We start from the raw sequence: 102,171 nt of genomic DNA on the forward strand, positions 1-102,171 counted from the left end.
TTGTGATGGATTTTGGGGAGAGGCCGGAGATGAGTTGGCTTGTCGTTCTCATTCGCAAGAGGTGAGTAGCAGTCAATTTGGCCCAAAGTATTTCTCAAAGTAATCGATTGTTAAACTAAACGAGCTTACAGACCAATTTCCAAATTATTCAAGTTTATTAAAGGATCAAATAATTAGTTGTCTTCTAGCTGTTGCTCGGCATGGTAAAATGTTCCTCTTCTTCGTGCTTATTTGTTGATGTAACTTGATTCATTCGTTCCTATTGTTTTTTCCTGCATGTATATTTTTCCAATTAATCTTTTCTTATGTGCTAAGATGTATTTCTATTCAAATTTAGGGCTAATTATAGATTTTTATGCAGTTAGATCTTTTTAGAATTTTGGTTCCTAAATTTAAAAAATTATTTTGAAATTCTTATGAAAGTAGAATATTTAGTTTAATTTATTTGATTATTAACGATTGTATCAACAAAAACATAAAAATAAAAGATAATTTTAATGTTTTAGTTAATGGTGATGGGCGATAGCGTCGCTTAGGGTTTTGTGCGGTTGTAGATAAAGAGTGACTGTGAGTGGTGATGGTCGTTTTGTGTCAACGTCGATACAGTTGTTGAGTGATCATTTCGTTGCTTTGTGTCTATGTTGGTGTTAATGCAATTGTCGAGTGACGAAAGAGTTGCTTAGCATTTGCATTGGTGATTCTTTCGTCGCTCAACAATTGTGTTGACGTTGATGCATATGTCAAATAACCCTTGTATCTCACTTTGTTACTATGTGATGAAAGAGTCACGGATGCAAATGCAAAGTGACTTTTATCTCTTGTTTTCTTATCTACAATAATTACTCGTGGCATTATCATTTATTATCGTCAATATCGTTTGATATTACTAATTAGAATGTTAAAATTATATTATATATATATATATACATATATATATATATATATATATATTTTATTGATAAATCTGATAGTGTTAAAATAAATAAAACTAGATATTTTATTTTCATAATTATAAAAATTTTAAAATATAAAAATAAAAAATGTGAAAGAGAGTTAACTACAAAAGATAATATATAATAATCCTCTAATTTATCACACTTCTTATAAAACAAAAAATTAAAATTTGAATGCCTTTCAACTTTAGCAAATATTTCTCTATACGATCAAATTTTGACCTCTCTTTGTAGCTTGAAATCTTGTGTCTAAGATGACGCTCAAGTAAAATTGCCATTCAGCGCACACAAATAGACAACTCTTTAGAAATGTTCGTATCTAAAATGACAAGTATGGCTCAATCATGAAGAATAAGATACTGCATAAGCAAGTTATGATGTAGAATCACCACAATCAAATCTGCAGAGATCCAAACATAAATCGATGCACTCGTATTATCGTGTCAAATATAGAAGGCAAGAGTTGCTCAAAACATGACTGCTTGATGTCACGACTGATACATATTACAATCATCACAAATGCCAGAGTACTGATTCCTGAAATATGAAAACTCAAAGTTTTATTTCGTGGCTGACAGAAAAAGCTTAAAACATAGGATATGTGTGGTGTATAAGTCTGATCCAAGTTACAGCCTTGGCAGCTCATTTGAATCAGATGGGTTACCAGGTTCCACCTGCAATGAGAACTTACATGTAAGGAAACCCCATAGCAATCAAATGTCAAGCAGAAGCAGCAGGGTGACGAGAGGAAAAATATTAAAAAAAAGAAAAGAAAAGGAAAGAGTTGCCTAATTGGAAAACAATAGCCCAAAAATGCTTCAAAGACAGTGGCTGATATGCTTTATCACATGATGCACCCCTGCAACCACACTTCTTTTCACTTGACATTCAAGGAAAGTGGATGCATATAGAAATAGATATAATTAAACATAGCAGGAACAACCAGACTACATCAGGCCCCAGGTTCTTTTAAAGGATCTGTAAACCAGAATCCAATAAAGCATAAACATTTTGGAGAATCAATTAAGAGGCTAATACACCACATATTAAAATTGTAGATTCTCAGACTGAAAAGCAATTGCACATGTGCTTAGAGTAAGATGCTAAAACCAGTATAAATGACAACTATTATTGTTTTTTTTATAGTTACTCCTACCATATATAACCACTACATAACCACGAGTACTAGTCACCTACATTTTGCTGCCATTTTTATTAAATGTTAGTAAAAATATAAAACCAGCAATCTTGAATTTCCTCTTCAGAAATGGTTGTAATCAATAGCAATCCGATAGTAGCAGAGGCATCCTTTATTTCCAAGTCATAGTCACAGTTAGCTGAACTCCTAAATCTCAACTTCCCTCTACTTCATTAACAAACTTTTGCTCCTCTCCAATTGTGGTTCTTTGTTTGAAGTTGTCAAATTGGTTGGAATTTGGCAATATTGGCAAACTTCAATTGATTTTGATTGGTTCATAGCTGAATTTTGCTGATTTCTGATTATAGGAACAAGAAGTTACAGAAAGTTGATTCATTCTTGGACACCACCGGTGGCACAAACTGGGTGTCATATTGAAATTGCAGTGGTCAGAAAGGGTGGCCACCAGTGTAAGGATAGCAGGTAAAATGCAGATGGACAAAGAAGCAGGGCTGTGTTCTTCCTCTTTTTATTACTCTTATTTCCATTTCACATGTCAACAAGATGAGTATAAACAACAAAATTGTCTACTTATTAAATTGTAGAGAGCAAAATCAGTAACCTCTAGTAGAGATTCTATATTTTCTACCACCCACACTGAGAATATTTGCCAATGCCCTATTTGGCTATATAACTATACAAATAGATGAAAGATGACACAAACAATAATGCTAAGAAATATAATTGCAAAAAGGATCCACCCTTAAATCATGTGAATTTTAAATGTGAAATGATATACTTGGCTACTTGCAGAAATTTACGTATTCACGCTCAAACACACCTCAAGGTATTTTGTTAACAGAGTGGCTGTGCTAAAGTTAAAGCCCTGAACAGGCCCTCCTTCTGTGCGAGACAAGTGCAGTTGCTTCCTAACTTGAGTTGCCAGTACCTGGAAGATTTAATGGTATAAACCAATCTCATTAATCAGAAGAAGATATGGAAAAATAAACATAATTCACCAAATTAGGGTCTAAGTGAATGACAACTGCAAGCATAATAAATCCTACTATAAGAAGATATGAAAAACTTATATTCAAGAGAAAGCGGTGTCACTATACCTTCCCTAACTCCACACCCCACTGGTCAAAAGAGTTGATCCCCCATATGAAGCCTTCAACTGCAATTCTATGCTCATAGATTGCTAGTAGCTGAATAAAATCAAATGATAGCAGATTTATGCAAGGACATGCACAGAGAACTGATGAAGTATGACTCTTCAAATGAATATGTCAAAAAAATTTAAAATGATAAAGATCCTAAACTCAAATAACAGGAGAACTTGTAAAGTAGTATGAACCTGCCCAATATTATAAGCATCTAATGAGGGTAATAGTAGACTCAGAGATGGCCGGTTGCCAGAAAAGGTCTGCAAATTACGATATTCATCATAAGGACATAAGATCCAAATTTGATAGAAAAAACAAAGACTAAAATAATCACCTTGTGAGGAATAAGGTGGTCAGGTACATTCTCATGAAGTAACTGTTCTGGATTCTGAAATACAACCAAGTATTAGTAAATATAAATTTAAACTTAGATATAACAACAAAATCCAGAAGGTACCTTCCCATAAGCAAGAGCATCCGGCTGTGCAAAAAAGTTTGACATGAGCTCATCATGGTTACTAACTACTTCCCCTGCAATACAAAGATGTGGAAGAGCATGACTAATCTGCAGAGAGAATCCACTAACAAAAAGCCACAAGTCAGTTATTTTTGTCAGTGCCAATTATATGGTACCTTTTAGGTAAATTGGCTGCTGACTCTTGATTGAGCCTATAAAATCACAAGGAATCACTCTTCCCTGACAAATTCAAGAAGATTTTCTCATAGATCATTGTGAAAATAATATATTACAAGACTACTTGACATAATAAACATTGATTGTTTGCAAGTATTCAGAGATATAGTAGCAGAAAATCCACCTGAATTGTGCTTTCAGATATTAATTGTGGTTAGACAGTATGGATAAGTATGAAACATTGGGTTTCCATGCAACTTGTAAGATTTATAAAAGAATGATGAAGAAGGGGTAGGCAATATAATCAAAGCCTGAGAAGCACAAGCCGAAATCTGGCAGTCTGATTTGACCATGAATTAAGTTCAAGTACAGAAAAGCCTGAAAACCAAACAAAAGAGACCTATATGATAAATCATACTCTTGTAAACAATAGGGGAATAAATTTCTGGAAAGTTGAATTGGGCCATCAAAAACCTTAAGTTGCTTGATGTTCTGGACTAGCACCTTGGAAAATCAGGCACACAACGAAACAGAATGCACAAGTTCTTCCACCCTATTGAATACAAGCAAAAGTTAGGGCAGTCCATCTCTTATCTTCCATTGAAAGGAATACCAGGTTCATAATGTGTATGATGTTAAGCAATTACTTGTATTTATTTTTTCCCCAAGATGTTGGCTTTGAATTTATTTGAAAGTTTAACTCCAGTGTCTGTTCAAATCTTGACAAGTCTTGGTTATGATGATTCTAACGGGCTCTCATCTCAACATTTTTCACAAAGCTCTTTTTTATCTTCACGTGCATATTTACAAGCAAAACCTTTGCAGACAAAGGATCTCAAATAAAACAACCAAAAGTGGTCAAGAAGCCAGCCTTCCTAGGACGATGAGGATTCAAGATTGAGACAATGAGCAAATTTCAACTAAAATAAGCAGGAACAAGTATACCAGCCAGATAAGGAAGCAACTCTAAAGACACCTGAAACCATTTAGTAGAAAATCCTCAAGAATTTTCCTTGAAACACTGTGTCACTACTATTCATTAAGAACCTTACTTGATGAATTAGCTGATAGAAGCTGTGCTGACCATTTGTTCCAGGCTCTCCGAAATCTATTTCGCCAGCTTCGAAGGGAAGTGGAACACCATCAATTGAGACACCTTTTCCATTACTCTCCATGCTAACCTGTAAGATATAATAACTCCAAAGATTAGCAAAGATACAGGCACTTGAAATAAAAAATGTATAGAAACAACTCAAAATACCTGCTGAATATGCGGAGCAAACTTCTCAAGTGCCTGAGCGTAAGGCAAGATGGCCTGAAGAGAGTGATGAAAGTTTTTTGTCAGAGCAATATACAACAGATAATAAAGCTTAACAGACTAAACATGAACAATAAAACATTTCTTACTCTTGCAGGATATCCAAGAAATGTAACATTCCACACACTCAACAAACCTAGAAGTACCTGACTCAAGCAACACAAGCATCTGTTAGAAAATAATTATTTGGACTGAGATTATAAACATATAAATTTGTCGTAACATCTTACAGGTAGGTTCCTTTCAAATGAAGTGGAGTAGAAATGGTTATCAATGTTAGAAGCACCTTTCAGAAACCTTCAGCAAGGAAAGAAAAAGAAGTGAGAACATTCACAAGATTGTAACAGGAAACTAATCTTGATGTGTAATCCGTGGTCTAAAGTCTACAAAGTATAAATAACACTATCAGTTAGACTTTCTTTAGATTATTTATATTTTTTAGCATAACATTGAGAGTGAAAGAATTTGAGCATAACATTGGAGAAAAACAGATTGAAATTTATGATTAAATAGTCCAAGATTTACCATCATTATTATAAATCAGTTCACAGAATGGCCTTTCCAAAAGATGTCAACATATGGCACAGAAAGGTAGGTTCTTCATCATGGTGAGTGGATAACTGGGATATTCATAATGGGGCTTTAATATACAAGATATGAGGCAATTGCAAATGAGCTCGATATGATGAAAAACGACAAAAACAAAAGTTCATAAACAGTCAAGCGGCTCACAGTATATAAGGTTTCTTCAACAACAACAACAAAAGAAAAGGTCATAAGTCTCAATTATTTGGGGTCAACTATATGGAACTTTTACCATAATTGAGATCTGTAAAAAGCTTTCAGCAATTTGTACAGTGATCCAAAAACTATTTGGGGTCGGCTACATAAGGTTTGCTCTTTCCAAAAGTTATTTTGAACTAACAGAAAGTATAAAAGGCAAGACTCTTTGCTTCTATTGAATCATCATCAGATTAAAGGTCTTCAACAATTTGTAATCAGTGGTCCTCCTTACTGTTATCCTTTGAAACGCAGAACTCACATTTCATATTACTGCATTGTCTGTACAGTGATCCATGTATCACTTAGATACTTTACAATCTCATTCAATTCTTGATCTTCATTTTATTAATACTTTTCCAAGTTAAGAATTTCACAAGGATAGATGTTGTATTTTATTCCAATTTCTTACCCATTTGCTGTCCAGATAGAATGGAATTGTTTCTCTGATGGTCAGTATCGTAGACATTCTGCCTCCAGCTTATATCCCCTTAGTGATTAATTAAATCAGTGAAATGCCTTCCTCTCAGAAGAAAGTTGGTAAAACAAGATAATACAATGATATCTAAGAGAGAATAAAATTCACAAAAATTGAAAGCAAGCAAGAATATTTAGAAAAGAAGATATTTGTTGAACTTCTGCTCCACATTGGCAAATCAAGTTAGCCAAAATGCATCTCCTGCATTAATCAGATTAAACTTTTTCATGACCCTTGTATGATCCTTTGTTTCCACAGAGATATGCTAAAATTGCAATTTAAAAGCACATATCATAAAGCAATCAAGGTTTCACTCGAAGTTCATTTAACTATGAAAAATTCTCTTGGTGTAAACACAAGTTTCTCTTTTAAAATCATTGCATTAAGAAAGATAAAGCATAAATTATCATACTTCTCAACAATTGGAAAACCATACTGGAGAGACAATGGAAGTACACCAACAGCACTGCAAACTGCATTAAAATTGACTTTGTCAACAGAACATCAAATAATTAAACATTTTCAATCATATGAACCACGACACGAGGATAACTACCACTATAGCGACCACCAACCCAATCCCAAAATGCAAAAGCATTAGCAGGGTCAATACCAAACTTCTCTACTAGCTGCATAAATATAACAAAATTAGGCAAAGAGTTGTGACGAAAGAAAGAATGAATGCAGCTGATACCCCTTTACAGTTTACACATTGCATTTTCTTCAAAGAAAATATATTGTAACAATCAGCAAAGGTAATCAAGAATATGGGAAGTTTAACACTATTGCAGCACAGTATACTGATATGGCAGGGCATGCTGTTTGGAAAACCATTGTTCTCGATAGCATAAGAGTTGGCCTATCCATGTGTTAGCACGACTCTCATGAATAAGTATGTGCTAGCCATGTCAACATGGAATTGCAATCCTTTATGATAAATCATAATATTTCTCAAATATTTTCGCGTTCAGGAACATTCTCGCTAGTTCTGGCTTCTGTGTAGCCAATGACAAAAAACACATCTAAAATAAGGCAAACAAGTTGACATGATAGGGAAGCATCGCATTCAGGGTGAGGTGATGAAAATGGAAAACAAACTAGTAGATAGAGAAATATACTATACTCCGTTATTGCTTTGATTCTAGTGTTGAAGATCCAACGTGATATGCATCTTAGTATCCAATATCTCAGATGCTTTTACTTGGGAAATGAGATGGCATAGAATTATATGAAATCAACATATGGATATCGAGATGTCGATATTATGATTGAATCCAAAACAGTTATTTAATTTTATAATATTCTGCACACAATGGAGCAATTTTAAAACTATTTTACATCTAAAAACCGACATACCAACATTAAAACTGGTTTTAATATATTCTTCTCTTCTTTCCTCTTCTCCAATTATAATTCTTCATATTTAAAAATCAATATTTATTATGTTCAAGGATTTGGAAGCATTATTAAAATGGTGGACATATTTGTTTCACTATGTAAGAATTTTGCCAAAGTAAAAGAAAAGAGAGCACTACAACTGAAAATATAAATTTACCGTAAGATTTGTACTGACTGCCACCATGTGCTTTGCAACTGCCTGAGCCCTGGAGGAAGTGACAAAGAGTGACGTACCAGTACACAACAACTGAAACAAAGGAAGAATATTCTAAAAGAAGGTATTTTAAAAATGTGCTAACCCAAGAGCTGACGAGATCCATTCCCTCATTGTTCTAGCATTCAGCATGGTTTCAGCTGTTGTAAAAGTCTTTGAGACGACCACAACTGTATTAGCCAGTGACCACAAATGTAAGTAAAGAGGATCCATAAAAAATGTAAAGTGATACCAAAAATTTCCTTTTCAAAATAAAATGTTGTAATTACCTAAGGTAGTTTCAGGATTTAATCCCTTGAGATTTCTAGCCACATCAACTGGATCCACATTTGCAAGACTGCAGGAAAAAGACATCAGATATAGGTTGTGACAAATCATGTTTATTTACTACAGGAATTTACGTCATTGCATTTCTGAATCCTGCATCATACAGAGAAGAATTATGCCAGAAATTGCCGATGGCCTAGATACCCAAAAGTCAGTTGAATACAGAGTCATATGCTGAATACAACGTTTAATATGCTCAAAATTAACATGGCAAAGTTCACACATGTTGTGATGCAACAAGGACTGTGACAATCTGTTCCTCAGATACCAGAACCTATAAAACTTGTCATGACCAGATGAAAGCAGCATTCACTTTGGGGGATCAACCTAATATTTCCTTGAGGCCAAGAAGTCCATTTAATTGGATTGAGCTAATATTATCTATTTGAGGTCCTTATGCTATTGTCCACAAGATTCACATTGGGTCATAAAACATCTCACTCAAGCAATTTCCTGAAAAAGTAACTACTACTCAACAATTTCTCTTTTACACAATTAAAAGGTATAAGGAGCATGAGAAGACATTCATTAGTGTATCCAACTTTCTATTTAGAGAGTTAGGGAAAACATAAATAGATTCCATATCCATCTCTATCTCATGCTAATGGTTTCTCAAATATCTTCAGTTATAGCCTAAATCTGCTTTTTTTGTTAGATCCCCCACTACAAATACAAACCTACATATGTGATGAAGTCTTATAAAAATTATAAGTTCAATATTGGAATTTACAGACTCAAATTAGCTGTGATGATGGCATCCTGAAAAGCAAACCTTCTAAAGAAACAAAAGCAAGATATATCCCTTCATCAGAGTTCCATGCATATATCTTTTTATGAATTGACCACTAATTATGTTTACTTACAATCGCAGCTGTCGTCCATTGGCACAATCTGCAGACTCTGGATCTGAAAGATTTCAAGATATGATGACTTGTAAGAAAGCTGTGTCCATTTATTTTGGAATTGATGGATTATCACCTTCGGCAATAGCTTTGTCAATGAACTCATAGGTAACAATGATTTACCTGTCTGAAGAGCAGTGTGCACAAATAATGGGCCTAAAAAGCTGCCACCAATACCAATGGCCACAACATCTTTTAATGCCTTCCCTGTCGCTCCAACCTGAGACATTTACTAATTAAAACCAAGGACTGGTGTTTTAGAAATGGAGATCAAGCAATTTGGACATGCTTCTTACCCAAGATCCACTTCGCACCCGATCAGAGAAATCTTTAATCTTGTCCAAGACATCCCAAACATCTGGTACCACATTTTTCCCATCACTGCAAATAACTTTATCTCTTGGAGCTCGCAAAGCAATATGCAGAACGGACCTATTCTCAGTACTGTTTATCTGAATAATGTAAAAGATGAGAGTGACAAAGTTCATCAATGACTATTCATCAAACTTATTAAGCCTGTAGAATAAGAACAATCTACTTTAACATTGTTATAAGAAAAAGTAAAACTAAAAACCTTAACTGACTAAAAGTAAGCTCTATTTCTGCCTAAATTTTATGGCAGGCCAATCTAGAAAATCTACTGAAACTGATTCAACAACCATATAAAGGACCTCTATTCTTCTTCTAGAATCAATTTGACATCATAAAACCAGGAGGAAATCCCTCCCAATAACAAAATTGCAAAGCATTATAAGAAATTCTTCACAGAAATCACAGCTTGATGTTGAGGAGGCTACACGGAATAAGGATTGACAAATATCTACTCACTAAAGCTAAACAAAAATATCTAGACATCAAATTATGTGTCCGAAGGTTCTACTTACGTGCTCTCCATTGTACATGCTGTCAATTTTTTTCCTAAGATCCGCTGCCTGCAACAATTCAATGGATCAAAAATAAGAGAAATATCCTAATACTATGAATGTGAATGCAGAATTTCCCACCTCTGCTAGTTTGAAAAGCTTTTCTGTAGTGTCAAGGCGAGCACGTTGCCGTGAATAGTCCAAAATAATTCCATCAAACTCTCTGTTAAATGGGTTGAAAGCCACATCAACAAAGCTCAAAATGAATTAGAAGTAGCAAAAGACACATATGGTTGATGGTCGATGACACAATTGATGAGTATCATACACCATCATCGACTGGCACCGATCGACGTCATTCATCAGATCTCGTAAGTGTGTCTTTTCTATCACATTAATATGTTCCTGCAGAATGACAGAACATCAACTTGGTGCCATCCATGAAAGTACTTCAGCCAAATGACACCAAAATATTGATAAAAGTCCCACCTTCAAGTCCTTCCATGGTTCTGTGTCACATATAAGAGCTGTCGAAGCCATTACCGTCTGAAACAGTACATGATATCATCTTATCACCTCGTCAGTGTGGAAATATAATGCTAAATTATGCCTTCCTTTTGTGAATTCATAAGAAAACCATGTTGTGAAGTTTGTTAAATATGTTAAAGAACAGCAGATAATGCACAGAATCTGAAATTAGAGAAAGGTGCTCAACAGCTCTGGAAAAGTGACCGCATTGATGACAATCTCAATAATTGTACATTTGACTGGTTAACAAAAGATATTCCTATAACTGATCAATGGAAGAATGGCTTAAACATATTCAACATGAAAAAAATCTCACTTCAAATTTTAAAGCAGAGGGCAGACTCATCAACATCTTTAAAAAGGATTAAACTTTTGACAGCCACCTAATTATAAAGAGAAGAAGAAAGATATTCTACACATCATCAGCCCCATTAACGGAGTCAGATCGAGTCTTTTCACTGTTAGGAATTAGCTAGATAGATTCTTTTCTAATCTAAAACTGACTCTTACTAAATTTAACATACGACGCCGCTCAAGTCCGACTTTGCCTACAAAGATTTAAGTAAGAACACCCCAACAATTGCACGAAAAGAAAGGAATAATTGATATGAACCTCGACTTCAGAATCCGCACGAGACTCCACAATCCACGTCCTTGCCTCCTGTGTTTAGATCAGGATTTAACGAGCATGAATAAATACTAAAAAAGGGAAGCGAATTGATGGAGAACAGAAGAAACAAGAAAGAAGAAGGCTTGCGCGTAATCCCAGTGGAGATCAGATGGAGGAGAGCACCTCTTCCACAAGAACGCAAGAACCCTTTTCCGGATAGCTCGTCGATTCAATGTACTCGCATCGCCATCGTTCGTGAGACCGGGGGCGGCTTAAATGGCCGGGCTGTAAACGTATCGGATCGAATCGGACCGCGTTCATTCTTGTCCGATCCGTCTCTCAAGAGATCCGATAATAAGTTGGCTTAAAATGTAAGAGAAGAAAGAGGACAACTGAAGGGGAAAATAAATTAGGATTGGGAACATATTTATTCGATTGATCCAAATAAATTTAGATGCTTGAATATTATGTAATCACCGATGATTTTTTTCTCCTTTAATATAAATTAATTATCATAAATAATTTTTTTTTCTCTATTTAAATTATTAATTTCCTTATTTGCATAACATAATTTAAAAATAATTAAAATTATTTTTTAATCATATGATAAATTAAAATTTATTTATTTTCTAACAAGTGATGTGATTTTTAGAAAGTAAATAGTTCAAATTATATTTTTGTGTGTGAACCATAAAAAAATAAATATTTAAATTTAAAGATAAATTTTTTCTATAAATTATGAATAATAAAATAATAATTTATTTTTTTATTTTTTTTATAAAATAGGACGTATGATAATAGTTGACATTCCTACCTAAAATTACGGTAGTTGAATAAAATATGCATCTTATTCTAAAGTATATAAAAGTTGATGCAAAATTTAATTAGGTTTCTGCTGTCATCCTTTTTTTTATTGTATTGGGGACTTGCGCATGGCTGCGATGCTTGTTTTTTTAGTCAGACCCAACGTATGACTTGACAATTATCTCTAGGGTCGGTTCAAACTAAATCCAAATTGAACCGGTTCGATAGTTTTTCGATTCCAAATCGAATCGATAGCTGTTTTGGGTGATTCAGTTTTGGGAATCAAAATCGATAATTTCAGTGTCTGTTCGAAAGTAATTATATCAACAATAGTCTTAAGATAAATATTTATATATTTTTTTATCAATAATAACTATGGAGAAAATTTTTAGTATAAGACGACGAAGCCCATTCGAGTTGAGTATCGAATTAGTTAAAACTCAACGATTGGATCGAGGAAAAAAAAATAAAAATAAAATATTATCCATGCAATCGAAGGAATGATAGTACAATCCATACTAGATCTAACCAACTGCCCATCCTACAATCTTGACACCTCGTACTTTTGTCTCAGTCTTTTTTTTCTATCTATCTATCTAAATCAAATAAAAATATTGATTTAGATAGAAACGAATAAAACTAAATTTTTATGTGTAGTAGAGTTATCTTGTGCCTCTAGTATTCTTACTCACCTATGTCGGTTTCGAGTACAAGTACCTTTTTGTTGTTGAAGGTCGTTCGAGCTTTTCCTGGGAGTATAATATCGATTAGGACATTCAATATTGACAACGATCGATAAACTTATAATATTATCAATTTTAATCAATATTTTATGTCATTAGACTCATTACATATACGGAAATACATCCACTTTTTAAAATAACATTATGATAAAAACATTTAAAAAAATTATAAATTTTTACTATTTTAAATTATTTTTATTTTTATTTTTATATTTTTTAATAAAAACCTAAGATTCTATTTCAAGGTTACATATGGATCAATTTGTACCGAAGTTTTTTAAAAGGTTAAATTATATTAAAAAGAGTTGAGATCTCATTCTCTGCCACTCTAACATTGAAATGGTTGGTATTTGATCGTAAGCAGCTTGTAAAAGCCATAACCACATGCAACATGCTCACTTGTTTCTTTTGTGTCTACATGTTAATCTATACTGCATAAAAGTTACTAAACCTTTCAATTCTAAAGATGAGACACACACACACAAACATACACGCCCAAAAGCTTCAATTATTTGAAACCCCTCCCCCCACCTCTGATGGGAGCTGTACTCGTTCTCCCTTTCTTGGTTTATTTGCCGTCCTTCCACCACCTTTTGTTCTTCTTTACAGCAGAAGAAAACACGCTTCTTTCGGCTACTCTTACCTCATCAACTTCCTGCTCCAGAGTAGACGCACGTTGCATAGCCTGCAACATCATAGAATCACAACTTTAGATCGTAACCATCGATCGAATTGGTTTTTGAGCAGGGTGGACGTACTGGGATTGTCCCTGGTGAGGACGGCGGTCTTCCGGAAGTCGCAGTCCCAGCCGTGCCGGCCGGTGTTCTGGTACAGCTGGTTCATGGCGTAGGCCGCGTGCGATCGGACGGTGTTGGGGAGGTAGCACGCCCCTCCCTCTTGGATCGGACGGCAGTCTACTCCCTGCTGCGCGCACGCGTAGTCCAAGTTCGCCTGCAGGTCCTCGTCTGTGGCCTCCGCCTTCGGCACGCACCATCCTGCCGTCGCCGGCTTCCGCGCCGGTGTTCCCGTCGAGTTCCCCTGCAAGACCAAATCAATGCTTCGAAGTTCGTATTTATCACGTACGTTGTCGCATTAACCATGCAAGACTGGCGTGAGCCGAGCAACCTTGTCCTACCTGGGTGGTTCCGGTCTTGGCGAGGCCGGCGTCGTAGACCGGAGAGAGGTCGGCTCGAAAGAGGCCGAAGGATCGCTCCGAGGTGGGGCCGGGCTTCAGGTCCTCGTCGTAGAGGGCGAAGATGTACGTGTCGACGGATCGCCCGGGCATGAGGGGCGTCCCGGCCATGGACCGCAGATGCGCCACCAGGTTGACGTTGAAAGCCTTGGCGTTATCCACGGTGGCGCCGGCCTCGTCCTGGTCGCCGCGGTACGGCCACCCTGTCTCTGCCACCACGACCTCGGCCTCCGAGAACCCGGCCGCCGTCAAGGCGGCCTTCACGGCGTCGAGCTGCGCGTCGAACATGTTGGTGTAGGTGAGTTTAGATCCGGCGTCGAACCGTCCCGGGTTGGGCCGGAAGAGGCAGAAGGCGAGGGTCTCCGGCCGCGGGTCGCTCTGGTACGCGAAGTACGGGTACGGGTTGATCATGAACGGCGCGCCAGTCTCTCGAAGGAAACCGAGGACGCCGGCGAGGTTTGAGGTGAGGTCGGCGCGGAAGGCACCCGCGGAGGGGGGCTCGGAGCTGGCCAGGACGGCCATGGAGTGCACGGTAGAGACCTTGATTCCTGCGGAGGGTGCGGCCTCGGAGAGCGCGGAGTGGAGGTTCCGCATGGCGGGGAGCAGCTGTGGGCCAAGGGATGCGTCGCCGGGGGCGAGGACCTCGTTGCCGACGGACACAATGGAGATGGCGGTGGCGGGGAGGAAAGGAAGGACGTTAGCAGAGACCCAGCGGCGGGCGGCGGAGGGGTCGGAGGCGAGGGAGGGGATGTCGCCGTCGGCGACGCCGATTATGACGGAGATGTTGGTGCCGGCGAGGGCGCGGAGAATGGGGGGGTCGGTGCCGTATAGGCGGATCTTGGAGATAGTGGTCGACTTGAGGAGACGCGCCGTCGCCTCCGGCGGGGGGAGATTGTCCGCCACCTCCCCATAGTTCACCCCGACGAACGACTGCGACTCTTCCAACCACAAAAGCAAAAGAAGAGCACAGTTCAAGATTAGAAAAGGCTTACATTTTGTTTCAAGATAAAGGTTTTCTTGACCAATAGTCTCTTCCAGCAATTTCTTGTGTTGGAAAGACGAAGAAGAACATCAAAAATCCAATTTTTCATCAAAAACCTTCTTTAGTCTTGAATTGAAAAGAAACAAGAACAAACTGACGCAAAAAGACAGCTAAATATGTTTATTTCGATTGCAAGACTTATGAAAGAGAGACATTTTATTTGACTTCGCACACTTTTCGCAAAAGAAAGAAGAACATGAGAGAGATAACAATTACCAGCGAAAGGGAGGATGAGAAAGAGAGGAGAGATCACGAGGAGAAAGAAGCGACTCCTGTACGACATGGCGTGAAAAGAGGCAGAGAGCCGCTCGGAGAAAGAAAGCACGAAGCCTTAGGCAGGGCGAGACGGAGGAGGACGAGACCTCCCTTGCTCTTGATAAAGAGGACCGTTGGGTTCAAAGAGACGGCTTTTGCGGGAGGAAAGCAGCGATGCCCGATTCAAGGATTTGGTGACTTTCCCACGTGCAAAGAAGCCAACGAAAGATGCCGGTAATTAAGAAGCCAAGGCGAATCCGACAGCCACGTGGCCCTGGTTTTTGACCACCCCAGAAGTACCACGCCGAAGGCAAGTGTACGTTTGACTCACTCCGTGATCGGAGCCGGAAGAACTCGTGAATGACCAACCAAAGGCACTCCCCTCCTTTGTAGGTAAATTTAGCTGTTTTTTTCCCTCCTCCTCCTTTGCCATGAAACAGGGGTGTCAGATGGGACCAGATCTTTGAGGTATGATCTCGATCCAACAACACATAAATTGACTATTCTTGAGAGGCATACTTGGTGTGTGTGTGTATGGGGGATTGGAAGCAGGAGGAGGTTTAAGAAAAAGGTGGTTGATTCATGGCGAAGAAAGCATAGCTTTCAAAAAGCAAGAAAGAAAGCATTCCATTCTAAAGTAGTTAGCTGGGAATTAGATACCTTGCTGTATTTTTGTAAGATGAGGAACTTCTATCCAGCTGTTCTCGATCCACCCAGCAGCTCAAAGGTCTCTTCTGCAACTATATGGGCTTCAATTCAAGTAGGGTTAACCAAACTAAGGCATGCAATGTGGGGTAAGTGTGTCAGATTGTTTTGCAGGAATTCTGACTTCACAGGGACTGTTGAGCTGCAAAGATCTTCTAATTGAAAGATTTTCTACTAAGATATGCTTTCTACATTTGCTTTTTTCTGCTTCCACTCAGGTAGCATGGCGATATTGCATCTATCTTTTCCATATCTCGGAATCTGTCTGTGCCTTGGGATTTTCCATATCCCATTTGCAAGATTCTGAGAGGGAATGTGTTGTCACATTTAAGTCAAGATTGTGCCACCTTGTCATGGACATGTTGATCTGCTAGCTGTTAACGCATGCAACCTTCATGCTGTACAAAATCGACATGTGTGTATGCTCAAGAAATCTAGCAGCTAAATTTGGTTCTTTCTTAATGTCAGTATAGAGGTTTTACATGCTGCTTTTTTGCTAAGAGTTGCAAAACAAGAACTCATCTGTGCCAGAGCCAAATGCTGATACCCATGAATCATGGTCAATTTTTGCCTCCACCTCAAACAAGCAATCTTCCCTTTGGTTATCATCTGTACATGAGCAACTGCTAAAGCATCCATTATCTGCAACAGGAGCAGTTTATTTTCAGTTCAAATGAACTGTATAATCTCATCTTTTGGTGCCTCTGATTTGCTGAGGAGTTTTGAAGTTGTCAGAGGTGATCATCCACTGCTTTGTCTGTCCATCCAAGCTTCTGAATTGCTTTCTGCTCTATGTTGGCAAAAGCTGGTAATCACTATTTGAGGACTTCTCAAGTCAATCTGTTTTACAATAGAAAACAAATAAAATCATGATCTGCATTCCAATATGATTTTTAACAGTTTCTAAACTTAATCATTGTTTAATGGTTTCAACTACATCATGTGTTATAGCAGATGGATGATGTAGGTGAGGTGAATCCTGTCCATGAACTCCACATGTTACCTGATTCTGCACCTTCAAGTTCATTTATCAGGATCAACCTCTCGAGCCACTCAGCAGAAACCTGTGGATGACAGCCACCCAAATCAAGAATGCAAATGCACCAAAGACAGAACACAACCAAAACTGGGGTTTGGAGTGAACTGTGCCCTGCACTCCAGGCTTGAACAAAAGGGCCAATTTGTCTGCTATTCGAAGAAATCGACCTCTCACATGGAGTTTTGGGAAGCTAAAGCCAATGCAGCGCCTTCCTCCTGACGAGGTGATAAGAGTTCTCTTCTTTTCTGCTGGTCTGAGGACCTTATCAGGCCAATGCAACAGCCGACTTGAGCTCCACTGGACCCAGGCTGAACTATCTCTCTCTCATGCGGCTACCACTTACATGACCATAGCTTCCTTTGGGACCTGGAATGCCTCCAATAATGGGTGGCCAGAATCCAATGCAACAGTGGAACATATCCAAGCAGAACATAAACCAAAGTGGAATGGAATCTTCTCCTCTCAAAGGAAGGGTGGTGTTTTGTTTGAATTGCAGTTACGGTAGCGCACGAGTGTGTGTGGCTCTCTTTTCTTATCTTCTTCGGCTCCTCCGTCAGCATAAACACAACTCTAAAGCTGAAAGATTGTGTGTTTTGGGCTTCCTCTGTTTGCTTCTTGTGTCAGAGCTTCCCTCCGAGTCATGTCTGGAGAAGAAGCGCATCAGAAATCCACGGCGGACTCGGCATGGCTGGAGGAGCTGCAGTTGCCTCAGGTGCTGATCTCTGAGAGAGTGCGTTCGTTGCATGCGACCATCGAGCAAGAATGGGATTACCTCCGGCGCAGCGCGTGCCAGACCGCCGCCGGCCGGGCACTGTGGAATCACGTGATTCGTGATCCCCTGGCTGCGGTGCTTGCAGGAGAGAGCTACCTCAGAAGCCTCTACGAGAAGATGAGGCAGGACAGGCTTAGCAATGCCCGAGAAGTCTCGGGGGTGATTCTGGCAGTACGAACTCTTTGGTTCGATTCCAGGATCGAAGCTGCCATCAATTCCTTCGGCGACAGGGGAGCTCATCAGGTGGTTCTTCTCGGTGCAGGTCAGTGGTTCCTCTTCCTTCCCCTCAGCATTTGTTGGCTTCGAGATCAATGCTTAAAGCCGTCGCTTCCGCAGGCATGGATGCGAGAGCTTACCGCCTCAGCTGCCTCAAGGAAAGCATTGTATTCGAAGTGGACTTCCCTGAGCTCTTGCAGATCAAGGTTTCCCTCCTCAAGGAAATGATGGCATCTTCCAAAGACCAACAAATCGTGATGATAGCCAAGTCCCTGGTCAGAGTGGCAGCTGACCTCAGGGAAGGGGACTGGATCGAGGAACTGCAGAAGCGTGGGTTTGTTCCTACAAGGAACACCGTGTGGGTGCTCGAAGGCATCCTCTACTACCTGTCTCACCTCCATGCCATGCAAGTTCTTGAGGTCATCGCTGCCAACTGCAACTTGACCCACACCGTCCTCCTCGCGGACTTCATGAACAAATCTTCGGTTTCCCTCTCCAACTCCACCTTCCATTTCTACAGTGACTGGCCAGACCATTTGCTGCCCACGCTCGGGTATTGCCATGTCAAGCTCTCACAACTAGGGGACCCTGATGCTCACTTTGGCTTGCTGCATGACCCCCAGAACCTGTTCAACAAGTTAAGGAGCTTGCCCAGATCCATGGAGACTCACCCGGAGGATGGAACACCATGCCGACGGTTGTACCTGGTGGAAGCCTCCGGAGGTCCAAGCCAGGATAGCTGATAGATCAAGTGATTCCAAGGAAGAGGAAACATGCATGTTCTGAGACATATACATAGTAGATTCTATAGTTCCATAGCTCCTCTTATTAATTTCCTTGATTCATGCATAAACAGAAACTTGTACCTGTTCTTGATTCATGTATATGTGCATAATGCACAAAGCTAGTGGAATGAATGGCAAAGGAAATTGCAAAACAGAGTGCCAAATGGTGGAATTTAAGGGTATTATTCAGTGACAATCCATGGTGGTGCCACCAACAGGTCATGTGCTAAGTTTTATCATGAAGCATTGCTGGTGCCCAGTTATCCATTCATTCTCTCCTGGAAACTGATCATCACTTATCTACATTAAGTGCTCAGCCTCTCTGACACTCTATAAAGTAACGACAGGTTGGTGGTATCAAACTAAAGGAGATGGATGCCCGCAAACTTTTCATTTCTTCACATCATTTGAAAGATAAATCCCACCATTTTATGCATCTGATCTTAGCCAGTCAGCACAGGTCGAGATTGAAGCATCAGGCAAAGCAAAAGTATTGAAACAAAAGTTGGTAGACATTTGAAAGCCCAGTAGTTTTTGCAAGGTAAAAGGTACAGGATTTGCAGTATTTAGGGAATCATCCCTATACAAGTATTGCTCGAATTCATATTTACTTTGAAGGCAATTATACAAATCATAGAACTCAACATTTCTGCAAATGGTATAATGGATCTATTTCAAAGTTAGATTCTTGAGTTCTCATGAGTCTGTTGTCCTTCTTTTGTTCTGCACATCCAATTTTGAAGTAGCATAATATCAGATGCAATCTTTCTAGCTTAGCCAACTCGGGTATCATCCGTGCTTAGTTCAGTTCTTAGCAGGAGAACTCTTTTTTCACTTCAACCAAACGAGCTATTGTAATTTTCTTAGGCCTTCATTGACTTTAATGAACTGATTACAGTATTGGAGAAGCAATGGCATCTACAGTCACACAAATTCCTTACAAGGAAGGACAATTTAATATGAAAACAAGAAATGCAAAATTCACCATGCTGAACATGGTGTGCAAGTCTTTGACAAACATCTTACTGATACGAATATATTGGCATTCTGAATATTTAGCAAATACATGCTGATATAGTGTGCAAGCCAACTGAATATATAGGGTTAATTTGATAAATAAGTTTTTTCATCCAAATAGGAATGGTAGAACTAACACAACGTTTTCACTGAAGATGAAACACCACTAAGGTTTGATAAGAGCAATGGAGGAGGTAAGAATACATAAGTTTGATGATTGATTGACATTCCCTTGGTTGGCACAGCTGATACAGCAACGGGTTCTATAACTGCAGCGATGGCGTGACAGAAATAGATTAGGACCACCTGAAAAGTAAAGGAAATGATTAACTTCCGAGAAAGAAAAAAAACAAAATAGTCATTTGTCGCTTGCATATGCATAAAAATGAAATTAGTCTGATCAAGTGATCGACTTGTGGCAGCAGACACCATACTATGTTTCATTTCTTTACAAGAATGGCACCTCACTGTTACATATATACGGTAGAATGATCAGAATTCTAAGTAGTCCTTATTCCCTAATTGAATGTCCCAAGTGCAGAAATTGTCTTCTTTTTGACCTTTACCCTTGCAGTATATAGAAAAGGAAAGTATAAGATGAGAATCAAACTAGTAAAAATGACACAGATAAGAAGCAAAAATATTGACAAAACCAGATTTTAAGATGCTACATTACTAAGACCGATTTGTCTGAGGCACAGAAAGTGGTTACAAACTGGAGCTGACAGAAATACTTATCCAATTAACATGCTTTATGTAACAAATTCTCGCAATAATGAGACATAAACAATGCCTTTGATTTGGAGACACATTTATTGTTTCTGAGAAAACTTTCCATTTTGACCATGAACTGCTAAGCAAGGAAGTAGCCTGCATTGTCAAATTACATGATCATCATAAAGATGCAATTTTTATGAATATTAACTGGAAACCGGCACACTAAGAATCTGTTAGCTATTTTATAATTTAGGATTGGCACAAACAGGGCTTCAATTACAGCTAACTGGACAGAATCAACTGAACCTGGGAAATGACTGTCCAAATCATAAATGAAATTCTAAAAACTTTTTTCAATTGAACAGGTATTTCTCAAAACAATAGTTTACAATGAAGTGTAGATGCAATTGATGTTTAGCATTATAAATATCTTTGAGTAGCATGGAATACCTTTCAGTCCTTGGTCTTGCAATAAAGCTTTGATGGTATCATTTGGAGAATTCTGATCTCACTCATTCTTATTCTTTTTACTCTTTTTTTTTTATATTGAAAACCAGTAGCAAAGTGACATCAGCTTCCTGGTGTGATGCAATTTAACTAATCCAAGATCAAAGACATATTGTCTCTGTCACATTTGAGCTTGAAATGAATAACCATGTACTATTGCTAGACGATAGTGAAAATTCTGCCTCCAATTTCATAGTGCTATACTTATCAATCAAATGAGGTGATTTTTGCAATCAAATGGAATATGAAGCATGTGTGAAATCAATCCACTTGTTCATCAAAATATATAACAACTGATATACAATTTTCTACTGATACAACTTCTTTTCAAGGGAAAGTAATAACTCATCAGAAGAACAACCTGGATGCCAATCATATCTGCTCACTAGCCATTTCTTGTAGACATCAGATTGTTCCCCATCAGCTTCACAAAAATTTCGACCTAGAATCCTACTAGGATTGAAGGGGAAACAACCACAAGGCTGAAGACCACAGGGACAAGCTCAGTTTGGGAGAGAAGGTTATTGTAGCAACCCATGACACCATGCTTGTAGATAAAATCCACCTGACATTAAACTTGCATTCTTTTGGAGCAGACCCCAAAACCTACCTATGTTTGTAGCATTCCTTATTAAGGAGGTAATTGTTGGGAGAGGTTCTACTGTTCATTTACAATTTCTCAGTCAGTACTGATTACTGTGCATCTCATATGAGTCAGAAATCACAATCCACATCTGCTATCAGAGTTTATTTTGTTTCTAGGACTTTCTTAAGAAACACTGCTCTAGTTATTCTAGCTATGTACCTAAAAATTTGATCAGAAGCATGCGATGTTACTTAGATTTTTGAGGTTGATGTTATGCAGATATGATGTTATAGACATTAAATCTTCACAAATGAATATTACTTCTTCATGGGTTCTACAAGAAATGAATTCAATAACTGAGACAGTAACTAAAATCCCTTGATGAAGCTAATTTAATCCTTCTTAACTCAAGACATGTTTCTCCGGATAAGCTGATGACACGATTTTTTATATTTCTCAAAAACAAAAAAAAGAAGTCCTAAGATATGGTTATTGGGGAGGAATGAATGAAATATACGACAGGAAAATGCTGCTTTTGAGCAACATTCCTTTCCATTTGTTACTGACATTGCACTTCAGCTTTAAGCAAATAGTTATTGATCTTTGGTATATTAAGTTGCCTCCTATCTCCCTGTCAATGTCAGAAGTCTGTGCTAATACTGAAAAGTATACCTTGACCTAATTTTCTTTAAACGTCATGGACCTCATGCAAAGATAATCACTCCAAATGCACTGAGCTAGTGAGGTGTCTTCCAACAAATACCAGATTTAATAATGTTTTGCTGCAACGATTCTTTTCTGCAGCCTCATTGCAGCCAAGTTGATAGAGACATACATTCAAACTCTCAATTAAAGGAGAAGTTCCTTATTCCCAGTTTGTGACTTGCTTTTCTCTTCTTCGATGACTAATCATGGCAAGATCTGATGGATTTTTGAAGTAATAACTTAGAACCTTGGTTGGAAAAGGACCGGAAAAGATCAAACCCACTCACAATTGAGAGAAGGTTACATCAATGCCTAACTACTATCTCAGCATTATAAGATGATAGCTCACAGTAAGGGATGCTAGTGGAACTCGATTCACATTCTTTAGCGACACTGAAAGCTTTTCTCCAATTCCCTCACCACCAAGTAACAAAAGCTTAGTTCATGCCATCATCAGTGTCGGACATGATTTGCTTTTAGACAAGTTAATGGTTGACAAGAGGCAATCACTCTATGAACTATTAGATACCAATTCTCAGGTGCTTTATTTCGCCATGTTTGCATGCAGAGCCAAACTGTCATGAGTAATGTGCCTTCCACAAAAGCCTGATGCAGCAGCAATCTTCTCTTCCTGATCAACCTCCACTGACCAAACAGTATCATAAACAAAGCGAACAAGTTAAATATTCTCCTCCATGATATATCACACTTAAGATGCTTGGTTACCTCATGCAGATTGATGCCTGGAGGCCACCATCTTCTATTGTTAAACAACATCTCCTGACCCAATCTTATCCGAAACAAGCAAAAGAAAAAGAAAAGAAAGATGATCTCCACATAATCATGCACAAACCTCTCCTACTTCATCCTTATATGAAATCGACCTAATTCACTAATAAAGTTTGCAGCGAGGTCTCTTCCAGCAAAGCATGATGTGACAATCATATGTTGATGAACATCTACTGGCCAAAAACTGGTCATAAACAAAGCAAACATACAAAAGATTCCCCTCTCCAGACAATCATGCATCAACCTCTTCTGCTTCATGCATAAGATGAGCCAGATTCACTAAGAAAGCTTGCATGATGACCCTCTTATACCTCATTGAGCTCGTGCATCAAATCAACCATGCATTATTCACTAAAAGGGGGTCTGCAGTGAGGTGTTTTCCATTCAAATTAACATGCACAAGCTAATTTACCTAATCACACTTCCAAAAGGAGTCAACCCTTGGAAGCTGTCTTCTTTAAACAAAGCTATGGTCACCCATACATCAAAGCTCGCCCTTTTTTTACCTAATCAACCAAAAGATAAACCTTGACAACCAAACAAACAAACAAACAAACGTTTCATCTGCACCTAATTATTTACCCTTTGCTGCGAGATGTGTTCTTATTCCACTGAACACCACCCCCCCCTGCTTTCTGTGAAGCCACTCTTATCAACATGGCATAAAGTTTCAATTATGTTGCGAACCAAGTGGCGTGGAATCATGCACTTGTCGTCTCATCCAATGACACGCAACAAGTAGACCAGGAACGTGTTCCTTATTCCTTGTCCACTTCCCTCTCCTGCTCCTGTTCGCTCGTCACAAGAGCCACACATGCATCGGTGATGAAGGCATTTGCTCACGCGCGCACTCGATCCACAAAGGAAAAGTGCAAACAGTTGTCGTCCACCAATTCTCCACCTCATCCAAACCCAAGGCGTCGGTTCCTGTCTCGGCCAGGTTACCAACCAACAAACAATGACTCCCCGTTGGCTGATAAGCGGGGCCCATTACAGTCCACCAATGAAAAGTGCTCTGTTCCGCGTTATTGCGTCATTCCGTGGGACGGCAGACCACCGTTCGTCCCCAACCCCATCCGTTATTCTGTTGGGACTCCCCGCTACTTCAATCTCCGGCACACGTTAACCTGCTCCACTGCTTCCAACCGGAAGACGACACGCGTGTGTGCACCAGTGGGAACCGGCGTCTCGTCGGTTGCTTTATATTGTTCCGGGGGACCATCGCATCTTGCTTCTTCTTCTCCACCTCCTCCTCCGGCTTGCATCGATTCTTCTACTTGCAAGGAGTCGTCTTAGTGGCGGTGGTGGTGGAATTATAATCGTTGCCTCTCTCCCCACATCGGGAAGTGAGGAGTCGGTGGAGGCGGAGGAGGTGGGAGCGGCGCACCGGATTCCCCTTATCCCCTCCCGCATCCCTATGCCTATTTAATCCCCCAATAGGACGATGCGGATGCCGAAGAGGCCCCTTGTCGCCGCTCTCTACTCTTCTGCTTCCGCCGCCTCCTCCTCCACCGCCCTCCTCCTCTTCCGCCCTCGCGCTCCCCATCCCCCCCCTCACCGCTACCTTCCAAGAACAGGTCGGCAGTCCCTCTCCTCCCTCTCTCTCCCCCCCTTTGGATTTCTTGTTTGTATTTGGTTTGGATTTGATGAGTCCGGCAGGTGCTAATACTTTGATTAGGGTACAGCCGGTCGGTGTGGAACGGATCGATGGAGGGGATTGGGGTGGACGAGAAGAGGCCCTTGGCAGTCGATTTGGGTCCCTGCAATGCCGCCGATGGTGGAGACCGGCGGATTTGGTCGTCCCGGGAGTGGGGGCAGAAGATTGCCACGGGGAAGCGTATTTTCTGTAATCGATCGCTGAATATGAAGAATATTATCGCGGTTGGGTTCGACATGGACTACACGCTGGCACAGTACAAGCCAGAGACTTTCGAGTCGATGGCCTATGATGGAACGGTCAAGAAACTGGTTTATAATCTGGGGTATCCTCATGAGGTTTGTGGTTCTGAATTGTGCCATTTTTGTCCTTATGTTAATTGGATTGAGTTTCTTGTTGAAGATTGCATTTTGTCTTTACATTCTGGAAATTTGATAAGTCAAATTTAACGTTCCGTTTCTGTGTAAACGAAGAGCCTGCATTTTTAGACAGTTTTGTTGAATTGGTTACACGGCCATTATTAGTATTTTATAGAAGGAGCTCTCCAAGCTTAGTAATCCACTTTTGTATATTTTTATGCTCTTCAAGTGTGTGAATTAGAGGCTGGACGGATTATGTTTTCAACTATAAAATAAAGAACAAGATGTAGTTGATAATCCATGTAATGGAAATGAAGGTTTATAGTTTCCCATGAGGACTTATGCCATTTCCTGTCAATGGATTCGATGTAATTAGATCCAATTTTATAATTTTGATACAGCTTGAATTGGATGTGGATCAATTTTTTGATTGCATAATTCTATTAGTGACCCAACCATAATGTCCAACTGGTAAACAGATTGGATAGAGATGCCTTTTGTCTGATTTGTTTTGATGCCCTATCCTATTACATAATATATGCTATGTTTTAAACTGTTCTTAATTAGTATCCACCATTATATTATTGCATAAAGAGGATAAACATTGATAACATGAGCTTCATGCAGACTATCACTGGTTTTATATAAAACCATATCCATGCTGGCAGAATAGCAGTACTACAACAAAAATTTTGTCAGAAGAACTTTCTTTGGTCCGGATGAAAGCAATTTATAATCTTTTTCCAGAGAAATATTCTATAATGTTTCAATTATTGTCCCAATATTGAAGTGTGGCGATGTATTAGCCCTGAACTTGGATATGAATGCATAGAAATGTTTTGAGGATTATTCTAAATCTTATACATCATATTATAAAGTTATATTTCAGGAGTTTCTTTTAGCCCTCCGAAGTTGAGTAGTTTACTTTAATAGACAATTTGTGCTCAGAATTCTGATAATCACATACATTATTATTCAGAATTGTGAATACAACTGAGCCACATTATTTCTTAAATTTGCAGATATTGGAATGGACATTTGATTCGAAGTACATGGTCAGGGGTTTGGTTCTTGATAAGAAGAGGGGCAATATTTTAAAGGTTAGCCTTTTAAACTCATTTGTTTGGATTTACAGAGTAGCACTTTAAATATATGAACAAAAAGTTCCGTGAGCTTCTTTGAAAAGCCTTCTCAAAGCATTGTTGTGAATTGGTATGCTATGAGCAATCGAGCATGCATATACATGTTTTCTTCCCTTCTTTGTTCTCTCTATTCATAGATTTGCATCTTCTTGAGCATGTTGTACATTTTTATCTGCATATGTTTGCTGCTGCTGCATGTGGCCCATGTAATGCTTCTGTGCCAGTTGTCTGCAAGTATGCATCCTTGTGTGAGATATGCTGGAGAACTATGTACGTATACAATAAGAATATGTATATTGATGTATGTGATTCCGTCTTAAATATTATCAGTCAGTTACTGGATATTTCTTTTCTGATGATCTGCTTCTTAATCTACTCCTACTCATTGATCTTTAATTAAATTAAAATTAAATTTTAATTTGTCCAAGTTGTTTTTAGTATATCTAAGAATGGACCTTGATAATAGCAACAGAAAAGTACATTACAAACATATAAACCCATCATGCTTTTAGGTCTTCTTAATCAACCTATGCAGTGAAGATTTATAGAAAATTACTGAAAATGTTAACAATCGGAACTTTTCCTCATCAAACTATGGCACACTGGGTAACTGGAAAATTCAAAAAAAATTTACCAATCACTAAATGTATCATCAAGATTTTTGCTTGCTTTCTGCATATATACTTATACCATTATAGTTACAAATGGACTATTTTCCTGATAGAGCTTTATGTTTGAAGTGTCAAACATAAATTATACTTATACCCAATCTACAAGGCATCTGCATATGATCTTAGGGAGTATTAAGTATTAGATGATTGAAGTGTCTATGTTTGGATGCAAAGACTTTGATTAGCTTCACTGCTGCACCAAGACTGCCATCTGAATTCATAATTACATCTATTATGAGAACTTGTTTGACACCTGACAAAACATGATGGCTCAATTCCTATATCCCATGTCCTATTTCTTCTATGAGTATAAAGGATTAGTGAGGACTTAATCTGATGTACTCTTCCATTTTTTTTTTTGTTATATCCACTATTTAACATCAGAGTAATATGTGTAATTTCATGATCATCTTAGTCTATGGCCCTTTTAATGTTACAATGTAAAAGTTTAATTTTAGTTGTTTGCCTCTTTCCTTCCAGCAACAATTTCTGGATAAGTTGTTTGTGTTTCAGATGGACCGACACAAGTATGTAAAAGTGGCATACCATGGGTTTAGGGAGATGTCTAAGGAAGAAAAAGTTTCAACTTATGGAAATACATTAGTTCGTGATTCCTTCGACGAGCCTGATTATGCTTTGATTGACACTTTGTTCTCTCTAGCCGAAGCATATCTGTTTGCTCAGCTTGTTGACTTTATGGATAAGAACCCTGCAAAATTTACTTCTGGGGTTGAGTATGTACTTCTCATTGCTTTGTTATTTTGTTAATCTAAATTCAATTTTGATCCTTTGTCTTGTTTTTTGCTATAGTTTGTCATTTGAGGAAGTGAATGAGTTTCACTAGTAATTTTTTGGTATGTAACGACAGAACTATCTTATTTTATTTTCACATAGTATATTTTTATGCATGTTGTGATTGAAGTATATCTGAGAGTGTTTGGTACATTTCTGTGTGTGGCCATGTGATTATCTTTTTGTATTTTTCATATAAAACTAAATAAAGGATGTATAATTTGTTTCTATCAGATATCTGGATGTCAATAATTGGATTTAGCCTTTATACATTAGAATATGAGCGTAAACTCTCATGAATAATGTAATATTCTCAAAGTGCTCTATCTCATGGTCAGTTGATTAATGTGCCATTCTCTTTCTTTTCGTGAAAGTTATTATTATTTTCACAGTCGTCCTTTCATTATTAAATGATAGTACTGTATACAATAAGAGAAGTTCAAACACATTGGTCTCCTGTTGCTATGTTAATGCTTTAGTTTGCTTCATCTGTTTCCTTATGTACTAGGCTTCCCTTATTTTGGCTCATATAGCTTGTAAATTAATTATATTGAAAGATACTATGGGAATTCTTTTTGAAATTATAAACATCCATTGTTACTAAAGAACAAATTAGCTGAAGACTGAAGCTGGAGTCATATTGTGTTTCGTCTCCTTTAATTTTGTCATTTGGCAGTTCTGCACACATACCCTTGTAAGGTCCTGAGCAATAGCAGTTGGTTTCAGTACAGTATATCTAATTAGATAGTATTTATCAATATTCAGCAGTTAATAAAGGTCAGTTTAGTTCCGTTTCTTTTTTAATGCTTGAGGTGGAATCTGGTTATTATGCATGAATATTGAACTTGAAAGATTCAAGCAATGAATTAATAAATAATTAACAATCACAAGAAAGAAATGAAATGTGTGCCTATCATATGGTGAATGTTATGCAATTCAGTACAAAGAATTATATTCAGTTTTCTTTTCCAAATTTTTAGTTGATTTATGTCAAGTTAGTAAGATCAAAGAGTTCTAAATATGAATCTTTTGTTGAGTGTATGAAGGATAAATGATAAATGTTCTATAGAAGAAATAGTGCTCTTTTAGATCTGGGGTTTTCTTTCTTCTATGATTCTATCTTTGTCTCAGGAGGGTTTCTTCCAGCTTCTACTCTACTTCTGCACCTTCTACCCTCGTCGTTGTTTCCAACTTGCATTTTGCATACCTTCTGTTATCTTTGGTAATGTTGTATCAATTTTATTCCCTCTATATTCTGACATAGACTAAAGTTGTACCGCTATGCTGTCTGGTTTGCAACAGAGTCCATCTTCTTTGGCATCACATACAAAATGTTGAAAGATTTGAAATAGGAAGATTTGAGGAATTTTCCAAAAATTATTCTTTAGGCTTGTGCTATTGGTTAGTGTCAAGTTGGCATGTCATGCTTTCATTCAGGTTGCCAAATTAAGGTCACGAGAGGAATGAATTATTAAGAAGGCCCAAAAATGATATTGATGGATAAAAATATGGTTAAAAAAGTTCATTTACTATTATAGATTATGAAATAATGGTTAATTAGTTTCTAACTGGTTCTACATGTAGTCTTCTAGATGATGCATATTTCTTAGTTGAAATGTAATAATCAATTTGTCATTATTTGAGACCCCTTTTTTTTGTTTTAAGAAATTCTAGAAGCCTCAATTAGGGCCCACAATTTCAAGATGCCTAGATGGTTTTTCTTTCTTAAGGATTATCTGTTTTAGTTTGATCAGTCATAACTAGTCATTGCAATGCAGCTATATTCGAATGTATAAAGATGTAAGGGCAGCAGTTGACTTGTGCCATCGTGATGGAACTTTGAAACAAATGGTTGCGAAGGATCCTGGAAGGTAATTATTGTATGATGATAACTTTTTTACCGCAAAATTAGATTTCTGTATATAACATGCTATTATAATCGAATGATCTAACAGCCACCGTAATTTGTGTTTTTAATTTAATGTATACTTCATTATACTTTTGAAGTGATTTAGAAGGGAATTTTATATTTTATCTTCAAGATAATTTGTCCAGCATATATATGACATCTGAGAACTTTTTTGAACTTCTAGGTATATTAATGAAGATCTATCAATTGTTCCAATGCTTAGAATGCTTCGAGATTCAGGCCGTTCCACCTTTTTGGTCACAAATAGGTATCATTTCCTATGATATTGTTTATGATTCTGCTAAAGTAGAGATGACATATACCAGTACAAACAATTAACTTTTAATAATTTGCTGACTCGAGCCATTTGATTATGGTTTGTAATTGTAAGTACAAGTAGCTCGATATTAAAGTTTTGGATGTTGGGCTGTATATGGAAAGGAAGAACTGAGGGTTAGTTGTGGCAAGGAAGCCTTGTCAGCACTAGTTACATCTTAGGTGAGAAGATCAAGTTTAGGCAGTTGCCTTCATATATTGTTGACCTGACTAGTGAGGGTACAATATAAGAGGCAGCATATTCATAATGGACGAGTGTATTGTAAGCAATCCTGAACGCAAGCTGTGAGAGGACTTGTTAAGATTTTCTGTTCAAAGACTTTCTTGGATATAGACCCGCATAAGTTGGCCAATTTGAGAGGACTTATTAAGACTTTTCTGTTTAAAGACTTTATTGGATACACACCACTGCATAAGTTGGCCAAATAGGTCCTTCAGAGAGTGACTTGATATCCATTTGGCTTGTCCTGTCTATTTATGGTAGCTCGTCTGTTCAACTTTGAATTGTTGTTATTGCTTAACAACATTGTGCAATGCATAAATAAGCTTTTAGAACATCTTAATGTGTGCGGTTACAAAATGTTCTTCTATCTTTGTCAACGGTTGCTACTAATTTCTTTTAACAGCATGATTACTGATTGCAGTTTGTGGGACTATACGAACGTTGTTATGAATTATCTCTGTGGGAACTGTAACTCAAATTGTGACTCTGCTGGTTGTGACTCTGCTGGAAACTATGAATGGCTTCAAAACTTTGATGTGGTTATAACAGGCAGGTCAGAATTTATCATTGAAATTCTTCTATCTTAATTCATCAGTATTGTTTTTTTTCCAAATATTTTTTACCCTGTGGATTAATGGAATAGTTCTCAACTTATACAGCTCAAAGCCAAGTTTCTTTCATGAAGAAAATCGTGCAAACCTTTTTGAAGTGGAATCTGAAACTGGAATGCTGCTTAATACTGACAATGGGACTCTAGTTCCTCAGGTAAGTAAAAAAATGTCATTTTTCCTACCGTTTGCATTATTATTCTCTTATTTTTAAATTTTTATTCTGTATTAAGGTAGGAAGTACCTCCCCAAGATTGCCTCCAAACCACTTAAAAAAGGCATGCAGAGTTTTCCAGGTAAACACTAACCTTAATCTAAAGGTACTACTGAATCAAATAGAGTTTTTTTTTTGTTAGAAAACTACTTTTGATATATTTTTTATTCTTCATTCAAATGTCATTTACCTGTTCCTCATCTCAGCAATTAATTTTTATTAAATAAATCTATTTTGACTTTCATTCTCAGGGAGGTAATGTTGCACATCTTCATAAGCTGCTGTCAATTGCTTCAAGTTCCCAGGTGCTCCATTTGTTACCCTATTTATAGAATATCATGAAATTTTAATTTCTACAGCAAACATTTTTGTAAAACATGATCAGAAGTTATTGTTAAGCATGATTTGTATGATCAGACAGTTTTTACATTAACAACATACTACTTCAATCTGTAGTTTTATTGCATTTCATTCTTTCTAACAGTTACTTTCCTAGTGCAAAGAGGATTCTTTTCATTAGGTAGTCCTTAAATAAGGTATGGATTAAAATACATCCTGTACCAATCCATAGATGAGACTCTGATTCCCTGTCCTTGTTTTCTAGTATACTGGTCCCTTCAATTGTTATGTGATTCCATTAGGTTATTGCATGGACATATGCAGCCGCATATTGTCACATCCTAGAACCTTTTTTATTAAATTTCAATTATGATGCTATTTTTATTATATGAATATCTGTTGTTTTAAGCTTTTTTATGCATTATATAGAGGCAAAAGTTAAAAAAACACTAACTTGGATTCATTTTCCCAAAGAAGAAGGCCTATTATAGGATGCATTCTCGGCAACAGCTGGTTCTGTATAGGACATTCTTGTTACATACTGGGCTATCATGACTGATAACCTGGACTTATAGCTGAATTATCAAGAAGATAAAACAGATTAGATAGAATTCACTCGAAGGTCGTTTACTTCATTTGACATTTCAAATTGTTATAGTATATTTACCAAGAGCTTTCTAAAACCTATGACACAGAAAAAGTTTGGTTAGGAAATAAGTTGACAATCTGGTTCTGTAATTATTGTCATTCCTTTATAAGGTGAACTTCCAAATTTGATGCAAAATATAACTAAATTAAGTTAACCAGAGTACTAAATATTTGTTTCACCTTGTTTGTGACTTCTGATACAGTTTTAAAGTAAGTATACAAGTTAATAGTTGCTATATATAGAATAATATATGACTTTTTAATATTTCAAGCATGCATTTTTTGCCTAATTGGTTAGCATGTTTTTCTCTTTGTTCCAAATCTTCTAGGGTGTGGAGATTGGACTGGTCCCTTGTGTTGGCTTATTTTTTGTGCTCCGAGGAGCATGGTGTAGCTTTTACTAGAGTTTTGCAGTAATATACAGCTTTCTTTTTGGAACAAAAAAAGATATGATTTTTGAAGGAATCAATGCATGAGGATAAAACTGGGAAATTTAGCTTTTTTATTGATATTAACAATGACAATAACAATGCTGCCAATGATGGTGATGACAACAACCACATGATAATTCTATAACATACTACAAGATCTTTTTACCAAATATTTGGGGCCAACCATATGTATTTTCTCCTGCTATTTAACCTTTTTAAGAGCAACTTTCTTATTATTTTTAACATAATTATGTCCTTTGTCTAAGTCTTCTTTTTCAGCCTTTTGGAATATATTTAACATTAATTAACATATTTTTCTTATTGTGTGCTTTAAGGTCTTCATTAGATTTCTTAAGTACCTTAAGGTGGTGTGATCTCGTTTTCACTTGGTGTTTTCTTTTACTTGCCAAATTTGAAACAATTTGATAGTGTATCTTTTCTTTCTGGTACATCTAATCATCCATCTCAATATGTTTCATAAAATTTATGGGTCATGATTTGTTAAGGCCTTTTAATTGTAATAACTAAAGTTCTGCTAGTTCCGATTGTGCAGAACACCTTTGAGTACTTAATGCAATTTCTTGGTAATGGAACATCTTTCTATAGTGTCAATCCTCTAAATGTAAATGCTTTTCAACTTTAGTTTCATACAAACATATCTAATTTTCTCACTTGGCTTTGGTGACTAGCCTTGTACATGCAACAAGATGCATGCATTGTAAAAATTTATCAACCTCTTCTCATATAGCTTATCCAGCTTTTAATTTTGACTTAGTAACTAATGACAATATTAACATGGTATTATACAATCAGTACTTTCACTGAATGTAAATGTCTGTAGTGGAATTTTTCTTGTCAACTATATCATTTAAACATCGTGTCTTATCATAATGCCTTTTTGCATTATAATAGGTTCTTTACGTTGGAGACCACATCTATGGAGATATTTTGCGAAGCAAGAAAGTGCTTGGTAATTTTATTATGTCTATTTTCATGATTTATGCTTTTTTGTTCTAGATAGTTCTCTAAATCTAGGTTATTGCTTGTGCTTGTGTTTTTCTAAATGTATTGTCTTATGTCTGGACCTGTATTATCATTTGATATATTTACACCATCCTGTCAGTTCCTTAACCGATCTCTGTTGTCATGGTATTATGATATGTAGTCTATATCTCAATGTTTTTATTATATGATTATCTGTAGTCATCCGTGTATTGTGATTTTTTTTCATTGATTTTCTATATTTCCTGAGCTGAAATTGCTGGACTTATAGTTTAAATCATTAAGGTCTTTATGTAATGTCAAAATTTGCAAAGTTTGAAATTATATTTAATTGTAGTTTCTACTAGCATCCATACAATCAGGAACACCAGTATCTTTCTGTTTGTCTAATGTCATCTTGATCCACTGACTGTAGTTAGCCACACTTCCCTATTATGCTGCATGAATCTTATTTTAACCTCAAATTCTACCACGTTTTAGATTTTTCTTAATTTTCTTTTTGGGAAGCATGTAAGCAATCTTTAGATTGCCTCATCATGCATTTTAGCCTCCCTTATTTCATCATGCATTTGTATGATGTATATTTGAACTGGTCATCTCATTGCAAGCTTGTTCTTTCAATCCTTTTGATTTTATTTTGGTTTTCATGTTATTATTACAACTTCATTTCTACCACAGTTCCACTGGACTACTTTATCTATTTAGTTGGTCACTTGGTCCACTCCATAAAGTTGTTCAATCTTTTGTCTCAAAGCTCTAGCATTTAGATAGTGTAGTATTTTGTTTACTTCGGCAAATATCATTGTCAAGACCTCTTACAACCTTTCATCATTACTTATGTTTAAATCATCTATTCTATTTCACATTATCTCATTTTCAAGTAAATGTATTTACCACATCTTCATATATTGTTGCTTTACTTCACAGTCTCTTTATATTGTTGAATTATAGCCACCATTATTGTCCAGATATTCACAGCATTGGCTTGCCTGCATTATATTTTAATTGCCAGGTCATCATCCTAGGCTATCAAAGTAATCTCCGCTATAGTAAAAAATCTGCTAAAGTAATCAAAGTAAAATGATGCATATGATGTTAGTGATACCTTATCTGGAATATGTATCATCATCAAGAATATCAGCCAACAATCTAAATATCAGTCTGTTTGTAATACATTCTGACAAGATGTTGCCCCAGTACAATAGGTTTGTATGGACCAGTATACCTCTCATGCCGACATGGGCAAGGGCCTGGAAAAATTAAAATTGAGTACAAATAACACAATTTAGGAGTCTCCTGTTATTCTCTTCCCATGGACCCTTCCTCACAGCATCTTACTTGGGGGGTGTACGTCGCTGACCCATCCTTTGATTGCTTAAATCCTCAAACCTTTTTGATGGCTTTAGTCAATAATTAGACTGATAAATTCTTTTAATAAATTGGAGCCAATTTTCATGGTTTCCAGTTCAACAAAATCGGGTAGTACTTGATGGCTGCATTTCAATCTGACATTTGACTGGTAAATAAATTAAGCCCTTCTTATTATTTGGTTTCAAGCCGACACAATATGTAAAAGATAATTTTTCAACAAAAGGCATAAATCATATATGTTGTACCTCGAAAAAGTTACTCAGAATTAGCTCGTTAGGAGACTTATATACGAAACCATTTCATAATTAAAACTTGGAACACAATCTGGAATTGCTGGAACCTCAAAATTGCCTACTTAAAACTCTATATTTTCATAATTACTCAGAATAGCTTGTTAGGAGACATATATGAAATCATTTCATAATTAAAACTTGGAACACAATCTGGAATTACTGGAACCTCAAAATTGCCTCCTTATAACTCTATATTTTCTTGGTGGTGCCACGGGTAATTATTATCTTTTTCTTTTATACTGGTTGTGAAATACATGGCACAATGGTGACCTGAACTTCTTTGGGGCATCTTGGAGATCAACATTTCCTATTATCCCCAACATTCCACAGATTATCTTGGTATTAGGTTAGCTCTCATATCATTTTTGTCATAACCCAAGCCTGCAATCACATGGGCTTCACCACTAAAAGGTTATGCTTAGAGATATGTTTGTTTCCATATGGAGGGTGTCACAACGGTGACTTGAACTTCTTTGGGGCATCTTGGAGATCAACATTTCCTATTATCCCCAACATTCCACAGATTATCTTGGTATTAGGTTAGCTCTCATATCATTTTTGTCATAACCCAAGCTTGCAATCACATGGGCTTCATCACTAAAAGGTTATGCTTAGAGATATGTTTGTTTCCATATGGAGGGTGTCACATCAGGTACACTACAGAATTAACTTGAAAGTTATTATCTCTTTCCAAAAACTTAACATGATAATTCTTTTTTGTATTTATATGGTTCTTATCCTTATTTCTTGTTATTAAAAGAAAAGGCATAATTGATTTTTACTGAATTGTTGTTCTATAAAAGGTTGGAGAACGATGCTCGTTGTTCCAGAACTTGAGCAAGAGGTTGAGCTTCTTTGTCGATCAAGGGAAATGCGTAAGGTATTAAGAAAATATTTTTCTTCTTGTACTTCTGAATATATTCATGAATCAATACAATAATAGTATTTAGAATCTTACAGGTGTATTCTTTGAAAGATATTCATAGTTAATGTTTCACAGAGTTTATTCATTCATATTTTTTGCTGTTGCAAATAGTTCCAATAGTCTTTAAACATTCTTGCCATAATTTATTATACTCAATCTAGATTATCTTATTAATCCTCTACTGTGAGATGCTGGGAGAATTCCATGCTACAGTGAAACAAAACCTGCAAGATGAACTTCTATTGGTTGCCAATTCTATAATCTAAAAGCAAGATTTAATATTAAAAAACTGAATGGAAGAAATGTAAAAGCATTAGGAAAATCAAGTCTCCCAGGGTGGAAATAATAATTATTTTAGTTTTGGGCTTAAATTCTAAGCTGCTTATTTTAAGTTGGTAGAAAATCATAATGTTGATTTCTCTCATACCATCAATTTCTTATTGACTCTTTGTCCAACCGAACGTACTTCTTATGTTCATTATTTTGTAAATTTATGTTCAGAAGCTTCGACAGTTAAGGCTAGAACGTGATCTTGTTGAGGACAAAATTCATCACCTAAAATGGTCTCTCAAGTAAGAAATTTATTTACTGAATGATCTTGTTGGTAGATTTATCTGAGTTATGAGATTAATCAGGCATTGTTTAGAAATTTCTCCTCTATATACACTGCTAGTTTCTTTTTCTTCTTTGTCTGCACCCATCAAAGTCTATTTATGGTACAGGTTTGATATTTTGGATGCAAATGAGGAACAGAGCTTATCATCCAAACTTCATAAACTGGAGGTGAGTTGGGCAATGCAAATATTGTAAATGGAATACATTTTGAAAATCAAGCAATGTCAAGTCTCCTATAGCAGTCGTTAGCATGTCTATTTTACATAATATTCAGAAGTCACTAACAAGAAGTTCTATAAGTTATTTCTTGTAGTCCAGTGCAGTATTACCACTAGTTTAGGACCTAGTGGATCAAAAGTTATGAAGTAGCTGCTTGAAATTGACATTGTTAGTCGGATAAAAAGTCATGATGTCATAGCTAATTGAAAATGATATCATCAATCTCTTGCATTGATTTGTAATGTTAGTAAATTAAGTGTCAGGAGTAAGATACCCAGCTTCAAATGGTTCCTAGCAGATGCCATCCTGACCCACAGATCAGATGTTCCATCCATGTTAACTTTTGTTAGAATAAAGTCTTGTTTGTAAAGTATCAATCAAGATCAAGACTTCCTGAAGAGAATCATAGATTAAGATTCATCCATTTTAATGCTAACTTGAAATGAGTACCTCGACCATGTCTGTATGTCTGTATCTTTGTTGCACGATTAAGAAACATTGTTTGAACTGCAAACTTGATATGGTTTTAAATTCTATGTACTAATTGTTTTATGCGCTTGAAACTACTTACCTTAATTATCTGAGCTATGTATACTGTAGACTACGTACGACCAGAACATTTTGGGCTCTATACAAACCTGAGTGAAGGTATTTACTACTCGAGTAGCCAAGATAGGACAAGTTATCCATGTTCCTAAAGCTTGTTCTGTATTGCACATGTGATGTATGTCTGGAAAAAAATTTCTGTTGAAGTTCCATTTTCTAGTTCCGTCTTTGTTCAGGTATCTAACATGTTATTCGGTTGCGTCCACTTCTGATACTTTGTACTTGTAATTATCTGGGCCCTTAGGATCAAGTTCTATTATCACACAGAAGATATGGGAATATAATGAAGTAATTAAATGCTTATGACAAGAAATTTTTTGGATGCATGTAACACTGATAGAGCAGTAGCAAGTGATTGGGGTATAAGGTCTAGCCGAACAGTTATACAAAATGTGAAAGATTATAAATAGGAAAGAAAAAGGGGGACAGGTATTTAACCATTGTAGTTTTTCCAAGAAAAGAGAATCACTTGTTAATTATACATGACTGTTGCTTATAGTTGATTTGATGAGTTCTTTTTTGATGTCGACCTGTCTGAGAGAAACCTACTATTTATTTTTTACGTACTATATAATTGGTGGAGCAATTCTCTTTGTGCCAATCTGATATATCAGTCGTTGAACGAACTTGCCAGCAATGAAACCCATTATCTTTTTTTTTTCGCAAAGGCTAAGGGGCAAAGGCGGGATTCGAGCCCAAGACTTTGTCATATTCTATTAAAGTCTTTACCAACTAGGCTGGCTAGCACCTTCAGGAAACTCACTATCGTTTATATTAGTTCTAAGAGATGTAATGTGATGTTACCTATCAAGGTTACACCATGTGCTTTATGAAATTCTGGTCACTTTCATTATCATTTTTAGCACAAACTTTGTATCTATCATCTATGGTTTTGCAATCTTCCTTTGCCTAGATGATCATTTTTGTTGTTGAAAACCATTCTAATATATGTTTCTCTTTGTGTTTAGACCTTGTTCAGTTATTATATGCAAATTGTTTGAGCTATTTTTGAAATTTTGTCAGTTATGTACATCTTTTTCTCCAAAATATCTGTTTCTGTTTGTCATTATTTTGGTTGCTAGATCAGCAGGCTAAGTCGTAATCATCCTTCTATCTTTTTTGCTTACTTTTGGTCTGATCTAACAATATAAGGTCGTAATATTTTCAAATTAAATAAAAATATCTTTATGATTTGTCTCTAATGCCTCACTCCTGCCTTCTTCCTTTCTTGCATGGTGTATTACTCAATCTCCAGTGCTTCCTGGGCTCATAAACATTGATGGCCACCATGAAGGATAATTCATGTTGTTCTCAAGCACAACTTTGTATTGTGGTTCATTCCATTTTCATCTATTTTAATTGCTTTTTCACATGGACATAGAGCTTTTGTGAGAAATTCTTCTCAATAGAGGTCCATCATTGAATTAGTTTGAAAAATGATGGCTTGTAATATATTTTTATAAATTCCATTATTCACATTTCACAATATGCAACAATTGTGTTTCATGCTACAACATAAACTTAATCTGCTTCTGCAGTGGAATTTGTTTTTCTTGTATGTTAACTTTTGTGACGATTACCATCATATGTTGCTCAACTTTGGTCGTTCTTATGCATCGCTAGTTACAAAGGGAGCAGGTTCGTTGCCTCCATCAAGATGCCCAGAGGGAACACCACCAAAAGGTAATAACAAATTCTTAGAAAATGTAGCTCTTTTGGGCTGCAGATTAGCATGTCTACATGGACAAATACTATGAACATTTGTTAGTAAAAGAAACTTTTCTTTGATGTTTATAACTAAATTATGTGCTTTCGTTTGTGTGTCTATAATTGATCTGTGGTATCAAACATGTTAAGTATATCTAAGCTCTAATGAATATTTAGGAAACTTGTTGTCCTCTGATTGGGTTGTCAGATGTTTTTCCATATTGCAAAACTAGATGTCCTGAACATCATAAAATTGTTTTTCTTGTTTATCATCTCTGTATTATGGCCTTCAATTTCTTTGCCTCCTGGGTAAAAATTGCTTGTGAGAAGGTTATATGATACTTAGTCGGCAGTGCTCATGTTCTTCTGTGCATCTTTTTGTCGATGTAGTTTCACAAGGTATGGGGGCAGCTCATGAAGACAGGTTACCAGAACTCTCGCTTTGCTCATCAGGTATTCCCCCTCCCTACCAGAGATCAGTGAAGCCTTCCCTCCTGCTTGTTCTGACGTGTGAATTCAGAAATTTTGCCACTGTTGTAGGGTGTATTTTCTGTGAAAAAGAAATTTTCTTGGATGTTTTTCCGCAGGTTGAGAGGTTTGCTTGTTTATATACAAGCCAAGTGACAAACCTGAGCTTGTACTCTCCTGACAAATACTACAGACCAAGTGAAGATTTCATGCCCCACGAATTTGACATTCTGGGACTGTAAGAGATCTTTGATGTAACGACGATCTTCTCTATCACATGTAGACAAAGGCTGTCAGCCGGAGCCGAGATCGATGCATAGGCAGGAAGACTCCATGAAGCTTTGTAGTCGATCGGTTTGGATCTACTTTCTGACTTGATGTGAGGAGATTGTAGTTTCGAGGGTGACTTAGAAGAAATCAGTGTCTCTTAAAGTGTTTGTTTTGTCATATATGTAATATAAAAAGCAACATTATTTTGTTGTGGCACTGGTGAAATTTTAAAATAATACAAATTAAAAAAAAAAAAATTCTCAAGGTTTCATAGTGAGACTTTTGGAGGATTTTTGTGTTGCTGGTCGTGACGTTCACAGTTTCAGCCAAAGCCAGAATGCTTTCTCTGTAACTGAGATTCTGAAGGGGGAAACTGCCTTTTCCGACCATCGTCGGTGCCGACACTTTGTAATGCTCAGAAATGCAATGGAAAACAGTTTTTAGTTGTATTATGATCGGGCGGGTTGGTTGCAACGGAAAGCTGCACCGATCGCCTTTATGGTGGGGCATCGGAACGTGGGTTTCAGTGGAACGTGGGTTTCACTGATCATCCTCTCAAGTAATAACACTTTGCCATCTGTAACACATTGGTCCCATGGTCTAGTGGTCAGGACATTGGACTCTGAATCCAGTAACCCGAGTTCAAATCTCGGTGGGACCTAATTAATATTAATTATTTTTTGGTGAGAAAGACATTCTCGTCGACTAAATTCTCCGTATCTCCTATAACTAAATAAGAGATTTATTTTCGAAGAACAAAGAAAAAAAAAAGAGTAAATCGAAGCCCATTGAACTGATTTTTCGATTAAATGAAAACATAGGAGGTATGAGGGTTCATTTTTCCGCCGACCACGTCGAGACTAGCCGAACACAAATTAATATCTCACTAAACTCTATTGATTACTCGAATTTCTTATAAAAAGGTTCCACATGTCTTACTTAAATGATCATGAATTATTTACGTTTAATATGCATTCTTATTTCTCGAATCCTCTAACGTTTAATTTAATCGTAGAGAGATCTTCCTCAATTACGTCCCTACAAAATTCCATTGTCGCCTTGTAAGTATGGATGTTGGGTGTGAATTGGTTAAGGACTCGACCCAAATCATTTCCCTCGTACAGTACTCATGCGTTATCTACAATATGTTAAACATTATCCACAACTACAAAAGCCTTTACTTGAAGAACAATCTGTCCAAATGTAGTCGTGATTCTATCTCTCATATCATCATTTTCTTTGACCTGATGGCATTTCCACCAATTGCAGTCCATTACTTTGCTAACTGAGATCTCAAACAACCATTTAATAGGACGATGCATGAACCTATCAACTCAATCAGAGTCAAAAGTTCCACAAAGCAAGTTTTGACACATCTCTCTCTCTCTCTCTCTCTTTCTGCAAAGCTATTATGTCTTTCCTTGCATTATCTACTTCAACCTTTGAGCCTCTCTGTCACCATCACATCAGTTGATCCAAGAAACTTCGCATGAAACTTCACTGAAGAATTTCCTTCTCTCGATAACAAGTCCAAATTGGTGAGCTTGAAACTTCTCGCCTACTTTTACTTTGGGACCCATTTGATGAGAATTATTCTCACGCATTGATTTCAATCAACACAATTATGGTTCACAATAATCTTTTTAATGTACAACAACATGGATGTGCAGCTTCTCAATAAAAATTAATTATTTGAAACTATCAGCTAGTTTGGCTGCTATTACAATTTTATTTGAAATTAATTATAGGTTTCCCGTCCTCGTCGCTTACTATTTTCAAAAATAATAAAAACAAAAATTATTTGCCTATCAAAATCAAGTAGAGATTGATTGTCTATCAAAATCTTAATTTCACTCTATCTCTCTAGCAATTGTCTGTGAAAATCTATAAAACTAAATTATAAACAAAATCCTACCGGAGTCGATAATAATAATAATACTATTTTATTACTATTGAAAATATTTACATGTAAGATGGAAAAATCATGAGAGGTTAGTCATGCCTGTACTAATATACGTTCACTTTGACTATACTAACTTAATATATTGACTCTAACTACAATCACTTGTACTCGTTATTACACAGTTTCTATTAATGACCACAAAATTCTAATATATTTTCCTTATCTTCTTTTCAGCTTGTCGGTCTGCTGCATGCTTCGTGTACGAAGTTTCTACAAGTTTCGAAGAAAATTCAACACAATAATCCACTTGCAAGTTTTGATCCAAAACTATTCTCTTGTTTTTTATGACAGATAAGCTGAACCGGAAATCCGCACCCCTTTACACATATTCTTTGACAGATGCATCCATCTAAGATATGCGTTTAATGTGTGCATCGCATGAAAGGTGTGGCAACAGAGGACGGTGGCGGGTCTCACTCTCGGCCATGATGGATGCATGAAAGAGATGGCAGTCCAAGAAGCAGCAGCATCATCCATTTAGTAGTACAAGTACATAGATTCCCCTGTCATCATGCCTTCATGATCCCGCCTCATTAACTGAGAAAGAACACGAAGGCAGGGCGAGGCGCCGAGTGACCTCACTGCCGCCATGGGAAGAGCCCCCTGCTGCGACAAGGCTAACGTGAAGAAAGGCTTGTGGTCGACCGAAGAAGACGCTAAACTCAAGTCCTACATCGAGCAGCATGGCATCGGCGGCAGCTGGATCTCTCTCCCGAAAAAGATTGGTGTGTGTGTGTGTGTGTGTGTGTGATCGGTAACACCAATTCAATTGCTTCTCCTTGACCATGATCCGGTGTGTGTCAGCTAGGCCTCAGGCGGTGCGGCAAGAGCTGCCGTCTCCGGTGGTTGAACTACCTCCGGCCGAACCTAAAGCACGGGGAGTACTCCGAGGAAGAAGATGAGATCATCTGCAGATTATATTTGACCATCGGTAGCAGGTGACTGATTCATGCACTTGCTGTCTCATATTCTAGCTAGTTTGATTGATTTGCGCCGTTCTGCCATGGTGGGGAGCAGGTGGTCATTGATCGCCACGCAGTTGCCGGGGAGAACCGACAACGACATCAAGAACTACTGGAACACGAGGTTGAAGAAGAAGCTCCTGGGCAAGCAGCAGAAGCATCACCGACAGGCACGCAGAGGCACGGCGCCGCAGCAAGAAGTCAAGATCCGAGAGAATGGAATACTGGTGCAACTACCTCCATCGGAAGCCCATCGATCAGCTTCGCCTGGCATGGCTGATTCGCATGGTGAAGCTTCAGGAAGCTCCAGTGGATTCCTATCTGAGCTCGACGAGATCCTGCGCTTCGACTCGGCAGCACCACAAGGGTTGGATTATCTCTACGAGGCCAGGGGCATGGCCGAGGAGAGCAGCGGGACGAGCACGCCGGAGGAGAGCACGAACTGGGACGAGATGATCCCCTTCATGTACCCAGATTGGGTGCACGGCGGGCAAGAGATCTTTACCATGCAGTGATGATTGACGTACGCGGCTTGTGCATATACGATGATCGATAGAGGTGGTGGTGGTGGTGTTGAATTCATCGAACGTTCTATGATATGTGATTGATAATTAAGCCCCCCACCCCACCCTTTTTTTGAGTTTGATTGGTTTGTGTTCTTTAAATTTCAGGTGCCTTTTCCGGAGAATATACTATTAGGAGATACAAAGGACTGTCATGTACCATTAAATGCGACTAATGCAATAAAAGGAGGATCAAACAACGTCAGCCGCACTATTAATGAGCATATTCCAATCCCTTTTACGAGCATAACGAGTTTGGTTGATTGTCTAATCCACCGTACGTGAATTAGGCGTTCAATGTCACCTCATCCTGTCCCATCACTGCCTTTACTCATCATCTTCCATAACAAAGCGATGATCGATCTATTAGCCACTTTAGGATGCGTGTAAAGAAAGCTTGAACAGCGATCGTCGTCGGATCAACTTTACGAATCTTGAGATGGGAGAGGAGACGACGGAGGCTCTTCTCATGCCGAGGAACAATTCATCGTTCAATTTATCGCCGATTTTTTTTATTAATCGGGCGGATTCTATTTATCTGATTAAGCGTTAATCATCAAATTTGGTAATTTACACCAAAGCGTGGCCACCCAACAGAACACACGCCAATGACCGCCACTAGAAGAGTGGGACCCGGCCTCGAGAATATCCGAGTTCCGAGTTCACGCGATCAGTGACGCGGCCCACGCCTGGTCGCATCCCACGCCACCAAACCCGCCATGAGAGGCAGCGGGGGGCGACGCCGCCACCATCAACACCTGCCGTAGGAGGACCAGCCGGCGGAGCTCGTCCAGCCTCCGGCTGAGGGCCGCGGACTCGACCCGGAGCCGGTGGTTCGCCCGGCGGAATAGCAGGCAGCGGTGGGACAGGTCGCCGACCCGGCTCGCCATGTCCCGGTTCAGGGCCCGGAGCCGGGCCGACTCGGCGCGGAGCTCCTCGAGGTGGCGCTGCTTCCGCATCCGGCAGCGGCGGGCCGACTCGCGGTTGGAGAGCTTCCGGCGGAGCCGCCTGTGCTCGTCGGGGGAGGGCTTGGCCGAGCCGGCAGTCGACGGGGCCGGGTCGGCGTCGAACCAGGAGGGGTCGAGGGCGTCGAAGGCGGCGTCGAGGAGCAGCATGAGGGTTCCGAAGGAGGGAAGGTTAGAGGGGGAGAGAAAAGGGAAGAAAGGCGGACTCGCGGTGCGGCATTTAAGGACGGAGGAGGCGTGGCAAAGTGGGGCCAGCGGGACCCGCAGTCTCGGTCTCGATGATCACATGGCTGGCGTAACCTCGGCAGGAATCCGTCCTAAGATCCTGGCGTTCCTTAGATCACCACCGCTGATTGGTTCAATCAAGGAGTAGCGGAAGGTGGATCGTGAGCGGCTGGAATCTCCTGGGAATTCGGGGTGGGGTGGGCAGCCGATGAGGTGTTCTCTTAATGGCGAAGGAATGGTGGTGGTTCGATTAGATTCGGGTGTTACACGTGTCTCGTATTGTCATCTGCGGCACGTGCGCCGCTCGGGGCAAGCGTAGATTCTCCTCCCAGTAGTGTCTTTTCGTAAAGACGGTTCCCGGTTACTGATCGCGGAAGGCAACTAAATGGTGTTTGCCAAAGCTTTTCCATTCATCACCATTTTACATCCAGAGAACACAAGACTACTACTTCATGCAGAAGATGAAGCTTCGATGTTTCCACCTTTTACTGTCCATATCTCTAACAAAAGGGAACACAAGGTGTACTTTGGTTCGGGTCATTTGATAGAATGGCCCATCAACAAGATTGTACGTTCCACCCTAGTTCTTCACATCAGTTGAAGTGTGAGGGAGTAAAGCTACCGCTACAGGTTTAAGGGAGAGCTACACATAAAAAGCATAGATCTCATGGGCAGTGGGTGGCACAAGATGAACAGGAGAGATTCCAAGAGTCCATGACCATTTGCTTTTGTCTTCTTTCTTTTTTTCCTTTGATGTAGAACAAACTTCGGGTGGTCAGGAACAGCTTGCTTTCCGGCCAAAGCAGATGCCATGTCCTCTCTTTTCTCTGCCAACATATTGGCCAACCATTTCTTAGTCACATGATGAAGCCGACGTTCCAGGAAAAGATGGAGGAAGACACTGCATGAAACATTAACTGGGAGGATGTGTCCTTCAACGGTAAACAAAGAGAGAACATCAACTGACATCCATGCAAACAAAGAGGGAGAAGACTGCAAAGTGTAATCAGATGGATTCCAACCTTGTTAATGGGAAGCTTGTCACTACGTGCATGCTCACAGCTTTCCCCATCCTTTTACAGTGTCCATGTTGTAAAGGCAGCAGACATGTGGGTTGTTGAATGCACTGGAGATAAAGCTCTCTGTTGGGGATGGAGAAAAGTTGAGAGGTGGGTATGGGTTGTTGTTTCACTCATGTTCTCAAGTCCTCTCTCATAAAGGCTATATAAAAGTCACCATGGCATTCTAAGGAATTGGTCATGAAGAGAACAATGTCTTGGAGTGGCTTCGTATCTTTAGCTAAACTAAGATTTTGAATTGTCTGTCAACTTTTTCTTCTCTCAAGGGAATCATGTCGAGAAGATACAGAACTCTCCACTGTCATGGCCTGATAATGAATTTGGTAACCACAGTGGAGTAAGATGAACAGGAAAGGTTAAGAGAGTGGCTTTTACTTTTACTCATCACGCATGGAATTCGACCTTGGCCGGAGAGTCTTTAAGGGGTTCTTTTCTTTGCAGTGCAGGACTGGAGCAATCTACTTTGAACTGGGCAAGAGGTCAAGGATAAGTTAAATGCAGATAGGAATCACTAATTAGGCTTAAATGGAACCCTGATTGGATGCATCTTCTCTGACAATGGTATTGTGCATCATCCCTTCCACTTCCAGTTCTTTATTCAACAGAGTATTTGAAGTGATTTAGTTATCTTCTTTTGACAAGAACAACACCTCTCCTTCACATTGTTCATCAACTACAAAACGTAAATTGTTCTTGATATTAATATGAAGGATAGTTTCACAAGGAAAGGGAACTCTTTCTTTTGTTCTCCTTTCTACTAAACAACAGAACATATAGTGAATTCCTAATGTATTATACACAGTAAAGTAGTATGGGGATACAGGAATACTTAATGAAGGACAAACAAGGGATCTGTTCAATAGCAATTACTTCATGACCCAATTCATTGCATCTTATGTGGTGGGTTTAGCCTAAGACAACATAGGCATTAATCTTATGAGTATTACTAGTACATGGTACATCTAGAGAACCATAAAATATGGTCATAGGATACTCCTAACCATGACAGAAGTGCACATTCATTTCGATCAGAGTAAACTATACAGGAGAGGACTTAACTCAATAGTCCACGCTATAAATTATTCTGGTAAACAGTCATGTTAATTCATACTCAGGCTCCGGTTCCCATGACACTGGGGTCTCTTTCTTCGAATGAAACCTTTCTGAAACCCCCTTCTTGTTTTCCAATCTATTCCTAAGCAATCATAATGTCCCTGAGGATCACACTCTTCCTCATAGCTCTTCTCTTTCTTCCCCACACCAATGAAAGCAGGACTAGACCTGTGGATCCAAAAAAAGCTGATATTTGAGGTGCCCTTTCTTGCACACTTAGTTTTTCTTTGAATGCTCTTTGTGGTTATATTAGGATGTTGAGAGCGAGATGCCTGAGAGAGTAGAAGGATGTGAGAGGATAGTGCTTCGTGAACAGGTCTCTGACTTCCCACACAGATTACATCTATAGAGCACCATTGATTGTAGACTTGGAATGATACTGATCCTTTTGTTGCTGCAATAATGCTTGTCCTTTTATTCCACAACAAAAAAGAAAAAAAGGGTTGTGTTATAGATACCTTACACAGTTATCATGTTATTTTCTGCTAATTTCTTGCATGTTTTCGGGGTCGCATAGAGATAATTACTTGTAAGATAATGAGGATATGTGAAGTATTATACATTAGCTAACATCTTCAGGGAACGCCACAATTCAATTACAAGGACTAAGTAGCTGAAGTAGATGTTAGATAACATGAATCATGTACAATTCTGAACCTATTCGGCTGTTCACATAAAGTCAAGTGGCCAAAGGAACGTCGTGACAAAGCCATCACCAAAGTTTCAGCCTTTATCCATCGAATCGTCTGAAAGCACTGTATCTCATCGTTCTTAAACCCCATGAGTGCCACTTGATGCTCAAATGAAGTGCAAATCCCATGAATCACTTGATTTCTTACATGCAGTAACACAATCATAAACACTTAAACTCAAACCTTAACTATCATTTTAGTTTCTTGATAAGAATTCTGAAGTAACAGTCGAGTTGAGGTGATTAGGTATTAACTCCTTGCTTGTCCAAAATCCAAATCTCCTGGTAAAAGAATTCCAGGCACGATTATACTTTCCTGTTTATGCACTTGATTTCTCTGATACTTAGCATTCATATTTATATCAATATATAAAACAAGAAGAGGAGTGGAGACAGTAAGCATATAGGTGCCAAAAAACAAAACCAGATGGGTGCAAAGCCAACCTTAGGCATTTATTACAACTTAATATGATCGATACTACCAATATCCAGCTATAGTCCGTGATGAAAAGTAGCACCATCATATTGATTGCATGCTAATTTTACCTGCATCAATACACTATCATGGAAGATTTGAGGTTATCAAAGACTACCAAGCTATGTTGACAATTATTTTGGATGGAAGATAGAAATTATTGGTGGTGAGATGCTGCTAAAGTTATTCTGCCTCATTGCATCCACAGTATGTAACACAGCAGCTAATTCACTGCTGCTCAAAGGCTCAACACAGAGAAAAGGAGTCCGTGCTATACTAGAGATCAGAGTGGATTAACTGCTCCATGCTCCCCATTGGATCCGCAGGGCCAAGAAGTGGGAAAGGACGCAAGCTCGAGTACAGTGGACGAGGAGGCAGTATCCCCAGGAACCCTGCAGGAGACTGGTTGATGGAAACAGCGGCGTCTGGACCGCCACCAACAACACGCCGCTGCGTGAACGGCGGCAAGGTCACCACGTTTAGTGTACGCGGCGGAGGCACCGATCGGGGCGCGCCCGTCAGCCTCTGCACCAGCTGGCGGAAGTCCCGGGGATCAACCCGGTACACCCTGGGCGGCGGCGGAGGCTGGTCGGGCCTCCTCCACGGCTTCCCCTGTGGCTTCTGCACCGCGTGGATCGCGGCCTGGTATGGAGGCGCCCTCCCTTGCGAGGCTGGAGCTGGTGGCGCTGCTTGCAGGGATTGAGAATAGCTGTGATCCATGGATGAACGAACACGTTGTTCTCTGCTAAATGGTTCCAGGTGCAGGTTAAATTGGCCGCATGCAGAGGTCAACGGTAGAAGTCGGCGGCATCTGTACGTCACCAGCTGCACGCTTTCGTTGATGTTGACCGAGTCACGTCAGCGTGGCGGCTTGTTAGATTACCACGTGGAATAAGGGTGAATTAATGGTCAAACCAAGTAGGCATCGTTGAATACTGTTTTTTAGGATACGAAGACATGAAGATAATTGATAAGTTAACAATTTAATTTATCATAAGTCCATAAGTTATCACATATTAATATCTATAAAAAGGTAAAAAAATGTAAAAAATCAAAATCAAATTCATTCTTCATAAAATATTATAACCTTAATTGAGATCTTAAAAATTCATCCTATTAACCAAGAATATCATAAAAAAATTCATCAAATCAAATCAAAATATAAATATAACCTTTATTATTTTTTTATATTTTTCTCTTTTATTTCGAATATAACTTATAGAAATTGAACTAACTATACCGAAGGGAAGACGATTAAATTCTCTTTAATTAAGTTCTTCATCCTACTTGAGACGAGTTATTTTTATATTCTCTATTTACAGAAGAAAAAAATCATTATTACTTATTGTACAAGGATAATATAATTTGAATTAGACAAATTTATATCTAATGTATTACCTTTTTGTTTATGTTATTCGAGAGTACCTTTTCCATCTTTTAAATAGAAAATAAAAATAAAACATTGTTGGTGTGCATGCATGCAAGAATCTCAAAGTTCGAAGATGACATAATGGAAATGAGACATCATCGTTCAAATGCTATTTCTACATGGAAATGATGTTAAACGTGAATGGGTGAATGAATACGATGGATGATGCTTTCGTCCATGGTTTTGTAGAGTTCCCTCAGTGTTCACGTTGTATCAGAGCATCCAATAAAACATGGGGGATGGCATTAAATGTGGATAGGCCGATGGCAAAAAAAAAAAACAAAGATTAATTTTGTCTCAATTTTGTTTAACAAAATTATATAAAAGAGATGTGTATATTACCATATCTCTGCTGCACACCTTATAACTGCATATAATAAACCTTAATCATTATGACATCTTCGAGGAGACATCATGAGAAGTATATAAATAAATATATATAATTTCTCAATGATAAATTAAGACATCAAGACGTCCCCGAGAAACTTGCAGAATATTCAAAAGTATTTTTTCCTTAATGCAAAAGTATTTACTACTTGTTAACATATCGAAATTAAAGTTCAAAAATTTTCCCAAAAAATCTACTTATTTTTACATTTTCCTAATAATAGTTCCTTTTTCATTTATTTCGAGAGAGTATATTTATTTCTTAAAAGATGAAATTGCTCTCCTTTTTCATTTTCACCCATGTGTCCTCATCGCTATCCTCTCCATTGCGTCCTTATCGTCATCCTTACTTGCGTGCTCTTATCGTTGTTTTCACCTACACATATAATACTAATATTTACTTCGCCAACCCCCTCACTTGTCACCCTGAGCACCTCTCACTCCTCTCCTTCTTCAGCCCTGCTCCCAAACCCTTGCCATAATCGCAAACACAAAAGCAAGGGATCTTTTATCTTCCATATTTAATGACGAGGTGATAACTGAGGATTCTTCCTCATTCCTCTCTCAAGAGGCCTTGATGCTCCGGAGTTCTTCTCATTTGATAATACTAATTGATCTTGATTGCAACACACCATTAGATGACATCAAGAATATCATTGTCTTTGCCCACATGCTTTTGCTATCCTCGAGCTTGCCTTCTTTATTGTCCTCGCTGCCTTCAATCGTGAAGCTGGTAATAGGCAAGGAGGTGGCGAGGATGATAGTGAGAGTGAGAAAACATAAACGAGGATGACGATAGAAAATAGAGCATACGAGTGATGATGACAATAAAAGGGAAGGATCGTGAACAAGAACACAGATGAAAGTGAGAGCGCATAAACGAGGAAAGAAAAAAAAGTAAAAAGTAAGGGACTTTTTTACCCATTAAATTAGTCTCATTTACATATAGTATATCTAATCTAAGAAACCCCTTTCATCATTGTAGATTGCCGTATTCGATAGATCAATTAAAAGTAAGAAAGAAAATCGTAAATTGTGACGTTATGATGACCATTAAAAATTAAAAGTTCTTGATTTTTTCTATAAAAACCATATTTTTCTTTGCATAAATTCCTATTCAAAATATAAAAGAAAAGAAAGATAAAATAAGATTAGAAAAAATCTCCAATAAGATCAATGTTTGAAGAAAACAATAAAGAATAATTGAATTATCATTATTGTCATTTGTTTGTTAACATAATGGTGGCAAGAGAGTAAGGTAAAGAAGTACAATCATTCACATTGACTATTAAGTTGTCGTTTAGGAACGTGGACAAGAATCGTCGCATTCCATCACAAATCTATCGGTCTTTACTCCATTCATTAAATGATCCTAAATCAAGCTTCTAGAATTCAATCTTTCCCATCAACCACACGGCAAATGGATAAAACGATCCTAAATCAAGCTTCTAGAATCCGATCATCCCCATCAACCACACGACAAATGGATAAAACGATCCTAAATCACGCTTCTAGAATCCAATCTTCCCCATCAACCACAAGGTAAATGGATATGGGTGAAAGCTCCCAAACAAAAAACAAAAAAAAAAGGAGGGGGTTTCAGGAGATTGTGGGTATATTCATCATACAAATCCAAATTAAAGCCTAACTCTTTTTCTTTTTTTTTTGTGTACCAAGGTATACTAATTTGATGAATGGAATATATGTTAATATTATCTTAAATGTGTTATGTAGCTACACAAATCGAAAAGAAAAGTAGTGTCCATTTAATTCAAAATTGTAATTTGTATAAAAATTAAAAATGACTGATATATCACTATTAAAAGAAATTTTGGTTTTCAAACTCACATAAGAGATGGTATGAAAATATTTGATATTTTTGTCCCTAGTCACTATCTTGTTGATTTTGACTCAACTCTATTATTTAGTATGGATCTATTATCGAATGTCATTGATCTATTATCGAGTGTAATCGATCTATTATATTGTGCAAGGATCCGAGCGAGGTAAGGTCAGAGGTGGAAGGAGGACCAATATTCTTTTTTTGTTCCAAAATTATAATTTGAGAATATTTTTGAGATAACTAATACTAGATTTGAAGAAATAGTTCGGATGATTCAAGAGTACCTAACAATGTTATGAATGTCATATTGTAACTAGTAAAGTTCAAATTTGAAAGATTTTTGTCTAATATGATTAGGAGAGATACAATCAAAGTTGATCGAAAGAGAGCAATGATCAAAAGAAACTTGAAGTAAATGACGAATAAAAGTATCAAAAGAATAAAAAAAAATCAAGAATTATTGGATAGGGTCTTTGTTGAGCATAGCAAAAATCTATTAGCCATGGTAAACTGTAGTTGAAATCTTGCAAGGAGGTAAAAGTTCATGGCAGCTCTCTACACAATCTCTCCCGAGGGGTATTAAATTATTATATGTATTTTTTTTCCCTTTCTAACAAAAATATCTAAATTGGACTGTTAACTCCAAATAATCATTTAGGTCTTACCACAAATGATAAACCATTCAACTACAAGTACTATCACCTCTAATTTAATATCACATTGAATCTCATCAACCTAAGTATCATTAAACTATTAAATTAATTATCCTATCCTCTCTTGTTCTTTTAACATTTCTCCACTGGCCATTGACCTTTTCCCCATGAAAACATTTAGGCGGAACGATTGAGATTAATCTATCATGCAAGACCTGTTCCTCAACGATAGCGTATCCCACCACACAAGTTATCTCCATGAAGTACGTAGAGAAGACTTTGTGATCCTACCAAAACACATCCATGTTCGTTTCTATGGTATTATACAAGAGGAGTTGCCTCGCCTTTCTGTCTCCAATTTGCCATGTCATTGTTCTTCTATATATGTCCACCATGTCTGTTCTTATCCACCATCTCTGTGTGTGCTGTGACCCTTCTCACAAAGAAATGGTCGTCGGTTTCACGAGTCCTCACCAAACATGTCTTTTATGTCTACCTAAGTTGACGTGATTAGCCTCCAACCTACCTGCTCTCTCTATCTCACCGCTATTCCTTGTACGTGAGACCAACCTTTCCTGCCTCCACTCCCTTCTTCTTGCTCTCACGCTCGCCTTGGAATCAATCATTATGAGCGATAGGAACAGCAGCAGCGGCAGCAGGCTCCGCCGGTCCGCATGCTGAGCCGCGCATGCGACTGCTACGTGCGTTGCATGACCAGCTGCGCCGACGGGGTGCAGCATGGCGGCGCGCTCGGGTACCACACGGCCGCGCCGCTGCCGAGGACGAGCGGCGGCGACGACAACTTGCGGGATCTGATACGGGCGAATTCGGTGTCCCGCATGGGCGAAGAACTCAAATGGGCGTTGCCGCAGCCGAAGGTGACGCCGAGGAGCCAAAGCATGGCCATCGAGAGGATCGACGAGGACCGGCCTTGCGAGTTCGAGGACGACGTGAAGCTTGGCTCGGACTACCTGCTTCCGAGGAGCCGGAGTTATCCAAAGAGGAGGGTGGCAGCGTTGCGTTGATAGGTTTCACTTTGATTTGTGTTCTTCTTAGAGGAGAAGGCATGTTTGCTTGGATTAATCGATGTTTCGAATCAGATTTACTACATCTTTCAGTACATAACATGTGGTGCTGATCATTTTGGAACTAAATCAGAGCATGGTGGAATTGGTCACATGATTACTTGTTGCCTTTGAGCTTAAATGCAAATGACAGATCGAGTTGTCTTGAAGACTCTCTCGAAACTCATCATCCCCACGGCCGGTATCGAACGCAGCAGCTTCTACTACTTGGATGCTGTTACCACTCCACCGTCATTCTCACTAATTTAATTTATTTATTAATAAAATAAAATTAATTGATTTAGACATAACTTGCATTTAATAAGCTGTCACATGTCAACATCTACTCAATCATGCAAAATAAAAAAAAAATATCAAATTCATCAAGGACCGAAGATTCATGATTAAAATTTATTAATCAAGAATAGAGGAAAATTATATTTTTAAAAAATAAATCAGAATTATTATCTTTTTTTAAGTGAACATATTATATATTTAATTTAATATGATTGTAATGTTTCTTTTTTTATTTGGACCCTAAAAAAGATTAAAATATTAAAATAGATCAATAAATTAAGTTCTTCTTTTGAGTAAAATGTATTATAGATATATCTAATTTGAAAAAATATATTATAGATATGATTGGATTCTAATCATGGTTATTGGCTAATAAAAATAATATATATTTATGGTAGAATTTCTTAAGAAATGATAGTGATTCTCCTAATTATTTTTTTTAGACTCTCTAGTATCACTTATAGATAGACCGAACCTCTTGGGGACTCAACATCGATACATGACATTATTTAGATAGTACAGATTTTTTTTCATCTTTCATTAGTCACATGAACTACCTATGGAGAGATTATAGATCTTTTCTCATCTCACCTTTGCCCATGGTCTATTTCTTATATCAGTCCTACGAAGAATCAAGACGAGAGGAGAAAACGAGTCTAGTTTTTCTTGTAAATCGATATTACTATAGATTTTCTAAGCAACATCGAAAAGTGCATATTATAAATTTAATCTATTATTATTTTATTTTAATTTCTGATATTAAAGTTTTTTTTTTTTGCATAATAGCGTAATCATGGTTTCCATACTTACAATAGGTATTAGAGTCATATTTTAAAATAAATATTTTAAATCATAAAAGTATTTTAGATCTAATTTATATTTATATCTATTTATTAACACTCTTCGCTTATGAAACTATGGTATTTGGTTTTGATTTTGTTGAGAAATTTGGGAAGACATCACATGCATAACGGAAAAATAAAACACAAAACTAGTTTCCCAAAAGAACGATATAGGAATGTCGTGTGATGATTGGTAGCGAAAAACTCAATAAACCAAAAATCACGTAAGATTTGTGAGACGTTCTCACCTATGGAAGATCGTATATCTCTGAAAATGTAGATCCAAGTGTTGAATCTCGTATTTTGATGATGAAACTACTTGATATATGTTTATGATTTAATCTACGTTTTGAGTGACGTAGGATGCCTCGATCAGGATGAGACAATTAAAGCAGGAAAATCATGTTGTGCCGGAGGAACATGTCAAAAGATTGGACGTTGGGCCGGTGGATCGGTCGACGTATCGACAGAAGGCTTCGGGCCGTGGACTCGGGCATCGGGCCAAGAAGAGCGGGTATTGTGCCAAGGATATCGGAGTTGCGGAGTCAACTGGCCGATTGGGCAATAGGCTGCAGGAAAGGACGATGCGTCGAAGAATCGGACGAAGCGTCGAGGGACCAATGACATGCCGGACAACTTGGTTAATTGCTTAGGATTAATTGTCTCGATCGAAGTTTTTGTTTTGAATGTGCAGGATTAACTACAATGGAAGAAAGACATGCAGCAGGAGTTGCGCCGGAGTCATGACAATGATCACGTTGGGAGTTTGAGAGCTCGACGGAAGTTCGGACAGTCGTCGGAGGTTCTGCAGGAACAAATCCGAGAAGTCCAAAAGCTTACCAAAGGAGCTCATCGGAACTTGCCAAGTGGATCGTTGCAAGTCTAGGAGTTTGCCGGAAGTCCGCAGGAGCATCACCGAGGGTTCGTCGGATGATTGACGGAAGTTCGCCGGAAACCCGCCGGAAGAAGCGATTGACGCACCGGAGCAAGCTGCAGAATTTGTCTTAGGAAATAATCGTAGTTAGCACATTGATTAAGTTAGAAATGGGAGGTGATCCCATTAGCTTAATCTTGGGGCAATTGGGCCCCTGAAGAACTCAAATTGGGCCGAATGGATCAACCCATTCGGACCCAGGTTGCTGTGGGAGGTGCAACCGCCCAGGCAAGGAGATAGCACCGCCCAGGCTATGTCTCCCAGCGAGACTAGGCGGTGCAACCGCCCCAGCCAAGAGGTGGCACCGCCCCGGGCTTAGTCTCCGAGCGAGACTGGGCGGTGCAACCTCCTCTGTCAGGAGGTAGCACCGCCAGAGCTCAAGTTTCGAGCTCTGCCAGGCGGTGCAACCTCTCCAGTCAGGCGGTGCAACCGCCTGAGCTCGGTCTTCGAGCTCTGGCAGAGAGGTGCAACCGCCCCTGACAGAGGTGGCACCGCCCAGAGGCTCAGTCTTCGAGCTCTGCCAGGCGATGCAACCGCCCCAGTCAAGAGGTGCAACCACCTAATCCCGGAATTCCGGGAATTGACAGAATTGAGCTCTAAATTTGAACTGGGTTGGGGCCTATAAATACCCCACCCATTCAGCACTGAAAGCATAGAACACACACACGAAATCTTGCTGTCTTTCTGTGATTCTTAGAGCTCAAAACTGTTAGTTCTCCTCTTTCTGTTCTTCAAAAGTTTGAGTTGTAAAGAGAGGAGAGAAAACTTCTGTAAGGGTTGTCTCCTAAGCCTACTAAAAGGAGTGAATCTGTAAGAGGGTGGTTGGCCTTCGCCTATTGAAGGAAGGCCTCTAGTTGACGTCGGTGACCTCGTCGGTGGAGGAAGCCAAAAGTGGAGTAGGTCAAGATTGACCGAACCACTCTAAATCTCGGTTTGCATTTCCTTTGAGTATTTTACCTTCACTACAAACTTCTCAATAGCTTACTGCCCTCTGTAATTTTACGAACGAGTTTCAAGGTTTAGACGAAAATATGCATTTAGACGTAAAACTGCATTTAGACGTAAATCGGCTTTCCTCGTACAATCATCAGATTTCAGTTTACGTTTACGTCTTGATTTCAACTGCATACTGCCTTCTGCGATTTTACAAACGAGTTTCAAAGTTCAGACGTAAATCTGCGTTTAGACGTAAATCTACGTTTAGACGTAAATCTGCGTTTAGATGTAAATCTGCTTTTTGCAGATTACTTTTTGAGTTGTACAATAGCAGCACACTGTCTTTATACTTCTGCTTAAACTGTGTTTTATCTAAACAAGTGATTTATGAATCGGCACTTAGACGTAAATCTGTTTCTTCGTACGAACGTCGGATTTCAGTTTGCGTAGATATTCTGGTTTTCTTCATAGCTGCAAAATGCCTGCATAGATTGACTGCAACCTTGCTTAGTATCAACTTTCATATAGAGTTGTCTTTATTGTTCAAACGCAGCTTTCAGTTTTAATCGCAGAAAGTTTTCCGCTGCACTAATTCACCCCCCCCTCCCCTCCCCCCCTCTTAGTGCTCTCGATCCTAACACCAAGTCTATGGATGAAGAAAGTCAGGTGTCCTCCTCTATAGTGGTAATCCACGTAACAGATGATGTGATGATGCACCTCCCTTTGTAGTGCACCACCTCACAACAATAGGCAAAGAAGTGTTGGCCCCTTCTTTATTGTTCATAAGCACCACGAACGGACTAATAGCTAAGGAGGAGAATAGGAGGAGGTGACTAAAAAGGATCTAGCCCATGACTCTTTAGTCCTTCTCTTATTTATAGAGGTTCATATTAATTTAACCCTAATGAATCCTTCCCTAGTGGGTACTAGATCTCTATCAAATTACCCTAAACCTCATATTAATAGATCTCTATCCAATAATCATGATTTGCTCTTATTAGGTCTCACCTAAAAAATCTAATAAAACAAGGGTTTATCAGATATCTAATAAAACAATGGATCATTAGATATCTCATATTCAATCATCTACTCGTCGTGACATCCACCATATGTGCATGACCCTCTAGGCCCAATGTCGAGCTGGTCATGAGTTACACATATCAAAACTCCTTCTGACTCAGAACTCCTTCTAATTCAATGAATTATCATCTCATGATAATTCACTCAACTCATTGATTATAGACATACTAGGTCACAACGTCATAGTCCCTAGACGGTATAAGGATATCTAATCTATTGGATCTATCTACCTTCAGTTACTGTGTATTTATAGTCCCTCATACATCTAATATCTCAAAGATCATATACCAAGCATGGTGTTGTTAGGCCCATACGAAATATACTCGAGTCTCGCTCTAATCATATTCTCTTGAAAAACTCATTCTCTCTCAATTCGAATGACTTTGGCTAGAGATTTGTCTAAGCGAGAACATATGAGACATTACTCTTATGATACCGAAAACGGTGATTCTCTATCGATACCCAAATGCATTCATAAAATTGACTACCACTCCCGATGACCAATTGTGCTAAATCTAGAATCTCCAAACATATAATATGCATGTAATAAGTCAATCACATGTCAACATATACTCAATCATGAAAAAATTTAAAAAAATCAAATCCAAAATTTATTAATCAAGAATAAAGAGAAAAAAATAATTTTTTAAAACAAATAAATCAGAATTATTATATTTTTTAAGGTGAACATATTATATATTTAATTTAATACGATTGTCATCTCTCTTATTTTTATATTTCTTATATTGATTAAAACATTGTAATTCTTTAATAAAAAAAGGATCTTCACCGTATGTGTAAGTAGTGTAAAATCATAATTATGTTTATGATTATATGATTCTATCATTCGCATGCAAAAATGCGCAAGCGATTCATTCTTGAGCGTCTGGTGGTTTAGTATTCAAGAATATAACGTTCTCTGCTGCTATCGATGTGATTGTTCCCGCAGCTCAGCTTTCATGCCTTGAGAGACTCAAGATTAAGCGTGGCATATTCGTGCGGATTTATAGAGTTGTTAGAAGAATGAGAACAAGAAATAGAAAGCACACCAATTTGGAGCATTGTGGCAAACTGGCAGCAAGGAAGGAGAAGAGTGCGGACAGGATACAGATTTGGGGCTTGATGGAATTGTGATGTAGGACAAAGTGAGTGAATGAGATTTCGAAGGGATAAATGGCAATAAGTTGGGTTAGAATGTAGCTGATGGAATTGTAGGATAGAAAATAAAAATCGATTTGAGAGGCTCTGGCAGAGATTAATAGCAATTTTTCGGTATCAAAACGCAAAATAAGTAAGAACTGCAAGTAATTACTTGGATATTAATTTCAGATTAAGTAAAAGAAATGAAGAAAGAAGAGCAGTAATAATGATAATAATAGAAGAATAAGAAATGAAGTATGATTTACCGAGTCATTGAGATGAATATGTACAATTTTCTTTATAGTTTATGACTAGTTTCCTCTGTCTAAGATTCTGGTAAAAAGGTTAGCGAATGATTTTGTGTTCAAAGTAATGGTTGGATGAGTAGAACTAAAGATTGTGTTTCTTAATTCCGAGGAAACCAGGCATGTAGATTATTATCTGCTGCTCAGATACCATTGTTGAACAGCTGTATCTGTCATTCATCTCTTACTTGTTCTCAATTTGTAGAATTGTTCAGTCACTAAAAAAAAAAGTGATTTGAAAATAATAGGTGGAGAAGTTCTGAAAATAATAATTACCAGACAAGATCATAAAAGCTACTGTGGATCCTCATCAATGGCTCGGAGTTATACATCCAGTGAGAGCAGAGAATAAATGAGGTTGAAATAAACATGAACTTTATAAGATAGTCATCTAATGCACATATGTAGAATTATACACTGAAAGCATAGTGGCAGTTAATATTCAGAGAATGTGATGAGCTTTGCAGCTAAAATCAGCTTCAGTATACCTATGAATTCCTCACAAGTGAGAAATGCCATTTCATCAGCTGAATAGATGTCACATTCAAACTTCTCCATGCAACTCAACCTAAAACAAACCTGATATAACATCTCCAATCTTCCAAGGCAGTGTGCCACTTTTTCATTCAATCATAATTCATCCAACTAGAAGGCAGTCACTTTCTTCAAGTCCAACTACAAGTCTAAATGTTAGCTTCAATCAGACATCACATTTGTTCCCTGCTGTTCAGCATAGGGCCTTATGAAAGTTCTCCTCCACCAAACTTCAAAGGCTCTCTGGAGATTGGGGCAGTTGTCACCGACCTTCAAGAATCTCCCCAACCAAGAAAGAAGAATGGCCTGCTGGTCTTCTAAGGGGAGTGTCAAAATAGTCTGCCCAATTCCTTCCTCGACGACCGTCCGATCGAAAGATCTGCAACCATGTTGTAACCAGGTGTAGTCATTAATTAGTGGCTGTAACCAAATTTGTAACAGTAGCTGCCTGGTTTCCCTTGATGGAAGCATCTCTCCTCTTCCAATACCAACAAAAAGCCTAGAAGTGATACAGCTGACTAGGTGGCGTGACATGATCGGCAGCTTCGAGTGCAACTCTGCAAGCTCATGCTGGCTAGCCCATGTTGTCGCAAATTCATCTGCAGCATGCCTATCAATCAAAATCTCAAGTAACCAAATGAGATTGTCTGCCTCAAGAGCTATCTGCCGCATCACAGGGTCTTTACTGTCTATAGAAGTATCTGAGAGACCAGGTTCGGATGCTTGTCTGAACAGATGTAACAGTGATTCCATGCAAGTCCTGCAGGAACCGTAAAATAATTCAATGCGTATGTTAACAGAACCATTTGTCCCAACATTGTTTTCCTTAAGAAGCTTCAGCACCAATGCTTTCATCTCTCTCCGACCTCTGTCCTCGTTGCTTTTGAGAACTAGTTGCATTATGTGAGCAAGTGTATCATTTGGTGGGTTTGGTATATCTGAAGCCACTCGCTTCAATATAGGGCTGGCACCAAAACTCTGGAGATGTTTGACAGAGGACACAACCTTTTCTTCTTCGTCAGCAACCCAAGGGACTGCTTCCAAATAGTCCAAGCAGGACTTTATGCATTCATGGAAGCCAAGTGATTCAGCAACCTGTGAACAATCAATTCTATTTATATGAAGAAGCAACATCTCAATCAAACTAATGGATGTTATAGAATAAGAAAGAGTACGGACATGAAAAATGCAGTAATAAAAAAATAACTAGTAGATGGAACCGATATCTATCAAATTACCATTGTTTTCTCATGGTCTGAATCCATTTTCATATCAAAATGAAGAAAAATATTATACAAATGTATGTTTTTGTCATATCATATTCATATCCCTAACATTGCTTCTAAATCTTTTGGATATGGATGTGTATGTGAACCAAATTCTGCATGTAACCTACAGCCAGCATGTCTTGATATCCAAATATTGATTTACCTAGACTTTGGAATCACCAATGTTAACATAAAAAATAATGTACTTTCCAAATTACAATAAGTTTATCATCTTCCATTTCTTTAATTTACTTTTTTTTGTGTTTCCTATCCAAGAAATATCGGTGACAGGTTTGAGTTAGTGTTTTAATTTTGTTTGCAACTCATTGAATTCATAGGGTGCGGCTTGGTGCTATGATCAGACCTGACGATTAGGCTGTGTATATGGACTCTCCATTAATGCTGCATTGATGAAAGTGTCAGGCATGCTGTAAGATGTTCATTGATAAACAACAATCAGAAGAAAGAGGCAAATATAGAAGAAGAAATCAAAATCTCCTGGTTGTCTAAATTCTAAATTTCATTCAACTGAAAACCAATTACAACAATCAAATAACAATTATATGAATTGGACAATATTTCCATTCAAGGTGCACCCTGCATCTAGCACAATTTGAGATGCCTTTGGCAACGTGACTGGCACATTTAAGATTTGTGCCTAGACCCATGGCTGATATTATCCTCTACATCATTTTGGAGAGGAGTTGAGCCCTCGTATGACACTTTTGCTTATGGAGTAAAGAATTGCAATACTCTATGAACAGGAATAAATATTCCATGTATTCTTCTGAAAGAAAAATAATACAAAAAGGTTACATGGAAAGAGACATTTAGAGCACTGTACAATCAATTGTTCTTGGATAAAAATCTTTATATCAAACTCTATTGGAAACATAATTCCTTAGCCGCAACACATCTCATAATAGGACCTAGAAAAATACCTTAAATCGATCACAGAAAAAAATAATAAGAACTAATATGAAACAACTTTTTCTAATTTTAGACTCATTTATTTTATTAGAACCCCAATCTCTGAGGTGACCTCGCCAAATTCATCATGTCAAGTCACTGATAAAGATGAAAATAGAACTCTAGAAGCACCTAGAAATAACCACTTATAATAAATATGAAAGTTAGAAAGATATATATAAGCCACATTATCTTTCCTAAACTGTATTCCACCTTACACCTGCTTCGAATCCATTTCTTTGTACAAACACATGGTTCAGTCTAGTTGGAAGATCTGATTCTGAACTCATATCTGTTGATCAGAAGTGATCCGATATGTGGCTTCGTAATATCTAATCCATTTCTACTCCAAAGTGGTAGCAAAAGTATATGTGACATAAGACAAGTATTTGTAATGTAAAATTCACCCTGAAAATTTAACTCTTCTTAGTGGAGCAAAAATAAAAAAGAACAAACAATTGCTGCTAAAATACCCGATTTACCTTTTCTAGGCCTCTTCTATTCCCTCATCTGTCTAAATTGAGTATCAGAAAATTAGATTTATATTAACAAGATAAAAAAAACATAACAATTTTTCTATGACAGACATCACACTAATTCATTGATGAAGCAGCCATTCACAAACCACCTTCACAACTTGCATGGTGATGATGAGCCACAGAATATTCTGTTTCCCTCAAAGCTGATTCAAGGGTGAACTTAGATATGGACTATCAGTCACCATGACAGCTTAATTCAGGCTCAATTATCAAGGACCTATGTGATATAATCAGGCTCCTTTATCCCGCTGCCTAGAGCTTAGAGTGGGTTGGATGATATTGGTCTTAATCCATTTTCAGATTGGATTGAAGCCAAATATCATTATACAACTGTTTAGTCTTGTCATAACATACTTGTAGTCCTAAATTTGATAAAAATTTCTATTAAATAAAATCATATGTAAAGCTAAGATATCCCCTCTAAGAGTTCCCATCCTTCTACTTTCGGAGTGGTTCTCGTCTTCTCGATCAAACTATCGATGCATGCCATGTTTTCTTCCTGGTAAAGATTAATATAATGTAAGCTTCCTATTTTGTGGCCATTTTTTCCATTGTACAACATCTCAGTTCTTGAATAGTTGTAACAGAACTGCTTCATGTATTCTCTTCCTTTGCACCTTTGTTGTTGTAGCCTTACGATCAAATAAAAGGTCATCACATATTCGATCTGCTTAGGTTTCTTAATGTACATGAGCTACAACTTAAGTCAATAGAAAGGGAGCAAGGAAGGAACCTTTTATATGTTAATGAAGGCAACCTTTATAATCACACAGTTATAATTGCATTTTCATTCATTCAGCAAGGTCATTGTGCCACAAATCTAATTGTTTGCAGATATCGTTAAATGTTAATGCAGACAACAAAGGTCGGATCAAGAAAATGATACATAAAAATAATTCTAACACCAAGCCTAAACGAACCTTGAGAATCCGTAGCACACGAGGAACACTTTGCTTGATCAATCTGTGTTTCGGTTCTTTGCAGTACATCAATCCCACGGTCTCAACATAGATCTCCACATCTTCACAGTCTACTATTTCAACACACGGTACAGGAGACTGCCTGGAGAACTTATCTGCAAAGAAGCTGCTATGTTCTGCAAGAATGTTCCTATGAACACTCATCCTCACATAGATTCCTTCCTTACCAAACAAAACGACTTTCAAATCGCTGGTGTCAGGTTGACCAAAGCCCACGGATATCTTGCGTTGCGGGGTATCAGGACATGGCTTTGGTGGCCTCTCTGGCGGCCTCTCAGGCGCCTTTGTTGGACTTGCGGAAGCAGCAGCATTGTCAGTTGGACATCTTTGTTCATCAGAAACAACCTTGGTCCCTGGTGAGGTTCCATGTGATCTCCTATCCACCGGGGGAGTTGCAGCTCTCTGAACGGGCAAAGTCTTTGACGGCAGTGGAGATGAAACTCTACTCTTGCTTTGGTGATTGTGATTTTTGAGGGTCTTTTGAAGAACAGCAGGAGAGGGGCAACACCAGAACCCTTCTGGGGTTACTGCAATGGGAACATTTCGGATCTTTGTCTGTCCCTGCTCAGTCCTCCCAACTCTAAGATCTGCCATTTATGTAGTGTAAAGAACACAAAGGAGAGTTGTGGACAAGGCTGCTATTGATGCAGGGTTCAGGAGAGGGTCAATAATCTTCAGGAGAAGAAAGCATCGTCTCAAGGTGTGCATCAACTACATAACTGGTAATATCAGAAACCTGTAATTTGTTGCAGCAAGAACAGTTGTCACTCCTGCAAAAACAGCATCCTATTTAAACCTGTAATCAAAGCAAAAGAAGAAAAAAATAATCAGGATTTGATGATTCAAGTTTTGGTAAAACAAAAGTGCGTCTTTTGTTCTACACAAATTAAGAAGTACAAATATTCTTCAACCACAAAAATGTAAATGAAATTGTAGGGAGATGTCATGAAACTTAACACAACACACAAAAAGAAATGATAGAAAGCATCAGGAAAAACAAATTAGATCTCAAAAACAGAACAAGAACCCAGAACTAGGCAATCTGATTCTAGTTCCTCTTCAAGAATGAAAGATTCGAACTTTCTGCTTTTATTTTCTTTAGGAAGGAGAAAGACCCGATCTTTACCGCAACTAAGAAATAGTTCTTGAGACAAACTGAAGAAACATCAAAAAGAAAGAAAGAAAGATCGACACACATGAAGGAAAAAAGAGAAGGCCATGAAGCAACTAAAGCATTCATTGAAAACACCAAGAAATCTGATGGGTGTACTTACGCCTTGAAAGCCTCAATTTCTTCCACCAACCTCCTACATTTCTTCCCCCCCTCCCGGGCTGTTCTGGGATCCTAACGATGGAAGCGAGCTCCGGTGTCGAGCATGAACAGGGATGGGTCACTCAGATCATTTCCCTCCGATTCGAGTGCTACAAAAGATGAGATCTTTAGCTTTAGCAGATAAGGATGTCACCACTTTTTGCCTCCAATTTATTCCAACCCATCAACTCCTCTCTCTCTCTCTCTCTCTCTCTCTCTCTAACTTGTATATTATTCTCAGAAAAATAGGCTTGTGGTGAGAGTATGAATTAAGAAATGGAAGAGTAGCGGAGGCTTTAGGTGGGGACTTGATGTAAACCAAGAAGATCAAGAGTTGCCTTGGAAATGTGTTGATTATTCACTGATATCCCGCTTTCAACAACAAAGAAGAGATTGGAAGCCAAAAGAGATCTAAAGTCGTTCGAAACAGGGGGAGCTGGCATTTTCGTCTCTGGTCCACAGCTTGTTGCTCGGAGTTGGGTCTGGGGACCAAATTAGCAGGCTGGTTTACACCCCCAACTTCGCGCTTTACTGTCCTGATTCTCGACCAGTTTAGAAGCAACCACAATAGGAAAGGCATGCACAGTTCCTGGGGCCACAAATTGCAGTTGCGGCTGCAAGAAGGGGAGTGCAAGAGAATTGGATTCTCTCATTCAATTATGTGGCTGCGTATGTTTAGTTAATTAGCAGGATGTTAGTGGCATGAGGAGGTGCAGGCACATGGGGAGAGTGATGGAGTCAGAGATGAAGATACCTTGGGGAAAGCATTCAGGATCTGCTTGGTTGGATCCTGGAGGCAGTGCTGGCTTTGGTCTCGAGTAATGCTGTGTTCATGTAGATTAAATAATGGTAATTTGTTCTCTCTCATCTTTGCTTGGACTCACTGTTTCCATTTCTTTTCTATTACCAGCTTAGATCATTAGCTGTGACTTGTACTAAATCTAAGTAGATTTCTTGTCTGAAGATACAATCCACATTAATGTTATCTAAGATCTAACCAAGTTACTGTACTAAAATAAAAAATACCTGCTCCTCTAGATCATAGCTGTTTAATTAGTAGTGTGACAATGGATGTAGAAGTAAGTATATTATAATGCCTTCTTCAATAGCTCATTTAGATGATTTCAGACACAAAACAAGCTGCTTCTCTTGATTGCATAATTAGACTGTTAAGACTCATTTTATAGTACTCTGGCTATATGGGGGGTGGACTGCCATGACTGGAAAAGAGAAAGCAAAAGCACAAAAGAGAGGCAAACTGTTGTCAAATGATACCAAAAAGTGTCCTCTCCTTCAGCTTTGCTATTGCATTGTTTTGGAGCTTAGCTATCATTTTGTGGACCATATCTCTGTGACAATGGATCTGTGAAATGATTCTTCCAAAGAAAATTGAAGAGGGAAAAGATAAAGGGAGTTTGGTTCATACAGATCAAAGACCAAGTTCTTTATGAGTCAGTCATGATCCGAGAGGAAGCACGAGGACAGAAGCTTGTCCCTGGTTGGAATATTATGAGCCCACATTTTTGTATGCAGAAACAACAGCTCGGTTGATGAAGCGAATTCTCTGTTGCATAACTCATTGTTTCTATTGAATGGAAAGAAGATGAAATCCTATATGAGTCGGAGACAAAGAACTCATATGTGTTCACTGCGCTCCACCTACCTATTCAGGTTCATCCTTCTCCGTCAGATGGACTGCTACTGTGGGATAGTCTTGTCAGCTTGCAGGCAGCATTCAAGTTTTGGAGCTTTTCCTCTGCTGCTGGTTTATCCCTTGCAAAGATGGAGGATGAGGTTTGGCTGGAAGCATGTGAAGAGCTCAAACCTCTCCTTTTAGACAAGTCTTTCATCAAACTGAAGAAAAGAAAGATTTTAGCCCAAGATGAATTATTGGAAAAATAGAAACAGAGAAGACAAAACATATGAATTATTGTAGTGACTACTTACTATAAGCTATCCAATACATATATCATCACCAAGATGGTGGACCCAACCTATTTATTACCCACACCATACCTTGCCATGTTCCAAGACTTGAAAACTATGGTCTCTAGAGATCAAGACATATCAACAGCCTCTACACATGAAAAAGTGAACTTAAAGGTGTTGTGTCCATAGTCCTTTTTTTAGCTCCCTCTTTTTGCCAAGTAATTAACTTTAGGTTAATCACTCAAAACATTTCTTACTAGTTCACAAATTTGGGCTAATTTATGTCCAACCCAGTCAGCTTGTACACTTGTTGTTTGGTGGGTAAAGAGTGTGCCAGTCATATGGGCTTGATACAAGTGACAAAGAGTATTCCATTCCACCTCAACTTCATCTTGTTTGCAAGATAAACCTTAAGCTCACCAATCAACTTTTATCTTCTCTTGTGCAGTTTCTGCAAAGATACAGAAAGCTCAGTTCTTACAGATAAGGCTGCCTGTGTTGACTTGAGACAGGCTTGTCTTCTTGATTGAGCTTGGAATGCATGTGGCTTTGGCTTCAGTGAAGCTTGTGAGACATGGCACATTTCCATTTTGGCTCGATCCATGTGGAGCTATTGTAATGTCCACAGATTGCCAGCTTTGTTTTGATGTTTCATGTACCATAACCTAAGCTGTGTTGTGTAGCCATCTTTTATCAATGAATAGATATGGCTATGTAAATTGAAAGCTTTTTACTACAGTGTTTGGTTGATGAGCCACCTTATTGTGCTTTGGTTGTGGTATTACTTCTCCTTGGATAAGATGTGGTTAAGGCTTTTATCATCAATTTTTCTAGAGATTCACTCAAGGGAAAACTATTTTCTCTCTCTCACTCTCTCTCTCTCTATCTATCTATCTATGTGGCATGGAAAAGGTTCTCACTTGAAAAGAATTCTTTTCCAATGTTTGTTTGTAGGGAAACAAAAAATCTTAGAGTATATTTTGTACTTTTACCATAAGTTAGCTTTTTTGTTCTCACAAAAAAAAAAGAAAAAACTCAAAATTGTTGTTTCTCGACGTATCTTCCTCTTTTTCCTATTTTTCTACATATCGAGCACAAGAAAAGGAAAAGAACAGAAAATATTTTACCTTTTTCTACACTCTAAATAACTTTTTGTTTATGTATTATGTAAAACAATTCAGTGGAAATTTTATTATTATTTTCCCTTCATTTTTCCTTGCAATCTAATTACCATCTTGCATTAGGTATGTGTCTTTGTCTATAATTATATGAAAGATCAACACCTACTCTGGGAAAATTTTATTACAAATATCATATGTATTATTTTCTTTTCCATAATTACATTTATAATAAGGAATTTATCTATAAAAAAATTATTCGAGATAGAGAGAACAAGTGATTTTTTTCTTCTATCCTCGTTAAATTTTATGTTTGACTCTCGTTTGTTCTAACATGAATCAATCGGATCGATCCAATTCGCCGTCATGTTTTTTTCTTCTTTTTTTATTTGTGAAATATATATTTTTGGCAACATTTCAAGTCTCCTCGTACCATTGAAATGTTGGTAGGAGATGCCGGTAAGAAGTGTAAAGTTTGACCACCTTTGACAGAAACCCGAAGACACGCTTAAAGCCATAAAGCATCAGCAGAAAAGAAAAAGGGGTGAGCAAAAAAGATCACAAGGAAACCATTTCTCAGCTTCAGGCTCAGCAGATTTAGATGTCACAGCAGCCAATGCTAGCCATGTTAATATTCCTTTCTTTGATGGCTGATTTCCAAGTTAATATATACTCTTCACATCATCTTTAAAATTTGAGAGAATTCTGCATAATACAATTTGTTTTCTGAACTGTAAGTCTAATTCTGCTGCATTGTAATTTCATAGTCAGTTCGAGCAAGAAAGAATGCACTGCAACTTCATGTAGCTTCTCATCAGGCCGACTGAAGAAGGTAGAAAGCAGTGCTCTAACTGAAAGCAATTCTGCATTTGACATATTGTCAGTGGTGTCTTTTGTGCTTTACGAAATCTTAACACTGGGAATTGGGCATGCATGCCTTTGCTTTATGATTTAGCTCCTGTTTTTGGCGTAAAGGTGATGGAAACATGGCTTTTGCCGGATGTCTTCATCTTTCCCTGCGCAATTCTAAAGGCTTGTGCTTCCTTTAGCTAGACTCGAATCCAGAACGAGTCCCTTGGAGAGAGAAACAAAGGCTTTTGTCACGCACTTGGGAGAGGCCATTCACCCTGATTCCCGCTGTGTGTGTGTGTTGTGCAGGTGGTGTTTATTCCAGTATTTTATGCTGTTTTCTCTCTCTTTCCTTTTGATCTTTAGTTAAAGTCTGGCTTAAGTCGCGCGTGTTGATTCGCCTTTTAAAAGCAGAAGGTTCTTTTAAGTTTCAGAATTATTATCTCTTTCATTTCTGTGGAATAAGAAAATTTCTTTGCATTTTTCATCAACATATTATCTGGAGATTAAATACTTAATAGTAATCTCCTTTGTCAGGAGAGTAGTATTATGGATCAGGAGATAATATCATAGTTTCTGAGCTATGTCAGCTCACTCCAAACTATTTGTGTTGATTTTTCAGAAAGAGAAAAGAAATATAAAAGATTGAACTCTTTCTTTTGTGCTTTGGAGAAAGAGGATTTGAGATTCTGTTGTCTTTTGACCTGCCAGGAGAAAGCCAAGCAGAGGTTGGAGATCATTGTCTAAGTAAAACTGGCAGCATCACTTTGGATCTGACTCTTAAAGAACTCAACTACAGAGAGTTGCATGAGGGAAAACCAATGCTGTTCTACTCTTTCCATGTGTCTTGAACATGAAAGATAAGAAACTATCAGAAGCAGGTGTAGAGCTTGAATCCATGAAAACAAGTCTTGAATACAGTTTCCTGGCCTTAAATTTATCTTAGAGTGGAAATTTTAGGCCATTATTCATCTAAATTACAGCATTGTTTACCAAATAATTGCTGTGCCAAAGCACTAATTATGCAGAGATGAATCTAATCATACCAACAGATGCAATCTGAATTTAGCCTAAATCTTTGCATTACACTGGGAGGAAGAAGTTACATACATTTATGATACTTTACATTGTCCATCTTTTGAAACATTAACCTGCAATGTGAGTTTGGTTTGGTCCCATGATTGCAATGTCTCTTCATGTTTTTGACTTACCCAGAATACTGCATATGTACATGCAAAGATTCAAAGATACAAAGATACAAACTCAAGTGGTGGCATGCAGGAGGCTCCTTTGTTGCTTCTTTGCTCACTCTCAACACTACTTGCATAAAGGATAAGCTTTATGATGAGGTCAATAAAAGGAAAAGAGGTTGTGGTTTGCTTACCCCTTTCCCCACATCTTCTCTTCCATGTGTACTGCAAAAGGCCATTGCATGTAAGAACAACCGATTCCTCGACAAGCGTTAAAAAGCTTGGAGCTGAGGACAAAACAGGCATCTTCATCTTCTCCAGGGTTAAACCAGCTAGTGTTTGTCATTGTTTATGGTGGTAACTATGTGGGCATGGACTTCAGGGGCCACCATTTCATCATTCCTCTCGCATCTTGGAAACGAAGTGAAAAGGTTTAGCCATCTTTTGGTCGTGTGTGGTCTGTAAACGCCCTCAAGCAACTGGAATTCTACGGTCTTGTTGGTTGGGAGGTCTTGTTGCTGCTGCTTTGCAAAATGGGAAAGAATGAGGCTGTGGATGAGAAGAGATATGATATCTCAGCTCTGAAACTCCATTTGACTGTCCACTGTTCCAACCAGCACGGGATCTTTCTCTTCCCCACAGGTCATTGGATGGTGATCCGAGTTAATCTTCCCGTGAACAGTGTTGCTTATGCCCACATTTTGTTTCTCTGTCACACAGTGGGTCCTGCCAGTTGAGTGCTGTCTTCCCTTTACATCCGCACCGAAAAGGTTTGGGTGACACTCTCAGTGGCTGCTAATTGAGGCCTACATCTGCAAATGGAATTTGAGGAAAGGCGTGTGATCCAAGTTCAGGGTGTGAAATGCCACACTCACAGGTCTTCTTCGACGCACAAGCGATCCAAGAGGTAGCTGATCTCTTCTTCTACACTATCACTCAGCTGTCGAGCTGCTGGTTCTTGATGTTTGATGCAAAGTGTTTTACATTTGTACCTCTGGTTTATCATGGCAGTGATTCCGACACCACAGGCAGGGAAGATAAATTCGGTTCATCACCTAAACAACTTTGTTCTAAGCTGGTAAATCTCATTTTGATCATTTCAGAGTCTTGCAATTTGCTGAACTTTTGTGTTCTTGACATGGTTGTGTAGTTCTGTAGTCGTTCTTTTCTCAGATCCATTTATGCTAGATTTGTTATGGTTGCAAGGATATGGGAAAGACTAAGGACTACATTGGCATCAAGAAGAGATCATTACCGGACGCTGAGGTCCAACACTCATTGAAGCAAGAGGTAGGTGAAGTGGCAGTGGTTTGATAGCCTCCTCCATTGACACTCGGCAGCTGAATCATGTTCTCCTTAGCTTCTTCGTTTGGTATATTCTTACTGTGTTGGCGTTCAGCAGATTCTGCAGCTTGAGAAGCGGCTGTTGGGTCAATTCAAAACGCGATGTGCACTAGAAAAAGCATTGGGATGTAGCTCATCTGCAGTTCTCTGTTCCAATGATACTTGGATGCCAAAGGTGGCTCTCTTCTCCTCTCACTGTTATCTTGAACTGTTGTTTCTTGATGGATGTGGCGTTTGGTTTCAGACTCCCATTTTGATTTTGATCAATGATTCAGAGAGAGATCACTGGAGTAGCAACTACTCTTACAGTGTTGCGCAGTGATTTCTGATTGCACTTCATTGTCAGTTCATTCTTTGTGTTTTGTGCATTCTGGCAGATGCATATCTCTCATTCTGTGATGTTCAATTTGCTGAAACTGTAATGTGATAGCAGACTACCAAAGAGCTGATAAGGGAGATTGCATTGTTGGAGTTGGAGGTCATGTACCTGGAGCAGTATCTACTGTCACTCTATCGAAAAGCTTTCAGCCACCAAATTGCTCCGTTATCTGCTGATACTGCACACAAAGAGACGATGCCACAGAGTTCCCATTTGGAGATGTTTCAAGATGATGACGATTCAACACAGGAAGCCTCATCTGAGAAAGAAGGGCCAGGAGCTCAGTCTCATCAGATTCGTGAAGCCTATGAATCCATCTGCAAGGAGAAGAATGCTGGTGCAGACGTTCGACTCGGTCATTCCTCGGTCTCGCAACGAGCAACTCGTTCCGCGAGAATATCACCTACGGAAGAGAGCATTGCGAGAGCTCTACGCTCCAGCCATTCTCAACCCCTGGCATTTCCCAAGGCAAGAACACATTTCCGTTGCAAGCTCTGTTCATCACTGGATCAAGGGGTTCTTTTTCCTTCAGCTTATGAATCGAATTGTGTTGTTGGGCAGGAAGAGAAGAATCATGCTTCGAGTGTGATCAGCCTAGCGGACTATCTCGGTGCTAATATAGCTGATCATGTCCCGGAAACCCCCAATAAGCTCTCAGAAGACATGGTGAGATGCATGTGTGCCATATATTGCAGACTTGCAGAGCCTCCTTTGGTTTGCCATGGCCCTCCATCGTCTCCTGTTTCATCCCTCTCATCAATCACTGAGCTTTCTGTTCTTGACACTCCCATCCATAGAAGAGAACCTCTTCTTGACTACTCTCGCTTGATTCATCCTTTCCAAGTCGAAGGACTAAGAGAATTCAGCGGACCGTATGCTTCCATGGTTGAGGTTCCTTCGATCAGCAGGGACCCTCAGAGGCTGAAAGATGTGGAAGACATGCTACAAAACTACAAGTAGGTGATGTTGCCAGTTGATAATTGTTTCGAGCAACAGCATGTTCCTTTAGATTAATTATGATCACTACGATTCTGAAATTTGCAGGTCAATTCTTCAGCGACTGCGAAAGGTCAATCCAAGGAAGATGAAGCACGAGGAGAAGCTTGCGTTTTGGATAAACATACATAATGCCTTGATGATGCATGTAAACACAATACTTTGGCACATCTATGTTAAGCTTATGATTGATCTGAGTCACCTGAAAGTGATGTCTACGCTGTTTGCACAGGCATATGTAGAATATGGGATTCCACAGAACAATGTGAAGAAGGCATCACTGCTCGTCAAGGTAAACATAGTGACATTGATCATGTCAAAACTAGTTCAATTCTCTGAGAATAAGCTGCATTTTATTTCTTTGATGTAGGCAAGCTGTAACATCGGTGGTGGCTCAGTAAATGCAGCCATCATACAGGGTTCTATTCTTTCTTGCCGCACACATTGCCCTGCTCAGGTAGTTCTTCTAAGTTTCATATTAGATGAACTTTATTTCTGCAATGTTGTTCAAATGCCGACAGAAATGGAATGTTTTATGACAAATAATCTTGATTTTAGGTTGAAAAATCATTCAAAAAAAGTGTAGACTTTCTTCAGAAAACTTTATTTTGCTGAGTACCTATTCAAAAATTGTAGAGTTTATTCAGAGTAAATCCATAGTCACTCTGAGGAAGTTCTTAGAAGTGACTTTAGCATTGCAATAGGAGTATGAAGAGTTCTCCTGATCAAAACTTCGGATACATGTACATGCAGTGGCTTCAATCGTTGCTGTTCCCAAGGTTAAGAAACAAGGCTGGAGATCGCTGGCAAGGATACACCATCGAGCAACAAGAACCTCTTCTTCATTTTGCACTTTGCTCAGGAAACCATTCTGATCCTGCGGTAAACTTCATCATGATCCATCAGAGCTTGTTTACTGAAATTTAAGCCACTATTTTCCACTTCTCTTTTGTGAACGTTTAAGCTTTCACCTCCATGATCATGAGTTCTAAGAAATCCAAATAAAAGATAAAAACATCTGCATTAATCTTCCTAACAGATGCTGTTCTTTAGGTCCGAGTGTACACCCCGAAGAGACTGTATCAGCAGCTGGAAGCTGCAAAAGAGGAGTTCATTCGTGCCACCGTGAGGATTCGGAAGGAACACAAGATCGTCATGCCCAAGGTTGTGGACATGTACGCCAAGGACATGAAGCTAAGCTCACAGGCACTGCTTGACATGGTTCACCATCATTTTTGTGAGACACTCAGGAAATCCATGCAAGGGTTCCCACAAGCCAGGTCAGGAAAGATCATTGAGTGGGAGCCTCATAACTTTAGTTTCAGATTTCTTCTGTCAAGAGAACTTGCATTTGCTTAATTAGGACGTGAAGAGAGGTGATTTGGTTCATTTTTGTTTTCCCTTCTTTGTTCAAGGCCATTATTTACTGTGTATAGAGGCAAGATGTCGTGTTGTATATCCTCTACAGAATTCAATTCAACCTGGTGGAAATTTGGTTATGTAATATGAAGCCATCTTGCTAGCTTCAGTCTGCATGCATTTTTTTTTTCTTTCTTTCTTTTTTCTTTATGAGTCATAAAATCATTATTATTTTTCTTAAAATACCTATCTACCCTTTCAGCTGTTTATGTATGATTTATAAAATGACTACCGCGAAAACATATATAATTACGAATATATATATATATATATATATGATTTTGACATTATAGAATTTTATAATTAAGACACGCCCAGAAATAGTGACCCACAACTTTCCCGTCCTATCTGACCTCGCGGGCCTCTCACGGTGACTTCAGCTTTTACGCGGGGCCCACAGAGATAGATAGATAGGAGGAGACCGTTCATGGGAGAGACCGTGGGGAACCGAAACGTTACCTTAATAGAGAGTGGTATCGTCACCTTGCTGCATATGCCACACGTGCTTAGCGAAGGCACGCCCGAGGACCGGAGAGATCAGTTTGTCATGGAGCCCGCACCGCCGCACACGTGCAAAGACGACGCCGACCGCGCGTGCCGTGGCGTGCTCCGCGCCGCCTCCGGCAGGCGTTCCCACTAACCCACCCGCCATATCTTCACCGAATTGTCCAAGCTCCCGCTGTACACCACGTACCGTCGCCTATCACCCCGGTCCTCCTCCGCATCCGCCTCCACAGCCACGCACTTGATGGGAGCCGCGTGGCCGACGAGGGTGGCTACGACCACGTGAGCACCGCCTCCCTCCTCCCTCCGCCACACTCGGATGGTCCTGTCCGCCGATCCGCTAGCCAGAATGGTCCCAGCGGCGGCGAGACACAACACCGCCATCCCGTGGCCGCGCAGGGCCCCGCCGCGCGCGAGTGGCCCTCCGCCCCCCTCCCGCTGCCAGTAGAGCACCACCCCGTCCGACGACCCGCAGTACACGGTCCCCACCGCTGCCACCACCGCCAAGGCGGTCACTGCACCCTCCTGTTGGAGCAGCGTCTGAGCAGAGACGTGCCTGGTGGCGCCACCGATGCCGTCTTTTACCCCCGCGGCTACCTCCCGCCGCCATGCCTTCACCGTCCCATCCGCCGACCCTGTGAACACCAAGCCGTCGAACCCGGTGGCCACTGCGTTGACGGCGTCATCGTGCGCGTTGAAGGAATCGAGGCATTTGCAGTCCGATATCCGCCACACCTTGACGGTCTTGTCCCAGGAACCGGAGTAGAGCACCCCGGCGTCCTCGTCGAGGCTGAGGCACGAGATGGTGTCTAAATGGCGGAGCCAAAGGGAGCTGTGGTGCCGCCTCTGTTCCACGTATCTGGACGGGTTCATGGAGCTCCTAAGAAAGTCCCCAAGAGTAGGGAGAGTCATGACTCGCTTATGGACCGAGGGATCCTTCGAGGAGCTCCTCCAGACCCGGATCTTGCCGTCTTGGTGGCTAGTGAAGATTCTGTCCCCAGCGACGACTATGGCCTTGACGAAGCCGCTGCTAGACCTGAAGGAAGATAATTCTTGCCGGCCTTTCCAAACCCGGATGTTCCGGCTCTCCGATCCAGTATAGAGGAGGCCCCCGGCGGCGGCGAGGGAGTAGACGTGGCCCTCCCGGCGGACGAGGGAGCCCACAAGACTAGTGACGTGGGGATCGGCGCGAAGTTGCTTCGTCCATGGGGACCCGACTAACGGGGAGGCGGCCGCAGGGTTCCACAGAGAGATATTGTAAGACGATGTCCAGGGTCTCGTTACGTAGCAGGCGGCGGCGTCACTTCCGACCCAGCGGAGCTCTTCCTCCGACGGGACAATGGCGTCGGAGCGTAGGAGGTGGAGGAGTTTGGTAGAGAACGACGGGATACAAGTAGCTTCCTTTCGAGCACCCATGGATTGGATGATGCAGATTTAGAGCAGGTTGTTTGACGCAAACAGAACCGAAAGGTGGCAAAGCGAAGAAGCCGAAGCAGCAGCAGCAGCCGCAGCGGCAGAGACAAAAGAGGTATCTGAGACATGTGGTCGAATCACTTGGGTTGGCGTAAATTATATGAAGGCCAAAGTATCAAGGCACGTGTACGGAAAGCAAATTGAGGGCCGGAAGGCGTGGGAAGTGAACACGTAACAGAAGGAGATGTTGACTTGCGGACATGGGTCGACTGTTGCGGCACAAGAGCCATTCCCATTAGCCGGTTCTACAACAGTTTCTTATACCTATCTTGCTTGACTTCGTTCGTGATCAACGATATATATACGTAGCAATATTATATATATATAAATATATAAATATATATATATATATATATATATATATATATATATGTACACATACTCCTCGAATAAAACATGATACGTATTAGAAAAAATCATCATCAATATCAGAGTCATCTTGATGTGATCTAAATCCGAAAATATAAGAGTGTCCGAAATGGTTCCGACGTGGCTCGGAAGTGACTTTAAAGTGAAAGTGTTAAGTTTCCAATATGTCATCTATATTAAGATTAATATCGGGAGAATGATAAGAGATATATTAATAATTAATCATCATTCGATACATAAACACCACAAGTTAACGTGAAAGAAAAAAGATCCATGTTGTCGTCGCCTATTTGCTCGCATGGACAATAGTCTAAGATATGTTGTTCAGACCTATCTCTTCTAACCGTCCACGAGGATTAAACGCTAAGAGGTGAGTAGTTATAGATTATCTCTTCTAATGCTATATATAAAATTATGACTATCTATTCTAATGCTATATATAAAAGGTGATCTTCGTTGTTACACTATAAGACTCATTTTTGAGAAAAATTCATATTCATTATGATTAACTTGAGTATCGAAGGGATTGGATCGAAAAACTTATCTCGATATTGGTCTTAGTGCAAGTGACATCTTGAAAGCTCGACGCTTCCATCTCGGAGCCAAATATGGTTGACTGAGATGTTCAAAAATTTTCTTAACAATACGTATCATAAACCATATTATACGTATAAGGCAATAGTGGCCAATACCTCGTGTTACTTTTCTTGCGATCATGGATAAAGTTCGAGCAAGCAACAATGAATCAACGCCTCTCTCTCTCTCTCTCTCTCTCTCTTTCTCAAGCTTCGACATATCATTTCAGCAACATGCATGGGTTTTCTTTCAATCGAGTAAGTCGACGAGTTCCCTTTCTTGACCACCGTCCCCTTGAATCATTTACGACAGCATTGAAAAAGGAAGCATTGTAGCAACAGTGAGAAACAACAAAAGCCACATTTGATGTTGCAGTAGTACATTGACTGAAGCGTAGATTTGTATTACATCTGCTATCTTCTCTTAACGACAGTGACGCCAACAGATACAGCTGTGCCTGAAAGTATGGCCACTCTCTTTACTTTAAGCAATCTACTGCTTTCAAGGTGACATAAGCTGCTGAAATGATCGAGGGGCTGCGTGTCCTCTTTGAAGCAAGTCCTTATTTGCAGGCCACATCAAAAACTCATTCAGATATCAAGCACATCATGCGACAGTCCAGATTGGCTGTAAAGTGCGCCTCGTCGTCTTTTCCAATCTGTATGATGCTAAACTAAAATAAAAGTCCAAAAGTCAATGGAGGCCATTTCTGATGTTTGTAATGATTGGGTGATATTTTTATGAGCTTTTGAAGAAGGAGATCATCACCTTTCTTGTCGTGCAAATCTACAAGGTTAATTTGAGTATGCAAGGCTTTGATGCTTATCATAGCATCAGTCTCCATGAAAATAGAATTGGATTTGTCATTTGGACCGCTATGGATGCCTCGTACAATCGCGTCAACAAGAACAAAGGGATCGGCATTTGCAGGAGGAAGACGCCACTGCTTTTATCTTCTCTTTCCCAAAAGAAATGCAATAGGCAGGGAAGTTTCTCAGCTCAGCTGAGGCTAAAAGTCAACAGGTAATGCCGAGTTCCATTATCTGCATGATGGAACTTTTAAGGACATCACTCTAGCTTGCTCTTATCCTGACTTGCTCCCCTACTTAGCAGTGGGTAAAAGTCAGCTTGGGATGCGACTTATTGTGGCCCTGAGTGTGACTGGGGGATTTAACAGGACATCTCAATCGCGAGAAATGAGAGAGACGTAATTACTGCTCCTATCATCCACACCAAAGGCCCCTTCTTTCTTTCCTTATCCAACCTCAGGAACAACCAAGTGGCAATGGATTCAAATCACTCTCTTGTTGTCCCAATTACTATTTTGTCAATGGCTTCCCCTCTCAGATGTTTTGTCTGACAGGGAGAGATACACTGTGTATTCTCAAACGATCAATAGCTGAAAATATATATTTAGTATGATGCAGATGAATTAAAATAGCTCAAAATATGTTTTAGTAGTACAACATAGGATTTCTGTGTTGATGAACAATCATCTAAAGGCCAAAGCAATCTACTAAAATGGACAAGGCAGCCTCTGTCCCAATGCCTTGTGGTGGTTGGTGTGATTTGGCTTGGCTTACAACAAGGGAAGGCTCTTCCCTTTTCTTTGCGTTGCTCCCTTCGTCGCTTGGGCTTGAGCTATCGGCGTACAAGATTGAGCTGCACCTTCTGCAAAGCCTTTCTAGCTCTGCAGAGCAGATCTCTACCACGCTTGGCATCTGTAATTGACTGATACAGAACCAAGAAGAAGAAGAAGAAGAAGAGAACGCTGTTTGAAGTAGTATGTGAAGGAAGCTAATGGCTGTAATGGAGATGGGGAGAATCAAGACAATGCCTGTGGTCTTATAGCAAGTTCTCACCTTCAAAACAGGGGGTCATAGTTGTGCCAGCCCACAGGCTTTCTTCGGTGCAATGCGGCGAGGTGAAGCAGCCCCTTGAATCAGGAGGTCGCTTCCAGTTTTCCCCACAGGAAAATTCGCCTGCGCCCTTTTCCTTATCTGCTATTTGTTGCCAGTCCCATCAAGAGGAACCTTTGTGGCCCAGTTTACACCAGCAACATGAAGACAGTCAAAAAGTTGGCTTGTACAAGAAACTTTTGGGCCGTGTCAGGGATTTCCATGGATTTCATGTTTTCAGACTCAAATCGATGTCCGATCATTATAATAAATTTTATAGAATACTCTTGACAATCTTCGGTAGAGCTTTAGATGTAGCAACTATCCATAAAGCATGATGTGAGCAGCAATTGGGATCTCAGTCCCCAAAAACAGAGAATTCTCTTCAGAGCTTCGAGGAGAATAAAAAAGTACTGCTTGCTTAGTAAGATCGTGAGCAGTAGTATTTAATAACGATGATCACATTCTCAAAGTACAAAACTTTGATCCTCAAAACATCAGAACAGATATTTCTTTGGTGCTAGCGAATAGCCTTCGATCTATTAGAAATGAGGATTGCTTGAAGGTAATCAGACTTGATGATAATATTAGACTGATTCAACTAGGAGGCATTCCATAATCTGTCAAGAATGGCTCAGATTTTAGCCTGAAGAGGGCATGTTCTTGGTGGATGTTGGATCCCTCAAACACAGTGTCCCTGCTGATCAAGAATGAGCCACCACAGAATATAGCAAAAGAGTGATCTGGGTGTGTACTACTCTGTTCATCTGCAGAAGAGGCAAGAAGGGAGGTGTCCTCAGGCACCATGCTTTCCCCACTTTTCCTGCTGTTTCAGCCGACCACCACTCGACCAATGAAGCATACTGGAAGACCAGAAGCTCAGATTGGATTGAAGTCTCAACAGGATTTAGCAAAATTGTAAAAGAAATAGGATGTATTCTGCAGAGTCTATTCCTCCTTGACAGATACAACACTGATCTACGTAACAGTGTATTATGTTTATAAGCCAAAGGGAAGTCGACAGTGTATATATATATATGTATATATATATATATATATATATATGTATATATATATATGTATGTATATATATATATGTATGTATATATATATATGTATGTATATATATATATGTATATATATATATATGTATATATATATACATGTATATATATATATATGTATATGTATACATGTATATATACATATATATATACATGTATATATACATATATATACATGTATATATACATATATATACATGTATATATACATGTATATATATGTACATGTATATATACATGTATATATATATACATTGAGTTTGAGATTGAACCGGACAAATAATTCGAGTCGAGACTGAACCGAACCATCTCCTCTCACTAGTCACAAAGCACTTTCTTCATCCTCGAACCTTCCCTCGCCAAAACCCCGCCCACCCCCCCCCCCCCCCCACCCCCCACAAACCTTCGCCGACGTGAAATGGCTTGGAGAGGCTCGATCTCCGGGTCGCTTCTCGCCGCCGCGCGATCCTCACCTCCGCGGCGGCCGTCGATTCCTTCTCGCCTCTTCTCTCCTTCCCCTTCTGTCCCTCGCCGCCGACTCTCCTCTGCTCCCTCCCGGTACTTTCTTACCCCTGTAACTTTCATCTCCGCTGATCCCTTCCGCTCTCTCAATTTGTGTCCACGCAGGTCTTTGGGGGAACTAGGATGCGTGCAGCTTCTTCTTCCGCTGCGGGTGGTGGCGATTTCTCCCTGCCTCACCTCCCATCTGTCGGCCAGCGTGAGAGCCTGCTGTGAGCTTTCTCAGGGTAAATCTCGTCGCCAGATCGCTGGATAGTCTTCTTCAATTTGCCTTTTGATCGATTTCTCACACTGCTAATAATCCGAAATTACTGGGAAATGATTTTATAGATGTTTGCATATCCTTTTTTCTGTAGTTCTTCTCTCTACTAAATCTGTTTCTTCTCAAAGATGAGTTTCTTGGTTGATTCAAGACAATTGGGTTTGGGATATGATAGGGAGGAACGGAAAAGATGGGTGATGCAAGAGGCTGAGTATTGGTTCGAGGCAGAAGGATGGTGCTATTGTTTCAAGTTGTTGTAGGTTTCCTCGCTTCTTAATTATTTTCTAACTAATTGGTATCCAGACATAGGTGCAAAATAAAGAAAAAAATGGAAAAAAAAAAGTTTTTGATCACAAAAGTATCACATTTGTTTTTACTCCACTATTAGATTATTCTAATTTAGTAGGATAAATAAATTCTACATGCTAGTAAGAGTGTTTTTTTCTTGCTGGCAGCTAATGTTGTTTGAACCTAAACTTAGTGCATTGGAAGCAATTGCAGTTGGTCAATGTGATAGTACTATAGATCCTAGTTAGCTAACATTGTTTTGCAGATGAAACCTTTGACTTATATATATTTTTTCCTTATTTGGGTTTGCAACAGAATTGATAGAAAAAAATCCAACTGCAGTCTAGTTAACATGCATGATATTAGAGGCTTTTAATGCATTGGTAGCAACATAATATTTTGTTTGTATTCTTTTATTCCCCATCCATGAATCTATTTGAATCCTCTACTTATGACAGCTTTCTAAAGCATGAAATTTAAAACTAATGTTAGAAAGATCTAGGTTCATCAATGAATGTCATTATTATATTATAGTCGTTCTGAGCTTTTAGTGCTTAGATTCAAGATCTTTCGTGACAGCTTATACTAACAAATATGCATTTTTGGTTTCTTATGGTATGTCAGGGCTGAAAATTCTCTTGATTATTGATTCACCGATCTGACAAGTTAAAATCTATCTAGATTTGTTTATATTCTTAAAACTCAATGCTTTGTGTCATTATATCCATAAAATGTCCCTCGTATTTCAAGGTCTTGTGGGGTACGTTTAACTAAATTTGGAAGATCATATGAGAATTATAGAGTTTGGACAAAAATCTACATATGATGCTAGTTGATGTTCTCGTCATAGTTATAAATTAGCATTGGTTCCTTCTGTATGAAGAAATTTTTCTGTATGAAAAGTTCTGTTACTATTTCAAAGCCTGGTCCATCTCAGATCACTGGGGACAGAATTGTATTAGGTGCTTGAGAGTTTTCCTATTGTGTCATCTGAATAAGTGGGGGCCACATAGTGACAATTGGGAATAGTCAAGCTAAATATATTTGAGTTTCTAAATGTAGTTGCACGTGTAACCAGCAAGTCGTTGCTATAATTCTGGTAAACCCATCCACATAAAAAGACAATATATGCTAATTGTAAACAAGGAGGTCTCTGTCTGACACTAAACTGCAATAGGGACCTTCTGTATCAGAACTGTAGTGGAGAAGAAATTAGTATGATGGGACGTCAATTACTATAAGTAGATGATAGTGTCTTCTATAGATGCCATATAAGTAAAATTAATATGATTTTTATTTTTCTTTATGGACCTGAGCAACGCATCTTTGTGAATGTCACTGGAGTTCTATACTAGTCTTTTTGTTGCATTGTTGATCTCTTAAGCTGTTGCAATTCTTTAAATTTCTGAGAAGAAAAAAAAAGTTCAACTCGATTGTTATAGCTTTCTATCATCGTAATTGTTAGTAGATATTATCAACTCATTCCAAATTTCTTTAAAACACAAAAGCCCAATGTAAGATTAGTCATGCTTTGTGATGAGTAGTTGCAGATGAGGTTTCAACTTGTTAGTTCATCATATTTCAGTTCTATTTAGTCATGAATTGCACAAAAAAGTCTGTTTGAGTTGAAGCTTAAATGCAAACTAGTATCAGTACATCTGTCTTCTTTAGTTCAACCAGTAGTGGTTTCAATTCTTGATGTTGGATATGCCTAGAAGATTGAGTTCAATCCCTTAGGTGTGTGAGATTTTGTCTGTAATTATTATTTATTGCATCAAGCATAAAGTGAACGAGATTGTAATACTGATTTCTTATTTTGGCATCGGAAATTAAATATGCTATGTCTCTTTTAATTCAAGTGTTAGAGTTGTTGTCTGACAGCTATGACTTTAATGTTTTTTCGACTGAAGCAGGGACGTGAAGGAATCAGGGCTTATCACCGAGTTGCTAAAAGCTTCACTGGATTTTCCATACCTATGGTAAGGAAAACTCTTCACTTGCTGTTAAGTATCTGTAAGAGTAGTAGAAACTTTTGGTGGTCTCCTTTGATAGATGTTTGAATCTCCCAAGGTTTATGATTTGTGGAACCGATATGAAATTGCCCGTGATAAACCTCCAGTGAGAAATTGTGAACATGAGAAAAAAATTGCAGTTGTCACTGGATATTTCACTTGTCTTCCGAAATGCTTGCACATTTTTGTTTGGTCTGACATCATATTGTGGATTGTATTTTAGTGTTCTACAATATCTGTTGTCGAGAAGAACTTCCAAAGTCGCATTATTTATTTAATTTATTTTCTTGTGGTATATAGTTGTTGGGTTTAGATTCAAAGGCAATGTAGTCTGGAGAGGACATGCTATCCTTGACCTGAGAGGGTGAGACTAATCTGAGTGGGTCAGACCCGATCTGTGCCCCGGTCTCCGACCAAGCTGTGGTCAAATGAAGACTACCAAGTGTCAGCATATCTAGCCTCTTTCATCATTTTGATAAGAGGTTGTTGGATGACATTGGAAGGCTGCTAAGCGGGACGGAATCCCATCCACGTTCGAGAATCTATTTCATGTCACCGATGTTTCTTTTGTAGAAAAATATGCACGCACATAATTGAACCATGTATATGATTGGTCCGAAAGGTTTTGCCACATGATTCATTCACCAAAATATTGGACGGCTTTCTTAGTGGCCAAAAGTCAAACCTGGAGGCATTTGTTTTTGGTTTGCTTTCCCGGACGTGCGCTTCTGTGACGCATGGGCTTACCTCACGCCCCAGAAGTGTACATGGCACCCACCTCGATGTCTTGTTTCTTCCACGGTGGGTAATTTGCTTCTCAATTAAGTACCAGTCTTCCCCCAATTCTAGTTAATTAGATTGCTTGCACCCTTGCGAATCTAATTGGAGTACATGAAATTGCCCCCCTTTAATTTGATGTCCATATCCCAAAAATCTTAACTATTAGCAATGTTATGCACGATATAATTTCTATTGGAAATTAAGATTAAATTATCTTGTTCCACGGTTCCAGAAAAGAGGAAACGTCGAGGAACCAACCTACTTGGCCATACCGGTCAACCAAATTATCTTGTACTTCCAGAAAAGGCCCTCGTGACTGTTCTATTATTACCCGAATACTAGACATGCAGCATATGTAATTTCGTAAATATTGCCAACGTTCGGCCCTTTTCAGAATTCTACTATCCTTATACAAACCCCTCGAGCAAGGAACTTTGCGGCCTCTTTCGTACTCCGCTTCCGCTGTGCTCGTTTCAGTCGGTCGCCTCTTGGGCTCCTCCCACAGAGGAGCTCCCCAAGCCAACACTCTTTGACCCTAGTCCCCAATCCTTCTCCTTCCCCGTAATCCCAGCTTTCCAATCTCCGGCGATCTCGGAACCCAGAACCGTCGATTAAGCTTCTCCGATTCCCCTTTCTCGATCCCGGTTCGGCTTCCTCCGTCGCCGGAATGGGATCCGCTTTCTGATCTCCCGCATCTTTCCCTCCTCGCGCTCCTCCTCCGTCCCCCTGTATCCCATCCTCCGCCGGTTTTCCGAGATTGCAACTATGGCGATCCGCGTCACCGTCTCCTTCTCCGGTTACCTCGCCCAGAACCTCGCCACCGCCGCCGGGATCCGCTGCGGGGGGAGCTGCCGGCTCTTCCACGACGCTGGCCGCCCCCTCGCCCTCTTCACCGGTCAACGACCCGACCATGACCACTCGCCGGCCTTCCCCCTCCGATCCGTCGCTCGCCAGGACTGGCCCAAGGCTCCCCTTTCCGATCCCTCAGTGGCGAAGGACCAGGGATCTGCTCTGGTTGCCGCCCTGCTATCTGCCATCGCGTCCGGCTCCGGTTCGAAGGCTGGCGGGTTTGGCGCCTTCGGCGTTTCGTCCATGACGAAAATGAGCTTGAAGCCGTCGTCTTTAATCCCGTTCTTCCAGACGTCCAAGTGGTTTCCGTGCAGCGAGTTCCTGCCAGGTTCGGGAGAGGCCGGCCCGGTGGATAAGGGAGGAACGAGTTCTTCAAATCCTTCTGGGGATGAGGGAGGAAGGGCTCCTTCTGGGGATGCGATCAGAGACGCAAAGGAATATTCTTTTTCTGGCCCCAAGGTGACTCTGGCTAAAGGTTTGGACAGTAAATATGATATGATGTTCTCCCGCGAGAAGAACAGCTGGGTCTCGCGGTTACTGAGCTCTTGCTCAGACGACGCCAAGATGCTCCTTGCTGCGTTGACTGTTCCGCTGCTGTATGGATCGTTCTTGGCAGAGCCGAGATCGATCCCTTCCAAATCAATGTTTCCAACATTTGATGTTGGTGATCGAATTCTAGCTGAGAGGGTAAGAACTGATTCTCTCTTTTGTAAGTAAAATTTCAGTTAATAGTTGCTTTGGATTTGAGCTTTTCAGAATCTGATGGTAAAAGAACTATTCAGTCTGTGGGCATTTAGTTTTAGTGTGATCTGTGACGTTTTGATTATCATATAAATTGATTGTACCCTTATCGGGACAGATGATTGTGTTTCATATGGATGAAATTTTGAAGTTGTATTCGCAATAGTATCAGGGAGAAATTATAAGAAAACTAATTTGATAATTCTCTCTTTCTAACTTCAATTCTTAGGATTATACAAGTTAGTATTTGGTATCATATGAATTGTGGCTTTTGTAATTAAGTTTATTTTGATAATATTCGTTTTGTGCTTGTTACAATTGCAGGTTTCTTATTTGTTTAGAGAGCCTGAAGTCACAGACATTGTGATCTTTAGAGTTCCTTCAATCCTTCATGTATGGTTGGTTTTGCACTCTAGTTATATGTCAGATATTTACCAGAACCAAGTATGGTGGTTCTGATGATTTGTGACAGTAAAACTAATGAGAATTTCCTTTATGCAGGAATTTGGGTTTGGTTCCAGTGATGTCTTCATCAAAAGAGTTGTGGCAAAGGCCGGCGACTATGTTGAAGTAAGCTTATATTCTAGTTGTATTAGTTCCATTTTTCTTGCTTTTGTATGATACATTTGTTCTCTATACCCAAATGATTTGCTGATGACTTAGTACTTGTCGTTCATGTCAGGTCCATGATGGTAAACTATTGGTGAATGGTGTCATCCAGGATGATGAGTTCATTCTTGAGCCACTTGAGTACGAAATGAAGCCAGTGGTATGACATATGTTCTGATTTTCTTGATTTTTCGTAAATTGAAATAAATTTCTATCATCCTGGGGAACCATGGTTTTGGTATAAATTATAGTGCTTTCTTATTACTCCATGATTCAGGAGAACTTAAATGTATGGTAGGATATGTTCTTTAAGTGACGTTAATACTTAATGTCTTACATGATATGTATAAGTTCCTGTAAACCTAATAAATTCTTTATTGCTTAACAAAGATATCACAGTTTTCTGATATCTGACATTTTGTTCTCGACATACATTTTTGCTAAAAATATCTGTTTTAACATCGATTCCTTAAGAAACTGCTTCTGAATTCTATACGGACTGTTGGCTGCTCTTATGCAGTTTGTGCCTGAAGGTTGTGTCTTTGTGTTGGGAGATAATCGTAATAACAGCTTCGACTCTCATGACTGGTGAGTCCTAAACATAACTGGAAACATCAAATTCTGGATGCTGATATAAAAGCTTTGGTTCACTGTTTTCTAAGCCAATGGTACATTAAAATTAGTTATGAACTACTTTAGCCTGACAACTATTATTTTGTTGTTTCAGGGGGCCTCTCCCAGTAAAGAACATACTTGGAAGGTCGGTGTTCCGTTACTGGCCTCCATCAAAAATCTCAGACACCATCTATGAACCAAATATGATGCAGAATGTGATGGGAGTTTCTTGATGCTTCTTCTTCTGCAAGGAGGACTTCATGGGATTGGATAAGGTGGATTTTCCAAGAGTTCTTGCCCTTATTTTTGTTATCTTCTTTTCCTTTTTTTTTTTTGGTTGTCCATTCGTGGACAATTCCTACCACTGTTCAACTTTGGTTGAATTTGTTGTGCCTGTTCCTTTAATAGGATACTTTGTCAATCATTCAGAACTGTTTTATGGCATATTATCATGTGTTTTTTACTTTAGCCACCAAAGTAGCGGAGCAGTCTTTAATATTGATCGTTTTTGCTTTGCAGGATCCATCTAATGGTTGCTTGAAACTTAATTCATCTACATTCTAGATCAGGAACCATTTATATGTCTTTGTGCATCCTGTCAACTTTTAGGAGTTTGGTTTAGGTGGGGAATCAAAATGCAAGGAACCTGCCATACAGCTGCTTTGGACCGATGAAGTCCAAATGTTCATTGTACCATTTGATGCTGCCATGGGAATGTAAAAAAGCCAGATGAAGATTCCGGCCAACCTACTAAATTGAGGTTGGGGCTTTCTGCAATACCAAATTCATTTGTTATTATCTGTTGATCTCCTTCCAGGCATGAAATAACTTGTACCGAGGCATGCTTAAGCAACATGCAATGATCATAACAGTCATATTTGCATCTTTGATGTCAGCAAATGATTGATCGATCATGAGTGCTCCAATGTCCCAATTACCTGCAATATGAACTTTGGGAAACATGCTCACGGAAAGTGTACTCAATAGGTGGGGTTAAAAAATATCCTTGTGAACTCTCTACGTGTATTGGGGGTCGTCAAGGTTTGTATGCGATGCGGCGATCACTTTGAGCTTGTCATCGACACATTCAAAGTCCACACTGTGAAATGATCTGTGTCATGGGAATTCAAGTTTCTTCTGTGAAATTGTCTATATCACACAGTGGGAGAAAGTACCCTTACCCAGTCAAGCCATCGATACTGGAATCGTTCTTGTGGGTTAGCGTTGACAGATTATTTACCTCAGTTGTGCTAATTTCTTTCAACCTTAACCTTATTGTGTGCCTTACTTACGTCTTGCATAAGTATCATTTTGTCATCATCTTGTTAGTACAAATACAGGTCTACATGTAGAGCTTAAACAAACAGTCCATTGTAGCTAAAGAAACAGCAGCAAAGGGATGGTGGATTGACAATTCTACCTACTCTGCGGACGGTGCCTGCTAGTCTACATTCTTATCATCATCCTATTATGAGAATCTAGCTTAGTGGTTCCTTCAGATCATCCTATTATGAGAATCTAGCTTAGCGGTTCCTTCAGCCACGGCATGTTTTTCTCTCAGTCATACCTGCCTCAATATTGGAGGTCCAAAGCAGCTGAATCGATGGCTAATTATAAATTATATTATATAGTTAATTATTTTTAGTATTTTAATTCTTATATTGAGATATTTATATTTATGAAAGTAAAATATTTAATTTTATTTCTCTTCATATCGTCAACTCTAACGAAGAAAATATCGCACGTGTTATCACGCAGAAAATGACGTTAAAACAAGATTAAAAAAATAATTTCATAATATTATTTTTATCAATATTATTTTTTTCTTTTGTAATTTTTGTTAAAAAAGGAGGAAACTAAGGAAGAGGAGGTGAAAGAAATGAAGAGTAATTTAGGGTTAAAATAAATCAACGAAGAGTAATAAGTCTAATTGAATCGAATCGATTTATTTAAAAAAAATATTTTAAATTATTTTAAATTATAAATTAATTAATCGAATCTTAATAATCAATTTTAATTCAGTTTGGTTTGGTAAATCTGAAGTGATTCTGATTCGAACGATCTTACTTTAACATAATCGAATCAAAAAAATTGTGATTTTTTTCGACGCTTAATGGTTCGATTCGAACCAATTTGAAAACCCTTAGTACCAATTTGAAAACCCTTAGTTGTCAAACGCACTGAATCATCCAACCTCGCTTGGGCTTCAACCCAACCCAACCCAAATTTATCACCCACCGCCTTCGTCATCATCATCTCACTACCATAACCCAAAGCCGTCATTGCGTACTCGTACCACAGACCTGCTTCGTGATTGAACCGTGTGTATATGCGCCCGCTGGATTCCTTCAGCGACAACGCAGGTAGGTCGGATGAGGCAGGTTACGTGTCGCTAATCTCAGGATTCTACGACAAGCGTTACTGTGCGACCAAGGACAACGACGAACAGTGACAGCATTCCGTCCAGATGCATCGAAGAATCCAATCTAAATAACGTGGAAGAGGCAAAAGAAGCAGAGAGGAGGAAGGGCGGAGATGGTTCTGGAATTCGATCCCGCGTTCATCCAAGCCCCCGAGCACCGCCCCAAGCCCGCCGTCGCCGAGGTCGGCAGCATCCCCCTCGTCGACCTCTCCCCTCTCCACCTCCTCGAACAACACGGGGGACCACTGGTGGCGGGGTTGGAGGTGCTGGTGGCGCAGGTGGAGGCGGCTTGCCGTGACTGGGGCTTCTTCCAGGTGATCAACCATGGGGTGCCGCTTGCAGTGGTGGAACGTGCGTGGGCCGCGTCGAGGGGGTTCTTCGCGCTGCCGCCGGAGGAGAGGCGGCGTGTGCGGCGGGACGAGGTGAACCCGCTGGGGTACTACGAGGCGGAGAACACCAAGAATGTCCGGGACTGGAAGGAGGTGTTCGATTTCGTGGTCCACGAGCCGGCCGTCATCCCTTCCCCTGGCGACGCCGGTGGAGGCGTCGATAGGCTGATCGAGCTGCGCAACCAGTGGCCGCAGTTACCCCATGGATTCAGGTAAAGTTAGGTTCTGGATCTGCAGAACGAATTAGAGGGGTTGCAAATTTCAAGCTCTGCTTCTTCATCTGTGATGGATAGGGAAGCACTTGTTGAGTACGCTCATGCCACGGAGGAGTTGGCTTTCACACTGCTGGAGCTGATATCACTAACCTTGAGCTTGCCGCCAAAGCGACTGCACGGCTTCTTCAAGGACCAGACCAGCTTCATCAGGCTCAATCACTACCCGCCCTGCCCCTCCCCTCACCTCGCCCTCGGAGTCGGCCGCCACAAGGACTCCGGAGCCCTCACCATCCTCGCTCAGGACGACGTCGGCGGCCTCGACGTAAGGAGGCGGTCCGACGGCGAGTGGGTTCGCGTCAAGCCCATCCCCAACTCCTTCATCATCAACGTCGGTGACATCGTTCAGGTGATCACTCTTCTCCTCAACTCTGCATGCGTCGAGACCATCCGAACACTTGTCGGCGATCGCAGGTGTGGAGCAATGACAAGTACGAGAGTGCAGAGCACAGGGTGTCGGTGAACTCCGAGAGGGAGAGGTTCTCCATACCCTTCTTCTTCAACCCGGCGCACTACGTGATGGTGAAGCCATTGGCAGAGCTGGTAGACGAGAAGAACCCGGCCAACTACGAGGAGTTCAACTGGGGGGAGTTCTTCAAGACACGGAAGAACAGCAACTTCAAGAAGCTGGATGTGGAGAACATCCAGATCTATCATTTCAAGAAGGCCAAGTGATGTGGGAGTCTGCAAACGGATTATAAGTATGCGAGGCAGTAGGATTAATGATGAAATAAAATCCAGTTGAAATGTGGTGTATTGAATGATAAACTGCAAAATTGGAGTTGCTATTAATATAACGCAAGTGATATTAGAGAGGACTTGTTTGCATGATCATAGAGTCTTGACGAAGTGCGCCAATTTTATTGCGATGTTTCTATTTCAATTTACTATATAGTGCTTGTAATAGATAAGACTGGATATCCTTTCATGATGCTATCGAGATCTATCATCGATTGGACGAGGGTTCTATGCTGGGGTAAATTAGGTATTTTGATGGCCGAGGTAGTACACTTTGCACAATCAAGAGCTTGCATATGGTTAGATCGCTACTTGGTAAAATATTGGAAGCCGATCAAATCACGAGTGATTATTTTAGAATTCTTAATTTTTTTAAGAAGGGATCAAGTTCCTCGTGGGATTACAAATATGATTTAGATTAGTGGTGCATAGAGAATTAGAATTTGTTAATATAAATACTCAAAAAATTAGTATTTCGATTTTACATAATATAATTTATAAAATTTATTTATTGATTTCTCTTTTACTTAGTTATCGTTATGTTCGTGTCACTTTTGTTTTCTATTGATGTTTTATTAAAAAATAAAGTAGATAGTTTACTCTTGGTAGAATTGATCATCGTTCATAAGAATTTGATAACTATTATCTTTTACTAAACTTCTTCGAAGTGTCTTTAAATATACGTAGAGCTTCTCTACTTGATAAATAAGAGAACTTGGATTCTCGATTTTGGCCATACTTTGAGTTGAGAAGATAAAAGTTAATAGACTTCGTTTGTCTCCTTGAGAGTTGTCCTCTATGCATCAAATTAGTTACTAGTCTTCGTATGCTCTTTGCTCACAATTCTGAAGCACTCGAAGTATTTGTACTCCTTGTGTTAAGTTAGCTACTATAATTTGCCTATTTATTACCATCAAACTTCTCGAATGTAAAAAGTTTTACCTAAAAAGAGTAAAATTTTGCTCTGACTCGGAGCAAGTTTATAATAGTTTTGGTTGTCTCTAAGACTGTACCATCTTCTTTATCATTTTTATCGCATACACCTATGCCTAAAAAATATATAATACACCTATGGAAAAGAGTCGCTCGAAAGTAAGAATGGGTGAAACCGAGTGAATGTGTCATCGACTCGAAATCATCAATAATATTGGTATGTGGTGTTGAAAAGGTGTCAACGAAAGTGAGGGACATGTTAAGATGATGAGCAAAACCTTTTCTGAGTAGAAAATGTGTCGATAAAATTTTCATCAAAATAGTCAAAAGTGAAAAGACAATCGGTGTCAACAAGCACTCATACATTGACCTAAAGTCTCATGCTTTCAACAATCTTAATGAGAAGCTCATTGATATTGATCTTATAAAGTTTCCCAATGTCTATCCATTGGTCTTGTTTCGGTACTTGAAGAGTTTATCTCTACATTCTCAACTTCTTTGGCATTTTTGATGATCATGCGCTTTCTCTCCATAAAAGTAATGGATCAATAATTCCATGAAAGTCTCGTCTCTATGGTACCATAGTGCTGTCATGCTCATGACTCTACAATCTATTATCTCACATTTGTATCCCTTTATTCATAATCAATATATTCGCCTCAACGGCAATATGACACTTCTCCGAGTCTTATCTTTATTCTAATTGATGCTTCATTTTTTAGTAGTTAAGACCCTCTAGACTCATCGTTGCTTCCTTCCCTCTTTCGACCACTTACTTCAACACATATGTGTTCCTCCGAGTAGTTTCCCTTGGCTTAAGAAAAGATAGACTATAACTCTCATGCATGATGTTCGACATCATTTTGTAGGTCTCATATTGATTTTGTTCTTCTTTGTGTCCTTGGTAGCAACGCCTGATCTTGTCCTCTAATTTATTGGGCTTCTGAAGTGAATAAAAGCTCTAGTGTAATCCAACTCTCTAGTCATTTTGATCATACCTTTTATGATCAAGTCTCTCATGGGATTTATTGGTACTTACATACGGAATCCCCCTTGGTAATACATAGCCTCCATATGTTGATGACAAAGGCTTTCATTCAATATAAAATTTGATACACACACGGAAGACCTGCATCTATGATATAATGATATTTATTCTTTGAATCCATAACCCTTATTGCCATCATATTGTTCACCAAAGTGGAGGTCTCAGTAGCGCCCGATCATACTTCTCTATGATTAAATCCCTCACGAAAATTCTATCATGTGTTAAATTGCTTTGAACTATCCTACTATGATCTATTGCACCATGTCGCCTCTTAGTGACATCTCCATTATATTATGATCTTTGTAAGATGAATTTGGACTATAATCTCTCCATGTGTGGCCTCTATCAATATATCGTAGGGCATCTATGACTTTCGAGTGTGTTCGTTTCTTTAGTAATTAACTTTTGTCCACCCATTGTTGGGTCACACATTGACAAAACATAACTCTAAGATAAGACAATCTATTATTTAGTAGCTCTCGAAGTTCATTGACTTTATTAAAACTGGTGCGTTATTATCTTGATCTTAGGCCTTTGTCCCCAACATAATCTTCATTATGCATAGCTTCATTTATGGTAACTCGAATGGTAGCATTATGATATATTCTTCAAGAGTACTATCTTTTGCGTTCTCTTGTCTCATACTAAGGCCTTTTGACCTGAACTTCACCTCCACAAGATGAGTTACTTTAATCCTATCGTTAATTGCTTCACAGAGATAAGGTGAATATGCCTCAAAGCTCTTTTTGACTTTGGCATAATGCAAGATGAGTTCACTCCATTAGAATGAGGGATCCATGGAATGATATAACCTTACTCTTGCCTTTGTAAGAGTTCATGTCCTTGACCTCTATCACGGAAAACTTCATGTCTCTATTCTATGTTCTATCTTCTATATCGACTCCCTTCATACAATTTGAGCACTTCACCAAGTTCTACCCAAGTTGCTTCGTTCATCGATTTGCATTGAATTGATAGTGACCCTTATGCCTACATTCCGTGGGTCAACCATCCCTTGTATTCGATCTTCATATCAACTCTAAGTGTACATTTATTTGATGTTGCTTAGGGTCACTCTTCTAATTGATCTCATAATGCATTTACCAACACATTATTTCGTGCAAGATCATGTAATGACTTCTCATCATTCACTTGGTCCAATGAGCTTTATGAAGCTATCATTTTGAGGTATTCCATCAATATGTGTGATCAGTTACACATGATTCTCCTTTTAGAGAATCAAAACTTATCTCTCTTTGATATCTGTCTCGTTGGAGTAATTTTTCTTTGCGTATCATTTCCTTTAAAAGTTTTAGAGACCATCATCCTCATGTACTATTCTGTCTTGCTATACAAATTGTGCACTATTTTTTCACCATAAATGCATTTACTAGATTGTGACTCTTCGCCAATACAACTCTTGCTGCACCTTTCAAGACCTAGCAATATGCAAAACTTACTATGTACTTCAGCCTCATATGGATATATCCTTCCTATGTCGAAGAGAAAGTTTTCATCCTCTATAGTGTTAAGTTTCAATTATCTTGAGATGGTCACAAACAATCCATCGTCTGAATATAAGTTCTTGTATAAGTACCGAATTCTTCGAGTTAGTAATTCTCCCCACCTCTATGAGTTTTGCATAACTTTTTCAATCATTGAATAATCCATCTATCCTTGCATTGTCTATCTTTTGTCAAGCACTTTGTTTGCCTTAAAGCATCATTAAGTTTCATTGCCAATATCGAGTGGTAGCTCAAACTCAACTATCCCAACTTTTATGCATTATGTGTTCTTCCTAGTTTGTTTGTTCTTTTTGTGGCTCTCGTACAAAGGGTTGAGCATTCATCTAAATGCCAATCTTTGATGCTCGCTCCTTAGAATGACTCTTTTCCTTATATCTTTACTTTTGTTTTTCTCAAATGATTGCGTGTGTTAGCTGTCCTCAATGCAACCTAATTAGGTATCCCACATTTGCATGTCAAGTATTTTTAAGTGTACTTATCTTACTCTAATATCATTTGTCATAACTTAGCTAGTTTTATCTAAGACATATAACACTTTTGTATATTTGTCCGTAAAGGATTAACCTTCCTGAAACATCTTATGATCACTTAAGGATCTACAAAAAGAGAAAACGGATTAAAGATATTTTAGCAAACACTTGATAGAAAATATAAATTATAAACATAAATTTTGTAAGCTTTGAATGATTACACGATAAAGGATCCAAAGTGATTCGTCACGATTAAAAGTTGTCATAAATGCTTACATGACACTACTATAGAACAAGACAATGAATCAGCCCTAAACATTACCTCAAAGGTTTGTCCAACCATGTGTTACTCGGGTAACTCCCGGGTATTGTGCTGGCTAACATCCCATACCACTTTACGAAATTAGAAAACTCCTAAAATGACTATATGAATGTCCTATTTTTAGATAATTTTATCTCTAGGTAATGATTGTATATAACTTATATTTATAATATTAAAATAAACATAAAAATTAATTCAAATAAGATTATCAAATCTACTATAAACCTTTTATACGAAGAAAATTAAAAGATACTATAAAATATAAACATTGCATCAAACAATTTATATACATGCTTATTCATGACAATATGCATCGATCAATTTGCATAAATAAATTCTCCACGGCACTTATAACCAAGACAAGATAGAATTGACTCCATCTCACAGCCCAAAAACATGCGTCATCTGATCCGGAATATAAGTATATATTTTCTTGGATCTGAAATCCATGCTTATTAGCTCATTACTGCTCTTGAAGTCTTCGTGATGACTCATACAAGCTCTAGAAAACTTGACCAAGCAAGCTTACTTTGTTAATATATCTTTCTCTAATTTGTGCCTATCACTTGCATTCTTCTGGTTTGAATGATGAATGCTGCTGTTGTCTAAAGTCACCATGAGATAACAGTGCTGGTGTGAATCTAAAAGAGCCAAGTCTCATACAAGACCATGACTCAGAGAGAGAGAGAGAGAGAGAGAGCAAGTGAGATCGTAAAACGTGTCTATTGGATCTCTGCCAGTGCAGACATCAACACCACTCTACTGTAGGGAAACAAGGAACTAAAGGGAATCCTCCAATGGCAAGTCTCTGCCTTACTTGAGTCCTATGCCTACTTCAGGAACAGAGCTGGAGATATTTATAGCAATTTGGTTAGATAAATCCAAATCAACTCCGATTCAAATTATCATATTTTAATTGAATCCAATCGTATAAAGATTCAATTTATTTCGATGTTTAATGATTGGATTTGAAAATCTTACTTGTCAAACCCAACCCAACCCAACCCAACCCAACCCAACCCAAACTAATCGTACTACCATAACCCAAACCCATCATTCCGTACCCGCGACACAGACCTGCTTTGTGATTGGAGTTGCTGGTAAGTCGGAGGGACTCCTTATCCTCATATGGGACCCGATGGTTTCCTTAAGCAACAAGCCAGGTAGGTTGGCTGACGTAGCTGAAGTGTCGCTCAACACCCTACGACGAAGTGACAGCCTTCCGTTCAGATGCACCAATAAATCCAATCTAAATAAAGTGGAAGGGACAAAAGAAGCAGAGAGGAGGTAGTGCAGGGATGGTTCTGGAATTCGATCCCGCCTTCATCCAAGCCCCCGAGCACCGCCCCAAGCCCGCCGTCACCGAGGCCGGCGGCATCCCTCTCATCGACCTCTCCCCTCTCCACCTCCTCGAACAACACGGGGGACCACTGGTGGCGGGGTTGGAGGTGCTGGTGGCGCAGGTGGAGGCGGCTTGCCGTGACTGGGGCTTCTTCCAGGTGATCAACCATGGGGTGCCGCTGGCGGTGGTGGAACGAGCGTGGGCCGCGTCGAGGGGGTTCTTCGCGCTGCCGCCGGAGGAGAGGCGGCGTGTGCGGCGGAACGAGGTGAACCCGCTGGGGTACTACGAGGCGGAGAACACCAAGAACGTCCGGGACTGGAAGGAGGTGTTCGACTACGTGGTCCACGAGCCGGCCGACGCTGGTGGAGGCGTCGATAGGCTGATCGAGCTCCGCAACCAGTGGCCACAGTTCCCCCATGGATTCAGGTAAAGTTAGCTTCTGGATCTGCAGAAGGAATTACAGAGGTTGGAAATTTCAAGCTCTGCTTCTTCATCTGTGATGGATAGGGAAGCACTTATTGAGTATGCTCAGGCCACGGAGGAGTTGGCTTTCAAGCTGCTGGAGCTGATATCACTGACCTTGAGCTTGCCGCCAAAGCGACTGCATGGCTTCTTCAAGGACCAGACCAGCTTAATCAGGCTCAATCACTACCCGCCCTGCCCCTCCCCTCACCTCGCCCTCGGCGTTGGCCGCCACAAGGACCCCGGAGCCCTCACCATTCTCGCTCAGGACGACGTCGGCGGCCTCGACGTCAGGAGGCGGTCCGACGGCGAGTGGATTCGCGTCAAGCCCATCCCCAACTCCTTCATCATCAACGTCGGTGACATCGTTCAGGTGATCACTCTTCTCCTCAACTCTGCATGCGTCGAGTCCATCTGAACACTTCTCGGCAATCGCAGGTGTGGAGCAATGACAAGTACGAGAGTACAGAGCACAGGGTGTCGGTGAACTCCGAGAGGGAGAGGTTCTCCATACCCTTCTTCTTCAACCCGGCGCACGACGTGATGGTGAAGCCCTTGGCAGAGCTGGTAGACGAGAAGAACCCGGCCAACTACGAGGAGTACAACTGGGGGGAGTTCCTGAAGACAAGGGCGGACGGCAACTTCAAGAAGCTGGATGTGGAGAACATCCAGATATATCATTTCAAGAAGGCCAAGTGACGTGGGAATCTGAAGCAGTAAGATACCGATGAAATAAAATCTAGTTGAAATGTGATGTATCGAATGATAAACTGCAAAATTGGAGCTGCTATTAATATAATGCAAGTGATATTAGATAAGACTTGTTTGCATGATCATTCACTCTTGACTAAGTGCCTAAATTTTAGGGATAATTACATATTGTCCTTGTTGCTCGTAGTAAGTTGTTTTAGCAGTAGTAAATTGTTTTAGCATTTCGATTTTTATATTTTAAAAATTATATTGATATTTTTACAGCCACGAAAGTAAAATAATTATATTTCATTTACCATAATAATATTATTTTTATTGATAAAAATATATAAAAAAAGATAAAAAAAAAGGAAGTAATTTTAACGTTCGACAAACGAGGTCGGTGATGGCGGATCCATCTCACTTTGCATTTGTGTCGATGTCGGTGTAAATGCTAAGCGACCGTTACCCTCTGATCCATGCTTTTTCAACAAGTTCTACATCGTGTTCGATCACCTCTTCGGCAAGTGATCATTGCTGTTGGACGAGACCATCACCTTCACCCGTGCCTCCCTGATCATTCGTAGAATCTCCTGCATCGACAATCATTTCTTTACCTTGATTGCTATGCACACCATCGCAATGTTCAATAGTGTTGCTAGCTTCTCCTCGTATGTCTCATTCTCGAACGACCCGGGGTTATCGTCGAAGTCATTTCGCTCCTCCTCCCGTATAAAGCAGACCCCCTTCTAGGACTTGGTGGAGGAGCACGGTGCTGGCACCCTTGGTGGGTCCGCTTCGTACGAGAGAAGTCATGCTAACCCACTAGGTGGAGGAGCACGACACTGACATCCCTCGGTGGATCAACACAGCTCCTCTCGCTCAAAGCGGATATCTCCCCAGTGGAGGAGCACAACTCCTCTCGCATGGAGCAAACATCCCCCTAGTGGAGGAGCACAGCTCCTCCCACACGAAGCGGACATGCCCTTGATGGAGGAGCACGTCTCCTCCAGCACAGAGTGAACATCACTCTAGCGGAGGAGCATGGCTCCTCCTCTCGCATGGAGTGAACATCCCCCTAGTGGAGGAGCACGACTCCTCTCGCATGGAGTGAACATTCCCCTAGTGGAGGAGCACGACTCCTCCCACACGAAGTAGACCCACCAGAGGATGTCGACAACGTGCTCCTCCACTAAGTCCTGGAAGGGGGTCTGCTCTGTGAAAGAGGAGCATATAGACTCCAGCGAGGATCTCGGGTCGTTTAGGAACGAGGCATCAGATGATCTGGGAGTCGCGAGCAGAGGTGATGGTCTCATGCAATAGCAACGATCACTCGTCAGGGAGGTGGTCGGAGACGGTACAGAGCTTGCCGATGGAGTATGGATCGGAGGGCGATGGTCACTCAGCATCTATGTCAACACCGACGTAGATGCCAAGTGGGAGGGATTCATCACCACCGATGCCAGTGACATCATCGTCCACTATTGAACGTTAAAATTATCTTTTTATCATTTATTTTTTTATTTTCATCGATAAAATTAAAGGATAAATAGACCTAATTATTTTATTTTTTTAATTATAGAGATGTTAATATAATATTTTAAAATATAAGAATTAGAATACTAAAGACAACTAACTATCGGAGCAATATATAATTAGCCTCCAATTTTATTGGGGTGTTTATATTTTATTTTATTGTATATTGCTTGTAATACATCTAAGATTTGATATCCTTGCTATTGGAATCAATCATTGTTTGTTGGGCTTTGGACTACGCACACTTTGCATATGCATTTAGGCCCAGTCATTACAAAAACACGTGTCATATGGGAGGCTGCTGACAATCAAGAACTTGTAGATGGTCAGATCGCGAGTTGGTAAATATTGGAAGTTGATCAAATCATGATTGGAAGCTGATCAAATCACGATTAATTATTTTAGGAGTACTGATTATTTGAAGGAGAGATTGAGTTATTCTTGAGATTAGGATTATGATTTAGATAAGAGATTCAAATATAATTAAAATTTATTAATATAAATACTAGAAAACACTTTTGGCTGTTCTGATTTTTCGCAATACAACTAGTAGGAAATTAGAATTATGATTTAAATTAGAGATTCCAACCAAAAAGTTATTTGCCATCGTATACATGATGTTTAATCTATTGAAAATGTTTGTGCTCATGTTATACAAATTAGGGAAATAGGGATATAATAAAGATGTGTATGTTCTCATCTTATACATGATCTTGCAATTAGGATTATTTTTATTAGGTGTCACTCAAGTTGGGCAATATATTATCATGAACTTAATTGATTTTACATAACTTATGCGATACTCTTACATGTGTATTTACAAAGGATCAATCTTTCTGAAATCTGTTATAGTTCTTTAAAGGACTTGCAAAAAGAATACGAGTTAGAAGAAGTATTTAATTCATCTTATAAGTAACATTTCAACGAACAATAATGCAGATTATAAACATAGATTTCGGTTATGTGATAAATGATGCATGATAGTCTACCGTGATTAAAAGTTCTCATAAGTGCTTGCATAACACTACATCGGAACAAAATAACGAACCAACCTTAGACACTATCCCAAGGGTCCATCCAACCATGTGTCACATAGGTAGCTCTTGAGTGCTATGTTGATTGACACTCTCTACTATTCTACGAAGCTAGAAAACATTCAAAATGACTACTTGATAGTTTATTTTTGGATAGTTTTATTTCTATGTAATGACCACACATAATTTATATTTACAAGACTAAATAGGCAAAAGAACTAACCAAAATAGGATTGTCAAGCTATTACAAACCCTCTATATACTGTGCAAAATATGAACAAAATCGAAAAACATAGATATACACAAATATTACATCAAACAAAATGATATTCTCCTATACTTATTTCTTTATATAGCTTTTGAGTGTCATGCTGGTTGATACTCTACATCATCTATGGAACTAGAAAACCCCTAAAATAACTACTTGGATGCTTTGTTTTGAACAATTTTGCTTATGTGTGACTACTACACACAACTTACATTTACAAAACTAAAATAACCGCAAGAGTAAACCAAAATGGGGCTACTAAGCCTATTGCTAGCCCTCTACATGCTATGCAAAAAATGAAGAATGACACAAACATATACAAATATCACATCAAAAAACATGATATTCCCCCTCACTTATTTCTTTGATGTCATTATCAAAATCTTTTCAAACGTTACATCTTCATACCTTTGTTGAATTTTTAATTTTTTGCTCTAATTACAACATACCTCTTGAGTCCCAACCGGTCTTTGCCACTATTATTGAGTAGCTGAACTTTAATCCGCTAATACTACTTCAACTCATCAATGACTCTAACTCTGGTGTGGGGTCGATCGAGTTATGATGCTCTTGTTGATTCCTCTAAATTCGTCAAAGGAAAGACTTTCCTTATTGTGGTTAGTCTCTAAAATATCTCACACCGCTTGAATTGAATGGATGCCTATTGGAACCTTAATGAGTATCGCTTTATAGACTTTAAAATTTTTGAAGTTTTTTCTCCGTAAAATTTGCTAAGCGATTCATTTTCTACTTAGTTGTCACCTCAAGTGGGTTTATAACACTTTCAATTTCAATTGACATTCTATTATAAAATAAAGTGGACAATCTACTCTATGATAATTGATCATTATTACTAAGGACTGACAATTATCGTCTTCCACTAAGATTTTTCGAAGGGTCTTCGAACATATGTAGAGCTCCTTTATTGGAAAAATAAGAGAACTAAGATACTTGGTTTTGCTCGTTCTTTTAAAAATTGATAAGACAAAGATTGCTTGACTTTACTTGCCTCCTCGAGGATTGTATTTTATGCATCAAGTTGGTTACTAATAATTATCCTTGCCTCTATGATCTTTGCATAACTCTTTTATTTATTGATTAACTCATCTCTCATTACACGGTCTCATCATTTGTTAAACACCCCGCTTACCTTGAGCACCGTCAAATTCAGTTGTCAATGTCAAGTCATTGCTCAAACTCAACCATCTCAACTTTTGTGTGTTACGTGTTTTTTTTAGTTCACTTGTCCTTGTGGTGCCTCTCACGTGAAGGGTTGGTCATTTAGAGGCAAATTTCAGATGCTTGCTTCTTTGAGTGACTCTTTGCCTTATGTCTATACATTTGCTTTCCTTAAACAGTTATGCCTGCTAGCTATCCTCAATGAAGCCCAACTAGGTCTCCAATATTTACATGTAAAGTTTTTTTAAGTATGTTTGTTATGATATAATACCATCTATCACTGATTTAGCTAGTTTATCTAAGTTATGCGGTAATCTTACGTGTTCGTCTGCAAAGGGTTAACCTCTATGAAATTTCTTATGATCCCTTAAGGACATGCAAAAGAGAAAATAGATTAAAGGAAGTATGTAACTTGAGATCTCATAAGTAATTATTTCAGCAAACACTTGATTAACAATACAAATTACAAATATAGACATTGCAAGTTCTAAATGATTGCAAGATAAATGGTCTAAGGTGGTTTGTCATAAAAAAAGTCTCCATAAGTACTCACATAACAATGTTGTGAAACAAGATAGTGAACCAACCTTAGACACTACCTCAAAGACTCATCCAACTATGTGTTATCCAGATAACTCCTTAGTATTGTGTTAGCTGATACCCCACACCACTCCATCAAACTAGAAAACTTCCAAAATAACTATCTGGATGATATATTATTGGACAATTTTACTTTTGTACGATAACTACACAACCTACTTTGTACAAAACACATATAAAAGCTATCCAAGTCTATTAAAATACTAAATGATATAAATATACACAAACACTATATTAAAACACATATTTGTTCGTGATAAATATGCATAAATCAATTTGCATAAATAAATTCTCGACAGCACTTATAATGAAGACAGTGATAGAATTGAGGCAGCTAAATTTCTTGTTATCCTCACAGCCCAAACACATGTCATATAATCCGGAATATATGTACACATGTTCTTGGATTTGAAATCCATGCTTATTAGCTCCTTAGCTCATTACTGCTCTTGAATTCTTCCCGATGACTTATGCAAGCTCTAGAAAACTTGACCAAGCTAGCTTTATTGAGATATCTTTCTCCAAGTTGTACCTGTCACTTGCATTCTTCTGGTTTCACCGATGGATGATGCTGTTGTCTAAAGCGACCATGAGATAACAGTGCAGGTGTGAATCCAAAGA

At 39.1% G+C, this 102,171-nt stretch overlaps 13 protein-coding genes, 1 long non-coding RNA gene and 1 other non-coding gene across 25 annotated transcripts; 8 read left to right on the forward strand and 7 right to left on the reverse strand.

The window, feature by feature from the left end:
- Positions 1-1,360: 1,360 nt before the first annotated feature.
- Positions 1,361-11,558, reverse strand: LOC135678469 (glucose-6-phosphate isomerase, cytosolic-like). Of its 2 annotated transcripts, none has more exons than XM_065191329.1 (25): positions 11,493-11,558; positions 11,313-11,360; positions 10,661-10,717; positions 10,500-10,576; positions 10,313-10,394; positions 10,193-10,240; positions 9,605-9,760; positions 9,432-9,528; positions 9,270-9,312; positions 8,349-8,416; positions 8,165-8,249; positions 8,023-8,071; positions 7,024-7,096; positions 6,880-6,940; positions 5,440-5,506; positions 5,299-5,355; positions 5,153-5,206; positions 4,944-5,072; positions 3,891-3,954; positions 3,715-3,788; positions 3,592-3,645; positions 3,449-3,517; positions 3,210-3,299; positions 2,933-3,040; positions 1,361-1,627 (listed from the first exon to the last, which is right to left on the reverse strand). In XM_065191329.1, exons 3-25 carry the CDS (start codon positions 10,709-10,711, stop codon positions 1,580-1,582), a joined length of 1,704 nt encoding a protein of 567 aa, XP_065047401.1. In that variant the 5' UTR covers positions 10,712-10,717; positions 11,313-11,360; positions 11,493-11,558; the 3' UTR covers positions 1,361-1,579. The 2 variants fall into 2 exon arrangements, with proteins under 2 accessions (XP_065047401.1, XP_065047402.1); XM_065191330.1 differs by having other exon boundaries at positions 11,457-11,558.
- A 1,627-nt stretch (positions 11,559-13,185) lies between these two features.
- Positions 13,186-15,549, reverse strand: LOC103990321 (glucan endo-1,3-beta-glucosidase 7). The gene is made up of 4 exons (XM_009409411.3): positions 15,307-15,549; positions 13,992-14,986; positions 13,615-13,894; positions 13,186-13,541 (listed from the first exon to the last, which is right to left on the reverse strand). Exons 1-4 carry the CDS (start codon positions 15,371-15,373, stop codon positions 13,504-13,506), a joined length of 1,380 nt encoding a protein of 459 aa, XP_009407686.2. The 5' UTR covers positions 15,374-15,549; the 3' UTR covers positions 13,186-13,503.
- Positions 15,550-17,560: 2,011 nt separating this feature from the next.
- Positions 17,561-19,014, forward strand: LOC103990320 (uncharacterized). The gene is made up of 2 exons (XM_009409410.3): positions 17,561-18,123; positions 18,198-19,014. The coding sequence occupies exons 1-2, from the start codon at positions 17,730-17,732 to the stop codon at positions 18,818-18,820; spliced, it is 1,017 nt and encodes a 338-aa protein (XP_009407685.2). The 5' UTR covers positions 17,561-17,729; the 3' UTR covers positions 18,821-19,014.
- An 859-nt stretch (positions 19,015-19,873) lies between these two features.
- LOC108953386 (uncharacterized) lies at positions 19,874-24,121 on the reverse strand. 2 transcript variants are annotated; one of them, XR_010514961.1, is made up of 3 exons: positions 23,766-24,121; positions 21,465-23,689; positions 19,874-20,185 (listed from the first exon to the last, which is right to left on the reverse strand). It is a non-coding gene; the product is annotated as an uncharacterized LOC108953386 (long non-coding RNA). The 2 variants fall into 2 exon arrangements; XR_010514960.1 differs by lacking the exon at positions 23,766-24,121 and having other exon boundaries at positions 21,465-23,759.
- A 132-nt stretch (positions 24,122-24,253) lies between these two features.
- Positions 24,254-40,259, forward strand: LOC135582557 (uncharacterized). Of its 5 annotated transcripts, none has more exons than XR_010514959.1 (17): positions 24,254-24,760; positions 24,862-25,178; positions 26,222-26,299; positions 27,526-27,746; positions 29,583-29,675; positions 29,898-29,981; positions 30,694-30,825; positions 30,932-31,037; positions 31,114-31,176; positions 31,346-31,399; positions 33,425-33,482; positions 35,982-36,058; positions 36,605-36,675; positions 36,826-36,886; positions 37,538-37,585; positions 38,799-38,847; positions 39,167-39,225. XR_010514959.1 is itself a non-coding variant. In XM_065191331.1 (17 exons), the coding sequence occupies exons 1-17, from the start codon at positions 24,628-24,630 to the stop codon at positions 39,958-39,960; spliced, it is 1,794 nt and encodes a 597-aa protein (XP_065047403.1). In that variant the 5' UTR covers positions 24,254-24,627; the 3' UTR covers positions 39,961-40,259. The 5 variants fall into 5 exon arrangements, 4 of the variants coding, with proteins under 4 accessions (XP_065047403.1, XP_065047405.1, XP_065047406.1 ...); XM_065191331.1 differs by lacking the exons at positions 37,538-37,585; positions 38,799-38,847 and adding exons at positions 39,641-39,703; positions 39,838-40,259 and having other exon boundaries at positions 39,167-39,226; XM_065191332.1 differs by lacking the exons at positions 37,538-37,585; positions 38,799-38,847 and adding exons at positions 39,641-39,703; positions 39,838-40,259 and having other exon boundaries at positions 24,626-24,760; positions 24,869-25,178; positions 39,167-39,226.
- Positions 40,260-40,577: 318 nt separating this feature from the next.
- TRNAQ-CUG (transfer RNA glutamine (anticodon CUG)) lies at positions 40,578-40,649 on the forward strand. Its single transcript has one exon. It is a non-coding gene; the product is annotated as a tRNA-Gln (tRNA).
- Positions 40,650-42,351: 1,702 nt separating this feature from the next.
- On the forward strand, positions 42,352-43,736 carry LOC103990318 (transcription factor RAX3). Of its 3 annotated transcripts, XM_018828867.2 has the most exons (4): positions 42,361-42,676; positions 42,760-42,889; positions 42,969-43,471; positions 43,585-43,736. In XM_018828867.2, exons 1-3 carry the CDS (start codon positions 42,541-42,543, stop codon positions 43,426-43,428), a joined length of 726 nt encoding a protein of 241 aa, XP_018684412.2. In that variant the 5' UTR covers positions 42,361-42,540; the 3' UTR covers positions 43,429-43,471; positions 43,585-43,736. The 3 variants fall into 3 exon arrangements, with proteins under 3 accessions (XP_065047408.1, XP_018684412.2, XP_009407681.2); XM_065191336.1 differs by having other exon boundaries at positions 42,352-42,676; positions 42,756-42,889; positions 42,969-43,601; XM_009409406.3 differs by having other exon boundaries at positions 42,362-42,676; positions 42,969-43,601.
- Positions 43,737-43,966: 230 nt separating this feature from the next.
- On the reverse strand, positions 43,967-44,652 carry LOC135678470 (ocs element-binding factor 1-like). Its single transcript, XM_065191337.1, has one exon. It carries the CDS (start codon positions 44,589-44,591, stop codon positions 44,139-44,141), a length of 453 nt encoding a protein of 150 aa, XP_065047409.1. The 5' UTR covers positions 44,592-44,652; the 3' UTR covers positions 43,967-44,138.
- Positions 44,653-48,300: 3,648 nt separating this feature from the next.
- On the reverse strand, positions 48,301-48,744 carry LOC135680112 (pistil-specific extensin-like protein). The gene has a single exon (XM_065194099.1). It carries the CDS (start codon positions 48,742-48,744, stop codon positions 48,301-48,303), a length of 444 nt encoding a protein of 147 aa, XP_065050171.1.
- A 10,543-nt stretch (positions 48,745-59,287) lies between these two features.
- On the reverse strand, positions 59,288-66,330 carry LOC103990316 (BTB/POZ domain-containing protein At3g50780). Of its 3 annotated transcripts, none has more exons than XM_065191338.1 (3): positions 66,200-66,330; positions 63,165-63,994; positions 59,288-60,563 (listed from the first exon to the last, which is right to left on the reverse strand). In XM_065191338.1, the coding sequence occupies exons 2-3, from the start codon at positions 63,816-63,818 to the stop codon at positions 59,631-59,633; spliced, it is 1,587 nt and encodes a 528-aa protein (XP_065047410.1). In that variant the 5' UTR covers positions 63,819-63,994; positions 66,200-66,330; the 3' UTR covers positions 59,288-59,630. The 3 variants fall into 3 exon arrangements, with proteins under 3 accessions (XP_065047410.1, XP_009407678.2, XP_009407677.2); XM_009409403.3 differs by lacking the exon at positions 66,200-66,330 and adding an exon at positions 64,499-65,226; XM_009409402.3 differs by lacking the exon at positions 66,200-66,330 and adding an exon at positions 64,499-65,226 and having other exon boundaries at positions 63,165-64,020.
- Positions 66,331-70,412: 4,082 nt separating this feature from the next.
- Positions 70,413-73,830, forward strand: LOC103990315 (uncharacterized). Its single transcript, XM_009409401.3, has 11 exons — positions 70,413-70,529; positions 70,634-70,700; positions 70,829-70,912; positions 71,025-71,141; positions 71,400-71,813; positions 71,907-72,301; positions 72,390-72,489; positions 72,574-72,633; positions 72,712-72,798; positions 73,095-73,223; positions 73,395-73,830. Exons 1-11 carry the CDS (start codon positions 70,441-70,443, stop codon positions 73,698-73,700), a joined length of 1,848 nt encoding a protein of 615 aa, XP_009407676.3. The 5' UTR covers positions 70,413-70,440; the 3' UTR covers positions 73,701-73,830.
- Positions 73,831-74,058: 228 nt separating this feature from the next.
- Positions 74,059-75,892, reverse strand: LOC103991049 (protein JINGUBANG-like). Its single transcript, XM_009410415.3, has one exon. It carries the CDS (start codon positions 75,678-75,680, stop codon positions 74,397-74,399), a length of 1,284 nt encoding a protein of 427 aa, XP_009408690.2. The 5' UTR covers positions 75,681-75,892; the 3' UTR covers positions 74,059-74,396.
- Positions 75,893-83,939: 8,047 nt separating this feature from the next.
- On the forward strand, positions 83,940-87,202 carry LOC103990314 (thylakoidal processing peptidase 1, chloroplastic). The gene is made up of 7 exons (XM_009409399.3): positions 83,940-85,041; positions 85,420-85,488; positions 85,597-85,665; positions 85,778-85,864; positions 86,225-86,292; positions 86,432-86,594; positions 86,839-87,202. The coding sequence occupies exons 1-6, from the start codon at positions 84,271-84,273 to the stop codon at positions 86,550-86,552; spliced, it is 1,185 nt and encodes a 394-aa protein (XP_009407674.2). The 5' UTR covers positions 83,940-84,270; the 3' UTR covers positions 86,553-86,594; positions 86,839-87,202.
- A 1,583-nt stretch (positions 87,203-88,785) lies between these two features.
- LOC103990312 (protein DMR6-LIKE OXYGENASE 2) lies at positions 88,786-90,230 on the forward strand. The gene is made up of 3 exons (XM_009409397.3): positions 88,786-89,342; positions 89,424-89,751; positions 89,817-90,230. The coding sequence occupies exons 1-3, from the start codon at positions 88,855-88,857 to the stop codon at positions 90,075-90,077; spliced, it is 1,077 nt and encodes a 358-aa protein (XP_009407672.2). The 5' UTR covers positions 88,786-88,854; the 3' UTR covers positions 90,078-90,230.
- Positions 90,231-95,698: 5,468 nt separating this feature from the next.
- Positions 95,699-97,061, forward strand: LOC135678472 (protein LATERAL BRANCHING OXIDOREDUCTASE 1-like). Its single transcript, XM_065191340.1, has 3 exons — positions 95,699-96,207; positions 96,289-96,616; positions 96,682-97,061. Exons 1-3 carry the CDS (start codon positions 95,738-95,740, stop codon positions 96,940-96,942), a joined length of 1,059 nt encoding a protein of 352 aa, XP_065047412.1. The 5' UTR covers positions 95,699-95,737; the 3' UTR covers positions 96,943-97,061.
- Positions 97,062-102,171: the final 5,110 nt, after the last annotated feature.

This window comes from Musa acuminata, chromosome BXJ1-7, assembly GCF_036884655.1.
Source record: "Musa acuminata AAA Group cultivar baxijiao chromosome BXJ1-7, Cavendish_Baxijiao_AAA, whole genome shotgun sequence".
NCBI lineage: Eukaryota > Viridiplantae > Streptophyta > Magnoliopsida > Zingiberales > Musaceae > Musa > Musa acuminata.

Coding starts and splice junctions, on each gene's coding strand:
- LOC135678469 (XM_065191329.1), bottom strand. CDS start 10,711: ATGGCTTCGACAGCTCTTATATGTGACACAGAACCATGGAAGGACTTG. Junction 7,097..8,022: donor CAGTCAGTACAAATCTTACG/GTAAATTTATAT, acceptor ATATTTATGCAG/CTAGTAGAGAAGTTTGGTAT. Junction 5,356..5,439: donor CATTTGAAAGGAACCTACCT/GTAAGATGTTAC, acceptor TGCTTGAGTCAG/GTACTTCTAGGTTTGTTGAG.
- LOC103990321 (XM_009409411.3), bottom strand. CDS start 15,373: ATGTCGTACAGGAGTCGCTTCTTTCTCCTCGTGATCTCTCCTCTCTTT. Junction 14,987..15,306: donor TCTCATCCTCCCTTTCGCTG/GTAATTGTTATC, acceptor TGTGGTTGGAAG/AGTCGCAGTCGTTCGTCGGG. Junction 13,895..13,991: donor CCAAGACCGGAACCACCCAG/GTAGGACAAGGT, acceptor TTGGTCTTGCAG/GGGAACTCGACGGGAACACC.
- LOC103990320 (XM_009409410.3), top strand. CDS start 17,730: ATGTCTGGAGAAGAAGCGCATCAGAAATCCACGGCGGACTCGGCATGG. Junction 18,124..18,197: donor GGTGGTTCTTCTCGGTGCAG/GTCAGTGGTTCC, acceptor TCGCTTCCGCAG/GCATGGATGCGAGAGCTTAC.
- LOC135582557 (XM_065191331.1), top strand. CDS start 24,628: ATGCGGATGCCGAAGAGGCCCCTTGTCGCCGCTCTCTACTCTTCTGCT. Junction 29,982..30,693: donor ACCTTTTTGGTCACAAATAG/GTATCATTTCCT, acceptor TACTGATTGCAG/TTTGTGGGACTATACGAACG. Junction 31,038..31,113: donor ATGGGACTCTAGTTCCTCAG/GTAAGTAAAAAA, acceptor TTCTGTATTAAG/GTAGGAAGTACCTCCCCAAG.
- LOC103990318 (XM_018828867.2), top strand. CDS start 42,541: ATGGGAAGAGCCCCCTGCTGCGACAAGGCTAACGTGAAGAAAGGCTTG. Junction 42,677..42,759: donor CTCTCTCCCGAAAAAGATTG/GTGTGTGTGTGT, acceptor TGTGTCAGCTAG/GCCTCAGGCGGTGCGGCAAG. Junction 42,890..42,968: donor TATTTGACCATCGGTAGCAG/GTGACTGATTCA, acceptor GGTGGGGAGCAG/GTGGTCATTGATCGCCACGC.
- LOC135678470 (XM_065191337.1), bottom strand. CDS start 44,591: ATGCTGCTCCTCGACGCCGCCTTCGACGCCCTCGACCCCTCCTGGTTC.
- LOC135680112 (XM_065194099.1), bottom strand. CDS start 48,744: ATGGATCACAGCTATTCTCAATCCCTGCAAGCAGCGCCACCAGCTCCA.
- LOC103990316 (XM_065191338.1), bottom strand. CDS start 63,818: ATGGCAGATCTTAGAGTTGGGAGGACTGAGCAGGGACAGACAAAGATC. Junction 60,564..63,164: donor GTGTGCTACGGATTCTCAAG/GTTCGTTTAGGC, acceptor GATTGTTCACAG/GTTGCTGAATCACTTGGCTT.
- LOC103990315 (XM_009409401.3), top strand. CDS start 70,441: ATGGAATTTGAGGAAAGGCGTGTGATCCAAGTTCAGGGTGTGAAATGC. Junction 71,142..71,399: donor ATGATACTTGGATGCCAAAG/GTGGCTCTCTTC, acceptor ATGTGATAGCAG/ACTACCAAAGAGCTGATAAG. Junction 72,634..72,711: donor AGGCATCACTGCTCGTCAAG/GTAAACATAGTG, acceptor TCTTTGATGTAG/GCAAGCTGTAACATCGGTGG.
- LOC103991049 (XM_009410415.3), bottom strand. CDS start 75,680: ATGGGTGCTCGAAAGGAAGCTACTTGTATCCCGTCGTTCTCTACCAAA.
- LOC103990314 (XM_009409399.3), top strand. CDS start 84,271: ATGGCGATCCGCGTCACCGTCTCCTTCTCCGGTTACCTCGCCCAGAAC. Junction 85,666..85,777: donor AGGCCGGCGACTATGTTGAA/GTAAGCTTATAT, acceptor CGTTCATGTCAG/GTCCATGATGGTAAACTATT. Junction 85,865..86,224: donor AGTACGAAATGAAGCCAGTG/GTATGACATATG, acceptor GCTCTTATGCAG/TTTGTGCCTGAAGGTTGTGT.
- LOC103990312 (XM_009409397.3), top strand. CDS start 88,855: ATGGTTCTGGAATTCGATCCCGCGTTCATCCAAGCCCCCGAGCACCGC. Junction 89,343..89,423: donor CAGTTACCCCATGGATTCAG/GTAAAGTTAGGT, acceptor TGTGATGGATAG/GGAAGCACTTGTTGAGTACG. Junction 89,752..89,816: donor ACGTCGGTGACATCGTTCAG/GTGATCACTCTT, acceptor CGGCGATCGCAG/GTGTGGAGCAATGACAAGTA.
- LOC135678472 (XM_065191340.1), top strand. CDS start 95,738: ATGGTTCTGGAATTCGATCCCGCCTTCATCCAAGCCCCCGAGCACCGC. Junction 96,208..96,288: donor CAGTTCCCCCATGGATTCAG/GTAAAGTTAGCT, acceptor TGTGATGGATAG/GGAAGCACTTATTGAGTATG. Junction 96,617..96,681: donor ACGTCGGTGACATCGTTCAG/GTGATCACTCTT, acceptor CGGCAATCGCAG/GTGTGGAGCAATGACAAGTA.